Source organism: Malus sylvestris, chromosome 4 (assembly GCF_916048215.2).
Source record: "Malus sylvestris chromosome 4, drMalSylv7.2, whole genome shotgun sequence".
Classification (NCBI taxonomy): Eukaryota; Viridiplantae; Streptophyta; class Magnoliopsida; order Rosales; family Rosaceae; genus Malus; species Malus sylvestris.
The window spans coordinates 8,276,032-8,419,829 of record NC_062263.1 but is presented as its reverse complement, the minus strand read 5'-3'; the positions used below and the strand labels follow the sequence as shown (position 1 = coordinate 8,419,829).

Below are 143,798 nucleotides of genomic sequence, written 5' to 3'. Positions count from 1 at the left end.
ATAATTGGATTATGTCTTATTTTAGAACCGATAATTTGAGAATTCTTTTGTTTCTACAGCAATCATTATGTGGTCTTAGACTATCTCCAATCCTGACCTAAAACCTAAAAATATTTAGCCTAGAAAATTTAGGTTTTAGCCCAGAAACAGCTTTTCTACTCCAACCCTTTTGGCCTAAAATTTTAGCCCCAGATTATCAAAAAATAAATTAAGGCTATTTTTTTTAAATTAACTTTTTTTAAAAAAAAAATTATGTAGACTATCCTAAATTAATTTTATGAACATTTTAACCTAAAAATATTTAAATTCCGATAAATTTTGAAAAATCACTAAATCAATACATAAAAATCATGATAAACCACATAAACTTTTAAAAAAAAAATTATTCTAGCCGTTGGAAAAAAATATTTAAATTCCAATAAATTTTAAGATTATTCTAGCCATTGGATTTAAATTTGGACCGTTAGATCTTTTTTTTACCGTTAGATTTGATTATATTCGATTTAAGCCGTTGGATTCAATAAATATATAAATATAAAACAAAAAAATTTGAATGTGGACCATTGGATTAACCAACGGTCCAATTACCACCACCACCCGATGAAGAAAAGTAGCCGTTGGCTACAGGACAAGGCCCACTTTTCACTCTCATCCGTGGGTCCCAGCAGCTTTTGTGAGCTAAATTTGTGACCTATATTTGCCTTCATTTTAAGTTTTAGGTTTTAGGTTTGGTTTAGGTTTTGGGTTGGAGTGAATTTGGGGGGGGAAGGGAAAATTTAGGATATAAGCCACCATTGGAGATGGTCTAAGGCGACTAATGTTGTAAAGATATAATTAGATGAAAGGACAAATTTGCCCATGTGGTCCAACATAATACTCATATGCGTTAAAGGCAAGTGGCTCTGTTATTTGCCTTATACTAGGCAGCAAATTCGAATGGTTTCCTTTTTTTTTTCTTTTAATTATAACCGATATTCTAGGCGGCTAGTGACGCGGTTTGGCCTAAGCAAAAGGCGATGAACTCGGACGTGCGTCGTGGTGGAAGTGCAAGCGGCACTCTGTTTGCAATCTCTGCGTCGTCACCGAGAAAACGAAGGACGGAGGAATCAGGGGAGAAAAGAAGGGAGTGAGGGATGGTTCTAGAAAAGAGAAATTTTTATTATAAAATAAATTGTTTTTTTTAATTATTTTTTAAAGAATTTGTTCATGTGAATTGCCGGGGCAATTTTTTTAAAGGATAGAGATGCCCTCGAGCAATTACTGATCATTAAGGCAATATTTGCCAATAGCCCAATAACTGGGCCAATTATCGCCCTAAGAGTAGAGTTGCTCTAATGCCACTAGTAGATACTTGTGGATATGCTACAGGTAGTTACTAGTGAATATTCCATATTTTCCCACTCAAAGTCTTCTGAGTTACAGTAAAAATAATCAGTCACGCTGAAGTCCAACATCTCTGTCCATTTCTTCAGCCAAAGGATAGATAAGTGTAAACATGAATTAATGTTTTCATATATTCTGCAGAAATCAAGAATAAAATGAAGCAGAGGAAGAAGATTAGAGAAGAGAGAAAGAGAGAGAATTTCTACATAGAGTTGTTTGTTGTGATTCACACTTCGCACAACTGAGAGTTCGTTACAGACTGTCTAGCACATACACTCTTCACACGCAGCTGCACTAATAGCAATACTAAATGCTTAACTGCCTAATTATATTTTTTTAACAATATCAGGCTTTAATCTATTGACACGTGTCATCATCTAAACCATTGAAATATTTACAATAAGAAGTTACGTACAAAATCCTAGACAAAGGAAACAAATATTATACAGCAATTATTGTTGGGGCCCTTGTACAAAATCCTAGACAAAGGAAACAAATATTATACAGCAATTATTGTTCTCTTTCTCTCTTTTTCAGGTCATGAATTAATACAAGTTTTTCTTGTAGTTAAAAAAAGTTGTGGCCTGCCTTTATATAAACATCTCCTCTCTCTCAACCTTCTCACTTTTAGAACTATCAGAGTGAGAGTTTGGCAAGATGTGGGCATTGTGCATGGCAGCCTTAGTTCTTATAAGCATAACACATTGGGTTTACAGGTGGAGGAATCCCAAATGCAATGGAGAACTTCCACCAGGTTCAATGGGATTGCCATTACTTGGGGAGAGCTTGCAGTTTTTCACTCCCACAACCTCATCTGATATTCCTCCCTTCATCAAGAAAAGGATGCAAAGGTGAGATTTATGACAATAATTCACTGTTCTAAAAAGCCTGCCTAAACACTAAGCTGCTGGCTACAGGCTCGAATAATCTTTAGACGTTTGAAAATTAAGAAATGGCGCCTAGACCTACGTAATTAGGTGTCCGCCTAGCCCGCCTAGGTCGCAACTCTCATTTAGACAAAAAATCGACAACTTTCATTTTGCATTTTATTTTTGTTCAATAAATTGTAAGAGACTTGTTATATACTTTGATGAACACTCATTATATGCTTATTTCCCATATTTTCAATATGTTTTAATACTTTAATCTATATGTCATTTTATTTTGCAATATATGTATCCCAATACAATTATTTATTTTTTAAGTATAATAATGCACATATTTATATGATATAAATAAATTTACTCAATATTTTAATGTGATTTTAACGGAAAATAATATTCATACATCCATTTTATCTTCATGCACACTCGTGTTTAATTATAGTCTTTGGACTGAATAAATTAAAAAAGAAACAATAGACATAAATAAATGGGGGTATGCAGAAGGGAAACGGTGTACGGATTAATATACGATCTTTACATGAAAATTTTAATTAAACGATTGCACTTAATGCGTAGATATGGGCCAATATTCAAAACTAGTTTGGTGGGAAGACAACTCATAGTATCAACAGACCCAGATTTCAATCACTATATCTTCCAACAAGATGATAAGTTGTTTCTAAGCTGGTATCCAGACACCTTCAAAGAAGTTATGGGCAAGGAAAACATGGGTACCCTGTACGGTTACATTCACAAATATGTCAAGAACATGGTGTTTGATCTTGTTGGCCCTGAAAGCCTAAAAAGGATGCTCCCTGAAATCGAACAGGAAATGGAGAAAAAATTGCAGCAATGGTCGTGTCAGGACATTACAGAATTGAAAGACGAATGTGCTAATGTAATTTCGTTATCGGGCTAACCTTTCTTCTTTTATATTTCGTACTTGTTTTAAGTCTGATAAGCATATTTGGTTTTTTTTTTTTTTTCAGTTGATATTTGATCTGAATGCAAAGAAACTCATTAGTTATGATTCAAAAACATCTTCGGATAATCTCAGGGAAAACTTCGATGAGTTCATTCGGGGATTGATTTCCTTTCCTTTAGGCATCCCCGGAACAGCTTATCACAAATGTTTACAGGTAAATATAATTCTGCAACACTAGTATAATTCGTATATATATATATAGAATTCATTTCTTCCTTTTAATTCTTGGTTTGATCATCTTCAACAATTTCTCAGGGAAGAAAACGGGCAATGAGGGTGCTGCAAAACTTGCTGCAGGAAAGACGAGGAAAGTCCCGACAGCAGCCCATCGACTTTTTCGATTACTTGATCGAAGAGTCTGACAAAGAGGGGACGCTCATGACAGACGAAATTTCTCTAGATTTGATTTTTTTGCTGCTTTTTGCAAGCTTTGAAACAACCTCAACTGCTATAACTCTTGCCGTCAAGCTTCTTTCAGACCATCCTCGGGCGCTTGAGCAATTGACGGTCTGATCTTTCAAACTATTTCAGATAGTTTATACCAACATAAAAGAGGATATTTAGGACCGTTGTTAACATTTCTACCTTATTACAGGAAGAACATGAAATGATTTTAAAACAAAGGGAAAATTCAGATTCAGGACTTACATGGAAAGAATATAAATCAATGACATTTACATTACAGGTGAGTCAAGACCCTTTCACTTTTGGAGCTTCAAAGGACAGAAAGTAACTGTGGTTTTTTTACAAACTGACAATTCCAATTTGCAGTCCATTAACGAAACGATTAGGCTGGCAAATATAGTTCCAGGCATCTTTCGAAAAGCAGCAACAGATATAAATTACAAGGGTATGTAGGAATAATTAAAGTATTGCTTTCCTTCCCTTACAACTAATGAGTCATTCCTTCTTATCTAAAAAATACAGTTGAAAATATATTGAACTGAAATACCAAAATAATAGTCTCGGCAAAACTGCCTAAATGTGAGGCTTCTTACATGTGACAATCATATGTATTTGTATAGGAAATCATTTTTCTAAGGAAACCTCGACGGTATGAGTGAGATTTTATTAAAAGTTACATGCACCTAGGGGGATATAAATCACAATCCTTATTGTGGTGGGGTATACTGAGGGAGATTTTATAGGAAATCATTCTTATTTAACATATTTTACCTGTTGTTGTTGTTGTAGGGTATACTATTCCAGCTGGTTGGGGAGTTATGGTTTGTCCCCCAGCGGTTCACATGAACCCAGAAACATATGATGATCCTTTGGCATTCAATCCATGGAGATGGGAGGTGGGTTCAATATCTGAGAATGTTTTGTTCTAGTTAATCTTGGACAAACAAAATAATAAGAAAGAGAAAGCTTCTTACCATTAATTCTTAGTCCTAAGTTGTACTAATTATACAGGGAATGCAAATACACACCGCATCCAGAAATTTCATGGCCTTTGGTGGGGGCATGAGATTCTGCGCAGGAGCGGACTCTGCTAAGGTGCATATGGCTGTGTTTCTCCATTGCTTAGTTACAAAGTACAGGTAAAATTAATAAGAGTACGTATTCCTTCAATGATTGTAAGAAAAGAGATCGAGTCGTAAAATTCACATTTATTTGCATTCAAAACTGTCAGGTGGGAAGCAATTAGAGGAGGAAATATAGTCCGAACTCCCGGTCTACAATTTCCGGAAGGTTTTCACATTCGAATGAAAGAGAAAGAATCAAGCAACAGGAAACAACCTATAAGTCTTGAGACTTGAACCAGATATATATTGTCAATATGGGTGATGTAGCCAGCGACAATCTGCTTTTCATATTGTCAAGATTTGAACTAAATAAAACCTCTCATTGACAAGCGAAGATGAATCACTTGATCACATATTAAGAGGCTCATATTGTCAAGTATTAAATATTCGTAAGTTGTACCTTCCCTGTCATTTTGAATGTTTTCTATCTTGCTTAGGATGCATGCGAAAGTTCCGTGTTTCTACGTAGATCTTTCTCAATATTTAGTTGAGTAAAGGTGGGAAGTAGAAAAAGGAACAGGCATAAAATGTATCGATCCGATATGTAAGAGAAATTTGCCAATAAAAACGTCCTTGTAACATTCTGTGGGAAAATGTTTCAGCCTCAGCGTTTTACTTTCTTTTTTATATACAGCTTTGTATTCCAATAACATCACAGAAATGTCAAGATCTAAGTTTTTCTCTCCGATCTATGTATATATAATACTGTGATGTTTAATTCCATATACAAATGTACGTGACACAGAAAGTTAATTGTCCCAATATTCTCTCTGCATTGTTATTGAAGGGGATTTTACCAACAAAAATAAGGATAAAAACACTTTAAAATATTTGCAAGAGTACAAGGTTATCGTAGTATAACAGCTCAAGTAAGGTCGTTTTCTGCAGGAATTGAATGAATAATTTATGTAAACACCAAATCTGAATTAATTAATTGAAAACAAAGTTTGGAAAATGTTGATTTTATGACCTAAACTATTAAAAATGAATTTTAAATTAAAACAATTAAAGAAAAAAGAAACCAATGGGAACAATCTTAGAAAATAATAATAAAAGAACACTAGGGTTCTGCCGTCCTCTTAACAATCTTATGTTGTTTTACTAATTACTTATGAATTACACATGCAACTTTGAAAGTTAGGTTTTCCTTATGCATATTCTACTGGTGGCATTCAAGCTAGAATGTACATCAAACATGCAATCTGTCTGTGGCATTCATATCAAATATAAACATGCATGACTCATTACGCTTTGTGAAAACCTTTTGAAAAACCATGCAACCCCTAAGACGTGACATTCGCCCTAGGTGAAATTACAACTATCAATCACAAGAAGCAATACTCAATCCTCCGGTGGCATTCCGACCAAATTGCATCGAATTACTTATCTAAATATCCTAATGGTAGCTAAGCATTAAGATATAGAGATAGTTTAAACACAGTGATTAATAATTCAAAGCATGCATGCATAGTATCATAAGCAATTAAATGAAGACTATGTTTGTACCATACTTGACCAATCCCGAAATTACTGAGCACCGGTCAACGTTATACCGTCAAGGATCCACAAGAGTTTACCTACCAAGAGGCCAATCACAGTACGACACGTGTCAACACCAAGAGGCCAATCACAAGGCGACACATGTCAACATCAAAGGTCAATCACAGCATGACACGTGTCAAGACCAGAACAAAGTTAGAAACTCTCTTCTATAAAAGGACATCATTCTCCCACAATAATCCCTAATGTCATTTGGACTAAATCATTCACTAGTACTCACTAAAGGAGAGCTTAAACCTATGTACTTGTGTAAACCCTTCACAATTAATGAGTACTCATATACTCCGTAGACGTAGCCAATCTAGGTGAACCACGTACATCTTATGTTTGCTTCCCTGTCTTTATCCATTTACATACTTATCCACACTAATGACCAGAGCAATCTAGCAAAGGTCACAAACTTGACACTTTCTGTTGTATCAAAGTCCTCGCTGATTTTGTGCATTAACAATTGGCACCGTCTGTGGGAACGACACTTATTCCCACTCTTTTCAGCTTTGTCAAGCTGGTTTCCACCATTCGTACACTCTCTTTTGACCAGGCATCCCTCTCCAACATGGGGAGCGAATGAAGCCATGACACACAGAATGACACCCCTCTTGCACCTAGTGCGAAGCAACGAAAGAAAGAAGGAAAGAAGCTCGCTCTTCAAGCTAAAGTCGATGAGCTGGAGGCTCAGAACAACAAGATAACAATAAAGAATGAGATCCTCCAAGAACAATATGAGAAGCTCTTCGAGACGTTCCACGAAACTAGACGTACTCAAACACGCGAGCTTGTTGCCTATGTGGACATTAACCATCATCTGGGTGCCCTCTAACACGGAGGGTCACCTTCATTCGACATGGGTATCCCCAATAAAGAGCGAGCTAATCATCAAAACATTGATCAACATGAGACTTCTCTCAACCCAGCTGCTTCGACCCGAAGCAGGAGAAGTGGAGGAAGACACCTCCTTGCAGAAGGGTTGGAAGCATCGAAAGTCGTTTATCGTGATTGCCGAGACTTCCTAAAGCAACGTCGAGAGAATCCCCTCCACATAAGCTTGAAGATCAATGACCCAAGGGTTTCTGAAAAACTCAGTCCCCTCCCACGACCCATGCCAGCTGCCCATCTAAGGAAGGAACGACAGGTCCTAGAGGAACATGAAGGTACAAAGGACTCAGAGGTATTCCGACAGACTCGCCTTAGAAGTCAGTACGGCGAATCCAAGGAAAAATCACCCGCTCTTGCTCAAACTTTCCTACTTTCGAGAGACGATGAAGATTTACATAAGAAAATTCCAGTGGTACATGACTCTACTCAAGACCCCCTTGTCCTACAGCTCCTTGAGGAAGTAAACAAGTTGAAGGCTGAACGTCAGGCCGAGATACCTGACTGGAACCAACCCAGGCCTGACCCTCTCACAAAGAGGATCCTCGACACCCCATTCAAGCGAAGACAAAACAAAAGCTTGGTTTACAACTCTATACTGGAAGGGAGGACCCGATTGAACATTTTAACCTCTTTGAGTCCACCATGGCATATCAGATGCACATCGACAAAGAGCGATGTCTTCTCTTCCCTTCCACCCTCTCTAGCGAAGCTCTAAACTGGTATTGTCGTCTTCCACCCGAGACAGTAGACTCATTTGAGGAACTAAGGAAACTGTTTGTCTTTCAACACATCTTCCAGACCGATCGCTTACATTCTGCAGATGACTTGTACACTATTCGCTAGAAACCGGACAAGTCACTACGAGAGTATGCCGGTCGCTTCAGCCATGAGTATTTTCGCTGCGTTGAGGCAGATGACAAGACCGCCCTCAAAGCCTTCACGGCATGCCTACGCGATTGTTTCTTCAAGTACGTGATCAATGCCAACACTTGGAAGACTTACTCTGAGGTGATGGCACAGGCTCACAACCACGCCTCCGCTGAAGCAATGACATACCAAGGGAACCCCCATATGGTTAACCCCTATCAACAAGTGGGAAGTGGAAGTCAAGTTCTACCAAGTGAGGAGATCTTGGCCATTCAAACACTCATTGTATCATCTTCTGCCTCATTTAGCTACTCGCTAAGTCACCAAACGTATTTGTCTCTTGGTAAGAGAAAGGATTTTTACTCTCAGCAAACCCATTACAACAAGAGAGATAAAAGTTCGTGTCAAGACAACCAGGGGTGAACGTACCGTCGACTATTATGACTATAGGGCCAAGCCTTACTCTTTCAAAGTGGAAGACTAAGTACTGAAGGAAATGCTATTATAAGAAGGCATACACATTACAAATGTTTTGACTCTCAACCGCTTGAGATCTTTTGTCACACAAGCCATTCGGAAAATATTTAAAGAATAGGGAATTCAGACAACTTCTTCTGAGTCTTTTGCATTCCTAGCACTGGAACACTTGGTCTACGCTGACCTACCCCTATATTCCAACTCAAAGCTTCAACATGCGTACTTTGACACAAAGTATATGATACTAAGTGTTACAACCAACATGGTTCACATATCGAAAGCATGGATCCATTCATGCATAGCAAAACATTCATAAGCATCACTCATGTTAATCAGCATAAACATCATACATTCCAACACATTTATACATAAACATCATACATTCCAACACATCCATACATAAGCCAAATATGCATCGAAATGGTTCAACATACTTTGTGTCATTCGACACTTACTACAATGTGCCTCGACACCCTGCCCTTATTCTCACCAACCAGGTGATGAAATGTACAACCCGTCCTCTCCTTCATGCTACCAACCAGATGATGAAATGTACAACCCGTACTTTAATATCATTTGGCAACTTGCCACTTATGCCACGAACCAGGTGAAGAAAGAACTCACCTTCATGCCACCAATCAGGTGATGAAATGTACAACCCATACTCTAATATCATTTGGCAACTTGCCACTCATGCCACCAACCAGGTGAAGAAGGAACTCATCTTCGTACCACCAACCAGGTGATGAAATGTACAACCTGTACTCTCCTTCATGCCACCAATCAGGTGATGAAATGTACAACCCATACTCTAATATCATTTGGCAACTTGCCACTCATGCCACCAACCAGGTAAAGAAGGAACTCATCTTCGTACCACCAACCAGGTGATGAAATGTACAACCTGTACTCTCCTTCATGCCACCAACCAGGTGATGAAATGTACAACCCGTACTCTAATATCATTTGGCAACTTGCCACTCATGCCACCAACCAGGTAAAGAAGGAACTCATCTTCGTGCCACCAACCAGGTGATGAAATGTGATGAAAAGTGATGAAGGAACTCATCTTCGTACCACCAACCAAGTGATTAAAGCAACTCATCATTCATTCCACCAACCAGAAGACGAGTGGTACAACTTGTACATATAAACTCCTAGCATTCACAAACAATAAAAAACTCTCAAGCTTTACAACTCAACTACGGGAGCACTTATGCCTAACAAGAGTTATAGTCACTAACAAAGTCTTATTGCAAGCCATCAATGGCTTCAGTGCATGGTATACGAAGATCAAGCTCTTTAGCCCTCTTACATCTGCTTCAGACATTTCTCCTCTGCAACAATGCAAACACTACAACTCGTAGAAAGCTTCACACACTCTTGATCAAGACTGTTCGAAGCAAATTCAATTTATATGGTTCATCCAACCTTCAACTACTACAAGGTGTGGCTTGCATCACAATCTCTTACTCAACAGTGTGGAAGCAAAATTTGTATATGTTGTCTCTCCCACATTTTCAGTGTGGAAGCAAAATTTGTATATGTTGTCTCTCCCACATTTTCAAATTTCTAGTTTTCAAATTTTAAATTTCAACAACTTCAACAAATGAAGGTCAACTACAATTCTCAAAAGCTTCACTCTTGATCAAGATAGTGTGAAGCAAAATCAATTCATGGTACCCAACAAAACTTCAACCTCAAAGCTTCACCTACAAAGCTTCAACACAAAAGCTTCACCACAAAAACTTCAACAAATGGAGGGCAACTACAATTCTCAAAAGCTTCACACACTCTTGATCAAGACAGTGTGAAGCAAAACCAATTTATGGTGCCAACAAGAGCTTCATCAATGGAAGGCAACCACAATTCTCAAAAGCTTCACACTCTAGATCAAGATAGTGTGAAGCAAAACCAATTTATGGTGCCAACAAGAGCTTCAACAAAGAAGTTCAACCACAATTCTCAAAAGCTTCACACATTCTTAATCAAGACAGTGTGAAGCAAAACCAATTTATGGTGCTAACAAAAGCTTTATCAATGGAGGGCAACTACAATTCTCAAAAGCTTCACACTCTTGATCAAGACAGTGTGAAGCAAAACCAATTTATGGTGCCAACAAAAGCTTCATCAATAGAGGGCAACCACAAGTCTCAAAAGCTTCACACACTCTTGATCAAGACAGTGTGAAGCAAAACCAATTTATGGTGTCAACAAGAGCTTCATTAAAGGAGTTCAACCACAATTCTCAAAAGCTTCACACACTCTTGATCAAGACAGTGTGAAGCAAAACCAATTTATAGTGCCAACAAGAGTTTCATCAATAGAGGGCAACTACAATTCTCAAAAGCTTCACACTCTTGGTCAAGACAGTGTGAAGCAAAACCAATTTATGGTGTCAACAACAGCTTCATCAAAGGACTTCAACCATAATTTTCAAAAGCTTCACACACTCTTGATCAAGACAATGTGAAGCAAAACCAATTTATGGTGTCAACAAAAGCTTCTTCAAAGAAGTTCAACCATAATTCTCAAAAGCTTCACACACTCTTGATCAAGATAGTGTGAAGTAAAACCAATTTATGATGCCAACAAAAGCTTCATCAATGGAGGGCAATTACAATTCTCAAAAGCTTCACACTCTTGATCAAGACAGTGTGAAGCAAAACCAATTTATAATGCCAACAAAAGCTTCAACACAAAAGCTTCACCTCCAAAACTTCACCTACAAAGCTTCAACACAAAAGCTTCACCTACAAAGCTTTAACTCCAACGCTTCACCTACAAAAGCTTCAACACAAAAGCTCCACCTACAAAGTTTCAACACAAAAGTTTCACCTATAAAGCTTAAACTTCAAAGATTCACCTACAAAGCTTCAACACAAAAGCTTCACCTACAAAATTTCAACACAAAAACTTCACTTACAAAGCTTCAACACAAAAACTTCAACACAAAAGCTTCAACTCCAAAGCTTCAACTCCAAAGCTTCAACTACAAAGTTTCACCTACAAAAACTTTAACTCCAAAGCTTCAACACAAAAGCTTCACCTCCAAAGCTTCAACTCCAAAACTTCACCTACAAAAGTTTCAACTCCAAAGCTTCAACTTCAAAGCTTCAACACAAAAACTTCACCTACAAAGCTTCAACTCTAAAGCTTCACCTACAAAAGCTTCAACTTAAAAGCTTCACCTACAAAAACTTCAACTTAAAAGCTTCACCTACAAAGCTTCAACACAAAAGCTTCACCTACAAAGCTTTAACATCAAAGCTTCAACTACAAATGTCAAAAGCTTCGCACACTCTTGATCAAGATAGTGTGAAGCAAAATCAATTCTTGGTACCCAATAAAGCTTCAATCTCAAAGTTTCACCTACAAAGCTTCAACATCAAAGCTTCACCTATAAAGCTTAAATATATATAAATATATATATATATATTTTCAAAAATTTGAAAATACGAAAATTTTAAAATTTTAAAAAAAGTCGAAATTAAAAAAAAAAAAAAGTCTAGGTTTCCTCTTCTTTGGGCTTAACAACTTTCATAACAAATATATATGAAGGAGGAGTTTTGGGCTACCACTTAGAAAGGAAAATGGTGAAGTTTTGTTACTTTGGAAATTTGGCTATTAGCAAGACACCTTATTCGTCAACTCCCTCGCCCGGAGACTTGAGGGACTCTTACCATATGCTACTACACCTCGGTACTTGGAAGGTTCACGACTACTCAGTGACTTGGATCTTTCAAGTCTCCAACCGAGAAGTTTTCCTTACTTGGGAAATTAAGGAAGCACTACCTCAACCTACATGCTTCACTCATAAAACTTCAACATACAAACTTCAACAAAAAAAAAATTCAAAAAACTTAGTGAAGAATATTTTGGTGTATTTAACACAATACGTTGAAATGAAGCAAAACTTATTTATTGATATCTTCGATAAGTTACAAATATGTACATATACATGAATCAAAATAAACAAACAAGAGAGAACCCTCACAAAGGTTGCTCAGGAGAAGTCTCAGCAGTCGGTAGAGCCCCAAAAAGAGAAGGTACTGGAGGGTGATCATTCGAAGCCTTAATACTGGGCAGAACCTCAGAAGGAGGAGGCACCGGAGGTTGATTATTTGGAGCTTCATTACGTTATACAACCCCAGAAGACGAAGGCATAAATGCCTTTGGAACAAACCCACAAACCTCTGATGATCAAGTAAAATCTGACCATCAGATTCCTGCAGCTGGTCAAGCTTCATCTTCATGTTTGTAGCATAGTCATGTGCGAGCATGTGCAACTGTTTATTCTCATGCTTGAGCCTTTTAATTTCCTGTTTGAGACTTATCACTTCAGCCGCCAATGATTCAACTTGGCATGTTTGAGCAAATAGGCATTGGACCATATTAAACACAAAACCTGCACACTGAACACTGAGAGCCAGAGAATCCTTAATAGCCAACTCATCAGACCGTTTGGAAAGTAGTTTGTTATCTTTAAGAGAGAAGGTTCCTGGCCACCACCGCAGCGGTCATATCATTCTTTATCACAGAGTCCCCAACGATAAGAGTACCAATAAGGGATAAGAAGGATGGGCGCCATATGTTGTCTTAAGGAGGCATGACTGCCTCTTCACCAAAGTTAAAGTCAAAACGACGGTCGAATGGGCCAGATATTTTCAGAAATGATGAAGGAGAAATAAGGTCCAATAAATCTCTGAAGTACAAAAATAAGGGGAAAATTCCTACAAGCAATAACTCTCCGTACTTCTTGCACACAATTGATGCCCCTATAAAAGAAAGGGCAGCATGACCGTTTGTTCAAAAATCAAAGAGGCACCACTCTCCGGATTTCGAGAAGTAGATTTTCCTGAGTAAAATATGTCGACAATCCCCACACGCAACATCAGCTCCTCGAGTACCACAGATAACTTTACCAAAAATCTCTGACAAAGTTTAGACACATAAATTTTGAAGGTCCAGCTACCCTACCATTACCCACAAGGGTAAAGGAACAACACCACTACTTGATAACTGGAAAGTCCCTATGTGTGTCAACCTCCGTGCTCCGTGGCAAGGCAGACTGGCAAAAATGCTCAACATTTACTCACATAAAAAAAAACACTCCCAACAGGTTTACTTGCTCAAAAATCGAAGAGGCACCACTCCCCAAATCTCGAGAGCCAGACTCCAATCAAGATTGCTTTCTCAAAAATCAAAGAAGCACCGCTATCCGAATCTCGAGCCAGACTCCCACTAGGATTGCTTTCTCAAAAATCGAAAAAGCACCGCTCTCCGAATCTCGAGAGCCAGACTTCCACCAAGATTGCTTTCTCAAAAATCGAAGAGGCACCGCTATCCGAATCTCGAGAGCCAGATCCCTAACAGGATTGCTTGTTCAAAAACTAAAAAAGCACCACTCTCCGAACTTCAAGAGCCAGATTTGCTTGGATAAAATTTGTCTGCAATCTTCACACGCAACATCAGCTTTTCAGATACCACAGACCACTTTTTCAAAGTGCTATGACAAAGTTAAAACACATGAAGCTTGCAACTCCCACTACATTGTTATGACCAAGAAGAGTAAAGAAATAACATTACTACTTGTTGAGGAAACTCCTATATATGTCGACATCCATCCTCCACAGACAGGCAAACCTGCAAAAATGTTCAACCCTTCCTCGTATCTGAGAAGGCACTCCCAACGAAGCCTCTTGAAATACTCAGCTTTCTTCCCCCCAATAATACATCTGCAAATCAGCCACACCAAAGCAAGAGTATCTTATATCATCAGGGTCAAAAGCAAGAGTATCCCATATCATGCTTTTTCCCTGTCTTTTCTTTTGCCCTTGTTCTTACCTTCAAGATAAAAAGAAAGAGAGCAATCAGTCAGCACTTGGAATCAAGTTTCCAGTCAGGAAATGACTGCCTGGAACCCCTTGCCTAATTACTTACCTGGCATTACTTTCGAGTACTCATCTTCAACATCTTGTGCTTCCAAAAAAGATATCACATCTGCCTGAGGAACAGATAGGTCAAGTGAGAAGGATACAAGGAAACATGTGGAGACAAACGCAACAGAACACGTGCCGATTCATCTATTACTTTGTCAACATCAAAAGTATCTCATATCATCAAGGTCAAACGCACTCTTGATTTGATGAACTTGTTTTGACCCGCAAATTCTTGAGTCGGCCTTATACTCTAGAGGAAACTAGAAAACCCTCCAGCCCAGTTCAAGAATAAGCATGTGGAAAGTTACTTCTTCAAAAGCAAAAATATCTCATATCATCTCTTCTCATTTTTCTTCTCTTTATCCTTTTTGTTGCCCTGCAAGATAGGGAGAATGAGAACAATCAGCCGGAACTCAAAATCAAACTTCTGATCTGTGACTGATTGCTTGGAACTCTGATTGCTTACCTTGTCTGTCACCTCTTTCGACAAATCTCCTCGCTCAAAAACTTGGGAGACTCCTACTATAGGGTTTGTATCACGCTTGACCAAGTTCGAAACTACAAGTAAGCTTCAAGTGAAATTGATACATTACTTTGTACATCTCCATCGATTAAATATACCAACCTTGGATAGAGGAAAAATACTTACAGAGAAGATGCCACATCTATCTATAAGACAGATAAAGCAAGTGAAAACGATACCACACTTCGATACTTAGAAGTTTCGTGATTACTCAGCGGCTTGGATTTTGCAAGTCCTTAATCGAAGAGCTTCCCTCACTCAGGAACTTAGGGAAGCACTATTTGTATCATACTTGACCAATCCCGAAACTACTGAGCACTGATCAACGTTATACCGTCAAGGATCCACAAGAGTTTCCCTCCAACCAAGAGGCCAATCACAGCGCGACACGTGTCAACACCAAGAGGTCAATCACAAGGCGACACATGTCAACATCAAAGGCCAATCACAACATAACATGTGTCAAGGCCAGAACAAAACTAAAAACTCTCTTCTATAAAAGGAGATCATTCTCCCACAATAATCCCTAATGTCATTTATACTAAATCATTCACTAATATTCACTAAATAAGAGCTTGAACCTATGTACTTGTGTAAACCCCTCACAATTAATGAGAACTCCTCTACTCCATGGACGTAACCAATCTGGGTGAACCACGTACATCTTATGTTTGCTTCCCTATCTCTATCCATTTACATACTTATACACACTAGTGACCGGAGCAATCTAGCAAAGTCCTCGCTGATTTTGTGCATATATTCATCCTAAAACTCAAGGCATCGCCCTAGCAAATAGAAATTAGTTACAAACCATAAAACAAAAATAATTTTATTAAAATAGAAAAATGATAAAAAGACACCTTAAATACAAAACATCAAAGCCTAGCTAAGTTCTCCCAATTGATCCGTTTGTTCTCCCCTCTCTAATGGCTAAATAGCCTTATTTATACTACTAGAAAATAAAATGAAAGTCTTTTAAAAACTAGGAAACATAATATAATAAGATAATTAGGAAATAAAAGGTTTCTTATTTAAACTGAAATTCGGACTTCTCAGAAAATTAGACTTTTGACCAACCCAATCAACTCTGATTTGGTACCAAAAGCTTCATTTTGAAAGCTAAAAACGTCCCTAACAAATCCTCAGAAGAAATCTTCCTCAAAATATGTCATCTTGACTAGGGGTGGGCACGAGCTGGGTCCAAATTTAGAGGAACATGACCCTACCCGTTATAAAATGTAATGGGTCGGGCCGGGTAGAGAGATTTTTAGTTTTGAAACCGAACCTAACCCGGCTCGTTTCAAACGGACCAGTCCAGGATGGGTCCACGGGTCCAACTCTATTTTTTTTTTCTTTCAAAAATACATTTTTATAAAACTGCAGTGTAGTGCACTGCAGCAGCACAGACGTTTTCAAAAATTCCAAGAGCTGTTTCAAGATTTAAGCTTCTGCACAGACAGATTACAAGAGCTATTCCAAATCAAAAAAAAAAACATAAACATTAAAACCGAAATAACATCCACATTAACATTTGCAATGACAGCAAACGTCCAACATCATTCGTCATTGAATCTGTAAGAAAAAGAATAACATCAAAATGACATACACCGCCCAATATGTTCACATTATAATTATTCAATCTGGAAGATTGTCAAGAGAAAGATAATAACTCGATAATAATTCAATCAAAATGTTGATGTGCCTTATTGTCAAGAAAGAGATAATGGATATTTATTAATCAAACAAAGAGAAATAGGTATTCTACAAACTGATCAACACAAAACAGAATCCAGAACTCAGGAATTGAGAAGAATCAAAACTTAAAGGAAATTTACCTGAAGAACTTTGAGCAAGACTGCAAGACAACTGGACAAGGGCCGCAATTGCATAATTTCTGGATTTGAATTGCATAATTCAGTCAAACTGATCAAAGCTATATGCTCGAGATAACATTCTCAATCAAATCTATCACTTGGCAGGTGTTTTTGAATTAAAAATCAGAACAATTGTGGTGAAGGCGAACACTGCTAATAATTACTAGTATTAGATCCATCAAAGAAACAAATTAGTTCAATCCATTCAAGAACTTAGCTTTTTGCTTCACTAAATTACATATATGCCAGTTTAAAGCGACAGATACTAAGAAACATCTGAAACAAAAACACTCAATACTCAAAACCATTTGAATTCTTATTACCCCATATCAATTCCACATATCCATCCACATCTCGCATGAACAAATACAAGTTTAATTCAATTAATTTTAAAACAAAATTTGATAAAAAAAATAATAAAGGGGAAAAAAGGGATTAAAGAGTAAAACAGATCTGATTAAAATTTGTAATAAAATTTGAAAAAATATGATAAATATGATGGTTCCCAAGATATCCGAAAACAAGTAGAGAAGAAAATGGGGGTTTGGTTTTTACCTGTGAGACTGAGTGCACCACAAGACTGCGCTGCGGAAATTGCGAGAGATATGACAAATCGAGAAGATGGGTGGTGGGGTGCTTGGGTTCTCTAAGTCTGGGATGTCGTCGAGGACTCGAGGAGGACAATCGAGGTTGCTGGGCCGTCATGGTGGTCGCCAGGGCCGTCGTGATGTCGGGGACGTGAAGAAGTTTGGTGATGTTCGTGTTAGGGGTGAGAGAGTGAGAGAGTGAGAGAGTGAGAGAGTGAGAGAGAAAGGGGTGTGAGAGAAATGATAGACGTGAAGAAGTTTGCTGAACTTGGTGGGTTTCAGTTTGAAATAGAAGAAGGGAGAAGACTCTGGAAGCCTGTGAAGGTTTCGAAATATGAGAGGGAACATGCCCAATTTTGATTATATTCATTATAGGAATGGGCCATCCATTCATTCAAATAGAAACGGGCCGATCCGGGACCCGTGGGTCTGAAGACTTGGACCCGCCCCGCCCCTTTTATTTTTAAAAAAAATTAGACCCGCGTCGAACGGTGATTACCCATCCCGATCCACGAGTCCTCTACCCGTTTGCCCACCCCTAATCTTGACCTCCAAAATACCTAAAACATCCAAAAACTTCAATCTAGGAAAGCTGCGTGTTGGATCTTTATTTCATTGCCACGGTTAAACAGCTTGGCAGAAAAATCTGGAATTTTGATACAAGAAAGAGTCACGAACATCCTTCAATTGGAATCACTCCAAAATTCATCCATTTGATCACTTTTTGCTCTAGAAGAAATCGAATGTCCTACATTGAAAATATATGATATAATATGGACTCATCAGTTATCCAACCGTTCATGTCTTTCTTTTATTTTGGTTGTGCGCCTGTACCCTGTGATATATATATCCAGTACTGCACTAGTAGTTTAATCCTTTTGCAATTATTTATATATTGTGCTCGATCTACAATGTTTGCAGAACTGACACCCCCGTTCCGTGGAACGCAGAGGTCCATTTGAGAGCTCACACGCCACTCAGCCACCGTCGAAACCTCTGGACTGCCTCTAAATTAATAAATTGAATAGGGAGTGTATGTAATAGACTAGCTAGATGTCACCGTAGTTGTCTTTTACTCTTAACAATTGAACGGGTGATTTGCGATTTGATCCAAACTCATTCATTATCTTAACGGGTGACTTACAAGTCTAACTGTTATCGACCTGACCCGATATATAAACCCTAATAAAAAAAAACCTTATTTTTTTATTCAAGTCCATATATGTTAAATGATCGGTATGCATGAATGTGTAAAAACTTCAAACGCAACGGAATCGAAAGTAAGGGATGTGAGTGTAAGTTCTGAGACTTCGATCATATGGGAAACGTAACACCACCTTATATCGGTTCAGAACTACTTATTTGATTACATATCCCAATTTTCAAAAACTTCACTCAATCTTATCTAAGAACATTTCAATAATTCCTCAGAAAAGAAATAGTTGTCAATGCATAAGCCGATAGCGGGTGTCAGTGTTTACGTACGTTTACTGATCTTCAATGGAGGTTTGTATACTTTGGATTTCTGGGAAAATTGCAGAGAGAATGTAGAAGATGATGATGCGTATTGAGTGAATATTCTATCATACATAGGGCTAAAGAATTGGACCCCCTTTCACTGGAAGAAGCATTCGAGCTTTTCTGCCAAGGCGTCGCGGATTATGGACCATTCTGGGACCATGTACTAGGGTTTTGGAAAGCAAGAATTGGAGTCTCCTGAGAAAGTATTATTCTTTAAGTATGAGACTATGAAGCAGGAGCCGGTTCTTTATGTGAAGAGATTGGCTGAGTTCGTCGGTCAGCCTTTTTCAGCGGAGGAAGAGAGCGAAGGGGTGGTGGATCAAATCATAAAGCTTTGCAGTTTTCAGCATTTGAGCAGTTTGGAGATTAAAAAAACCGCCCAGCTCCAAGAGCCGAATGCTAGTAGCCTCAAGTTCGTTTGTTAATAAAAGGTTCTGGGTTGACATTTGGTTGAATTTCAATGCATGTGAAGTCAATTTAGTTGTGAATTATTGACATTTGGTTGAGGAAACAAAAGTGTTCTCTCACAAATATATTGTGCTGTAACTATTTACAGATCTACCGTACGAGGTTGCGTCAATTTAGTCCTTGTACTTAAAAAATTCACTCTTGGTCGTGTCTTGTCACTTTCAATAGTCTTTTGTTGCTCTCCTTCCTTTTTTCTTGGCATGGTATCCATGACTTTCGTCAACTATCTGCATAACACTTGAATGCTTTCTTCGCCCACGCTTGTGCTTGTCTTTATGGACATGGTGAAGATGGTAGTAATAATCGCTGCCTCTTTCAAGCTGGTTATGCCTGTAATCGTGGTGAATGTTTCTTCGCTTATAGTGAGAACCATGCTTGTGGTGCGTCGCTTCATGCCCATGATGTTTAAGAGCATGAGTGCGTGGGCGGTCTACGTCAACTCTGTGCTTTCGATAATCCTTGCTGTGCTGAGTACCATCCCAAAAATGATCTTCCCACCAATCGTATATAGGATCAAAAAGTCCCTTTTGGTGTAGAAGCCACAGAAGCACAAGCACTGCACCTCAACTTAGAATATGTCATGCGCTTATTGCATCTATAAAATCATACGCTTATATGTAAGTTTACTGAGAAATTAGGTTTACCTGTTGGAAAAATTGCCAAGAGTAGACCAAACATCACAATCCAACTCATGCATATGTACTGTATGTGGCACCTGAAGTCAAAGAATCCAGAGCATTTCCTTCTGCACACGTAAAGAGAGAAATCAATGAGATTTCATAAAAATCACAAGATTGTTAAAATGTATAGAAATTAACGACGGTTATAATGCAATCCATGTTTGAAAGGTTGGAGAGAAAAGGAGTCAATCAAAGAACCATTAATTGAGAACGTGAATTTAGAGAACACCAAAGTTCAAAAATGAATCAGGCAAGTACCTGCAAGTTTTTCCAGTGACGAAATCCACCAAAACATTCCACAGATTGTTCCAAATACTTTCCATAGATTCAAAAAAACTGGCTGTGCCATTCTTTGGTGGACTAAAGGGATTACCCTGCCGAAATGAATGACTCCAGTGGTTCATTAAGCATATGAATCAATAGCCACAAGGTTTATATTACTTCAAAAGTATTCAGGCTTCAAAAAAAGAACATGCTGATATATTAGACCTAAACTGCCTCATATATTGATTCAACTCAACCTGTGTTCCATTATCCAGGACGGTAGATGTTGTAGAAAATTGGCACTCGGCTCTATCTACTTCTTTATATTCTGAGTCCTTTAGAATAGCTGTGCATTCAAACCCAAAAGTTAGTCCTATCATTATAAGTTTAGGCCATTCTATCATCTGTGTGAACCGCTGCTCATCTTACCCGCGCATACGTACTTTGCAGCTTGATCAGTTGGTGGGTAAAGTTTGAAGGATCGGGTTGACATTTCTTTTGGCTTCATAATAAAGAATTGTTCCTGCGAAACAATATCCTTTATAAATACATAGTCATTGATCACGTTTAAAACTAAGAACAAGAGCACTAGGGAAAAGCGTACCTCCATAAGGGTGACATCACTAGAGCAATCAAACTGCAAGACGGGAAAATTCATCAGATCTGAAACTGCATATTGTAACAGCCATTCACTGAAGTTGTAGACAAAAATACTTCATTGAAGCTGTAAGTAGATGTAGTAGGGCATGCTCTCAAATTCTTATAAGCAATGGTGTTTGATTTTTTTAACCTTTTAACAAATAGAAAATAAAAATTATAGAACTTAGAGGACCAATAAATAACACATGAATTTCTTCATGTGCAGTAATCACAACCAAGTTTAAGATCTACATAAAGAAAATTAAAAGCACACCGTTAAGCTATACGATGCTTCCACTTCACCAGTATTGGTGGTTGTTATTGTCGCAGTTCCAAATTGAGTAAGGGCCTCAAATGTTGGGACATTGATGCTTAAGATTTTCCCAGGACTCCTACAAATATATACAACAGCCGCCCGCGATTAGTTTTAGATGTCAAAGTTGAAGACACCATTTTATCATCAGACAACCACTAGATTCAAAAAACTTAAGCCATTAATGAATGGATTAACAGTGTAATACCCTCCCTCATATGTACATTGAGAGGCAAACAGATGCTGATAGAGAGAACATACAAAGAATAAGGTAAAGTGTTTAAGGAAAATAATAAAAACTTTGAAAAATGAATAGCCCAAAAAAGTACAAACCTTTGGTAGACATATTCTACATCGTCAGCACTTAATTCTATCAAGAGATTTGTATTAATAACTTCAGCGACCCCTATGGAGAACGAATGAGTCCCGGCATTCTGCATACGATCAGAAAAATGATAAGTAAATCCAAACTATATAAATCCTTGTGAATGTTCTTCTAAAATTGCTGAAACATAACTGGATGCTGGTTTATCCTTTCAAACCTTCCTTCCACCCCATAAAGTGGCAACTGATTCCTTTGAATTCGGTTCTGGTCAGCCTGTCAGAATAAGAACATTTTCACCAGTTTCATACCAACTATAAATAACTATAGACCAAGTACATAACCAAGACTATCTGAAATATCTCATTATACAGAAGGAAAGAAACTCCTGCTTACCTAATAAGTATCTACAATAGAACATAAATTCAACATTGTTTAAGTGAAGACCAGTAGACCAAGTATGCAACTTTCATGCACATTTTGGAGAAAAACAATTTTACACAAATACCAAGAATATCAATACCAGTTAGTACCTATAGAAATACCATTTAACAACGATAAGAGAAGACTAAAATTATGAGCATATGCCAGAAAAGATGGAGATTTCAGGCTGGATATACAAACCACCCAGTAATTCCATATTTGATTATGCAAGCAACTCCAGAGCGGCGAAGAGCAAAAGTTTGGTTGCCCATTGAAAGCCTCATAACTGACACCAATTTTGTTACATTCAAGACCGTCTAAAGAAAATCGAACTCTTTCCAGCAGCATCCACATAGAAAAGTTCCTCCCCATATCCTGGGGTTGACCAGGGCCCGGCTTCCACAAAATTAAGAGGAAACTCTCAGCAATATAAGAAAATCCTAAGATGCAGAACTGGAATTCAGAAAAAAAATTAATAGACCAGCTTAATCACTTCTAAGAACTTTCATATTATCTAGTCTCATAGCAGATGCTAATGACAATTACATCAGTGCAGCAAGCATACCTGCCTTGGGATTACGAGGTAGAAATCCTCCAATGATGGTATATTTGTGTAACCAACAAAATCTCCAATAAGATTAACTCGTAAAAAATTATCATTGGATATGGCTGTTCTGTTTTCAGGACCAACAAGCACTTCCTGGTGGCAAATAAAGTATACATAAATCTTGGTTATGAAATTAAATTGTACACTTACTATAAGCAACATAAGAGGATGAAATACTGTCAAGTAAAAGAGAATAGGGAAATTTGTTCTACAAGGAACGGAAAACTGTATAAAGTCCAGCATGAACATTAAACGAACTCTAATTTTCAGCACCACAGCCAAAATACAAGATTCAATCACATGTACAAGATCAAATCAGGTTATTTACAATGAATAATTGTTTATGGCATGAACAAGGACTTTATATTACAAGAAATGGATATGGTATATGCATTTGGAAAGGAAACATACCGAAACTGTAGAACCTGTCTTCACCTGAATTAGAACACTGAATCCCACTGACCGCTGTCCAATAGCAAAAACATGGAACCTAAATGGTTTAAAATAAATAATAAATTCACTTATTGAATAATGAAATTACGGGATGAATAAACACGAACATCAAAAAGGAAATATATTGTCCATGTGAAATTGTTTATATTCTGTAGCTTCCATCACTTGTGTTGCCAAAACAAACAATTATTGCATGTAAAATAATTTCGAACTCTCAGTAATCTTAGTTCAAGCTAAAAAGAAAAATCAAGTGTCTTCATATGATTTATAATTGACGGGTCACTTAACAATAAAAATGTATCAAATATCACAGATTCATGAAAAATGATGAATATGGTATCAATATTACGAAGAAAACAAAAGGAATATGGAAACAAATAAAATTTTACACAACTACAACTCTACTACCAAGAAAAATGACCTAGCCTCATATATTGCAGTATACACCCACCTCATTTCACCTATATTCAAAAATATCAGAGGGCTATGGCATATCTGCTAGAACTTATCAAAAATCAATTATCAACAGTCCAAGAAAAACCATAAGTACAGTGAAGAACTTAGTACTTAGTGCAAGGACCTTACCAGTCACCCGGGAAACGAACACAGTGGGCAGTATTGGCTTTTCCCTTCATCAACTTGTCAACTAACAAAGAGAAAGTTGCAAATTCAATACCACAAGACCGTAAGAGGCATCATGCATGTACAGTTCAAGAAAAAAGAAACAAATTGAAAAGCACGTACAAACATTTCCGCATGATGAAGGTACCCTCCGCTGAGGCCCACAAGGACAGCATATTGGCTACAGAGAATAAAACAGACATAATGGGAGAAGAGTGTACATCACAAACTGATTAAAGAAAAAATATATGATAAATAAGAACTATTAAGTGTCAATAGACTACAGAACATATAACTCACGACATATGGCATTCCATTTCACCAAGGGCGATATACTACAAACTGTCAGTGACCTTAGAACATAAGCTAAATAGCAAAAGTGTAAGTAATCACAGAAAATAACCATATGGAACAAACATTGTTATGGGATGTACTTCAATAGTATGGGAACATGGAGAAAGGATCAAGAATGGACAACTTAATTGTCTCGTTGATGCCACAAGGCCAAATATGTGTATGTAGGATGCTATAAATCCCCTGATCTATAGGAAGGAATGAAAGAATAAAAGGAAAGAAAAATCACAGGGTATGGATCCATAACAATTAACCCTATAACGAGACAGTGACAACTGATTAAGAGATAAATTTTCTGGACACTTGATGGACATTGAAATCACTGTTACATAGATATTGTGGACAATTTTATGATACATCAAAACATTGATTATGAGGAAATTCATCAAATCTTTTCTGTCCAGTTCGAATATGTTAATACGAGTGGGTAAGTTTCATGTGATTCCTCACTTATCAAAGCATCACATAACACATGCCTATCAAAGCAAAGAACATGTTCGAAGGACAATGTACTGAAACTGAGGTGGGTATTCAATACAAATCCTAAGGTTTACATAGTACAATGTTGTATGATCATACCATACATATTGCAGTTAAAATTGCAAGCCGGCATTTAGGAAGCAAATAAAGAAATAAACTGCTACGAAAGACTCAAAAATACTACTGGTACACATAAAAGTGATAACTTTGAAAGTATCTTAGAAATTATACCTCAGTGTGTTCAACAACGTGACCATTTTCATCTCGTAACCTACAGAACAAACAAAAAAGGTCCACTGGTCATGTTTATAGGCACGGTAAAGAAAACGACATTTGTCTAAAAGTGCAAGATACCCCCTCTCTAAACAAAATACATCTTCTTCTCAGTCAACATTTTAGTTAAAACAATTTAAATTCAACGCCTAATCCTAACTTTAACATCATGCATAATCCCAACTAACTCACACCAACCAAAACCCAAAGACAATATTTTTCTTTTTCGAACGAAAATTTTATAACTGTCAAATAAAAAAGAGTGGGAAAAAATAAAGGCTAAAAGATTGTTTGCCTCTCACATATCTTCACAACTTTGGCATCTGCATCTGGCTCGCATTTGCGGGTTTTAACATAATACTCTTCGGGTTTATAGGCGACATCCTGTTCAAATGTCACAAGAAAAAATCACAAAATGCGTTGAAATTGCATTCAAATTACCAATTCAACAATAAAATTTCGGCTTCCTAACCCGTATGTAAGTAAGCTCGTACAAGGCATAAGCTGCGGATTTGTTCACGGTCAGAACAGGCGGTATCCGGAAAGTCTGCATCTTCTGACTCGAATTCTCCTCCACCTCCACAATTTCCGCAACAATCGATGCCTCTCCGCCACTCTGCGAATCCATACAGGAATCCACTGTTACTACAACACTTGAATTTCAAAAACTGAAAATCCGAAAAGAAAGGGGGAAATGAAATTAGGGTTTTCTATTTACCGCGCCGCTAGGAACGGCCATGTTGAGGACGATCTTTTTGGTGCAGTTCAAGTTTCCGGAATCGGAGTTCTTCTCGCACTTCTCGAGCTTCGATTTCGAAAGAATCTGAACCGCAACGACTTCGTTGGGAGTGAGAAAATGGACGACGCAGATGAGGATGAGGAAGAGGAGGGTTGCGTGCCCTAATTTCAGCGCTTGGATTAACATCGTTTCTGTGATTTGGGAGTGTGTGAGAGGGGGAGACGGAGGAGAAGGGCGGTTTTTTTGGTGGGGGGTTGGTTGGGGAGGGCGGGTAGAGGTTTGGTTTTGAAACTAAAACAAACGGTTTCGTCATTTTGAAAAAAAAAAACGGTTGGATTTGGATCTGCAAAATCTTGATCGACGGCCCTGGATCAGTGAAGCGATTTTGATGGGAACCATAACATAACGGCCTCGTTTGCTCTACTGCTCTTGCATAGTATAGTATATGCCCACACACAAGGTGTGAAATATTGTAGTTTGGTCGTCAAAATTGAAAGAGAGAGGAAGCGAATGAGAGATAATGTGGGAGTGAGGAGTGAGGAGTGAGGAGTGAGGAGAGAGGAAGAGAGGAAGAGAGGGAGAGAGGTTGTTCTTTATTTTTATTTTTTTAAATTAGAGATAATAAACTTACATGTATGTGAGGTTTAAAAAAAATAGCAAAATTTTGTTTGTGAAAACACGTTAATGTGCTTAATTTTTTTGTTGTGATAAAAGACAAAGATGTCTTTTCATCCTGTTTTGGTTGACAAAGAGAGTTTTATTAATGTAGTTTTAGATGATTGTTGACACACCCCATCCCGAAGGAAGGCATGCTGGCCGTCACGTGAGAGTGACGTAACCATTTACACAGTTCGAAAGCTTTAAAGAATACAATTACTAAGATATAACACCCGATGGTGAATCCTACTTTTGTAAATTCTGTCAGAACACCGTTGGATTCCTCGTGGGCACCAAAGCTCTGCTAACTTGAACCTGGAGGGGCGCAAAACAAAATTGAGTGGGTCAGCAAAACAAAGCCTTTCGAAAACCTTTCATTTAAATAATTTCTAACCCCTCGCCGTAAAACCTGTATACTTTCCCAGAAATTTATTATAAAAACATAAATATATAAATCATCAAAACTCAGCTCACGATCTATCAACATAACATTTCAGAAAGAATATGTCATGCCATGCCAAAATATAATATGAATGCATCGATGTAAATCAGGTGAAATAATAAATCAACCGGAGACCCTACAGTGGTCCTGTACGGCTGATTCTATAGCTCAATATCACATCCAGCCGGAGTCACCAACTGTGACCTGTACAGCCCTGCCGGAGTCACCAACTGTGACCTGTATGGCACTACACTGCACGTAAGTCGGAACTACCTATAGTAGTCTGTACGACTAAGATGGTGAAATAATACGCTCTAGTGCTTCTCTCATCAATCATCTGTGCACATAATCTAAGGTCACCTACCAGTCGGAACCCCTCTAATGGTCTGTACGACTGGCATGTCGGAACCCTCTCATGGTTTGTACGACATACACCTACTTGGATCCAAGGTGAGCGTGCGGTACGGTGAATAATATAAGCACTAACACCAGGGGTGCAGGTTATGAGCTCTCAACACAATTCACATCAATAAATCGTATGAATAATGTAAAAACTCACATGTGCATCCACAGCGTCAATTCACATATATATGCATCAATTATCAATTCAAATATCTCATCAATTGCATGCATGGCATTTTAAAACATATTTTCATATAAATGCATTTTCTGGGAAAAACAGTAGTATATAGGTAATATGAAACAAAACTGCCCACTCACCTGGAATTCGCCCTACAACTCCCTAGCACAACACATCAAGGCGTCATGACGATCGGCGCCTAGAACAATAATCAAATCCAACCTCAGAATTCATATCAATAGAATATAACTTATATAAAACACGTCACTACATAGTTCGATCCGGAAGATCTGCAACTCAGATTTCCAATTCATAACTTCCAGAGGTCCACAATATATCCCTAGAACAACATCCTAAAATTTCCTTACCATCCAACGGTCGGATCTCCGACAATTATCAAAACCAAGTGACGGTTAACATTCTATATTATGGACTTACAACTCCAATTCCGAAAGATCCGTAAATCGGATTCCCAATCCGTAAGTTCCTATAATCCTCAATTATTACGTATTACGACGCATCAAAGTTTGGTGACGATCCAACGGTCGGATCGTCAATTCACATTTTCACCTATATGCGAAATAACTATAAAACGTTATTTAAAGCACCTAACCAACAATTCTTAATAACTTCTCATACGGTGCTCAAATTGGGTATATGAATATACCACAGTGACCTACTCGACATCACGAACGTCGAGGAATTTTTAAAATAATTTTTTAGCGTCGCACGCGCCCCCACGCGCCATGGGTGGCACGGACCTACGCGCGCCCACGCGCATCACCTTCAACCTCGCGACGCCGGAACAGTGCCACCGGCGCCGGAAACTGGGTAAACCTATAACTCGGGTTTTCTCGGCCATTTCTTCACCATTTTGACCTAAATTTCTTCCTACAAGCTCTAAATCAAGAGAGGAAGAAGTCCATACCTTAAAAAAAACCTTTAAAAACGTCTGAATCTCAACGGAGCAATTTCCCAAAAACCAATCACCTTGGGACTTCGTGATCCCGACGTCCAAATCGACGCAACGAAGCACTCTGAGCTTCGTGGGAACCTCCTAAAGCTCGCTGTGAGCTTGGATCGTCCTAAAAACCAACCAATAAAAAGTTCGTGAACAGTGCTTAATTCGGTGCTCGTGATTTCGACGTGATATCAAACGAGTTCTTACCTGAAATGGGTATGGATGTGCTCGTAGGGTCCTCACGAACACAATGGTGACTTTATAATCCTCGATCTGCGAAGTTTGCAAGGGTTTTGTTATTTGTCCGTACGGTTCGAAGGAGAGAGAGAAACCGAAAGGGAGGAGAGAGAGAGTTCTATGAGAGAGAGAGAGGGTACGGGAGTGAGAGAGAAATGATAGGGTTGTGTGGTCCAAAATTGTACACCCAATCAAAACCAATTATCTCCTCACTTGCAAATGGTTCCAAATTAATAGGAACTTACCTATTTGGTCCACTTCCATAATTTTAACCACACACACTTACCACGAAAAATTCAACGTCCAAGGGCAACATCGTCTTTTCACGCCATCTGTAATTTATTTCTGGGACGGGCTGTCACAATTGTGCAACCATTTGATAATCATTTTAATTTTTTTAATAAAATTTTTTTTATTAAGATTTTTTGTTTTTTAACAAACGATAGTATCTATGCTAAGGGGTGGGAGAGTGGTTAAGCCTCATAATGAGCTTGTGATAATGCGATTCAAATTCACATTTGGTAAGAATCGAACATAAGACATCTCACTTACAAGTAAAGAGGAATACCACTAGATCATATGTTAAAAAGTTTTAAAATGTAAGTTAAATTTTAAAAACGAAAAAAAAAAAAAAAACTAAAAAGATTAGCTTTTATATATCATCTCTATTAATTAATGAAACTCTTTTGTCAATTAAAAAATGGTAAAAAGACAACTTAGTCTTTTATCACACAAAAAAAATGATGGGCAACGATATAATTTCACAGGTCCAAATTTTATTGTTATTATTGAAGTTTCACCTATATGTGATGTCAAAATACCTATAATATTAAAAAATATATATATACCAAATAAGATTTCATTTTTTAGTTTTTAAAAAAATAAAAATAAAAAACGAAATAATTATTAAATGATCACTCTGTAATTTTGAAAAGTGTGCATATGTATAGTGACATAGCTAAGTTGGCACAATTACAATTACTTAGGTGTAATTACACATGTTTGTTTTTTCACAATCACGACAACGCTATACCAACATGATTAGGGGTGGGCATAAAAACCGTCAAATCTCAAAACCGCATCGAACTTTATGAAAAAAAAAAACCAAAAAGATCCGTGTTGACCGGAAAAGTCAACTTTGAATAAAAAACCAAACCAGACCAGTTCAAATCGATTATGGTTTCGAAGGAACAAGAACTGGTCAAAACCGAACTGAATCGTTTTATTAATAATAAATTAATTATATATATATATATATATATATTCATGTGTCATGGTATAATAGGTTGAAAAATTAGTTTCACCAAGTTGCAAATTAGTGAATCCATCCCAATTAGGGCCCACCCAGCCTCAAATGTTTTTGCTTGTTGTTGTTGTTGTTGTTGCTGCCATTATCAAGGAACCAATATCAGGAGACCGATGCTGCTTAAGTTGTTGATTTTTTTTGTTTGCTGACCGACCAATGCATATTTCTTTTAATTGTCTCTTTTTGTTAACTTTTGGTGCCACTACCAAAGACATTTGTATTAAAAAGGATTTGTGTTGTATGCAACTTTATATAATTGTTTTAGAAGACGTATGTGAATGCATGATGATTTAATGTTCAAATAATTTAGTACTCGTAACCGTAAATTGGCAAGATTCTGATCGAAACCAATGTAGACCGAACCGTACGATTCTAGTAATAAATTTAAACGGAACCACGCCAAATCGAACTGTTGATATTTTCCGATTTCGATTACAATTTAGGGGTGGAACCGCAGCATGCCCACTCCTAAACATGATATCTTAATTGTACAACATTTTTTGTCAATTTAATAAAGAAAACTATTATTAGAACTTCTTACAAGTGTGTTAATATTTTTAAATATAGAAAGTTTAGTAATAACAATTTTCATAATATAATTTTATCTCGTTATTTATGTCGCAATACAATACGTTGAGATTCTTTATAAATAAATCTTAATGGTACTTTTATGATTTACGTTTGAACTTGTATGTAGCCAGATATAAATCCAAAAAGTGGACATTAATAATTTAATATGTGCTAGCTACAAGGAAGGAAGCAAACAATGTGGATGTGGATGAACTCAGGCTTCAAGTCACAAACAACACCTCAACGGTCAAGATTAAATCATTGCCATCAAAGTTAGCAACCAATCTGTTTCGTAGTAACTTGCAAGTTGCAAGTTGCAAGTACAGACTTTTGTATTAAACTAATTAAAAAATAATTAAAATATTATATCAGAGCATTTGGAGCAGACCTGCTCGCACGATCAGAAACTAAAAGAGGGAAGCAACCCGCTATATTTAGCAGCTATGCGCATTGCGCTCCGTTTTCCTACGCGAGACCTCGGCATCGGTGTCGATGGCCGCCCACGACCAACCGGAGACACTGTACCAAGTTCTGTTCGATCGGTGCCGGAGCCTGGAGGCAAGCCACGCCAGGCTCCGAGCTGAGCTCCACCAACTCTGCCACCAGAGGAGGAAGGAGAAGGAGAAGGAGAAGCAAGAGGAGGAGGCTGAGATGCCGACGTCAGAGTATCCGGGTTCGCTGTTCAACGTGCCCGGTTTCTTCCTCTCCGGCAGCCCGTACAAAGCCGTGTTGGATAGCATAGGCCACGCCGTCTATGTCTGCGTAGCATCCAGCGGAGAGATCAATTACTGGTACGCGAGTGCTAGAACTGCGTCGTTGTGATTGTTTCGTGAAGTTGTATGTGTTTTTACGGTGTCACTGTTACAGGTTGGTGCCACTGTATATGTGATATTGGATGAAACAGTTCATTTTATAAATTTAACTTCACAAATTTGTGCATATTTGTGCATATTTGTGTTTATCTTAGCAAATATTTACATGCCACAACATATGATCGGTTCGAGATAAAGAATTTGAGGTTAATCCAAGGATTTTAGATAATCACGAATGAATATTGTAAGCGTTTGATATAATATTTACACCGAGATCTTTTGGGACAGAATTCGACATCTGTTATGTACGTTGTAGTGGACCGATGGGTTTATGTATCCCTGAAGTTGAATTTGTCAAGATTCATGCATGTTGAATTCATTTCTGAAACCTCATTGTAGACACTTTAGATGGCAGCTAACATATGCTATCCCATGTGAAGTCAAATTGCTCGAAAATTTGATATTCGTTGACACTGCATCGCGTATTAATTCAGGAATCGAGCGGCTGAGGATCTCTATGGATGGAAGGACTATGAAGTCCTTGGACAGAGAGATTCTGAGAACATCATTGCTGAGGAATACTTTGCACCTCTAAAGAGAATCATGGAAAAGTTGTGCATTGGGCTATCATGGTCAGGTCAGTTCCCTCTTAAGAAGAGGTCTGGAGAAATATTTATGGCGATGGTAACCAAAACCCCGTTGTATGAGAACAATGAGCTTGTCGGTATTGTCACCGTTTCAAATGACGCGGCATTGTTTAATAGATTACAAGCAGAAAAAATGAAAACATTCAAGGATCATGCCAATGTCCAATGTAGAGGATGGCAATCAAGGCACCCACGGCCACCTATTGCACCATTGCCACAGATTGCATCGTCTGTTTCTAATCTGGTGCTTATGTGCTACACAATCACAATTCTTTTGATTTCGTTCAGATAACTGAAATTGTGCTTTACTTATTACGCTGGTGAACTTATCAGGCCTCAAGACTTCTATCAAGAAATGAAGACGATGTATGCAATTCAAGTGCGATGAACAAGGGCAGAGAGGACTCTACAATACAAACCGAAGATGCTGACTTAGAGAAACCTGGTAAACTGGTGAGTATCTGTCGTACTAAATCATGGTTTCTATGTTTTCATTTCTTTTTATTTCCCTGTAGAGTGTGTCTTAACTATTTTGGTGAGATGGCTGCAGGCAGCAAAGTTCTTGTCAAAGCTGCGTACTATAGGAACCAACAAAGGTGGAAACCAAGACGATAGAAGCTCTCAACAAAGTGGTAGAACTGGTGCTTCTCTATTTAGAAATGAAGTGACTAAGGATACTTATTCCCCAAGAAAGTCAAAAGCATCAGGTACATGCCACTGCTTTGTTGATACAGACAGTAAGGAAGAAAAACCTGGTAATGGCCATTCTTCTCATGACGATAATAGAACTCATCCAAATGCATATGGGCACAAAAACTCAATTCCTTCAGGTGAGGGTTCTGTTTTAGCCTCTTCAAGGGAGCGCAATGCGGATTTTGGGTCACCCAGACCGGGGTATCTGTTGCCAAGATTACGCTACCGAGTGGAGGGAAAGGATCCAAAACCTGAAGAACGCTACTTGAATACTTTGGACATTCAAGATTCAGTGCATGGACAAAATGGTAAACAACTACCAAATTTAGACAGCAGTGATAGTTGTTTGAGCAAAGGGGATAACAACTCTAACTCCAGAGAAGATTGTGAGATTTCGTGGGATGACTTGCATTTGGGAGATGCAATTGGACAAGGTAGATGTGTCTATTTGTGTTTTAAATCTAGTGCCCTTTGCTCAAAATTTGAAAAGCCTGGGTGGTTTGTCCCAAGTAGCTATCTTTAATTTAAAAGGTGGAAATTCTTAAGAAGTGTACATGAGACTGGATCTTCGGTATCTAAACATCCATGTTTGTTCTTGCCTCACAGGCTCATGTGCCATTGTTTATCGTGGAATCTGGAATGAATCGGTACATGTCTATGTCAAAATGTCCTTAATATCTTTACCCAAATAGTCAATAATTTCACATTTCTTTTTGTGTGTGTTTTGTTTAGGATGTTGCTATTAAGGTTTACTTTAAGAATGAATACAGTGAAGGGATTTTACAAGACTACAAGAAGGAGGTGCTATAAATTTTCAGTTAACTTGTATTGTTTGTATTGTTGTTTGAGAAAGGAAGCAGCTGATCCAGAATCCCTTTTTTTTTCTTTCTTTAGATTGATATAATGAAAAGATTGCGACATCCTAATGTCTTGTTGTTTATGGGAGCTGTGTGCTCACAAGAACACCTTGCCATCGTCACAGAGTATTTACCTAGGTAATTGGAACTATATTACTTTCAAAGATTGGTCAGTGAGCGATATTAAGAGTTCACGCATTGTTGCTAAGCTGGTTTATTTCATGTTGTGCTACTAGGTACCAGGCCTTTGATTTTGTACTGTTGATATCATTCTGAATGGTATCTTAACGGTTTAACCAATCTGGTCAAGCCATAAAATGCAGATATCCTAAGATACTGCTCCCCTTATCATATGGCAATTATGGACGAGTATTAAACTGATTTCATTTTGTCTGGGCAGGGGAAGTCTCTTTAAACAACTTCACAAGAACAATCAGACATTAGACATCAGACGACGGCTGGTGATGGCTCTTGATGTTGTGCGTCTATACTACTCTCTCTCTCTCTCTCTCTCTCTCTCTCTCTCTCTCTCTCTCTCTTTGTGTCTGCACACGGTTGCTTGTGTTCACATTTTCGTTACAACAAAAGTTATCCTTTCAAAGAATTAGAGATGCATGAAACATGCACAAATCCAACTTTGGTCACTAACATCAGGGTGTCACGCTCACATTTAACAGTGGTTATGCAGTGTTGTATATGATTTGTATATGCAAAGTCACGCAAATCAGTTATTTTTCACTTAAGCCTTTCCGGCTTTCTGCTGTCAATGGAATAACAAATTCTCTTATATTACAGGCTAGAGGTATGAATTACTTGCATCATAGAAATCCACCTATAGTTCACAGAGATTTGAAATCGTCTAACCTGCTGGTCGATAAGAATTGGACTGTCAAGGTAATGTAAATCGATCGATGGCCTCACTACTTATTCAAGGAGATGGAGTATACACCAGTTGCTTAGAGTAGTCTTTTTTCTGTCAGGTTGGAGACTTTGATCTGTCAAAGTTGAAGAATGCAACCTTCTTGAGTGCAAAATCTGGGAGAGGAACAGTAAGTGTCTCCTTCTAAAGGTCCTTCTAATTGCGGAATGTGCTCACGGATATGTTATGCTTTACAAAAATTTGAGAAACCTTGGTGGAATGTTTTGAATCTCTGTTGATTACAATGACCACCTTTATGTAATAATCTCACTTTGACGTCTTTATTTTACTAAATGCAGCCTCAGTGGATGGCCCCTGAAGTCCTTCGAAACGAACCATCTAATGAGAAGTAATTTCTGAAAACTGATCTATAACTTGTCTTGCATGTCCTCCCTTTTGAAGCTTTTATGTCAAATGTGGATTTTTTGTAGAATATGATATCCTTCAGACATAGGATCAAATGTATTCATCTGTTACCATTGTATTAGATGAAAATTGTATCGAACATTATGTCTGCTATGCTGTAGTTCTGAAATTATAGAATCATATGATCTTGGAATTTTATGGCAGCCCATCCAAGTAGCGATTGAGCAGTCATAGCACTGTAATTGACTATGTAACAATAATCGAGCCTGTATACCTTGTTTTTTTCCATTATTGAGCAAACGTTTGGTGACATTTACGTCCAAACTTTTACCATGTATTGAGTTGTCTTCTCTTTAAACAGGTCAGATGTGTTTAGCTTCGGTGTCATCCTGTGGGAACTAATGACTCAATCGGTCCCATGGAATAACCTCAATTCCTTACAGGTTCTCTCTTGTTTTTCTCAGTGAGCACACTTGTGCGCATATAACAACACAAAAACTTTGATTCTCTTTTCCCTTTTGGTCTTCTAATCTCACTCAAAATTGTTCCTTTCATACGAAAGGTGGTTGGAATTGTAGGTTTCATGGATAGAAGATTAGACATACCAGAAGGCCTCGATCCCCAAGTAGTATCCATCATCGAAGACTGTTGGCAAAGGTAAGTACATTCAGCTGGCTAGCTCATTTTGTTTACTGAAATTCGAACTCACGTGTTGAAACTAAAACCATTCTTTGTTGCCAATAACAATCAGCGGCCTGGAACAACGTCCATCATTTGAAGACATAATTCAGAGAATGAAGGGCCTAATCCAGAAAGTTGCATCATGATCTGTGAGGAGGAGCTCAGAATCATAACTATAATATGGTTTAGGTCAGACAAACACCTTTAAGCCATTTCATACTAAACAATTCCGAATAGATTAATTTCATCAACTGCTTTAGATAGTCTGTTTTTTTCTCTGCCCTACAAATGCATACATATGTTTTTAAAGTGGAACATGAAGAAATAAAAGGAATATGTTGGGTAGTGCTGAATTTCCTTTTACAATCTTTCTTTAGAAGATGGACTCGTTTTTCTGGAGTGGAGCCGTCCTAATGCAAACCGAGACCCAAGACGAAATGCAATGAGGTATTCTTAATATAATGGACTTCGTGAAATTAAGAAAATTTTTCAAATTTAATGTACCAACCATCGCCATAACAATATGAGTATAAGGCTCATTAGATTAGATTGTGTAGAGTTTTTTTTTTTCTTTCCCTTTTTACTTGTTGAGAATATGAGCATGAGTCTTAGTTCGAAATGAGGTTCAAAGTGCATGTCTTGTTCTCCTTGTGGGTGGCCTTTCATTTGGAGAAGTTCTGCACTTCCACCACTGTTGGGACACCTCCAATTCCTCAACATTACCTTTAGGGTGTGTTTGTTTGTCCTCACTAGCTTTTACTGGATTAGATTGGACTAAGGCTAGTTTGGTATTGCTGTGTTTAAAACAAAAAAAAAAAAAAAACTAATTCTCTGTGCGGTGAGAATAAATACTGTAAAGTAAAGTTTTTGAGTGTTTGGTAAACATTTTTTTTTTTTTGTAAATGTGCTTTAACAAAAAAAAAAAACAAATAGTGTATGAGTGTTGGCAAACTTTTGTATAAATTGCTCTGAATATGCTAAATGACTAAAAATGATCTGATATTTAATATGATATAATAATTGTCAAAAGACAATAATTTAGGGTCAATGATTGTAATTTGTAAGATATGTGGGAGTAATCTTGTCATTGAAAAACTCATTTAATGGGCGCTGATTATTATGCATTGAAAAAAATAAACTTTTTTTTCAGACACCCTAAATGTTAGTGCAGTCATGTGTTTCTTATATATCATGACTAGCTTTAAAGAGACTTGTCCCAACTAAACTCAATTAAACCCTTCCTTAGAAGGCCTTGGCGAGACACCCCAAAATCGAGCAGACGGCTATGACCAACTTCTCCGCTTCGCCCCTCCCATCCCACAATCATTTTCAAACCCAGATCGAACGGACCTGCATTGCTTCACTAGACAGCTTCTAGATTCGATTGACACCACTAAAACGACAAATCCTTGAATATGAGTGTTGGCGAAGGTGCTTTAACAAAAATAAAAAAAAGTGTACAAGTGTTGGCAAACTTTTGTATAAATTGCCTTGAATATGTTAAATGACTAAAAATGATCTAATATTTAATATGATATAACAATTGTCAAAAGACAATAATTTAGGGTCAATGATTGTAATTTGTAAGATATGTGGGAGTATTCTTGTCATTGAAAAACTCATTTAATGGGCATTGATTATTATGCATTGAAAAAAAAACACTTTTTTCATAAGCATCTTTTGCTTTTCTATTGTTATTGATAGCAATTTTTGAAAATTTGATTTTAGCAAGAATCAAAACTAAGATTTCTCGCTTACAAGTAAAGAGGAATACCATTAGACCTTAATACTAAATGGTGATGTTCCAGATTTTTAATAAGCTTTTTTTTTTTTTTTATTTATTTAAAGCACCACAACCCCAAATCAACCCTAAATGTTGGTGCAGTTTTGTGTTTCTTATATGTCAGGACTAGCTTTAAAAAAACTCACCCCAACTAAACTCAACTAAACCCTTCCTTAGATGGCCTTGGCGAGACATCCCAAAATCGAGCAAAAGGCTATGACCAACTTCTCCGCTTCGCCCCTCCCATCCCACAATCATTTTCAAACCCAGATCGGACGGACCTGCATTGCTTCTCTAGACAGCTTCTGGATTCGATTGACACCACCAAAACGACAAATCCCCACAAGCCTATTAATTAAATCGTCTCGGATTCGATCTCTCCTCCTCTGATTTGTTGTGGGTATCTTGGTCCTTCCCTCAAAACTCCATGTTTCTGCTCGATTGGATTTTTTCACTGTTATGGGCTTCTGGGGGAATACATAAACATTTTCTTCACTGTTTTATGCATTGGATTTTATCACTGTTATGGGCTTTTTGGAGTAATAGATTTCTAAATTTATGGTTCGTCTGTATCAAGAGTTACTCTTAAATAACAAATACACCATGTGTGATTATTTATTAGATGAATGGTTCATTTTTTTAATCATTTATTAGACCAATGATCAAAGGGAGCGTTGAGAAGGTGCGAAAAGTGCAGTCGCACATGATGTCAAATTTGAAGAGGCTCCTAAAATTTTTGTCACCTAATATTTATATGTAATAATATTCTATATTCAAAAATTGATTTTGCTAGCATTTTAAAATCTCATCTTACACTCCTTATAAGTGTAATTTTTTTCCTTTCTAAATATAAAAATTTAGAATACAATAAGAAATTTTGAGTGCTAATAATACACCATAAAAGATAGTATTTTTTCAATATTATTATATAATCATGTTACATATTTAAGTGAAACTTTAAAGTTAGAGTTTTTAAAGTTTGTTTTCTTGTTTGGTTGTTTAAGATTGAACTGCTTTTGATTGTTTAGTGAACGTTATGTTTGTAGCTCTTTTTACTTATTATTAATGTCGTTTTTAAACTTGCAATCAGTGAGTGCTATACTTTGTTTTGATTTAAGTGATTATTTTCTAGCGTTAATACATTGTCCTACATTTTTTAAGATTATCTTAAGGAATGACGTTTTTATAAATTTTACAAAGAATTCTCAAAATCTCAGAGAGGGCCCTACCAATAATACTATATTGTTGTAAGAAAGAACCGAAGGTGGATTGTCTGCCCTCCCATTTCCATACTCTTCTCATCCCCTCCTGTTTGTGTGGTCACGGTTAAGCCACGTCAACATTTTATATTAATTTTTTTTATAAAAATAATAAAACAATAAGTAATAGGAATATAAAAGGTTAACGTGGTTTAACCAAGATCACACAAAACAAGAGGGAATGGGAAGAGTATGAAAATGGGAGGGGACCTCTGAAAGAACCTCTACTTGCTATCCCATTTGGTACAGCTTTTATTAACTTGTCCCTTCTCATTCAGGTCAGTAGTATCTCTTGTGCTGAAGGAAAATTTGAAAATGTTCATTAGAATATGATTTTTACAACCTAATTCTCATCCTCTCACAGCTCTATCTGGTTTTGGTCCCTAGCCAGAATAAATCAAAAGAGAGAATAAAAAAAATTAATGAAGATGCAGAATAAAGAGAGATGTGTGGAAATCATAACTCCATAAAAAAATAATATTTCTGCCATTATGAGAAGGAGGAGAATTGTTTGCCCTCCAAGTTCCCGTGCCCTCCCATGCCCTCCTGATTGTGTGGTCACGGTTAAACCACGTTAATATTTTATATTATTATTCATTTTTGTCTTATTATCTTTATAAAAAATAATATAAAATATTAACGTGGCTTAACCGTGACCACACAAAACAGGAGGGCATGGAAGGGCACCGAAACTTGGAGGGCAGACAAACCTCCTCCTTATGATAATATCTTGGGGGTGCATAGTTTGCAGTAGAAGAACCCTACCTTCCGTGCAAACTTTTGGATTTCCAGTGGTACTTATTAACTGCTCCAACTAGGGCGAGCATGACCCGGCCGCTATATTTGAATTTGACCCATTTCGTCAAACTTCCACACTTGTGAGTTGTGAACAGTTATAAATCAAATCCACGTTGGTTGACCCACGCCATGGTTTTCTTGATCCGCCCCATCTGGTACCACCACGTAGGCGTGGTTGACCCAGTCTCGGTCTGTCCTCGGTGCCTGTCGGCAGGCGGCTATGGAATTCTGGCTGATGTCCAATTTATATGTCCGACATTCACTCCCTCAATTATTTTCTTGTCAATAACGCTTAACATGTGTGTGCAATTATCAATTTTTTCCATTTTTAGGTTAGTAATGGTGTCGGTTTGAAAAAAGTTGAAGTTTCACTACAAAACTAATAAATTATATAAAAAGTAGTTTAATCTCTTTATTGATCCTTACATGGTTTAATTCCTCGTTGATGTGAGACTTTGTCGTCACACTCTCACATGTTTGTAATTTGTAGTTACGTAAGAATGTCATTTCACGGACAAATTATGTTGTTGTCTAGATTTGAATTAGAAATGATCATATGATACTTCACTAGAATAACATTATGTTTTCTATTGAAGCGACGTATGTTAGGAGTAAAAAGGCCAAATTTGATTTTGTGTAAGTTGAAGGGATTAGACGTATTAGGTCTGTGCAATTTATGTCAAATGATTTTGTATAAGAATTAAAGAGAATACTTTCTTTTATGATCTTATTTCATCTTCTACTTCTTTTGGAAATATTTATAAGTTGCACCTATTTCTCTTTCAACTACATACTTTGAGTCTAGTATTTATATAATTTGATTTAATTTTACACACCAATCTTAGTGCCCAAACAATGTTATTTTACTTTCAATTCTCTTTTTTTGTTCGAACTACGGTCCTTTTTTTTTTAATTTTCGTTTTTTGTTCATACTAGTCTTTTCTATATTATTCCAATTTTATGTTACATCTTTCAAGAAATATATATTATTTGGAATGCAATCGTAATTTTCAAGCCAATTTTATAATTATATAAAAATATAAAATAATGACATTACGTTATTTGTAAGTAAAGTATTGTTTGGTATCTAGACGGAACGTGACACACCCTGATCCTAGAATCAAGGCGTGCTGGCCGTCACGTGAGTGTGACGTAACCAAAAGTGCGGTGCGGAAGCAAAGGATATGAGAAATACGAAGGAATAAAAACCAACTACTAGCAGTAATATCCAACTAGCATACTAGAGTGAGTTTAAGTGTGCAGTACACAATTTCAGAGCATAAAAGAAACTAGGTGCAGTCAAGTAGGACTATAATTAAGTTACAACACCCGCAGGTGAGTCCTACATGCAGGAAGTCTGTCAGAACGCCGAAGAAAACCTCGTGAGCCACCAACTGCTAACTAGAACCTGAAGGGGCGCAAAAACAAAATTTAGTGGGTCAGTAAAACCAAAGTTTTCCAAAGCATTTCATTAAAATTATTTCTAACCCCTCATTGTAAAACCTGTATACTTTCCCAGAAAATAACATAATAGTATATAAAACCTCATACGTCACAAATCACCAATCTATCACAAATCCAGTAACATGCCATGCCATAAATGTCAATAACAAAACATGGATGCATCAAAATAACAGGTGACATAATGAATCAACCGGAGACCCTGCAGTTGGTCCTGTACGGTTAATTCCATAGCTCAATATCCAACCCAGCCAAAGTCACCACGGTGACCTGTACGGCACTACTCTGCACATAAGTTGGAACTACCTGAAGTAGTCTGTACGACAAGAATGGTGTAATAATACGCTATAGTGCTTCTCTCATCAATCATCTGCGCGCGTAATCTAAGGTCACCTACTAGTTGGAACCACCTCTAGTGGTCTGTACGACTAGCATGTCGGAACCCTCACATGGTATGTACGACATGCACCTATTTGGATCCAAGGTGAGCGTGCGGTGCGGTCAATAATATAAGCACTAACACCAGGGGTGCAGGTTATGAGCTCTCAACACAATTCAGATCATCGATGATTCACATGATTAACATAAAACTCACTTGATACTCACATGTGCGTCCACAACACCAATTCACATATATATATGCATCAATATCAATTCATATAATTCATAATATGCATGCATGGCGTTTTAAAACGTACTTTCATATAAATTCAATTTCTGGGTAAATTAATAGTATATAGGTATATACTAAAAACAAATTGCCCACTCATTGGTAAGTCGATGGGTCGTAACCCCCGTGACGTCCCTGGATGTGCTCGTCCTCGGGATAGGTGTCACCTATATGCGAAACAACTATAAAAACGTTAATTTCATGCACATAACCAACAATTCGAAATAACTTCTCATACGGTGCTCAATTTGGGTATATGAATATACCACATCGACCTACTCGACGTCACGGACGTCGAGAAATTTTTAGAATTTTTTTTTGAAGCGGCAAGTGCCCCCACGCGCCTGGACAGGCACGGGTTCACGCATCCCCACGTGCGTCTTCTTCTTCGAGCTCGCCGGACTGAGTTTTCCGGTGACCGGAAAACTGGAGATTTTTCAATCTCCTTGTTCTCCGTCGATTTTCAACCGTTTTCTTCGTATTTTATATCAAAATGAAGTCCTAAGCATGTAGTTTCACGTTATACTACTTTAAGGCTCTAATAACTACAAAATCTCACCGGAGAATTTCCAAGAAAACCGGCCAACTTCGAACTCCGTGATCCCGACGTCCAAAACCTTCCAACGAATGTCCCCAAGCTTCGTGAGAACATCCTAAAGCTCACCGTGAGCTTGGATTGTCCTAAAAATCAATCGTTACAAAGTTCATGAATAGTACCCAAATCGGACCTCGAGTTTTCAACGTGAAAACGAAGGGTTTCCTACCTGAAAATTATACCTTTGAGTTCGTAGGGCACTCACGAACACAATGGTGCTAATCTCCACTTCAATCCATGAAGTTTTGATGTCCTTGGGTGAGGTCCGTACAATTTGAAGGGAGAGAGAGAGAGAGAGAGAGCCGTGAGGGAGGAGAGAGAGAGGCACGGGATGAGTGAGAGAGGGAAGAAATTGTGTGTAGGTGTGGTCTAACCCAAACCATCACCATCCTTTTCTTTAACTCCCTAACCACTAAAAATACAACCTTATTTTTTTATCCACTTAATTTTTCCCAAAACTTAGGAAATATATGAATTTAGTCCAAATAATATGTCACACACACACATACCTTAATACCCGCCAAGGGTAATTCCGTCATTTCACGTCCCCGATATATAAAATCCCGAAACGGGCTGTGACAGAACGGCACGGCACGGAATGGGACGGGACAGAACGGGATGGAACGAATAGGATGGAAACAAGGAGTAAGAAGAAGAAGACAGAGAGGTTATAATTTTGTGTTCCATGGATGTGGAACGAGTCGTTCCAGGAGGTAAGGCGGAACGAAAATTCATCCAAAATTCGTCCAGTGGAACAACGCGTTCTACCTGTTTTAGGCTCACCAAACATGGAACGGAACGCCTCGTTCTATTTTGTTCCGTCTCGTCCCACATACCAAATGGCAAATAGCATAGGTGTTTCCTTCTCCAAGGACTTTCAGCCGTCCAATTCATTTCCGCCTCCTGGTATCATTGCTTTATGGCAGGGAGAGAGATTCTTTTCTCTCTTTTTTTTTTACCTCTCTTTTCAATCTCTTTTCAATCCCTTTTGTTTGAACGCTTAATATTCTAAGCGGCGCGTCTCAAAAAAAAAAAATTAAAATGTCTTTATAAGTTTATTTTTTTAACTTTTAAAAAAAATGAAAGACCGTAATGCAGCTATCTGCTAATCTTTATTTTTTTTTATAAAGAGGAGACGGAGGAGGGTAAAGAGGGGACGGAGGGTAGAGAATCCCATTGGAGATTTGTGAAATGACAACGCATTAGTGATTTGATCGGACACCATTAGGGCTGTGATTACTCATGGTTCCCTGTAAATATAGGGTACACGTGACCCCCTCTTTTCTCTATTTCTGTCTTTTATCTGTCTCTCTGTGCACTTGGAAGATTTCTCATCTTCGGAGACTGGACCCTAGATATCGTCCCAGGCCACGCAGTCCCTTCCTCCACTGTCCCCATTTGATTAGCTTTGCTGGGTCCCCCAGCTGGGTCCCCAGCAATACCCATTGGTCCAAGGGGCTGGTATCAGTATCGTCCAGATCTTCCCCTCTCCTCTTTCTGATCTGATCAATTAATGTGGTGGCCCACTTGTGCTCGTCTGATGATGGAAAAAGGTGGGTCCAACAGCATATAAGCGTTTTTACCCTAGTTTGGATTAATCAGCTCAGCAACAGGGAAGTAAAGGTAAATTGGATATCATTTTGTTTTAGAGAACTTTAACGAAAAGCATCCGGTACTGTTCATTTTAACGAAAAATCATATTTTTACACTAAAAAGTCAATCATGGTACTATTTACTTTACCCTTTATTTTGTCTTTATCATTAAAACTCAAAGTTTTCAAGCCATTTTTATTAGTTTTCCTTTTGTTTTAAGGAAACTAACGAAAAAAACTTAAAAACTTTGAGTTTTAACGATAATGACAAAATAAATAGTACAAAGATTTACTTTTTAGTGTAAAAATATGGTTTTTAGTTAAAGTAAACAATACCGGGAGTTTTTTTGTTAAAATTCCTTTGGTTTTATTGGAAAAGGATCATCGTCAGATCATTTTCCTGGGAATTCAAGATATTATGTGATCGTGTTTGTTTATCGTACATCGTACGGTCAGTTTTCGTTAGGTACTATTTATATTAATTTTAAATTTTAAATTTCAAATAATTTCTGACAGCATAATGTACGATGAACTGACACAAGCACGGGATCTTCCGAATTCCCAAGAAAATGATCCGGAGAGGATCATTTTCCTGTTTTATTGACTATTTTGTAGTTTGTAGTTGAGTACAAACCCCGTTTTCGTCTCGAAAACACGCGAAACGGGTTCTAGCAGGCGTCTTCAAATATTGATTCGGCGTTATGTAAAAAATTTAAAACATGTGACATTGTATTATCAGTTTGATGTTATTGTAACGTTTTCAGATACGTAGGTAAGTTCTTCGTGAACATAGCAAAATGAATTTGTGGCTTGTTATCAACTCATTATGAATAGAGCGCGCTATTAACTTGAGTAGTATAGAGTGTGCTTAATATGACTTCATACACTAAATTAGTCGTCGCAAATCAAATTTCAAAAACTTACCCATCTTAATTAAGTTTCATGACAACTAATCACTAAATGCTCTACTTTAGTATTATAAATCTACCCTACTAGATTCTACATAAAACATAATGAATTTAGTTAATTTTTTTAAGTTGTGGCATGTGCACCAAACTATAAAAGCCAAGAACTTACCCACCGCATCAAACTTGAAGATGACGTTAAATCAATGATAAGTCTGCTTATTTTAGACACGACGTACAACTAGAAAGGCATGGCCTCCCATGCATTGTTCAACAAATTGTCACGGACCGTCGAAATCGAAGACTATGGACTTTGTCACTAATCAAAGTACACTATTTAGTAAAATGATTTCTCAAAAAAGAAAATAAAAAAGAAAAAGAAGGGTGTAGTTTAAAATAGGTTTTAAACATAGCTCAACTTGCTTCTATCGTTGGGTCAAATATGAGTTTTAACTCAAAACTCATTTTTGTAGCAAATTTATGCCAAAATTCTCACTGAGTTAGTGGGCTGGCCCACCATTTATGTATATTTTTTGTAGTTTTATATTTATATATTTATTGAATCTAACGACTAATATCTAATATAATCAAATCCAATGGTAAAAAATGATCTAACGGACCAAATCTAAATCGAATGGCTAAAACAATTAAAAAAATAAATAAATCTTTCATGTGTCTCATATTCTTTCATAGTGTTCCACGAATTCCATAGTGTCAGTTTAGTGATTTTTCAATATTTATTGGAATCAAAATATTTTTGGGTTAAAATGTTCATAAAATTAAATTAGGATAGTCTACATATTTTTTTTTTCTTTTAAAAAAGTTGCTTACGAAAATTTATCCTAAATTCATTCTTTACTAATCTCGGGCTAAAAATTTAATCCAGAAGGGTTGGAGCAGAAAAACTATTTCTGGGTCAAAAACTAAATTTTCTGGGTTAAAAATTTTAGATTTTAAGCCAAAGGTTGTAGATGGTCTAAAGCATTTTTCTAAGAAATGGTCTTATTGATCCAAAAGAAATATATAAACTGATTTTATCGCACTACCTCAAAATAAATGATATGACGTACCACTATGAGTCTTATCTCATGAAGAATATTGTAGTTAAGAGAGGATATCATTTTGGTTTTGAGGGAAGTTGTTGTAACAACCTGTCCCAAATAATTTTACGAATTTTGGAACGGAAGAGTAGTTTGGTAATTTCAATGGGGTTGAAAGATATTTTGGGAGTTTACTATTAGATCTTAAATGGTGAGCCTAGTGGGGCCCATCTTCTTTTTGGTCCCCTGACCTCTCTCTTCCCTTGTCTACCACGTGGCACTCCCATTTCCCCCCAACATCTCCGGATCTCTCTCTATCTCTCTCTCTCTCTCTCTCCCCCTCACTTTCTCAAATTCCTCCCTGAGTTTTCTCTCCCATCTGGAACCTATCCTCCTCTTCCTTCTCGAGCACAACAACTACAACCTCACCACCTCCACTGGTGTTACGAAACCCAGAAACAAGAGAGGTTTCAACTCCCTCGAGTGACCCCATTACACCGTAACCACCTAGCAAACCTTCTCCAGCGAGTTCTCGACTTCCTGACTCGAGGTAGGCCTCGAGATGCCTTTGATCCTTACTCTTTCATCTTGGGGGTTTAACTATAACCTAGATTGTGTTTAGTAAACGTTGATTTTGTTCAAGAACAAAGAAAGTATGAAAACCCACTTTCCAGCGAGAAACCGTGGGTTTCAGACGACTTTTCCAGCTATCTCCGACCACTACTAGGGAAACCAAAGGTATAATCCTAATCTACATTGGTTTGTCTTCAATTTGGTGGGTAGATCATAGATTGTAGCTAAGGTTCGAGATTGACCAGAGCTGGGGAAGCTCTGGCTTCCTTCTCTGTCGAGCTCGGCCAACCTGGCCTGAAATTAGGTTAAACCAAACCTGGGAACGCCAGACCGGCCTAACTTGTGGGCCATGGAACCTGGTCCAATGTCCAACCCAAACCCATTTAACCCAAAAACCCAAACCTGGGCCCAGGCCTGGTTGCCTAGCCCAACCTAAATGTCTCGGCCCAAAACCCAAATAAGAAACCGACCCATTAACTCAAACCCAGCCCAAGACCAAGCCTAACCCGGATGGAATACTGCTTGAATATTCGTTATGTTGACTTTATGTTGACTTTTACGAAATTTGCCCAGGACCCCTTTTAGGGTAATGCAACGTCTTGAATTCGTTTCCGACGTCCGTTTTCCCAAATTCAACCATTATAGTAGAGTTTTATTAATTGGACCATTTATGTGCTTAGGTGCATTTATCATGGCGTTTCCATCTTCGCTAGTTTACATGGCTCTTCGACAGCGAAGTATCTGTGAGTGGACCATTTCTAAAATGCATGATTTTACTATTAGAAATGCATACATGAAATGCATGATTTATTGGTTACATTTTATGAAACATTTATGAGTAAATTGGTTTCAAGTTTTATGATTATCATGCTTTATTGAGAATATTTTGGAATACCATGCTTTATCAATTTCATGTTCTTTGTAGTATATATGATGGATGACTATATACTATGAAGATGTTTTGAGATATGATGTTTGAGCTATTGAGCTCCGTTGAGATATATGTACTTATTTTGGAAAGATTATATTCAATGTTTAGTGCTTATCTAGTGGTCACTGTTATGCCTACGGGCATATGTCTTGCCTATAGACACGTGATGGAGAGCCTTCGTGCAATTTTGATACCACTACTAAACACACTATATATAATATACGTTTTATGAAAGATTTTATGGCATGCTAGGGTTTTCATAAAATTTATTACTTATTATGCTATATGAGTTTTCATAAACTTTGGGGGTTAGTACGTTGTTGAATAATTATGTTAGTACTACTTATATATCAACTTGGTCCACTCATGTTTTGTTTTGCGCCCCCTCAGGACTTAGAATTGTGGCGTATAATCCCGGCGTCAAGGCACTTCTGCATCGGCATCTTTGAGTCCTCTCGGAGTAAGACCATTCATTTGTTCATTGAATTTTATATTATTTCCTTTTTAGTGTCTCGATTTAGCTGTATACTATGAACACGTTCCGCATTTGCATATTAATTATATTTAAATTTATAAGTCTTATTTATATTCATTGGTTCTCATGCATATTAGTATAGCTTCGTCACCTTTAGGTGTCGGCCAGCACGTGCCTACCCTGGTGTTTGAAAGATATCAGGGTCGGGCGTGTCAGTTGTGGTGTGCTTGTTGGGTTTTTTTGTGGTGTGTTGGGGGGGCACGATGAAACAAGGGAATTTAAGGCAGTATTGCATTGAATGCTAATAGGAAATATGGTCTGAAGAATCTCGAAAGTAGATCCATGAACAAAAAGCGAACATAGGATCATCATCATGGCCATTTTCTTCTTTCTTTTGTTTCTGTCTGGTCTGTTGTGTGTGTGTGTGTGTGTGTGTGTATTTTTAAGGCTTATCTGGGGGTTGCTGCTATGGGGCATCTAATTCTTCTTCTTTCTTTTGCTTATGCGACTACAACTAGGCAATCATATCATGCCATAATATAATTTTATATGTATAAAGAGATTCCCTAGATATACAAATATAATAGATATTCATGGATAAATAAACGGCGTCCCGTACTCTTACCTCGCCTTTAGCACCTTCTACTTTCATTCACGACCCAAGCTTCGATTTCAATCTAAACTAAATCACCTTATCCAAATCAGGATCGGCGACATGCTAATCTTCCATTCATAAATGGGATAGTTCATCAAGCCATTAATATCTCGAGAGTTTACTCTCTGATGAAACCCCTTCCGCTTGCTAAGCTCAAGAAAGACGCTTCCTAACTCAACCCATTCTACTTTTAAAAAATAGCTCAAACTTTCTCTTTAAAAATAATGTCCAACAACATTTCTTAAGTTAACTATCTGATATTCGGCAGCTACATTTGTTGATGCAAATTTCCACCGTCTTCAGTCTTAACGAAAATGCACCTGCAAAACAATTAACACCTTTAATGAAGGACCTAAGCATCACACGCCCACGACGTTAGGAGGGGGGTTAGGCCAATGGATCTCCGATGCCTAAGTCAGTTTCTCTTAGCAGAATAAAGTGTTTAGGGCTTTTTGGGGTTGCAAAAGCTCACGAAAATTTGGTAGAATATAGGGTATTTATAAGGATAGGGTCAGCCATAGTGTTAGGGTTTATGGAGAAATATTCTCAAGATATTAAATAGGAAATAATAAATTGAGATAATGGAGTAATTATCCCTAATTGATTTAAATTGGGATTACTTACATGATTGAAGTTAATCTTCAAATGAGAATGTATTAAAGATAGAATTTGGGTAATTAATCCTTATCTTTAATGCTTTGACTTTTCTTTGCCAAGGGCAGGTGAGCTGTGAGCAGTCGTATTCAGCTGCCAGTACCTTCAGGGGTGTGAGCTGCACGTTGGAGCATTTGAGAAGTCTGCCCATTTATTAAGGGTAATCTTGTCTTTCTTGGGCAAAAGTCCATGTGTCGCCTCTAGAATTTTTTGGATTATTTTGGGCAAAAGTCCATGTGTCTTCCATATGAAGTGCTCTATGTTCGTCTGGGTAGTTGTAGTCATGGGTTCAGCTTCAACCCAGTTAGTGAAGTAGTCGGTTGCTACGATCATCATGCCTCTACCCCCAGTGGAAGGCGGCATTGGTCCAACCAAGTCAATCGCCCACTACATGAATGGCCAATGACTCATCTACGGGTGGAGTTCATTGGTAGCTAATGCGAGCACGGGCTTGAAGAGCTGGCAGCTGTCGTACCTTTGTACATATTCATTAGTGTCATGATGCATGGTTGGCTAGTAGTAGCCAGCGTTAAAAAGATTTTTGCGCTAGGGAGCAGCCTCCAGAGTGGTTTCCACAGACGCCTTCGTGGATTGAGCTAAGACTTTTCAGGTCGTCGAGAAGCGATAAACAGTAAAGATGTGGTCCTAAAAAGGATCTTCAAACAAGCATGCCATTCCACGTGTAGTAGTGTGATGCCTTCATTTGGAGCTTCCTGGACTCCAGTCTGTCTGCGAGGAGCATTCCGTTGACTAAGTAGTCGATGATGGGATCCTGCCAACTCAGAATTATGTTGATCTACGCCATTTCAACTGCTGGTTCCTCATATATGCTTAGCTTTTCCAAGTATTCGACTGAGATGTAGCACTTGAGCTAATGGTCTAAGGCAAAGCCTAGACCTGTTAATGTGTCTGCGTGGGTATTTTCTGCTCGTGGAACCTGAATAAGTGTGTACGCCTGGAACGTCGCTAGCTGCTCTTATACCTTCTTGAGGTATTGAGTCATCCTTGGATGCTTTGCTGCGTACTCCCATGAGGTTTGGTTGGTGATTAGCTAGGAATCAGAATAAATCGTGAACTTCTTCACCGCCAGGTTATTCGCCAATCGGAGACTTGCCAGTAGGGCTTCATACTCTACTTCGTTACTTGACGCCTTGAAGCTTAGAGTGATTGCCTGCTCGAGCATCAAACCGTCCAGAGTATTGAAAAGTAAGCCTGTTCCTGATCCCTGGTAGTTGGACGATACGTCAACATACAAACGCCGAAAATTTCCTGCAGGTAGGGCTGGTGCGGTTATGATGTGCTTGGCTGCCTTTAGGACGTTTCAAGGCTGAGTTGCTATGCTCGTCGGAGCATTCGTCAATGATCGCTCAGGCCTGGTCGCCCATGTCGCCTTTGATATCTCAGATTGCTCATCTCGGGATGTGAAATTGGATCTTTTGATACTCGATCGAGGTCATGACTCAAATCTTCACTAGCTAAGGTCGGCCTAATATCCCATTATTGGGAGATGGGTCGCTGATGATCATGAAGGTCTGCGATGAGATAATCGGTGGGTTGGTTACGTCGAGAGTGATTGTGTCGATGACAATTGAGGTAAGTTTGTTAAATCCAGTCAAGATCTCAGCTTTGCATTTTATAGTTGTAGGATATTGACCGAGCTGTCGTTGTCCACCATAATTCTGTTAACGATGGCATGGGCCAGTTGAACAGAAATCACCAAAGTGTCATTGTGGGGAAATTCTACTCCTTCAGTGTCCTACTCAGTGAAGCCGACGATTGGTCCAAATATAGCATCTATGGCTTGAACCTGAAAGACCAATCTCGCCTGCTGGATCTTTCTCTTCTTGGAGTTTTTGGTGGCCCTTAGATGCTCGGACTTGGCCAAAATTTTGTTGATTCGAATTTTCTTGGCTAGGGGTTTGGCATCGACATCTGCTTTTCACTTTGGCCGGGCAGCTGGTCTGTCGACATACTGGTCGCATTTGCCTTCCTTCATGAGCTGCGCAAGGTACCTCCTCCATGTGGTGTAGTAGTTGGTTGTGTGCCCGGGACCTCTATGAAATGCGTAATACTTTGTCTAGTCCATCTTGGAAGGGTCCCATCTCATGAGTGGCGGCGACTTGAACCACAACTTGTCCTTGAGGTCGCGAAGGATCTGGTTGATCGGGACTGAAAACTTGGTGCACGTCTTGGGCACCGTGCCTCCCTTCGTCGAGGATCGATCCATGCGTCTACTTTCTGGCTTGTTTTTATCATTAAGCGGTTTGTTGATTGCCATCTTCTGAGTGGGCTCTGAGTCTTTGCACAACTACTCAGGTGGTTTCTGGGAGTGTCTGGCCTTATCCTAGAGGGAGTGATTTTCTGCCAAAGCATAAGAGTCTGCCAAGGTCAAGTTCTCGCACATGATCAATTCTTTGAAAAATGGGTAATCTGCTGGGAGCCCATTTCAGAAGGTTGAGCATGCAATGCTGTCATCGTATACGACGATGTTCACCTTCTCCGCCTTGAGCCTCTTGACGTATATGCGGAGCGTCTCATGCGGGTCATTCTTTATGTTGAAGAGGTGGTTAAACTTCTTCTTGATCGAGCGGTAGGATGAATATTCCTTAGTGAAAACCAAGGAAAGTTCGCTGAAGTTCTAGATTGATTATGGCGATAGGGTGTGGAACTAGTCTTGCGTTTCGCCTTGGAGTGTCGTGGTAAAGATTTTGTACATGAAAGCATCATTGTTGACGTAGAGTGTCGTGGCATTTCAGTAGTGCATCAAGTGCCTGTTTGGATCTTCATCTCCCTTGAACAAGGTGAAATGTGGCGAGTTGAATTTTCACGGTGGCTCCATCTGCTTGATCTCATCTGTAAATGGTGACCTACTCATGTTGGCCACATCTCTACAAAGGGCATCGTCGGTGGTATCAATGCCCTGGAATCCACGCAATTACTTTGTTACGAGTCTTTGTACTTCATCCTGAATTTGCGCCTGGTGGGGCAGCAGAGCTTCCAGCTGCCTCCGGTGTTGATTTGCTGGTCCATGTTGCTCTTCAGTATGTTATGCTCGTTTGTGCCATAATTGTGATGCACGTGGTTCGTTCTATGCTACTCACCGTCGCGTTTGGCAAGGGCTGCTAGTGGAACTTGAGTTGGACTGCTCTTATGCCATCATCTGTTCGTCATGTAGCTGCCTATTCCGGTGCCTCGCAGGAGGATCTTCTTGTGGGCCTAACCTCGTGTAGACGCTTCTCCTGGAATATCTTAAGTGGTCATTGGAATATGGACCCAACCTCAAATGACACTGACTCGTGAGCTGAGTTGGGAATGAACGCTTCTCTGCGCATTTATGAGGGCAAATACGTTTTCCTGAAGGCCCAAACGAGAGTGGACACTACCCGAACGCATGGTTCGTGGTGGGCTGAACGGGTCTTTGCCAGGACGTCATTGGAATGAGTCACGTTCCTCCACCCTTGTCCTGCTTCGGGACACCTTGTTTGGGGCGCACTGCATCTCGATGCACTAGATGAGCTGGTTCACCAAGGTGGTTTGCTGCGCGAGGGCGATCGTCAAATTGGCGACCTATCGGGGCAGGTCATGGTCGCCATTTGGATTGGAAGAGTCTAGATGATAGGCGTCTCTATGTGTGGTGGAAGTATAGTGGACTACAGATACAAAGCTTGAGCCCGGAGGTGGCATTCCAGCAGAAAAGTGGGGTAAAAATAACCTTAAATGGGACCGATGGTTGAAATCTGGATTGCCTGAGATGGCTTTGGATTGGATTGGGTCACGAGCCTAGTTGTCGGAGCGGGTCGCAGGGCGTGCTAGGGTCGGGTGTGTGGCCGCTGACCTTGGGCCACGCTAGCTCCTTGTGGGCTTGGGCTCGGCTGGCAGCTGGCTAGGCTTAGGCTGCCTTCCCGTGGGCCACTGGTTAGATCTAGGCCTCCTGCCCAGGGTTTTGATTCATGCATTGCAATGGCAGCAATAAGGGAACTTGGGCCATGGCCTGGTGACCTTGCCGCGGCTGTTAGGTCACAGCGGTTGGGCTCTTCTTAGCATCGTGTTGAGCCTTGAGGACCTTCGTCATGAGGCTACGTCCTCGTCTCGACTCTCCGATCTAAATTCTTGTACGTACGAGGTTCCGTTCGTCGTGGTTTCCAAATTTCCTACCATTGTATTTTTTCTCCAGAGATTGATCAAGAAACTTTTCTAGGAAAAATTAATTGATACAACGTGTGAGAAATTCAACATAACAGAAAATTCGAGAAACCAAATGCAAGAGGCTTCTTGGAGTATTTGAATCAGCTCAAAATGAAAGCACCAATTTGTCGATGCAAATTTCCGTCTTTAGTCTTGACAAAAATGCACCTGCAAAACAATTAACACTTTTGATTAAAGACCTAAGCCTCACGCGCCCACAAGGTGGGGGGGATTAGGCCAATAGATCTCTGATGTCTAAGTCAGTTTCTCTGAGGAGAAAAAAGTGTTTAGGGTTTTTTAGGGTTGCAAAAGCTCACTGAAATTTGGTAGAATATGGGGTATTTATAGGGATAGGGTCGGCCATAGTGTTAGGGTTTATGGAGAAATATTCTCAAGATATTAAATAGGAAATAATATCTTGAGATATTTGAGTAATTATCCCTAATTGATTTAAATTGGGATTACTTATTTGATTGGAGTCAATCTTCAATTGGGAATGTATTAAAGATAGGATTTGGGTAATTAATCCTTATGTTTAATGTTTTGACTTTTCCTTGCGAAAGATAGGTGAGCTGTGGGCAGTCGTATTCAGCTGCCAGGACCTTCAGGGGTGTGAGCTGCGCATGGGAGCATCTAAGAAGCTTGCCCATTTATTAAGGGCAATCTTGTCTTTCTTGGGCAAAAGTCCACGTGTCGCCTCTAGAATTTTTAGGATTATTGTAGGCTCCACAACATCCTTAGAGTGTCATTTTTTATTTTCGGTTTATGAAACCCTTGTTTATTTTCATATGAATGTTTGGAATCCATATTATGCAAGGATACATTTCTTTTGCTAATTTGAATTGAAAGGTGATATAAAATCAATCTATTTCTAGAAGACGCATCCTAACGCTATATAGAGGCCGAAAGACTGATTCCAGAGTTAGGGATCAGATCAAATTCTAAATTAGAGAATAGGAACAAGAGGACCGAAGTAGCTCGCTGGAACAACATTCAACAAGAGGAGCTACTCTTTACTTTAATAAAAAAAGAGCTTTATAAATAGAGTTGCTTACTACGAAAAGCAAGATGCCCCACTAGTCTTATTTTATCATGTTCCTTGTATAACCAAGCGAAGAGCTAGTTAGAGCCGGAATGGAATATCGTATGTGGTGTAGAATCAGATATAAAACTTTTTACTAAAATTGGAACAAGCGAGGAATGATTGACCACAAGCTCCACGTAAGCGCTCGAAATGCAGTTAGTTCAAAACATGTTCATTATATGGCCGGGCTGGATCTACTACTACTACCTCGTCCATTGAGTATTATAGAGCATCAGGACGATACTAGGAAATATGGTCCGAAGAATCTAGATAGAAGTTCTATGAACAATCATTTGCGGGATTGGATATTTTTTTTTATAGTGGAAATGCCATAAAGCACAAACGAATATCCGTGATACAAAAACCAAAATCAGAATGAGGAAGAAAAAGATATTGTGATGTAAGTCCAATATTCCTTGCATCATAGGTGTTGCTGCGTCACAAAAGGGATAGGGAATCTGGTTGGGCCTCTTATATTAAAAGGGTTGTAGAAAGGGAACCCGGCTACTTATTTCATTCGACGTTAAGGGGCGGGGGCCTGCCTAATTCGATCGACTTTTGGATAAGAAGAAGGCGAGCTGATCTACTTTGATCAAGGAAAAATATCAGTCAGCCACCAACTCGGTGTAGGTCACGTGACCTACATGTCGGCCTTCATTCTTTGAGGTTTCCTTTACCCACATCTCTATGTGCCCGCAACACTTCCATAGGGAGAAAGATAGGCTTACCATGTTCTGGGGCGAACATCAAACTCACCTGTGTGCAACCATTTTGGGGTAGGTGAGTCTGGGGTGAGCACTTGGAACTGAAAATCGAAATCAAAACACAAACCAAATCGAATCGCATTGAACAATTTGGCTTCTGGGATTTTGAAATAGTTTTGGTTTGAAATTGAATCGCAATATGAAAAAACTGTTTAACTTCGGTCGTGAACATCTAAACCACAACGAAACCAAACCACACTGCAACAGTAAAATAAATATTCAATTTAATACCAATATTTGGTAATTGATATTGTAGGCTTTCTTTGTTTTATTTTTCAATATGTTTTGTTACTTTTGTAGACTTGTTAAAGTTTATAACAACTAATGTAATTTATATTTTTTATGATCATGTAGAGTTGGCCAATTTGAATTCAAGCATCACCTCTTTTACTCTTATTGCACAACTACAACAATAACCTCCAAGGCAATTTCAAGCTTCCAGTTCACATGGTTCAATTGCTTCTCATCCATCGATTTCACTTTTACAAGGTCAAAGGTTGTGACATCCTGTCCTGAATTTAATATTATTTTATTCTCTAACCTTTGAAAATTACGAAAATGCCCTTGATGGATTTTATTCTTGGACTTTTGAATTCTTATCACCCTTTATCACCTTGCACATATTTCTAGATTGTTCATGTCCTCACAAACACGTGAACGTGAATAGGCGTAAATTAGACGATTTATGCATGTTTCCCAATGAGGGGCAAAATAGTAATTTTGCACTCTTAGGGATTTGTTACTTGTTTATTAAGAAAACAGTGAGTTGTCAATATTGCGGGCTGCAGAGTGTAATATCGATGGCTTATTTGTTGGATTTGTTAAGCAAGTAGGTAAATAGTCCCGTTTACATTAGTATTTCATTAATTAGGTCCCATACCTAATTAATTATTATTTGGGCTTGACACAAAGACACACACATATTCTCGAAGTACTCGATGATATGAACGCGTGGGCGAAAACGGAACTGAATTTGGAGTTACGACGAAAATTCTATGAAACTACGAACATGAAGGGCGTTTTAGTAATTTCATGTTTACGGGATAAATTTTTCTATTTCGTCTTTTATGGATTGGGATGTGTGCAATGTGGGGTCCACACCCCATTCGTTCACCTCTCTTCTGTGTTTCCCTTTCATTTATCCCTCTCATATTTCTGCCATCTCATCCTGCTTCATTCTCCCTTATTTTCACATTTTCTTCTATGTTAATCTCCCAAACTCTCTTTATCTCTCTTTCTCATTTACGTAATACAGAGAACTGGCTAGTTCCAGCCTTCACCACCGACATCCACCTATGCATCAAGTCAAATGATAGGCAAAACATAGACCTTTCAACCTATCTTTCTCGTCTCTCACCTCTACAAACACAAAAAGTGCAGACGGCGGAAGCTACCGTCCTTCCACGATCTGGCGAGGCTACCACCATCCCCGATGTTGGTAAGCCTCGAGTCACCTTCCACACTACACCGAAGTAGATAAAGCGACCACTGTCGCCATTTTTCAAGGCAAACTCCACTGTGCAACTAAGGTAAGCCTCAGGATATTTCAAATTCTCTTTTTAGTGTTGATTTGGTACCATTTATAACCTAGCCACTTTCAAGCCATTTTTTCAGCCAACACATACATTAACTTGGCCCCACTTTGGTATGGACTTATTCCTTACATTTCTAGCTTCACAATGGCTTTTGAACCATCGATTTTTGTTAAGTATCAAGCTGAAAATGAGCTCTAGAAGTCAGAGCAAAAACCTGCATAACGCAGGCATTCATGAGGAAGACGAGTATTGTTGTACTCGCTAGCGCATGGTGGCCGGCCATGAATTTAGACACTTTTATGTTTAAATTTATTCACATTTTTCCACATCACTACACTTTATGGCTTGGTCATATTTTCGGTGTCGGCCAGCACAACTCGATTCGGAATCTAGGTGGACTTTCCAGGTCGAGGTGATCAAAGGTCTTCTAAAGTATCACATTTTCAATCCTGTTCACAAGCTCAAAAGCCTCCAAAAACTTCGAAGAGTAAGTGTCCAAAAGGAAAGAGAAACAGAAAGGGTTGAACGATGCAAAGTAGTGACTTCAAAGTTGAAACACCAAAACTTTTTTGTTGAATTGCATAAACAATTTATTTTTTTCGGGTTCTACTACTAATGCCATAAGGCATTTTGATGTTGAAGTTTGTTTGAACTTTAGTTTTCGTATGATAAATTGACCTTTTCAATTGGGTTGTACTTAAGTACTGCCATAAGGCATTTTGACGTTGAACTTTATTTCAAGTTGAATTTTCGTGTGGTGATCATGAATTTTTTACTTTTTTTTTCAATTGGATTGTATTAATGGAATAAAGTATTTAGTTTGCAAAAGTTTGAAATTGAACCAAACCAAAACCAATTGGTTTGGTTCAATTTCGTTTAAAGCTTTAAAACTATACCGAACCAATCACCAAAAAAATTCAATTTTGATTTTTGTTTCACCTAAACCACACTGACCTAGACCTTGCCCATCTCTAGGTGAGACCAAAGGTTATCGTTACTTTTCTTAAGCGTGTCATTGACTAACGTGCATGGATGGAGGCAACATATGCCTATTAGGGGTATCTGCCCCCACTCAACTCCTTTTGTGATGGAAAATTGCTCCAACTAAAAGTATAAATTATTCTCTCACATTCTATAATTTTTCTACCCTCTCACCCTTCCTAACTATGTAACTTTTTTCATTGGGTAATAGTTTACAATTTTAGCATTCTAAACACTAGTTACCCAAAATCATGTAGTTAGACAATAAGTTGGTAAAATTGTATCAAATTTTCAACTTGGCCTCCACACAAAAGCTTTTAAGAGCAGCCTATAGGTTGCTTTTAAATGCTGATTTTAAAAAAATCAGAGATAATGCTATGAATGACCCAATATCGAATACTAGTAATAATATCCGCAAAAGAATGTTCTCATGTGCTTCTAGACATGTTGAGCTCCGCATATTCTAGTACAGTCAGGGGGGGCCGATTTCGTAAAAGATTAAAGGTAGGAATTTATTGAATGAACAACACTCTTTTGTATACGTCAGGAGTTTATTGATGAGAAGGGGCTGAGGAAATGGCTGGTTGTGGGTGATGAGGGATTTGAACCCTCGACACCGTGGTTCATAGCTGCGTGCTCTAATCCTCTGAGCTACAGGCCCTACCCCGTCTTCACTGGATTTGTTTCCTGGAGTACTCTAAAAAAAGGAACTTTTCTTCTCCCCATCCATTTCTGGTTAAGAAGATATGAAAGCGCATCTCTCTATATAAGAATGGTGCATTCCGAGGTGTGAAGTGGGAGAGAATGGATTTCATAATCAATGGTGACTCATTATTTCGATGAATCATTTCTTTGAACAAAAGAAGATTATGTAAACACTTACTCGAAATATCACTTATCAGAGGACAACCCATAGTACAATCTGATAACTATAGAACTGATAACCAACTCATCACTTCGTGTTATCTGGATGGAAAGAACCAGTCAAGATATGATATATAAGTCATATCATTGTAGCAACTGAAATCTTTTTTACATAAACAAAAAAAAAATCAATTTGATTATGGGCTATAAAGCAATATAAAGTATACAGATAAATGGGGTTTTTGTCTTTAAACTGGAAATTAAAAAAAATGCTTGGGGGTGGAAATGAGACAATATCTACAATACTTGGATTTAATCAGATACAATTTGAAGGATTTTGTAGGTTCATTGAGCAGGGCTTAACAGAGGAACTTTATAAGTTTCCAAAAACTAAAGATACAAATCAAGAAATTGAATTTCAATTATTTGTGGAAACATATCAATTGGTAGAACCCTTGATAAAAGAAAGAGATGCTGTATATGAATCACTCACATATTCTTCAGAATTATATGTATCCGCTGGGGAGATGTAAGAAAAATTACCAACTTGATCCTTAGCCTAAGTATTGTGTTTGGTTATTTACTAAAATCCCCCTTTGATGAAGAAGGGTGGATTGTTAATGTAGATGATTTGGAAGATATAACCGGTGGGCATGTATGGTTAGGTTCCATTTGTATACTTGGTGGAATCTAGCATATCTTAACCAAACCCTTGGGATAAAGTTGTATCCCTTAGAAACCATACATGCACCTTTTAATGCATACATTATTTATCCTTCTAGACAAATTTTATTCTTAGAAAGCAAGTGACTCACCCCACCTACCACTACAAACCATAATCTCTTGCACAACCATTGCCATTATCACCGTCATTGTTGCTACCACCACCTCACCACAATCACGCCACCATCACAACCATACCCATCACCACAACCACAACTGCCATTACCACGTTGCCGCCACCACCACCATCATAAACATAATCGCCACAAATGCTACCACAACTACAATTGCCACCATCGTTGTTGTTGTTGTTGCCGCCCCTACCACCATTGTTACCTCCGCAATCCAACCAGCACACCTCTTTATTGGCACCACCACCACCATCACAAACATTACCCTTGCCACGTTGTCGTCGTCATTGCCTACACTATGAAGTCTATTTTTTTCATTATATTAATTGTATCACTTTTAGATTAAAATTTAGCAAATACTTTTCACTGCTTTTCATACTCATAACACTTTTAAAGAAGGCTAATTACACTAACAGCTCTTGAGGTTTATCAAGTTTTCACAAAACCCCCTCACATTTGAGACATTACACAACCTGCTAAGGTTTTAATCCTTTTCATATAACCCCATGAGTCAAAATTTGGCTTATAAATTTGCTAATTTACCCTTATTAATTACTTGAAACTAATAAAAGAACTTTATAATTATATAAAAAATTATAAAACATTAAACACTTAAAAAACAAGAAAAAGATCGTGTGGAGAAAACAAATAAAGAAAAAAAAATTAATTATTTTGAAAAAAAAAATTATTAAACAAAAGAAGTTCATCTTCTTCTTTACCTCCCACCCGATCAAGCAACCACCTCCATCTCCATCTGCTCATTCTTTCTCCATCACAGCTACCTATAACATCCCACATTGCCCAAGAGAGTGGATCATGTAAGCCTTATATGTATATTCCCATATTTACCTAGAATGATGCATTTTGGGAGCTCACTGGTTTTAGGTTCCATCGGAACTCCGAAGTTAAGCGAGTTCGTGCGAGAGTAATCCCATGATGGGTGACCTACTGGGAAGTTCTCGTATGAGTTCCCAGAAGCAAAACCGTGAGGGCGTGGTCGGGGCTTAAAGCGGACAATATTGTGCTACAGTGGAGTCGAGCTTGGGATGCGGTGAGGGCCAGAGCCGGGATGTGACAATTTGGTATCAGAGCCAATCATTGGCCGGGAGTGCCAACGAGGACGTCGGGCCCTTAAGGGGGTGGATTGTAACATCCCACATCGCTCAGGGGAATGGATCCTGTAAGCTTTATATGTATATTCCCATCCCTATCTAGAACGAGGCCTTTTGGGAGCTCATTGGTTTCGGGTTCCATCGGAACTCCGAAGTTAAGCTAGTTCGCGCGAGAGCAATCCCATGATGGGTGACCTACTGGGAAGTTCTTGTATGAGTTCCCAGAAACAAAACCGTGAGGGTGTGATCGGGGCCCAAAGTGGACAATATTGTGTTACAGTGGAGTGGAGCCCGGGATGTGGTGAGGGCCTGGGTCGGGATGTGATATACCCATTCAAACTTTCAACAAACCAAAAAATGATCTCTGTCTAATAAAATTATAATTTTGTAATCAAGATCAAATCCTTACTATTTGATTATGCACTAAATTAGAAAGTAGAAACCATGAAAGTAGTGGACAAGGAGTTGTGGAAGCGGGGGAAGTCGTCGGCGGATTGGAAATGGAAGGGTGGGGAGATTTGGCAGACTGAAAGGGGTTAGGGACGGGGAGATTTGTCTTCTTCTTGGTTTTTTTTAAGTATTTAATGTTTTATAATTTTTTTTTATACAATTATAAACTTTTCTTGATTAGTTTGAGTAATTTATAAGGGTGAGTTAGTAAATATATAAACAAAATTTTGATTGAAGGGGTTGTATGAAAGAGAATTAAAATCTGATGGGGTGTTAATGCAATGTTTCAAACATTAGGGAGTTTTGTGAAAACTCGATAAATCTCAAGGGGTGTTAGTGTAATTAACCCATTTTAAAAGTACTGTTTATTAAATATTCAACTGCTTTATTTTGCAACTAATTATCTTAAAGCATAACAGAAACAACTTTTTGGAAGAAAAAAAAATAGAAATCCCTTCTCTTTCTGTGATTGTATATTGTAATTGTGAAGTCTAGACTTTTAGGTTTGGCTTTCCTTGTCAATATTGTTATTATACCACATGCTCAATCTTGGTTTAGACTTTTCTTTGTTTATGATATGTGTCTGCTGGGAAGAAATGTTCAAGGATGTAACACATCTCACTTCAAAAGGTTTGTTCATGCATGTTCATTTCACGTTTACATTCTTGTTACATTCTGACTAGCTTAGTTGTCTAGTTAGGCTTTGCGTCAGATTTCCAGCAAGCTAGGCACGCAATTTAAGACTTACTCACATGGGCTAACTGACACCTTTTTGCTAGTAACCATATTTTAGCCATGGACCTGTCCAAATCGTTTGTAGCGTGACACGTGTTCTTTGTCCTTGCTAACTGTAAAGAACCATCCTTTTTGCATATATCTTTAGCTAGGTTTTCATTTCTTCAGAGAAAGAGAGAAAAGAGCGTTAAGGCTTCACCTTCCTCTTTGTTCTTCGTTTATGAAACCCTAATGGCAAAATCATCTTTCATGCATTAAACACTTAATCATTGAATAATAGGGTTACTTTGTCTTTGTGGTTTTGCATTAAATTTGTCGTCAAGTTATTTAAGTTTCAAATCCTTAAAGTGACCCATTTTTTTATTCTTGTCAATTTCTTCCTTCAACAGTTTGACTAGAGAAACTAACTACACATTTGAATCCAGATCTACATATCATTGTCATATCGTCATATGCATTGTATTATGTGTTGATCTCGATGCCACAAGGTGAAAAGTTCAAGATGAGCTGCCATCTTGTGAAGGCTAGAGACAACACCTTTTCGGTGCCACAAGGTGAAGAGCTTAGGAGGAGCTGCCACTTAGTGAAGACCGAAGGAATATATCTCGTGTAAGGCAAAGTTGCACAAAGGTAAAACTGCTCCATAAACTAGATCTAGGAATTGAGCTTTGTGTGGTATTTTGTAAGAATTTTGTTTACACTGGTAGATTTGACTCATTGGAGAGTCCTTTATTTTTTAACCCAGATATGAGTTTTTCTGGCAGAAAATATCTTGTGTCTAAACTTATTTATATTGTATCACATATCGCACATACATATACATGCTACATGTATCACTTGAATATTTAATTAGTATGTGCTCACAATCATGCTCAATTGACACAATAATAACTTCAAACGAACTGAGGCCTTGTTGACTAAGATAGTTTTCATATTTGAAATTGGTTATTGAATCTTTGATTTATTGACTAACAAATCTATCTTAGTTGACTAGCAGCTTGACTAGTCAGTCCAGTAGATTATATTTTTATGTAGAGGATTTTCTACTTGGTACCAATTTCAGTAACTATAAAAGAGTGTTGAAGTAGTTGAATAAAGAAGATAAAGTTGGAACAATTAACTTTGGATAACGTTAGAGAGACCAATTTTTTTAAAACTAAATTTGCAAACCAAATAATGTGGTTGTTGATGATTTAATTACTACTTAAGTATTGATTAATGTGCTTATTTTCTATTAGTGACACTTTATTTAGTTTAAAATTTTGGTATTCCTAACATTTGATGTAATAATAATTGCCTCCACTTCATTAGCTTAAATAAAGTTTGATAACGCTATACCTACTTCACGACGTCTTTTAATAGGTAATTGCTTGTGAGTTGTGACTAACTCTAGTCCAAAACACAATATTAAGGAAACCTTGAACATCTCTTTTGTGTTGGTAATCCTTAGTTTTATGCATGTGTTTAGATATATGTCTTAGAAGAATTCAACCTCTCTAAACTTAAAACACCTTACGAATACGCACGCGCATCCAACGGAAGCTAAAAAAAAGGAGACACAAGAAAAAAAAAGATGGTACGAATGGAAGAAGAAAATTGACAATGTAAAATCAATTATAATTACATAATACAAAATTATTTGATACATTTGAAGAAACAAACGATCTCTTATTCGAAATCATTTCGTAAAAGTCATCTTCAAATGAAAATTAAGATATTAAACGATTTTGATTATAAAATTTTCATGGTAAAATATTTTATTTACAAGAAGAAGAATGGATCCATTCTTGAAGAAAGAAACGCAAGTATTGTTCTTGCATGTATGTATTTTAAAAACAATTGCATGTGTAAAAAATTTCTCTCCGTCGAGACTTTATCATCTAGTGTAATTTAATATCATCATCTTTTCTATCTGTTTGTATTAAAATAAACGCTAGAAAACAAAACGTTATCAACTACCCCAAATTATTCCAATCTTTTTGTTCTTTACTCCTATTTTTTAATTGGCCAAGAAATTGTAAAAAAAAAAAAAAAACCAAAACCAAAACCAAAAACAAAAAGAATTAGAAAAAAAAGTAGAAAGTAGCAATGGGGTGAAGCATACGCGCCATGCAGAGAGAAAGCATGGATTTTCACTTCCCAACAACAAATATGTGTTAATCAAAGGCCCCTTCCTCCTTCGACAAAATCTCCACCGTATAAATTCCCTCCTCTTCTTTCTGTTTCACTCCCAATCCTTTCCCCCTTCCCACTCTTCTCTCTCTCTCTCTCTCTCTCTCTCTCTCTCCTCTGCAACTGCAAATGCAACTCCATAACCACCGCCACTTCCCCACCCCACTCCCATTCCACCACCCTTAGCCTCCACACTCCCCACCCCCTAACAATGGGCAAAGCCTCCAAATGGTTCCGGAGCATCCTGGGCCTCAAAAAGCCCAACCCCGCCCACCAAACCACCACCTCCTCCTCCTCTCCCAAACCACCCACCAAAGATAAACGCCGCTGGAGCTTCGTCAAGTCCTACAGAGAAAAACACCACCAAAATGACGCCGCACCGCTCCACCACCGCGTGGACTCCTCCACCGACGCCGCCGACCCCAACAAACACGCAATCGCCGTGGCGGCCGCGACAGCCGCCGTGGCCGAAGCAGCAGTATCCGCTGCTCAAGCCGCCGCGGCGGTGGTCCGGCTCACTAGCAGCGGCCGCTGCGCCAGAAACCCCGCGGTGCACGCTAGCGGGAACCGCGTTGGAATTCGCGAGGAAGAATTGGCCGCTGTGAAAATTCAAGCTGCCTTCCGGGGCTGTTTGGTTCGTATCCCCCTATTATTTCCTTTAATAATTTATTTTATTTATTTATTAATTTTTTAATCGACCGGTAATCTCTGATTAAGTTACCGGGATTAGCATTATGCCCGGAAGCTGACACGTGTCCCTTCTTCCACACTGTCTGGTTCGTGCTTTCACAAACAGTACTTCTTACTATACACAGTTCCACTGTTGCACCTTCTGTAAGAAGGTCTGATACGACGTCGTAATGGTCTTCGTAGAATTGTTCTAATACCCGGTTGGGGCTGCATCGAGCTGTACATTCCGTGTCGTTTTTCCCAAAACGGCAATGCGTGCAGCTTCTTCTTTCCCACTGCCATTTCTGGGTACCCCTCTGCATTTTTCAATGCTCGAAACCCCACTAAAATGCGCAGTGGGTGCGCACTGCACTCCCATCCAAGGGAAACCGCGTGGACCACTGGACCTCCCAAAGGGTTCGGCACCCCCACACATGGCCCTTCCATTTAGAGGCCTTCCATTTTTTATGTGTTGGCGTTTTCACGGAGTGGGTGGGTCAGAATCTAATATATGAGGGTTTTTTTGTGGATTAAGTTTTGGTTGTTGGTTCCAATTACAGTTGATATTCCTTTTTACTGTGAGAGGTCTTAAGAATCGATTCTCATAAAAAACGAATTTGAATCATATTATTGCTAGATTGTGAGTCGAATCCCACATTCTCCCCTTTAGCCTAAATAATATCGTATGTTCAAAAAAGTTTTGTTTGTTGGTGATTGGAAAATTGCATAAGATCTGGTTTCTAATTTTGTTGTGTTCTTTTTTTAGGGTGAATTATTTTAGTTTTCTGCATTTTGTAGGTGGTTTTTGGAGATAAATGTGGATGAGTTGGTTTTGCCTGTGACATGTTTGTCTAAATGTCAGTGTCATGGATTTACTGAGGCTTTTGAGGCTCTTTAATTTCCTACCTAACACTTACTTCATTTAATCAGTTGGGGATGATTTCAATTGGGTTTATTCTGAAGTGATTTCTTAAAGCTTTTGACTTTTCTGTTCTTTTACTGCAAATTAGGGTTTTTTTTTGGAAGAAATGAGGATCTTCCCCTTGATCATCTTTTTCAGAAATTCTTCAATTACTTTCATTCATCGTAAATCGTGTGATAAAAAATTATTGTATATTCTTTTATTTAAAATTAAATATAAACAGTATTTAATGAAAATTAGTTGCATGATGGAAATCTTTATTCTTTTTTAAGTACATTTAGGTTTTTTTATATGATTTCTTGAAGCTTTTGGCTTTTCTGTTTTTACTGCTCACATGGGGGTTTTAATTACTACAAGTGTTTGCTATTTCAATTGGTTTTTTTAAGTGATTTCTGAAAGCTTTTGGCTTTTCTTTTTTTTTTTCTGCTCATTTAGGTTCTCTAATCAATAGGGTTTTTTCAGTGATTTCTTAAAGCTTTTAGCTTTTTTTGCACAAATGCATTTTTTAAAGTGTTTGATCTTTCCTAGGCTAATTTAATACAAATTGGTCATGTGGGGTGGAGGAGGAGTTAGTAGGATGGGACTTTCTGAATGTAATCAAGTTGGTATAACAATCCCTTTGTAGTTATATGCATTTTAGTGAGTGGATGGATGGCTAAAAGTTCAACTCCATGCTTGTTGACGTTTTTGCCTGTTGGGTCCTGCTCACTTAAAGTTTGGTGGGCTCCTAAAAAAGAATTTTCCTAATTGACTTTTGTAGGAAGGGAGGAGGGGAGAGATACTTTCCTTCAGGGATGCCACCGTCATGTCCTGGACCAATGATACAGTGTCATGTGCTTTAACTTCCCCACATTGTTTGGGATGCCACGGTGGATCCTGGGGGTGTAGGTAACTGGAAGTCTTTCCCGGGTGTAGTGGTGGTTGGGTTCTTCAATTTCGTATTAATATGTAGATAGATCCCAGTCAAACAGTGGACAATACTTTTGCACCTTTTTGCAGGGCTGGTAGTGAAATGTCGTTGTTTGCTCATTGCCATGTCAGGGTCATAGATTTATTTGCTATCACTGGCCTAAAATTACTTTCTTTTAGGCGCCTGTTTGATTCAAAATTTTATGTTGGTCTCCTTGGCGCCGTAATTTCAAGTGTCAAGTGTCATTGAATTTAAGCTTTTCAATGAATGAGATTATGAATCTGTTTACTGATGCCTTGATGAAATGAAACCACATATCTTGGTTTTGTCGTCAATTTATTATGGTTTGATTATTATGGAAATGTTGGTTTGTGAAGCGCTTTTCGTTATTACTTTAGTTGTGATTAGTATCGTCTCCGCTGAGTTTAATTGGGTTTTCACAAGTCAACTTACTTTATTGAATGGACATTTTGAAGGCAAGGAGAGCGTTGCGAGCGTTAAAGGGATTGGTGCGACTTCAGGCGTTGGTTAGAGGTCATATTGTGAGGAAGTTTTATGCTGACCGGTTGCAGCGGCTGCAAGCCATATTGCGAGCGCAGGCAAGAGCTCAAGCACGGCGGGCCCAGATTTCTGATCTCTCACACTCAAGGACCAAATCTTCTCAGTTTCACCAACCTGTAAGGAAAATTTATGTCCCTCCAATTTGAGTTTTTTCAAATAGATTTAAAAAATTGAAATCGTGGACTTTTGAATGGGGGGACCAATTGTTTTTAAACTTTTGGATTCCCTCAAAGTACTTCTCAGTACAGACATATAATGTTGTGATGAAGTGATGTTTGGTGGAAATTATAAAAGCTCCATGATGCATTCATGTGTAGTTACATGCTTTATTTGTGTGGACACCACTTTCAGTCGAATAAATGAGAGTGGCAGATTGACAAGTGCCATGATGCGTATAACAGTTAATGTACATTATCAGACTTGGGAGGCATATAACATGGTAGAGGGGACACATTGATGGTTAACAAGTTACTACTACATAGATTTACCTTGTCCCACTGATCATTCGCATCAATTTAACTGTGTACTAGCACTGATTATACAGTTTTATCTCAGTAAAACAATATGAATTTAGTTATTGAAATGAATTGAGTTAGCTACTTGCTACTTAGCTGTCTAATTTTAACTGTTTATGTGTAAATCACTATGTTTTGTAATCTGCAGTGCATAATTTGGTTCTCACTCTCTGTGATTGTTGGTTGAGGACAATATAAGGGAAATACTCTTTAAATCGAGTGTTTATTCGCATTTGATTTGTGTATTTTACGAGTCGTCATGACCAAATTTTCATCTTTGTTTACCAAATGTTTTGTTTATTCATTAAACAAGAAAATTTTCATCTACATGCAGGATCCAGCAACCCCTGAAAAATTTGAACATCCTATCCGATCAAGAAGTACAAAGCATGAGCAGTTCTCAACACTCCGGGTATGCTCAAATCCTGTCTTTCCTCTGGATTTCCATGTGTGCTACTTATATAAGATTCTCATGCCTATTACTTCCTGCAGAGAAATAGCTCCAAGTCCAATGGAACTACTGATGATGAAAAGAACGACAGGGTCCTTGAAATTGATACTGGGAAATCATACATTGCACCTAGACGGAGAAATCTTTTTCACTCTACTCATCTTGCTGTGGCCTCAGACCAATGCAGCCATAGCTTTACCACTTCAAAAGACTCCACAAGCCGTCACACACTTCCCAGTCCATCGTCTTGTGAGTTCCAGTCTTTTAGCCCATTGAAGCTCTCTCGAGAGGTTGAGGAAGACTCTTTCTGCACTGCCAACTGTAGTCCGCAGTTGTATTCTGCTTCATCACAGGGAGCTACTTCGAAGAGAAGCCCCTTTACTCCTACAAAGAGTGATGGCTCAAAAAGTTACTTAAGTGGCTATTCCGATTACCCAAATTACATGGCGTGCACTGAATCATCAAAGGCTAAGTTTAGGTCTCTTAGTGCTCCGAAGCAGAGGCCTCACTATGATAGGTCTAGCTCAACAAAGAGGTACTCCATTCACGGCTTTGGTGAGTCGCGATCAATTACACAACGGACATCTGCCTTGCACGCTAACTTTGCAAATAAAGCCTACCCGGGTTCTGGTCGCTTGGACAAGCTAGGGATGCCGGTGGGTTACAGGTACTGATATGGCACTCTTCGGGTGGGGGGCTTTCGCCATCCATTGTAATTTTGAATCTAATTTGGCTAACTGATGTAGTAAACTACTTTTAACGTCCGAGGAATGTTTAGAGTTGTATTAGCGCAGGGCATATATATTTTCGGGTCTCAGTTCCTTTTAGAGCTAAAAAGATAGCTTCCTGCAAGTGCCATTTTGTGAGTCGGTTGTAAAATTAAGTTCTCAGAAGGGGAAGCAAATCGAATGTATGAACATGAAATTTCATGCGATGAAATTATTGAAAGAAAAATGTTGTGTTATATATTTATTTAAAATTAGTATTCTCTGATTTTCTGTAAGCTTATGGGCATTATTTTACGTAAATGAGTTTTTCGAGAGGAAATGATATCCATTTGCTTTTTCTCATTTTGCATTCTCGATTGTTTGATTTTTTTATTTTTAATTCATTTAATTCAAATGCTAGAATGAACAAACAAGGGTGTGCAAGAAGATAATAAGGTCGGTTGAATTCACTTGCCTTCTCATAATTCTTCTATATTCTTGACTTACAGTTTCGTGACGTACCCGTTTCAAGTAAGTAGATGGCATTGGAAGAGTGTGAAAGAGGAAGAGAGTGAGAAATTGGCTCAAGCACTTCATACTAGTATTTAAATTGCTTCGAGAACTTGACCTAACCATCACTTATATAAAATTCATGATAAGAAACGTGATTAACAAGTATGTCTGAGAGATGATGGAGCAGGTAAACAGTTTATGCACTTAAACATCTGTGCTCACATATTTCTTAGTAATATACAAATGCAAATTGCAGAGTCCAATCGAGCTGCTAATGGGGATTTCTTTTGTACACGAGCATAATTTTACTTTAAACTAATTTAAAGTGCAGGAATAAAAGCAAATGAGCATTTAAAAAACAATCTAAAATACATAAGCCTAGCTATTTATTCAGCTTGCAGTTCAAAATCCTAAGAGCCCTAGCCTCAAACTCGAATGAAAAGATGAGCTGTACAAGTAGTACTAGAGAACCAGCGGCCAAGATTCCAGTAGATTTCTCCGAAATTGACTGCTGAAATCCAGGGGTACAAGTGAAATTTCATTCCCACAAATTTATTTTATTTTCGTAAAATCTTGTTAGTTACAAAATTTAACTTTTCATAATTACCCTTAAAACCCGTAGAACTTTCAGGTTCACTCTTAGTATTTCGAATAGAGCTTGATCCTAAAAACGCGTAGGCAAAAACTATTCGTGAATCAGAGTTATAACGAATGAGAAATAAACGTGTAAAGTTAGTGGCATTTTTTATTGGCACCTCTATGTATATAGCAACTCCAGATTTGCTGGAGTGACCTCGCCCAATAAAGAGTGTCGATCCGTGTTAACCCAAATTGCTCCTTCACGATATGCAAAAACAATTTTGATTTTGGGCAGTTTTTTCCGACTCTTTTTCCGGCGAATTCCAGTGATGATGGACTTATCCACCACCACAAATCAAATTAGTGACATCCCAACATCCTTTTCCACCCAAGAACCTCCCTATTTGGCCACCTATCGCGACGGTGCGAACCTTGGGGTTTTTTGAGATTCTCCAGCAACAATATGTCTTCTTCTATGCTTCTCGACGCCAGCCACCACCAACAATCGACTCGTCATGAACCTGGCTACAAAACCCATGGTTTGTAGTAGTCATCGGAGCTCCGGTGCGCCAATTTGTGTAGCCCGACTGTTTTTGGGGAATTTCAACTATCTCCAACCAGTTTTACACCCTATCGAAAGTACAAACATTACTATATTCTTCACAAGCTACCTTTCGGTATAATTTGAGCCTATTTTAGTATTGGCCACATTTCGGTGAAGTTTGGCTGCCAGCCGTCGCATGAGGTAGCGCGTGGCCAGTGATCTGCATCATGTTTTCCATTAGCCAGAACACTCGGGTGATCGGTCCTTACTGCTGTAGCGGCAATCTACAGTGTGGTCATATTTAGTTGGTCAGCTCGGGAGTAACTGGTTGCCTTGGGGAGCAAGTCCTTGGAGGTTTTGAGGGGATTCCTTGTCAGATGAAAATAGAAGTTGCCTTTGGCAAATTCCCCCATAAGGGCGTTGTGGTCCGTTGCCTTATCGCGTATTGCATGTTCATTGTTGAACCGGGATATATAATCTCTCAAAGACTCGTCTAGGCCTTGCTGCACCGAGGCGAGGTCGGTTGGTGCGTTCTGTCTCTTAGATATAATCATATATGTGTCAAGGACAACTTGCCTAAGCCCAGAGAATGAAGTGATTGATTCTAGGGCTATCTGTTTGAACAAATCTCTAACCGTTCCTCTAAGGATGGCCATGAATAACCTATATTTGGTGGCGTCATTGTTCCGTCAACCCTTGACTGCATAGATAAATCCGTTAAGATAGTCGCATGGATAGGAAAGTCCCTTGTAGCTTTGCATTTTGAGCGCTCGAGTATCGCCACTCGTCGGCTCGTCTAGCAAGTCTTTGGAGAATGACAGAGGAACCTTCTTCTTGGAGTAGTCGGAGTTTTTGGTCTTAGACGTCCTTTCTATGTCTCATATTTTTCCCAAACTTTTTTCATCTCCTCGCTCATGACTTCCCTCAAGGTGTTCCTCAAGTCGTAGCGGCTCTGTAGATTCTCGGTCGGACCCTTGGTTGCCTGCTCAGTGGCTTGTGACCCTTTTCTATTGATGTTTTCACAACCATCTTCACTTCTGTCCTCGACGTCCTCTAGTCGTAGAGGACCTGCATTCATTGGGTTTTTTGGAAGATCAGCCCCCAGTCGAGATATGCTCTCGATCTTTTCGTTGGTCTGAGTAATTTGCTCCAAGAGGTTGGCATGCTTCTCTTGGAGCAAGGCGTTTTGAACGTGGAGGTGAGGTTTCTTACCTCATCCATCTCTCCAACATCGGCAAGTATATCATTCATCTTTTCTTCCATGATGGCGAGCCTGGCTTCTCTTCTCATATTTTTCTGCGGCTGGTCGCTTTGGGCCTGCGATAAATGTTCTTAACTCTCATCCTCATGCTGGTCATTTTGTTGGAGTTGTGCCCTAAAAGCCAATTTCATAATATTAGATATTAAGTAGCAACTTCATATTAATTAATATATAAATGGGCAAGATTTATTCATTCATGAGTTTGGCTTTATATTATAGAGATAATATACTATGAACGAGTCCATAAGATTTAAGGTATGGAAGCAATGTCCTAAATGAGGTTAAGGCAAGGCTACTTGTACTTCATGGTCACTTAGTCCTTAAATAAAGTTCCTAACCATTTGGAAAGTCAACCGGACATTAATTGTCTGGAAAGGCCGATGTATATAGCATTAAGGTTTGCATGGTCTTGTTCTAAGCTTGTTGGACACGTGATGGATATACAGGTGCTTGTCCGTGTAAAGTTCATTGAAGACTGACCATCCAAAAAGCTTAAACGTATCGATGCTTACCACATGTCAAATGTTACAAAGTTTCTAGTTGCAGTATGCAAATACTTCTTAGTCCTAAGGCATAATAGGTAACTTATATTTCACATTCAGGTGATAGATTTCTTATGTGCATGAGTATGAAGATACATGAATAAGAAATCTGTCACCTACTGGTAGTTATTCAATAGAAGGAGAAATTCCTCAAAAGTCCTCAATGACATCGTAGGGCCCAGTACTGTGATATTCGGGTTTATGTGCATGAGTATGAAGATACATGAATGTGTAATAAGAAATCTGTCACCTTCTGGTAGTTATTCAATAGAAGGAGAAATTCCTCGAAGTCACTTGAAGATTCATCTCAAAAATCTTCGACCGAAGTACTTGTTGATCAAGCTATGCTTGTAAGAATTGCGTCAACATGAGATGCATCATGGTGATCATCGATTACAACATGTGATTTGACATAAATCCATATCACATAAATCTTGATCAAGATATGGATGATAGAAGAACAGAATTGCATGGTAACTACAATCAAGGTTCAAAAAAGTATCATGACTTGTTCGTGTATACTTCTACTAATCCGAGTAGCCATGATTTGCTGCTAGGTGTCACTCATGGTTTGTGAAATTAAATAAATTCATTAATAAATTTCAATGTGGTCTTTAGTTAAAACCTAAGAGGTCACACACATATGATAAAGTTCTAGTAACACTATATGAATGATGATAAGATATAATTAATTGTTAATTATATTGTATCAATTATTTGGGCATATTGGATATTATCTTAATTAAATAGGCAGTAGGCTTTATTTTATTAAAAGGAGTCACAAACCCATAGTGGGTAAGTGAGTGGGCTTAGCACGTGGCATAAAGCCTGAGGCGCCAAACCCTAGGGGAGGTGTAGCATAGAGGTGCGTCAAGGAGTCTATAAATACTAGTTGTGTTTTTTTCATACACACAATGTAAAAGTTGTTTAGTATTGTTTATCAGAGAAAAGACAGAAAAACCCTTAAGCCAAATACACCTTGTGTGCCGTCCATTCTATATTGATCTAAGTGAGAGATATTGCTAGCACATTTAAATCCATCACTCAATCATTCATTGTTAGATTTATCAATGTGGATACTCTTAAAGGCATAACATTTGGGGAGCATCACATGATCAATCATGAAGAGGAAAATTGCAAGGATATGGATGATCCAATCAAGCTGCATGCACATGACTAGATTCAAGTAAGTTAATCTCTCTGACTTCTTAATTTGTTGCTCTATCAATTACAACTAATCAGATATATAATTAGGATAACATATTGTATGTTATTTGTTTATTTCTGCTACATATTTAAATATTTGACTCAAATTTATCCCAATAATATGCCCAGAAACCCAATATATTCTGCTCGGTTGGGCACGATCTCAAAATGTGTCTAAGACAGCTGTGGTAGAAAACACAATGTTCTAAAAAACGGCCTAGGCGCTGGTGACCTGAGGCGTTTTCTTGCAAATCGGTTGGAAAAATCGGCTGGGCTCTAGGCGGCGCCTAGGGGGGCTAGGCCCTTTTTTTTTAAATTAAAAAAAAATCCTATCTACATTACTATATTTCCTTATTTTCCTCCTATTTGCATTTTATTTGGTTTTAAATTGTGAACTTATTGTACATGTGTCATCCTACAATACTTCTCACTATGGTTATATGACATATATGCTTAATGTGTTTTTAAATTTTGGACTTGTTGGATACTCTTTTTGCATTTTATCATTCTTGTATTATTTTATCCATGAATTTCATACAAGTATAATTTTTTGTAAGTATCAATATGCACTTATTTACAAGATATAAAAGAAATTTACCTAAATCTGCCTAGGCCGCCTAGGCGCTAGGCGCCAACCTGCCACCCGACTAGCGCCTAGCGTTTTTTAGAACCTTGAGAAAACATAACCAAATTGTCTTCATTTTTCACAGACGATGCCAAATTGTTAACTCTCAAATCTTGCAGGTTAACAAATTAAAACAATTAACCCTTGGTGGGCTTCAGTGGCGAAGCCACATGGAGACCAAGATGAGCACGGGCCTATCCTGAAATATTAGTTTATATACCTTATCTGTTGGTTTTGTAACTAAAGAATTTGTGGCTCGGTGGTTGAAGGGTTTTTTGTGTTCCTGCACGTCAGGGGTTTGAAATTTGCTGGTGAACCTCCTTCAAGTTCTTTATCAGCAATTGTTTTTTGGTTAGTTGATACAGAACAATGTTAATTTATGCTGAAGAAAAATCTCATAATAATAGTATTGAGCCATGATTTTAAATTTTTGTTTGAAATTAATGTTAACTTTATTGTTAATCTTGTAACAAGTTTTGTTTTTATGATATAATTATTTTAATACTAAATTTTTTATACATGTTAAAGATCTACCAGCCTTGTTTGATTAAAATTTTTCATGCCAATACAAAAAAGGAACCTTTAATTTTCTCTCATTAGTTATATTGCTATATTTGTTGTCTCATTTTGTTTATATGATTTAAAGGCCCCTCATAGTTTGAATTCCTGGCTCCATCACTGGTGGACTTGGGATAAAACTAAAATGAAATGAACTCAAAATTTAAGTGGTTCACCCCTCAACATTAGGCTACCTCCACTGTGTTGCTCGAATTATATTGATTTCAAGGGTTACAAGTAACACTCGGCTAAGAGTTTTAGTTGTCTGACCCCTTACCAGAGGTTCTCACCCTTTTATATAGGCCCTCAATGAACCCATACAACCTTGGGCTCACCTGATCTCACCACCTAGCATTTAATGCGCCACCTACATCGATTAACGTGCTGACAACTTTTTTAACCATTAGTTGATATTCGGCAGTGAAGTGACGTTTGCTAAGTCAGGATTGCTCACCCTTTTAGATCAATGTATGATGAGCGACCTGACCGTCCTCGATTAATTAACCATGTCACTCCGAACAATGGCCCGACCACCTTTGTGTCTCATCCTAGACTTTAGCTTTTGATTGTTGATTGACACATGCCCTGATTAGTGTTTGAGTAGGCATACTCCTAAAATCTTGTGCCATTAAGTTGTTAGCCTTTCCACGTGTCCCTGGCAGTTGAAAAGTACTTTATGTAGCCTAGTTAGACTGAACTAGTGCTCGGTCAAACTTAGCGCTCGGACGTATCCTTTTTTAACTCCCGTGGACCTTGGGTTTCTTAATCTTCTATGGGCTTAGACTTTAATTGGGCCTTAGTGATCTCTTCCCACCCTGCACTGTTTTGTGGATCGAAAACGACCCTTCAGTAAATGGACCAGTCATACGGACCAAACTTTTGCCACCATACTTCATCAAAATACATATGGTCTTGAGATACACACAAAAGATAATGAGTGGATTAGCTGGATCCTCTTCATCCTCACATTCCTAGCGGGCGATGGATTTCAAGTTTGGAGTAACGATAAAAGACGATCTTGCAAACATAGTCACACTGAGGGAGAATGAGGTGATACGACACTCGAGGATAAATATTGTAAGAAAATGACACCTACCTTGGACTTGAGTATTCCGTCAAGCAATATTGTGGAGTTTAATCTCCTCTTTTTCTTCTTCTTTTCCCTTTCTTTTACGTTGTATTTTACGTTTTTCTTTGTTTTAGCAAACATGTGTGTGTTTTTTAGGATAAGAGCTCCCTTCTTTCAATCACCTGATGATAAAGAATTTATATTAGGTCTCATATCTATTTATTTTTCACCTTTCATGAACAAAATTGTGATAAAGAAATAAAAAACAAATTTCCGAATTTGGGCCATGGGGCTTAAAATGGATTGTCTAGTTCAGGCCTATCTGAACAGATATTTATTTATTTATTAGTAGAGCGGTATTTTAAATAAACTTCCTGAATCATCATTACTTCAGTTAAAATTGACTCCTGAATTATGTTTTTGATAAGTTAACCCCCTGAACAATTTAAAATTAGGCAATTAATCCCTTACTGTCAGATTCGATGAAATTTTATCTACTTTGTCGTCAAATACTGACGCAATTTTACCCTCAAGATTGAATCACGTGCTGATCACATGCCAGTATTTAATGGCACAATAGATGAAAGTTCACCGAATCTGATGGTGGCTAATTCCAAGTAATTCAAGCAGTTAATTTACCAAAAAAAAAGAGGTTAGGAAGCCAATTTCAACTGGAATAATAACTTATAGATCAAAATGTAGTATACCCTTCTAAATATTCTAATCCAAACTATGGGATTCAAATTTAGGTAAAGACAGTGAAGCACACTGAACAAGTTCCATCAGGTGAGGATGTGTTTACCCTTGTCACTTCATGCTACTAGTACTATAGCTATTTTCCGTTACCTTCTGCTTTCTAAAAACAAACCTTTTATAATATGTTGGCATGTACGATCGGCCTGCAATTGCCATTTATTTCCGAGCACATTGCGATTGACGGGTAAGTATGAAAGACCATCCACCGTAGTGTACTTGGTAATCATTTCTTGTGTAAATACAAGTCCTCCATCATCCACACCATAACGGACGAATATTAATTTGGTAAAGAAAAAGCTACACAAGCGCACAAGGAGGAAAAAATCCATCGTGTGAAAACAAATCTCAGTATATAACGGGACACGACATCGTCCGTAAACTGTATCAAATATACATTAGTATCCCCATGTTCCAAAGCAAAGCTAGAGCATCTCATAATCATATGTCGTTCTACGCATGTACATTAGTGACTGAAAGCTCCCATTGAAAGAAAGAAACACATATCATCACACAAAGAAGAAAAGAATAGGAAACGAGATGAACAAGTCAGAGACACAGGACGATCCTCCTCGTATCAGTTCCCGCATTTCCATTTTGACGTTGGCACGCAGCTTAGGTAATGGCACCAACTGCAGTGCTTGTTTAAGTTCTCTCCTTTGAACAGTAACACCAATCCTGTAGTTAATCTGCGTTTAACAAGAAAATCGATAATTAATCATCCCAAAAGATGCCTCCTGTATGCCAATACGTATACTAAAACTCATTCGATACAAGAAAGTTGATTGAATTGTATACGAAAATTCAAACAATGAATTAAAATTCCAGCAACAAGCTTACCCGGCAATCAGCAAGGCAGAGGCAACCAACACAAGAACATATTGGTAAGGCTTATGCTTAGATTTGACACGAGCATTGGCTGCAAGATTCCGAGACTCTGTCCATCCAAACTGGGGACGAAGTAGAAAAATAAAGCCAAGGAGAAAGCCACTCAAGAATCCTCCAATGTGGGCGAAGTTGTCAACATGAGGAAGAATCCCAACAGCTAAGTTAATGGCGATAATGACTATAAGCGTCAATAGTGCCGCGGCCTAGAAGACGAAGAGAGGTGAAATTTCAATGACTATGAAACATTCAAAATTTAACACGAAGCCATGACACAAATACAAGCATCAAAACCATTAACAGAATATCAACTTCACTTGATAGAACTGTAAAACTTTGGACAAACCTTATTTGTGTATATACTCCAGTTAGTAATAAGCTCTGATAACATAGCTCCGAGAAGTCCAAACAAAGCGCCAGAAGCACCAACAGAAATATTGTTCTGAATGAAAAGGGCAGATAATATGCTCCCACCAAATCCAGACAACAGGTAGATTATCCCCACGCGTACTGCCCAGATCATTCAAACATAAAATTTATGTCAGAACAAAACAAAAACATCACGAAAAGATGTAAAAAGAAATACATTAGTAAGAAACCGACAAGTATCTAGACAATTATCAACATGGGAGAGAACATATAGTTGATTTGCCATATTTCACGTATATGACGACATGGATGAAAAATGGCATACCAAACCCAAACTGCTGCTCAAGACGGATGCCAATAAAGACCAAGCTGAGCATGTTTGCAAGCAAATGGATGACACCAGCATGCAACCACATACAAGTGAAAAGCCTCCATCCTTGATGCCCATGTACAACCTTGAACCATTCAAGAGCTCCCAATTTTTCCAATCTGCAAAAGCAGGTGACTCAGATGATGCAAACTGAAAAGGAAGAAAGACATAGTATTTGCCCGTCGAGAAACACCACAAAACCATTTCCATTAAAGTACAACAAGCACAAAAGAAAACTTCTAAATTAAGATGCAGATAAACACTATTGGTCCTTTAACTGTAACACCGCAGATTAATATTTCCGAACTTTTTACATTCAATGAGTTCAATATTCTTTCTTTAAATCACAAAAAGGTCATTCTTCCGAGTCCTGAAGGATAAATTGTCGTGACACAAACTTAGTGGATTAATCAACAGTTTTTTCACCGATGACCAAACCAAAGACAGCTAGAATACGAAAAATGAAGTTGACAAATCCAACCAACGTATGAACCAAATAATTAGGAGAACCAAATAATTAGGAGAACCAATAAATTAGAGTCGGACCAAATCCACATTAATACGAATTTGGATTGACATTTAAAAGCAACATTAACATTTAACAAACAACAAATCAGGATGCAGATAGCATGATTTGAAAAATTGCTACACACAAATTTAAAAGACAAAACAAAAAAAAAGGCCGAAAAACTACAGCACTAACAATTGCTTACTAACATACTGGACAACATATAACCAAGGTTTTAAAAATAGAACTGTACATAATACTGACAAATCCAATTTATGAATACATCGAAGAATATTTCGACATCGCTAGCCTTCAACGAAAATAACGATGAAATGTGGTCGAAAATATAGACTTTTGAGGGAAGAAAAACAGTAAAATTCTAATACATCTATACACATCCAACTAAGAAACCGTAAAATTAGCCCACTTCCAAATCTTAATCAAATTCCACAAAAACCCAGAATCCCAAATCAATAAAGCAGTCAAAACACAAAACCAACAAAAACTCGCAAAAAAAATAAAAAAATAAAATCAGAAATTGAGAGATGGGTAAAGTCAGAGAGCTCACGTATCAGAAGAAGGACCGAACAGAGGGTTCTCCCTGAGAGGCTCGAACGAAAACCGACCCAGAAACTTGGCCACGCACTTGTCGGCGAAACCAAGATTGTGTTTTGGGCAGTTGTTGATGGACATGGCGACGATGAAGACAACAACATTGGCCACCACGAACATAGGAATCAGCCACGATGTCCATTGGGTTTCGGATGTTCCCACGTAGTACTGGTTGGAGTTGTAATTGTAATTGGTGGGTCTGGGTTTTGTTGGCGGTCCTCGTTCTGGATCAGCCATTGTTTCGATTGTTCAGATTCTGTTTCTCTCTCTCTCTCTCTGGAAAGTGTGAAACTTTGGGCTTGTAGAGTGAGAAAGGCGTCTCGTTTTTGGGTGGATTCGGTGGTATATATTTTCAGAGGAAGGAGGAATTGGGGAGCAGAGATTTGAGAAGTAACTTGGAAGCGAGTGGAAGACGTGTTTTTTCGATGACGCGAAAGGAATTGGAAGCAGAAGAGAGAGAGAAGGTTGTAGATTTAAGTTTTAACAGTCGAAAGAAGAAGTAATGTAAAATGGTAGCTTTCTCTCTCCTTCCTCACTCTCTCTCTCTTCTGGGTTGTCGGTCTATTAAATATTTATGAGTTAGGCGGTGCTGTTAAGTCTTTATATATTAACTGAATTTTAAAAACAAATTAATTAAATATGTATAACTACGTCAAAAAACAAACAAGAATAATTAAAAATAAAAGTTTTTTTAAAAAAAGAAAAAGAAAACCACGTCTCTTACTCAGGAGTTCTAAAAGACGTTCTGCAATAGTCGGGCGACATATTAAGATCTAGCACCTAGGCAGACTAAAGCCTGGGCCTAGGCGGATTATTAATTATGATTTCACATGTAAATATAAATCTCTACTTAATACTCAAAAATAATACGCCACCTAATACTATGGTCTAGCGGAATTTTTTTTCACTTGAAATTGAAAGGTCTTAGGTTCGATTTTTGCCAAAGAAGAATTTGAATCATATTATAGCTATCTCATTGTGAGGCTAACCCAACCCCTCCCCTTAATGTAGATAATATCGTTTGTTAAAAAAATACTTAAAAGTAATACATAATTGTATTGTGATACATAAATTGCAAAATAAAATGACATATAGATTATAATTTTTTTGGTAAAAAATAAAATATAAGTTTTGGAACATATTGAAAACATGGGAATAAGCATACAATGAGTGCATCCAAGTATTAAACATGTATTTTACAATTTATTGAAAAAATAAAATACAAAATAAAAATTATTTATTTTCTATCTAAATGAGAATCATGATTTAGGTGAGTGCTAAATGAACTAGACGTGCCTAAAAATTAATTGAGGCAATGGTCAGTCGCTTAAATTCACACTGTCAAAATTTTCAGGAAAAAAAAAATTTCCTTTTTCCTATAAAAAAAAGTGATGTGAATAATTTTTTTTTTAAGAAATTAAACTAAATTATTAGTTCTAGTGAACTTTCAATTTCCAAACATGAATAGGGCAAAAGAAAATGGCAACAGCCAAGTAAATTAAGTAATAATAAAAGTTGTCATATTAGTCCAAAACTCCAAATCACACTTTTAGTCCTTTGTTTAATTGATTAGAGGGACTGAAAGAGAACTTCCATTAAATTGATTCCTCAATGTCATGCCCAATAAATAATTTTGTGAATGGAAAACACCATATGGTGATGTCTAATCTAAAAAATATGAGTGAAAAGGATAATGCATCCACGTGTTATTAAACTTGAAGCTACGAAAAAAAAATTATGTTTATACACGTTGATGCGTGTTTGATCTTCACAAATCTTTTTCTCTTTAATAACTATTGACTAAATATTTAACCGACAACGCTACATAATTGCAAATTTGTTTGGCCAGATGGAGAGATTTTTTTTGTGACTCAAATAAGAAGTGGTACATTACCTATTACTATATGAATGGTGTAATATGTGTGTTAAAAAGTTAATAATTTAAGTATTAAATTTTTTTACTACTTATATAAAAATACGTGATGTACCGACTATATTCCGATCATAATAAAAAATCTATCGGCAAAAAGGCAGTGACTCAGCAATTCTTGCAACAGAACAAATGGAGTTAAAGGGAAAATTTACAAATAACATAATATAAACCAAATATAGTTTTAGTTAGATTACCTACCTTCTTTTTGTTTAAACTTTTACTTGAGATTCCAGCCCTAATTTCATCATTTGGTTCAGCACGTTTTGATTACTGCATCTTTCTTAAAAGGTAATAAAGCATGAAGCATATTCCCTATAAAGGCAACAAAAAATTTGTGCAACTTTTCTAAGCTAATTTCTTTTCTTCATTACTTATTTTATTATTTAATCTGAACTTATTTTTTAATCAAGCAATATTATTAGTGAGTTAAATAATTAATTATTAAGATAAGAATTGGTGGTAATCGAATCCGTATCAAGGTGCGTATATATGATTAAATAAAAGTTTTAACCCTCTACTAATTATGCTCAGTCTCCAAATTTATTTCCTAAGAGTCTATTTCAGAATCCTTTTTGGGCATCATGTAAGGAGAAAAGAGAAGCAACTTTTACCATCAAGTTAATTGGATTGCCCACCTTATCTAATTGTGAGTTTGGAGTTGTGACTCAAACAACCGCTGCAATCTTGACTATCATATCATTAACAAATATTTCAAACCCACATTAACCCCATTTATGGAGAGTTTTCCACAAAACGATGGACGAGAAGCGTGGCAGTGAGTTAGTTTTATTTAGGGTTGTGCTATCCACACACCCCAAATTACTTCTCACACACCCCTTGTTAATTTCTATCCGTTGATCTTCTTTAATTCATCCAATCCGAAGGCCGAAAATGAAAAGGGTGTGTGAGAAGTAAAATGGGGTGTGTGGATATCACACCCCTTTATTTATAGTTTTTCTCTCACTTATGTCATATTGGATCACTAGCAAACAATAAGATTAGAGGCCTCAACTTTTTTCATCGAGATTTCAGAGTTTAACCAATGATTCACTACTAATTATATCGATGTTGTTTTTCAACTTAACGACATGCACAATCGGCCAGTGTTAAGTTCTATTACAAAAGTCTTCAATGCAATTAAAAGTAGAACTATTCAATATAAATGAAATAAAATAATTTATTTTGTAATGTTTTCGATGTAGAATTATATTCGTCTACATATTCATCATGTATTGTGCATGTACAATATAAAGTCTTGTAAATTGTAACATGATAAAATATAAGAAAACTAATGAAAAATAGCTTGAAAACTTTGAGCTTTAATGATAAGGACAAAATAAAGGGTAAAGTGAATAATATCAGGATTGACTTTTTAGTGTAAAAATATGATTTTTCGTTTAAGTGAACAGTACCGAGAGTTTTTCGTTCAAATTCCTATAAAATATTACTTGGTCACAACACTATAGGCAAATTAAGTGAGAAAGCTCTCCTTAAATAAACCGCACGAATTTAGATAGTGACTACAAAGTAAAAGGCCCATGCTTCTAAAGTTGTAATTGCTCGTACCGAGGAAATCTTTGTAATCTTAGGGCGCGTTTACTAATTCGTAATCAAATTAAGAGGAATTGAATTGAGGAGAAATTTGATTGAGGAGGAATTGAAATGAGGCGGAATCAGAATCAGATTCTTGTTGAAGTTGTTTACTAAAAACAGTCTGAAATCGGAACAGAATTCTATAAAGCTGTTTACTAATTCAGCAGAATCGGAATATAAACCAGTATGATTACTAAAATGCCCTTATTCCAAATCAAATATTTTATATACTTTTTAAATAAAATTTGATATAATATATAATAGTAAGAAAAATTAAATTGTTTTTTTTTTATTTCATAAACACACTAAAATGCCCCTATTCTAAATAATCAATATTATATGCTAGTCTTTTTTATCTTTAATAAATATTTTATTTTATTTTTAATTTCTGTGAGAAAGGCTTTTTAAGTCCTTTTAAATCCAATCTAATCAGTCCTCTTCGTTTTCTGATCAGCTGACAAAATGCCGCCTCCTCACCCTCTCACTCAGCTCGACCACAACTACCCTCCTTGAGAATCCGACCATTCTTTGCTCTCCCTCCCTACCTCACCATCAAGGATTCAAGGTAAGCCTTCTATGTAAATTTTTATTTTTGGTTGAATTGATTATGCTCTGCCCTGACCTTTCTTATGCGGCTATGCGTAATGATTCAAGCTAATATGTTGTTGAATTGTTGATCTTTCAAGTGTTTTAAGGATGCCCAATTGCAATCCTTATCCCCTATAAATTCTAACGAGAGTCTGAATTTGCAGTCTTTGGAATTAGAATCGGCAGCCGAGCCCTAAATCGAAGGAATTCGACACGGCAATGCATGAGGTGCAGAGAGGCGGTGGCGGAGGAGCACAAGCTACTTGAGAGGATGGTGGAGGACAACGAGAAGATGGGAGTGTTGAAGGTGAAGGGTGCTTTGGGAAGAAAAATTTGATTCCGGATGAAGCCTTCTACTCGGAATCCAAATACTACCTTTGTGTAAGTAATCCAATTCCATCAATATCAAGAATTGAACTCCTGATTTTACATGGGTCCCGTAACACTGTGCATTCCGGTTGAGTGAGTAAACAGTTGAATAATCATGAATGGGGAATGATTCCCATTCCGCCATTTCCTTTCATCATATGTAAACACGCCATTAATGTTGTGTTGTATTCGATAGAATATTTTTATGTATATGGAGTACAAGTTGGTATACTATGTGTCACAATAAAAATAGAGATAATATATATTTTTGACTGTCTTGACATTTGTATTATAACATGTGGTGTACTATCTTGTTTTTTAAGTACATTGAAAAATCTCTCATTGTATTCTTGTTATGCTAAAAAAAAGTTGTATTTGTCGTTTTCATGTCATACTCGTTATCTTAACGGATCATATTGTGTCAAACTTGTTAGGATAAGATAACGGATTATTAATAGCTAACTCCATAACGACTTGATTCGTTAAAAACTTATTTTTATTTAAACGTTTACTTCAGATTCCAACCCTAATTTTATATTTGGTTCTGCACATTTGATTACAGCATCTTTCTTAAAAGGTAAGAGAAATGCTAAGAATACTCTTTCTCTCTCTCAAGTGTGACTTTTTATAAACTCTTCACCACCTTATGTTTTTAATACAATATTTTATAATGTTGCATGAAAATTATCCATAAATAATTATACTTTTGAGAGAGTTTACTTAGCATTTCTCAAAAGATGATAAAGCATGCAGCATAATTCCCTATAAAGGCTACAAAAAATTTATGCAACTTTTCAAAGCTAATTTATTTTCTTCATTACTTATTTTATTATTTAATCTAAATTTTTTTATAGAGTGATAATGTTAGTAGGTTAAATAATTAGTTACTAAAAGAAAGGAGAATCGGTGGGGATCAAACCCGCATCAAGGTACTATCGATCATTGTAATAAAACATCATCTGCCTAAATTTGTTTTTAAAAGTTGGGAAATAAATAAGTTAAACCAGATCACGTCCAAAAAAACAAAAGTTTAAACCATCTACTAATTCAAATTTCTTTGCTATGAGTCTATTTTGAGAATCCCGTTTTGGGGCATCATGTAAGGAGAAAAAAGAAGAAACTTTTACTACTCACATATTTGGATTGCCCACCTTATCTACTTGTGAGTTTATAGTTGTGACTCAACAACCACTGCAATCTTGTAACAAATATTTCAAACACTTGAGAGACCAATATATTAAGGGAGTTTTAACAAAACACTCCCGGTACTGTTTATTTTTAACGAAAAACCACATTTTTACCTTTAACTGGCACTATTCACTATACCTTTAAAAAAAAATTTTCGTTAAAAGAGAAATTTTTTTGGGTTTTTTTGTTAGTTTTCCTATATATTAACCCCATTTAAGGAGAGTTTTGCATGAAACCATGGACGGGGAACACTACATGGTTGAGAATTCGATTCATTTATAGTCTTCTGTCACTTATGTCATATTGGATCACTAGTAAACAATGAGGCTGGAGGGTTCAACTTTTTCATCAAGATTTCAAAGTTGAATCAATGATTCACTACTAATTATACTGATGTTGTCTCAACTTAACCACTTGCAAACCGATCAATATAGAATTTTATCACAAAAATCTTCAGTGCAATTAAGAATGAAATCATTCAATATAAATGAGATATAATAATTTATTTTTTAATGCTTTCGATGTGAATTTATATTCGTGAAGATATTCATCACATATTGTGCATGTACGTCATGTAAATTGTAACATGACAAAATGTTACTTGGTCACAACACTCCTGGTAAAGTGAGAAGGCTCTTCTTACTTATAAATAAACAACACGAATTTAGATAGTGACTAAAAAGAAAAAAAACGTATGCTTCTAAAGTTGTATTTGATCGTGCCAAAGAAATCTTTGTAATCTTAGTATTGTGTTGCATTCAAAAGATATATATATATATATATATTTTAATGTACATGAAGCACAAGACTGTGCATTATGTGTCATAATATAGGTTGAGATAATATATATTTTTGAGTGTCATGACACTTGTATTATAACACGTGGTGTATTAGCTCGTCTTTTAAATACATTGAAAATTCTTTGGTTCTATTCTTGTTAGGCTAGAAAAAGGGTCGTGTTTGTCGCTTTCATGTTATACTCGTTATCTTAACCGGTTGTGTCAAACCCGTTAAGATATCGGGTTCTTAATAGGTGACTCAAAATAATCTGATTCGTTAACGAGTTATGTCATTTAATTTTGTGTCAAGTTAACGAGTCATGCAAGAAATTGTCATGCCTAATGTCTAGATTTGGCACACGATATCTTGTCGGGTTCTTAACGACTAACCCGATAATGACCCGACACGTTAACGGGTTATCCGATAACGATCCGAATTGATAATAGGTTGACCAAAAACCTATTATTTTCGTGTCGTGTCGAATTAACAAGTTGTGTAAGAAATTGTTATCCCTAATTCTTGCACAATACAAAGTCAAAATTAAACATTTCGTTTTGGTTTGCTGTGCCTGTGTCTGCACTAGTATAATTTTTATTGAATTAATATAAATAATGACTCATTCTGTTAACTAAGTTGCTTAATGCTTGTTGCATTGCAAGTTGTAGAAAGGTTTACAATGTCAAAGCCAAATGTTTATTCCTTAGTTTGTTTGATTGTTTGGAGAAGTTAGTCAACATGACAACAACATAGCATCAGTTAAACAAGAACAACCTACCCACTTACCTGCCGATGCAACATCCATTTCATCGTAAAATCAAAATAAGAAACAAAGAAATGACATTATTTCAACAAATTAATGGATCAACATGATTATTAGACTACCAAATTATCATAATATTCGGGTAATTATTTATTCGATGAAAAGTTTTTAGATAACCATTTCGTTTTACTTTTTATTTAAAAAAAAAAAAGAGGTGAAACTACTTTCTCTAGTTTTCAAATTTTGGTTTTGAGTTTTTACTTTTAGTTTTCAATTTTCATTTTTTAAAACTAAAATAATTACCAAAGTTGTTGGAAGTGGACTTTTGGCATGTCTTTCTGATAATTTCTACATGGTATCAGAGTTAAGGAGCAATAATGTGGTAATTAACTAATTAAATTCCCTCTTTAAACCACTTTGAATCTGAATATGTGGATGGTGAATTTGGTGGTGAAAAGGACATGAGGAGTCGGCATAAATTATAGGTAAGGTGCGCTTTTGGTGCGTGTTTGTTGAATATGAGAGCATGAACGAAGGAGACATTACATTTGGACAGAGAACAATGCATGAGCAAAACTTACGCGTATGCCAGCCGTATGCGTGTATATATATCCAAATTTGTCCCAAACAATGGCTTTTGGGAGATTGACTTATATGATATAAATATATACACACACTTTTACGGTGATAGACACATGCAGTTGCTTAGAAGCTACATGCTATTCGTTTTTTGTTTTCTTTGCCATCGGTGCATTGCCATGTCAAAGCTGCTACTTTTTCAGCAAACCCTAGCTTTTGTTGCTTACATGGAAATTTAAACCCAGTGTTTCTTGCCACCTAAGCTAAGGTTTGTGGGACTTCTTTCACCAGTAACTGTCATGGTCATATCGTCTATGCACGAGTGAACAACTAGTTACAAAAGTATCTCGCAATGCAATAATAAATGACTCACAACCACTCCTCTGTCTACGAACAAGTATGTTTAGCAAAACCTTTTTCAACGAAGGTTTGAATTAAAAAAAAATTTGAACCTTCCACGTGCAAAACCACTAAACTTTTCCTTTTAATCTTTCGGCCCCACTTTAATTAGATCCCCAATTTGCATGACTACATAACTACATCTACTGTACTAGGAATATCAACCAACGATTATTGTAATTGCTCGGGATATGCTTTTTTAGCTAGTAGAATTTATTTCTTAGTTCAAGATCCTACTTACTAACTAGAATCAAAGAATTGCCTGTCGGTCAACTTTGGGTTTCAAACGTAAATGAAGGTTTTAATTTGTTTTAATCAAAACCGCAGCTACGTTGATCATTTGTTTCAATTCAATAAAATATTGTCATGTAATAAAGCAACAATATTTTCTCTAAGTTTGATAGAGGTGACAATTTGTACCCTACCCGTTTATCCAAAAAACACATCTTCCTCTTTCATCCACCGTACTTCTGCCAAAAACCCTCTCCATCCCTTGAAAAGTGTTACCACCCATGCCCACCACCCGTTAGCCTAAGAGTTGGGTCTGGGTGATCCGTTAGTTTAATAGGTTAGTTTGGACGACCCGTTGACTTAACAGATTGGTTTGAGACTGACCCAAGCCCCATAAAAACGACCCGTTTACAGGTTTACGTTTGACATCTAGGACTTAATTGGAATGACAAACTTATTACGTTCAAGGTATGATAATAAAAATGACAAAAGTTTCAGTGATGCAATTGAAACCCAACAGGAAGATCCAAAATTCTAGTGGCCGACAATGCAAATATTGATCCATACAAAAATGCAAACCAGAAAAGACTTAAATTGTCAGAGCAAAACAAGTTGAGTAAATTGTTAAGATAGGAAGAGGAAGAAAACTCATCGCTTTCCACCACCACCACCTCCAAGCTTGGCGGCCTTGGGAGCAGCAACCTTGGGCACATTTCCCTTGGACTGGCCCTTTGACTTGGACACCGATTCGGCCTTCTTCGCCTTCTTCTCATCCTTGGTCTTCTTAATCCTCTCCTTAATTTCACTGCCAAATTCACACGCGCAGATTTAAATGAGCTAACAGTGTCCTTGTTGAACAAAACCCAAAACTGAATTTCTCGTCCTAATCAATCGATTGAATTTTTAACAAATACACATAAATATGAAAGAGCAACAGTGCATGTTGAACAAAACCAATAATTGATCAACTTAGAGTGTGTCTGGGAATGCTTTGGTAAGGCTAAAAGCGCTTCTGGATACCAAAAACACCTCTAGCAGAAAGTGCTATTGAATTCTAAATGCGGTGTTTTTCTTGGCACTGGTATTTGTGATTAAAATGTTCGTATGCTTCTAACAAAAGTGGTTCTAGCAGAAGTGCTTATGAGCAGAAGTTTGCAAAATCTTTTCCAAATTGCCCCTTGATCAAATGATTCAAAGGAAAACTAATGAAAAAGGCTTGAAAACTTTGAGTTTTAATGATAAGGACAAAATAAAGGGTAAAGTGAATAGTACAGGATTGACTTTTTAGTGTAAAAATGTGGTTTTTCGTTAAAGTAAACAGTGCCGGGTGCTTTTCGTTAAAGTTCCCATGATTCAATTCATAACGCATAGTTAGCATACCACAACAAAACCCTAATTTTCAAAATCTTAATCATTTGATTCAATTTATATATATAAGCCACACATGTGAATGAACAAACAGAGGACAAGTTGAACAAAACCCAGAATCCATTTTTATCAATATAATTCATTCAATTAAACATACCGAAGAGCAGCCTCACGGGCAGCGTCACGAACTTCGGGCTTTTCGGTCTTTCGCTTCTGGATAACTTCCAATGTGGCACCAACAATGGACCTCGAATAGGGCTTCTTGGTCGAGCGGCGCTTCTTCTTCACAGATTCAGCAGCAATATCCTACATCACCGACGGATGAGCTTACAATAATATCCCTCATTCATTCCATCAAACAAATGAACGATTCAAACCAAAACGCGGCGTTTCACGGATGCTAGGGTTCTACCTTCTTGTGTTGCTTCCGGTACATGGCGGTCCAGGTGAGCTTGGAAGGCTTGAGGCGGTTGTGGAAGTACCTCTTGCATTTGGAATTGGCGAAGAGGAAGACCTGGGAATCGGAGCGGATGAATCGGATTCCCTTTCCCGGGTAAATCTTGTCGCCGCTGAAACGGCAGAGCTCCGTCTTCAGAACCATGGCTGCTCCTCCGCTGCTTCTGTGCCGCCCCTGCTGCTGCTCGCTCTCCTCTGCTAAAATCTTCGACCTGTCCAAACTCTAAAACCCTAATGCCTCGGGTACCCAATTTAACGTCAACAGCCCAATACGACACCGTTTAGGAAGCACTGGGCTGTTTTATAACTTTAATTTTGTGGTCTTGAGGCTCAGCCATTGATGTTTTGTAAGACCCACAACCACAAAACTAAAAAATTAAACGGTTCAACAGATAAAACAGCTGTCGTTGAGACTGTTTTATAACTTTAATTTTGTAATCTTGAGGCTCAACCGTTATTGTGTATATATGTATGTCTAAGTGTGCATAGACATTAGACGGTTCAATAGTTCACACGTGTAAACAACTGTCTCTAGCACGCTTCTACGTACAAAACACAAAACCGTCCATGGATGATACTCTAAACTCAATAGTCAATCCCTCAGGGCTCAGGGTATTGCCCAATTGGTGAGGTGAGTGTAGGGAAGAATTAGGTTTAAGCTAAGTCAAGAGTTCGATTTCTTCCACTACCAAATTATACGAGAGATACGAGTACGTTGTAGCTTGTAACATGTATACCTTTGAAGGAAACTGAATATCATGTTTCAAATTTCCATTACTTAATAGTGTGCTTGGCAATTCTAGACAAACACAAAGAACTTGCACATAATCCATTTCTCCCGACAAAAAAAAAACGATTTCTGAATCGAAACCACAGTTCAATACAAATATTCACCATCGAAAAGTCGCAGGTTCTACTTGTAGTTAATACGACTTTCTTTTTTTATGTTTCCTTCGCGGTTTCACGGACTAGGGAAAGCTTAGCCAGAAGACCACACATCTGAAGGTACGAGCCAACTCCATCACAGATTCTCATGTGAGCAAATCCAGTTTCCTGCAAACACGCACGAGTAAAAGACTTATCAAAACACAAGATCTCAGAAAGAATGAGAGGGAAATCTCTGCATAGTGTGCATATGTACCTTCATGAACTCCAGTTTCAAAAACTCAGCCATATCATAGTTTTTTATGATACGGAAAAAAGTTGTGATTATGTCCGTTGGGGAGTAACCCAGATCGTAGAGCTGCTTGAGACCCGAACAAGCATCATCAAATTTCCCTTCCAGTATGTTGCGCACCATATTCTTTACATGCAACGGATGAGGCTGGTCACAGACCTGTAAACCAAAAGAAATCCTTTAGGATTACCAAGGAACATACAAAACAATAGAATATTTAAAAGTATTTCGTAAGTATAACCTTGAAAACATTTTCTTGGTTCACAAACCGGAATCCACTGTTTGTAGCTTGCAAGTTATTCAGTGCCTGCCTCATATCACCATCAGCGGTGAAAATAATCGCTTCAAGACCTTCTGGAACATATGGAACCTTCATTTACAGCAAACGCAGATGAATCATACACGACCCAAATTTCAAATATAATGTATACATGGCAATGGTAGAATGTGAAACCACTTTTGATCATTGGAAGGAAAGGCTCAAATTAAAGCGAAGCTCAACAAGTGAGGCATATGTTCTAGGAAGTGGGTGGAATTCCTAGGAAATAAAAACATCGAAGCCCAAGAAAAGAGATGCTTTATTAAGCTTCATCTGAAGGCACAATTATTAAATATCTTATCAAACACTGGTTGCAACCCTAGAGTTAAAGAGGCTAATTCAAATGTCAACCTAAAAACCACTATTAAGACTGCTAGAATTTAGAAGGATAAGAAACTGGTTGCAAGGGTATTTTTCCCAATCTCTTGGCAATGATAGCACAAATGGATTTAAAACACATGTTACCATGTTGTGCTGCAAGTGAGACACACCGACAGAGGAAATGATTAAGGAAGACATGCAAACGTCATTTTGTTGAGTAAATGAACAACCTTCTGATAAACAAAATACCTAAGCAAGTTCAGTATTTCAAGCTCCAGACGTAGTGAGGAAAAGAAATAAAGTAGAATAGATTGGGAAATAAATAAAAATGGAATCACCACAGAAGCTAAGCTTTGGCAGAGAAAAAATAATATGCTCTGACTAATAAACTAGTGTAGACAGATCAAAAAGAATTAATACAAACTAATAGTTAAGGAAAGTTGTACCAATATTTCTTTACATTTGAAGCTAGCTAATGACAGTATGCAAAAATGACATTACTACAATGTAGAGAAATTTCTTTACCTTCTCAGCTTGAACCACTATCATTAGGCGACCAAGTATCTCCTCATCAGTCAATCTAGAAAACCGGACAAGGGCACATCTACTCTGAATAGGCTCAATGATTTTGGAAGATGTATTGCACGCAAGAGCGAAACGAGTGGAATTTGAATATATTTCCATTGTTCGCCTCAGAGCTTGTTGTGCTCCAGATGTCATGCTGAATTGTGTACAATACACACCCAGAGGATTTCCGATACCCGGTGCCAAACTCAAAAATTAATATTTAAACGAAGTAATGAAAATAACAATGTTGTAGCAACAAATAAAATAGAGAGATATATGTTTTCTGCGATGAAAGAAATAGACAAAAGGATGAACAGCCATGCACCAAAAAGTTAAAATTTAAACACATAGGCAGATAGATAAGAGCAATTTGAAGTTTTCAGATTGGTTTCATGGAGAATATCACTAGGGTTACCTGTCAGCTTCATCCAAGATGACAACTTTATGGCGTCCAGAAGGCAGTGTAACTTTCTTTTGAGCAAACATTTTAATTTTGTTCCTCACAACATCGATTCCCCTAAAGAAGAAACGACAGTAAATAAGTTGATGATAAATGCCAATAACAGTTTAGAAACTGAACTCCATCAAGACCATTTATGTACTCACCTGTCATCTGATGCATTCAGCTCTAAAACAGCCTCCTTATAGTTTGGTCCCAAAAGCTCATGCGCAAGAGCCAGTATGCTAGTGGTCTTACCAGTTCCAGGAGGACCCTGAAAACAATAAACAGTGATCAGTCAAGGCATAGGTTAAGTAAATTTAAGCAACAATAACCTTTCCACTTAGTTCATCGATAACCCCAAACACAAAACACCACCACTCAAACGAGTTTAATAGCTCAGTATGGCGGAAGTCTTTCATAATGCCATAAGGCACAATTTGATAACCATTTTGTTATAAGTTGTTAGTGTTCACTTTTTGTGCTATAGATAGAGGAAAAGTAATAGGAGAAAGGAGGAACGAAGAGTGTGAAGGATGGATGGTGGAAAAATGTGATCCTTCATTTCACCCTCCTCCCGCCCACCACCTCCCTTCATCCTTCTTTATTCATCATTTCTCCCATGTTCGTTTTCTCTCTATCTCTAGCACAAAAAATAAAAACGAAAAAAATCAAAGTCAAAATGGTTATCAAACAGGCCAATAGTTTTTATACTTTCATCTCTCTTCTAAAGCATGAGGTTGCACTGGTGCGATGGCAAGTGCCTTCGCCCATGAGCGGTAGGTCTCGGATTCGAGACTTGGGAGCAGCCTCTCCATAAATGGGGGTAAGGCTAGCCGACATTTACCTCTCCCAGACCCTGCGTAAAGCGGGAGCCTTGTGCACTGGGTACGACCTTTTTATCTCTCTTCTAAAGCATGAGATCCCAAAGTTTCTGTCGACGTAAAATTTGATAGCAAACTGAAGTTGCTTCTAGCATGTACCTCTCATTCCCACTCCGGGTAATATTAACAATTCATCAAATTGATTCAAATTCTAGTTAACCGGACAGAAATTTCCAAGTTCATATAAGCCCTCACTCTTCTTAATGAACAGGCACACAATTTTCCCCAATTTCAAACTCATGAATACCCATGGAGTCTGAGAACACAGGCATCCAACACAATGAATGGCCTTTAACCAATCTTCTCTCCAACTTTTCAATTTCCAGTCGACAAATTCCAATAATGTTGCATAAATTTATCGAATTGTCAACCAAATCAAAAAGCCCCATTCCTCTCCTCATATTCAAAAGCCAAACTGAGCCCAGATGATAGTCCAAAATTTCAAAACTACAATGCTTATTCGACTTTACCTCTGCGAAAAGCAGCGGCTGCCTCAACGAATACACAAATCACAGACCACAACACAAAATTACAAAGAATAAATTCACATAATCAAGCTACAAATTTAACATTCCGCTAGGGTTTAGGGCTTTAGTAAAATTGAAAACGTTGGATTGTGAGCATAAATGAGTGAGAGAGAAACGTACGGCTAAGATGAGGTTGGGCATGTTGCCGTCGCGAGCGATGACCTGGATTCTGGACACGGCGTCTTCGTTGCCCACAATGTCGGCGACCTTGGTGGGCCTGTACTTCTCCACCCACGGCATGTCGTAGGCCGACGAAGAAGAAGACGACGCCATTGCTGCTGCCGTCTGCTGATGGCTGCGACAGAGAAGGAGAGGTCGTGGCGGGCTCGCGAAGAAGATGGACTGGAAGTGAAAACCCTCTCCGAACAGCCCTCTTTGCCTTATTGCTTCGATTTGGAGGGAAAATTGCCCTTCTGCTGTTTATTTCGAAGGGCTTGGAGAAGGTTCTATTTATTTGTTTCTAGGTCCTGAGCTTTTGATATTTACACATCCAACCCCACCTTTAATCCGCTAACTTTCTTCTTTTTTGTTTTTCGTTTTTTCGCTCACATCCATTACCAATAGGAGTGGGCAACGGGCAGGTCGGTCCAGGTTGGGTCCAAATCCATTGGCCGACCCAATGGGCTCGGGTAGTAATTTTTAGAATGTAACCCAATCCAACCAACCCATTGTTATGGGGTTGGGTTGGGCGGGTTTCTTGGTTTGGGCTTCATACTATTTTTTAATAACAATTTTATTATTCTTCACAAACAAACATTAAAATCATTCAACCAAGCAAATCCAAACTCCTGAATCCAAATTTTCTTAACAAAAATAAACTTGAAATCTCAAATACTTTATTATTAAACTTAAAATCCACGTTCCAAACTTCAACCATAAAAGAAAATCAACTTAACAATTCTATAATCTTAATAAAATCCAAAGCTAAACATAAACTGACATATAATCCCAAAATTATAATAAAATTCAAAACTTAAACATAATGAAAAGTTTTAAGATAGTAGCAGTATCCATGAGCTTTGAGCAGCAAAGGTTGACGACCATCAGTAACATGAGAAAACAACTACTAATTTATTCCCAAAGTCAAAGGTCCAAAGCATTCAAAAAAGGCTGTAAGCTTGCAACGGAATCCAAACATTCATTAAATCATTAGTAAACTGTGAATAACAACACAAAGCATTATAATTTGGATAGAAGTTTACATTGATTAGTTCATAGAAATTGCAAAGTAACTTAAATCGACCATGTACTAATCAACGGTATCCATTTCAGATGTGCAGGCAACTAAAGCTCTACACGACATATATAAATTAAAATAAAACAAGTCAGAAAATATTTAATTGAAAAATGAAAACCACATACAAGTTTAAATAGTTTGTTACCTGATATTATCTGCTCATGATTTCCATATTCTCAATGGATGATGATTCAACTTCTGAAAATATAGGAGGTGACTTTAACCAGTTTTGAGTGCAAATCAGTGCCTCTACCATCTTAGGAGTTAGGGTACTCCTATAATCGTCAAGAATACGCCCTCCAGTGCTAAAGGTAGATTCAGATGTGACTGTGGAAACCGGTATTGCAAACACATCCCTTGCAATCTTAGCTGAAATTGGATATTTTTCCTGGTGAACCTTCCACCATTTCAAGCATTTAAATTGCTTATCCATTGGATTCTTATGAGGTTCCAGTAAGAACCTATCCACCTCACTTCTTAACTCACCTCTATTTATCTGTTTTCTTATCTTCAGAAATTGAGGCAACCTTGCATCTTCCTATCCACCTCACTTCTTAACTCACCTCTATTTATCTATTTTCTTATCTTCAGAAATTAAGACAACCTTGCATCTTCAATAGAACTACTATCAACAACTTCCATTGGTGCACTGTTACTAGATGAACCAACATTAGGAGCTTGGGGAGCTTGTTCATTAGACTTCAAATAAAAGTAATAAAGCTGCACTAACACATCTTTAAAACCATTGGTCAATTCAATCACTTCATCTGCACCGTATACAACACTGAAGCAAAATGAAACATAATCCAATTTAAATCTTGGATCAAGCACCATTGAAATAATCAGCAGCTTATTAACATTTCCCACATAACCTCAATATTTGCATCACCATGTATAAAGTAACAAAATGTCCATCATCTTCCTCCAGCCTTTCAAATGCTTTTTGGAACTTAAGGGCAACAACCAATATTAAATAGGTGGAATTCCACCTTGTTGGTACATCTAAAACCACAAGACCCTTAGACTCTATTTTCACACGATCCATACATTCCTTAAACGTTTTTAGCCTTGAAGGCGAAGACCTCACATACTTGACAGCGGATCGAATTCTCAATATAGACTCATGCAATTCCTTTAACCCCTTAGACATAATTAGATTCACAATATGAGCACTATATCATAAATGCATGTACACACCATCAAGAACAAGAACATCAGTTTTCCAATTTTTCAATTTCCTTTTCACATAATTAACAGCTTGATCATTTGCTGAAGCATTATCAACAGTTATAGTGAACACATTTTCTATTCCCTATTCAATCAAACACGATTCAATCAGTTTCCCAATTGTTTCCCCTTTGTGATTAGGTACAGGATTCAATATGCGCTTATGCAAATTCCAATCACAATCAACAAAGTGAGCAATTAAAACCATATAACTAATGTTTTGTGCAGATGTTCAACAATCAGTGGTAAGGCAAACTCTCTGGGCATTTGTGGTCAACACATTTTTCAAAAGTCTATTCTTATCCAAATACAATTGAAACACATCTCTCGCAATAGTTTTGCGTTAGAGAGGGGTAAATTTTGGAGAACTAATACCACAAAAAAACTTAAACCCTTCATTCTCAACAAAGCTAAAGGGTAGCTTGTCAAGAACTACCATCTTGGTTAACTCAACCCTATAAGCTTCCTTACTAAAGCCAATTGCCATAAGGCTACCATTGTTCTCCCCAAAGCTAAGGATTTTTTGTTTCTTGTCCTCAACCCGATGAGGATACCTTTTACATTGGTTAAACAAATGATTCCACAAACTAGAGGTCCCATACTTCTTAGTATCACAAACATAACTCTTTTTGTAGTAGTTACAAGTAGCTCCAAGGTCACTGGGATCAAAAGATTCACCACCATCAACTTTGGTGAAGTGATCCCACACTATGGACATTTTCCTACTTGGTTTCTTCTTCTTACCACTATCCACCAGTGGAAGAGGTGGCACTGATGAAGCATCAATATTGATCATAGTTTGAGAACTTATTGTTTCATTAGCTTTAACGAACATATCTTTTCCAGCCATTGTATTCCAAAAAAAACTCACTCAATATGATATAATAAAATACAATATGAATGTCAAATAATAAATAGAAACAAGTGGAAAAAACAAAGAAAAAAAACACTCTAACATGCATAATATAATCTGAATGTGCAGTATTGATTCAATATACACCAATATTAGTCTATTAGATATCAAAATATTTTTGAAATTAACAAACCCAATATATAATACATAAATTTACAACTTATATATAATACATGAATTTACATTAATAAGAAAGATGCTTGTATGCTTTGGAAATTAACAAACCCAATATAAAATATATCAGTAACCAATATATTGTCAATTAAAATCTACTCGATGCATAATACATGAATTTACAACTTATACTCATAAACATTCTGCAAACTTTCACAATTGAAATTTCATTCACTTAAATTTAACCAAAGCATCATCACAATCAGATCATGATATTACCAATACTCAAATTAAGACTCATCGAAAAGATAAAGGTTAAGTCCTTATCACCCAGGTATACAAAGCCTCATAAAACTACACCAAAAAGAGACAATCGAGTTAGAATTTCAATCTAGTTGAATAGGAAAATAAACTGAAGAAAATTTTGAGTGAAATACTAAAATCATCACCTAAAAGCAGCAGCCAACTAATCAAGAATGACAAAAATTGAGATATTAGGGTTTTGGGGTACAGTGGCACAGAGAAAAACAATAAAATTATAGGGTTTTTATAGATTGAGAGAAGATGAGGGATCAATCTCGAAGAGGTCATAGAGAATAATCAGAGATGAAATTGATTCTTGCGTGATTTTCCAACAGCTTGAATTTTGAAATTGCGTGTGAGGGTTGGACGAAAAAATATCTATATTCAGGTGGCCGGGTTTAAACCCGGGAATAATTTTTTGGGCTTTCTAACCGACCCAAACCAATTAATGTCGGGTGGGTTGGTCGGTTAACACGCACAATGCCCACCTCTAATTACCAACAACAAACTTGACAACACAAAGGACCAAAATTTACAACAAAAAACACAAACAAACAAATGTGGCCCAACCAAAAGTTGAAACTGAAAACAACCAGTTCCGCTGCATCTTCCGCCATAACCACTGCTAGAACCACCAAAACAGCAGCTGTGCATGTCGATCCACACAAATTCTTTCCCCTAATTAAGATTTCCCTCATCAATACCATCATCTAACCCTAAGCTTCACTCCTAGCACAGCTACAGAAAACAAAGAACCTGCAGCCAATTGAAAGAAGCTACAAGAGCAACACTGCCAACAAAGGCAGACATCAAAGAGAAGGTGGTGGTGCGAGGAACACCTGACCTAGTGGAAGCATCAGATATATACTCACCAACTCAAAACAACGTAACAAATCACAACAAAGTGTGACTGAAGCTCGGAAATTGGATGAATATGGATGAAAGACATCAAAAGGGAGAGAAAAAGGCAAATCAGCCAAGAAAACCAGGGAAAACAGCGGATGGGAGAAGAGAAAAAGAGAAAGAAAGAAACAAAAGAAAACCCACCGATCCGAGCCATAGCTAGGATCGGCGACACCTAAATTGGATTCGATTGGAAACCACTCACACAAATAGGTGAGAATTACCCTCAAACAGAGGGAAGGTCTTTCACGGGGAGAGAAAGAGAAAGAGTTCCAGAAAGTCTCCGCCTATTCTTTTTTCTTTTTTTTGGTCAAGCTAACTTTCTTATTCTAAATCTAAAAATTTCGTTAAAAACTTTCGAAAATAAATTAGGTTGAAATTGGAGTATTTATAAGATTCGAATTCGATAGTTCTAACTTTTTGAGATGATTATGATTATTGTGTTGTAGTATATACTATTAAGTGTATCAACATGTTGTTGTGGGGTTTGAAACTTTGTTTAACGTGTGGAATGTCTCAAAAATATATGCAACAAAGAGTAGTGTTACATACATATATTCGATCCATGTGTTTAGATGTTCCTTACAAATTATGCGTAAGGAACAAAAGTTAACAAAATTGAAATGTTGGTATGGCATAGCCAAAGAGTGTTATTTTCATTCATACTAGCATTTGCCTACACACTTTGTGTGTATGAACACATTTTTTTTAGAAAATGAGGAGAGAGGGAGAGAGAGAAAGTAAGGGGAGTGGGAGGTTTTTGCTTTTGCTTTTTTTTTTTTTTTAATAATATTGGAGGTATTTTAACATCACCTGTAGGTGAGGCTTCAATAAAAAAACTGTAAAATTTGGACATGTGAAATTACATTATTGCCCATCATTTTTTTTGTGTGATAGAAAACTAATTTGTCTTTTCACTCTCTTTTGGTTGACAAAGAGGGTTTTTATTAATTAGTAGAGATATTACATGACAAGAATCGGAGATGTTGGTACGCGATTCCAGGCAGCGTTTTATGTCCAAAACTATACAAAGTTCAAAACTAAGATCAATTCCACTGAAGACACCCAAATTTGTAACTTTATTTATGGCGTCTCCTTCATTCTTTACGACAACGTTGAACTAAAAATCAAAAGAAAAATAAAATAAAAAACAGTTCGATCACTTAAGAATTGAATCACATTAAATTGCATATGAATTTAATCACATTTCTTGGTACGCCTAGTTGCGAAACCAACAATGTAATCAAGAGAATCGAGATGTGAATGTTGTGGGTGGTAGTGGTGTCAAAAATGGTCGTGATGATGAGGCCAATATGATAGTGGCAACGATGGTGGTGGGGGTAGTGGTGTCAAAGATGATAGATGAGGATGTGGTGATGTGGGGTGGCGGTGACAATTGTGATGGTAGTGGAGTGGTGATAGTGGTAATAATGGTGACGGTAGTAGTGACATACGTGATTTTATTTTTTAAAATAAATTTTGACGTTATTTTATCAGAGAAATGTAGATGGTCATCTTCTTGGCAAGGACTGCGCCTCAGCCGCTGGTTCGCCTCACGGCCTCGACACCCGCGTAATGGCACGCCTACCAAAGAATTAACGTAATGGCAATTTGGGTAAGTTAATTGGACTACTAATATAGAGAAAAGAAACAACAAAATCCGCATAAAGTTGAAGATCCATATGAAACATATTTGCAATCATAAAAAATGTAAATTATCAAGTCAATAATTGTCTGAATTACAACTTTACAGCACAACTAATTCGTCTACATTAAACAATTAATATCCAATCCGATCCCATGAACTCCATCAAAATCATACATCAACTTGTCCAAGAACCCTCAACTGATCACCGCTGCGCTGATCGATGCGTCGTCCAGCGGCCCAAAAACAAGATTCAAGGTAGCGGGTGACAAAGTGATAACGATTCGATCCCGAAGTGCTAACAAAACCCGAAGAGCCTCATCCCGTCGTACAAAACCAGTAGAAATCATATCCTGCATTAGCAATTCCTACTCTTGCTTGAGTGCCATGGCTTGAATCTCCTCCTTCATTGATTGGTACTGCTTCATGACTCTCCCGCAATCGTGGTGATCGCCGGGCATAGACGAACCTCCCCCCCCCCCCCCCCCCCCGTGACCGCCAAAAGCTTACACCTTTTAGCCATGGCGGAACTCAGACAGAAAAATGCAAGAGATGAGAGAGAAGAGAGCAAGAGATTCGAGATGTGAAATCATATGTGGGTTGGGTTGGGGTACCTTTCCTTTTATAATCGTGATCGTTCCTAATGGGCATAGGATTTGTAAGGTTTCTTTATATAATTGTGATGGATCATTACTACTGGATTTAGGATGAAATCTCTGCAACCGCAGCTTAAAATTGGATTTGAGTCAACGTGCTTTGACTTACAGTAATTGTATTTTTTTAATCTTTTATTCTTTTTATAGATAACTTTATATTCATCTAATTTTATGAGTCACTCGGGAATAATCCACTTAGGCCATCTCCAACTCTTATAGCGCGTTTACTAATCCGTAATCAAATTGAGAGGAATTGAATTGAGGAGGAATTGAAATGAAGTGGAATCAGAATCATATTTCTGTTAAAGTTGTTTACTAAAACTATCCGGAATCGGAATACAATTCCATAAAGCTATTTACTAATTCAGCAGAATCGGAATATAAACCAGTATGATTACTAGAATGTCCTTGTCTCAAATCAAATATTATATATATTTTTTTAATAAAATTTGATATAGTATATAATAGTAAGAAAAAATTAAATTGCTTTTTTATTTCATAGACATACTAAAACGATTTTGTTTATTTTTTTTTATAAATTTAAGTATTGACTTTAATATCTAAATTTTCTCGCTCAAGTTGTAGTTTTTTCTCTTCAGCATATGTATGGAGTTGTGCATAATGTGAATGAGTGTAGAATTATGCTTAATGAGCTAGAAGGATATGGAAAGAAATTGTTAGGAGCATTTTCAGTCTTAACTCTTCAAGGATATAGTTTGTTACATAATGTCAAGGAGTAGAAGAAATGATTTTTACCATTTCAAATCAAAAAACTTGATTCTCCTTAAACTAAAGAGATATTCATGAGGTGGATTTTGTATAATAGTAAATAAATGAAGAGTAGGAAATAACTTCATTAAAGTTAATATTTTACATTAAAGTACATCTATCTAATCATCATAACCAACCTAAGCAAACTAGTCATACCCTGCCTAGGCATCATATTATCAACAAAATATTCATAATCTGCCTACACATTAGATTGTCAACAAAATATTCCTAACTTGCCTAAACATCAAAATATCAACAAAAAATAGTTCTTCACCATCATAGTGTCATCTAATCAGTCATTAGATTTACAAAACATTCACAATTTTCCCTGATATGTCATCATGGCAACAAGCACTATCATTATGCATCCAAGTCTACAACAAAGTAGGCAACATATGCACTCTTCCTTTCATCAAACATGTTGAAAGACATCCTCAAAAGGTCATGTTATTTGGCCAAGAAGTTGCTGACTTTAAATAATTCCATGGGAGTCAAAAACTCCATTTTGCTCAACTCATTGTCAAGTTGTAGTTGAATTTCGATCAGATTTATATTGATTGACAGTGCATGAACTAGACCATCAAGCTTAGGTCCGACATCGGCTATAGCTTTAGCCATAATAGAGAATTGCTTAGCCATTTCATCCCTTAATCTTGCCCTCTTGCGACTAATGTTTGATGTGTTACTTTCTGCATTCCTTTGTTGTTGGGTATTTGGTACTGAGAAAGAAGCATCACAATCATTTCCACTTTCATCCTCACCTTCATGTTGATTGACATTGGCATCTTCAAGTCTAACTTCTTATTCATCATCATCAGCATTACCAGCATTGCACCCACATCACGATCTCTTGCATAAATCTGTCCCAAACTGTGGTAGTACAGAAAAGGCTTATTGTACAATCCACTTGCATCCTTTTTACCCTACAAACAAAAAACACCAAATACTTATTATATGTGGTATTTAATTTTTCATTTAGCTAAACACCAATACTTATTCTATGTGAAATAGTTCTATTTTATCTTATAAGAATTACCTAAACAACGTTCCATGGAGGTTTTTCTTTTTTTATGCATGTTGTTAGTGCATTATCCTGAACTTAGAATCCTTGAAAAATATTTGGCAATTAGTGGGCAATTACGTCATTTTCTGTATAAAGTCTTGCAAAAAATGCATGTATATATTCTTTAGAGACCTTTGAGGGTCACCCAGGAAATGTTGAAACAAACATGGCAGGTCTTTTATGTTCTAATTCAATCACCTGTCCCCTGATTTGTAATTAATAAGATGATGATATTAGCTCTGAGATTTTGAACTCAGTGTAATTAATTAAAGAATTGAGATTCTAAAAACAAAACACAATCAGATAAAATACAAAATACAATAAGATATATGCAAACCTTCGTAGTCTCATCATACGCACTTTTCTCACAAGCCAACATCATTTTCTATTCATTCCACTCAAACCCACTTAGAGCTAGCAATTCAATTAAGGCAAAATATTTTGCCTTCAAAGTCTTGATGCGTGATTCAATGTGGGGAGACGCCTTTAATCTGCACCCTGGGAATTTGGCTTCCATAATAGTTTCTATCTTCCCCAAATAACCATTCTTGAAACCAGTGTCAACTCGCCAAGTCTGGTCACTATGCAACTCAAGCAATGATTCAATTAATATTGTATCCTTAGTAGTTGTCCAATAATGTTTCTGTTGTCCCTTTCCTCATTTCGCAGATGAAACAGAAGCCATTCTACATAACAATATTAGAAATCATAAGCATTTCAAATGATTTCAATTACAAATATGATGTCTTTCTTAACTTAGAAACAAATATAATATTCCAAATGTTATTACACAAACAGTATTAGATATAAGCATTCCAAATGATTTTGATTACAAACACTGATGTCTTACTTAACTTAGCAACAAACAAACCATTCCAAATGTCATTACAAAAACAGTGATGTCTTTCTTAACTTAAAAAAAAAAAGAATCATTCCAAATGTTATTACAAACATTATAATATAAAAAGATACTAATGTCTTCATTAAAAGAAAAGGAACATCAAACACCGACTCAATGAACCGCTCTATTGTTCCACATTTCTTGGGCAAGGTTATCCCTCCATGCAGTCCACTCATCTGAGGACTCAACAGTGGTAATATAGTTATCCGCATCTGAATTCCCATCTTGAAATTGCCCATATGCATCGGCTTCTATAGGATCTACAACCATCTCCCTCCTTATAAAATTATGGAGCATACAACACCTGAAATTATGCGACGATGTGTCCTAATGTCGTAATAGGATGGGCTCCTAAGAATTCCCCAACGCATTTTCAATAGCCCAAAACACCTTTCAATGACATTTCGAGCACTTGAGTGTTTCATATTAAAAAACTAAGCATGTTTTGTAGGACGATAACCATCTCTCCACTCATTCAGATGATAACGAGTTTGTCTATAAGGTGCAAGAAAACTTTTTCCGTTTGTGTAGCCACCATCAACTAAATAGTAACAACCTATTGTTGACAAAGAATTAAATTGTCAAACTTACAACTTTATATCACTTGCAATGCAAAAACTAAGAATTTTAATTACTAAAAAAAGTTGTGAGTGTTACCATTAGGGACTTTCAATCCATTTCTCCTAGTCACAACATCTCTAAGAACTCGACCATCATGTGCGGACCCTTCCCAACCAGGTAAAACATATATAAACTGCATGTCCGGAGTGCAGACTCCCAAAACATTCGTTGCTATTTCATTTTTCCTTGTTCTGTACTTTGGTTTATCACATTCTGGTACATGCACCTTAACAGGTGTTCCATCTAGTGCACCTAAGCAATTCTACAGTATATAGGACACTAAATTAACAAACTAAACTATGAAATAAAAAGCTAGTAATTATTAAGTAGTGTAGGCATGTAGATATTACATACCTTAAACTATTTCCACTTTGTGTCAGTTGAGTTCTCATGGATAGGCTCAGGTGTTTGCCACAAATCCTTTTGGCATTGAATCATTGCTTTAATACACTCATGGAAATACTTACTAATTGTTCGACTAGACCTTCTAAACTGGTGGTTAATTGTGCAATTCTTAAGATGGTGTGCAAGAATGTATAGAAAAAAAATGCAACTATCTCCTTTATAGACACATTTCGAGTAGCTCGTAGCTGTCCTCTAGTCACAAGAACTTGACATAATCTATGAAAGGATCGTCTATCCATTCGTAATTCAGCAATACATGTCACATCACTCTCATAAATTAAATCATATAAGTATTCTAATTGCTTGTAAACTCTTATAACTGTTTGACAAGGTGAGGGACTTCTAAGGCGCTTTTGAACGATACCAAGAATCGAAACAAGAAGTAGCACATGCAACAAACCTAGTTCGAAGATAGACAATCAACACATTCAATGCAGCATGTAATTTCTTCTTTGTGGACAAACTTAGATGAGCCATTACTCTACACAAAATAATGAAGAAAAAAAATGTCATAAAGGACTTCAATTAACAAGTTAATAAACATATCTGCAAACTCAAATAAATTAACATTATAGAACACAATCAGTCACAAAAATTTACATACAGGGAGCATGAAAAAAAAAAGAAGAAAATTGGGAGCATGAACAAAGTCTGTGCCTTAAATTCAAAATAGATCTGTTGGTTTAGCTAAAAGGAAAATATGACCTATGTTTACGACAACAGTGTTGAAATAGCAGTTGTCTTTTAAAATTCTATGCCAAACATTGCATCAGTATGATAAAACAAGATATACGAAAAATTGCTTATCGAAACAATAAAGTGTTGTGAGTCACGGTAAATGTTGTGTTAACAAATATATGTTGTGACATTTATAAACAACTCTATGTTTACTTACTAGTTATCTTATTTCCCTTCGACTAATAGGTTATTTGCTAATACTGAGATTGAGGACTTTCTCCACATGGACTTGGTAAATTAAAACAATCCTCTAACTTTTCTCCCGTTGTTGATAGAGTGATAATATAATTTACACAACACAAATTGTAGTTCATTTAAAGTTCCTTTGCAATAGCTTCGGTGTTTAATATCCATTTTGTTGTCACATATACCAGGGAATGGAAGTTGACCTGAATACGCAATGAGCCCTTAATAGAAGCAATGTGAATAGCTACAAAATCTCACACTTTTGAGCACACCCAAATCGAAATCTAAAAGAACCCCATTTAAGGAATCCATCATTTTTCTCCCGATCTTTGCAAATATCATCACATTCAGCTAACCAAATCCCTAAAAGCAAACCATCAGTTTCCCATAAACGCCAGAAACTCAAAACTATTAAAAAAAATCTTTTTGCAATAACATTACTTTGGCAAACTTTGTCTTCTACAATTGAGCAAACCAGCTAATTATTCCTCTCATTTCAAATTTAATGGGAAAACAAAATACAACCCACGACAGAACAAGCAATGCAAATATGAGATTCACGCGCAAGACAATGAAAAACCATTCCAAAAATACACAGAGAGAGAGAGAGAGAGAATGGAGCAGCTAGAAGAAGCATACCTGATGCACAAGCAAGAAATCTGAGCAAAACCCAACTCATAGTCTGAGCTCTGCTTCCTCCAGTCCTCCTCCTCCACTCCCCTCTTCTGGAAAAAAAAAATTAAAAAATGATTCTTTGATTCCTCAGACGGTAAGCTCAAAAGAAAACAAACAAAAACTCCTCTTTCACTCTCAATCTTTCACTCTCTCAGTCTTTCACTCTTTCACACTCTATCTCCCTCTCTATCCCTCCCTCCCTCTCTCTCTCTCTCTCTCTCTCTCTCTCTCTCTCTCTCTCTCTCTCTCAAGTTTTTTGCACACCAAAAAAAAAAAGAGAAGAAAATTAGGAAAAAAATTGAACGAAATCCTGGAAAGAAAATCCACCGCGGAGAAGAAAGAAACGTGCAAGAAACGAGCAACGAAACGTTGATATTCATCGAGCTCTATGAGCACAGAGATAAAAATGCAGAAGAAGTAGGAATTTACCTATTCGTAATTGTGACGAGAGCTACGGTTGAGAGAAGACAGAGGCCTGCGGCTGAGAGAAGACAGAAATGAGCTGGGTGAAAAGAAAAATAAGTCTAGGGTTAAAACGATAATCTTGAAAATAATGAAATTAAGTGAGGGCATAAAGGAAAAAAAAATTATCATTTTGATTGCTTGGGCAATCCGGAATCCAAATACCTTGTATATGTTAGGAATCCAAATCCTCCAACTTCAAGAATTAGATTCCATTTTTTGTGTGGGCCCGACACAGTTTTGATTCCTCCCAATTTTAGTGAACACAGGTATAATCCGTAATTGGAATCGGATTCCTTATTGTCATTCCGATTACGAGTTAGTAAACGCGCTATTAGAGTAAAACCTAAAATTTTTAGTTCAGAAAATTTAGGTTTTAACTCAGAAATAACTTTTATATTCCAACCCTTATAGCCTAAAATTTTAGCCTCATATTATTAAAAAAAAAATTTAAGCTAATTTTTTTAAATTAAATTTTTATAAAAAAAACAAATTATGTAGACTGTGCTAAATTAATTTTATGAACATTTTGACCTAAAAATATTTAAATTTTGATAAATATTGAAAAATCACTAAATCAACACATAAAACTCATGAAACACTATGGAAAAATATGAAACACATGATAGAAATTGAAATAATAGTAAATGGGAAGAAATGGTTTTGGAAGATGGTAGAAAGAAAAATTGGAAGAATTGTAGGAGAAAAGTGAGTTAAGTGAGTTTTGTGTAGATGTTTGAACAAATACATAGGTATTTAATTGGAAGAATTGTAGGAGAAAAGTGAGTTTTGTGTGGATGTTTGAACAAATACATAGATATTTATAGAGTTTTTGGGTGAATTTTGAGTTAATAATTTTTTTAATTATTTTAGCGGGAAAATTTTATTTGGACCCAGTTGTCTTATCTCTACACCCAACTAAAACATTTTCTCTACTAAACTTCCAAGTTTTCCCTTAAATGAATAAGAATAAGAAAATAAACATTGATGTTTTTATCTCTACACCCAATAACTCAAATCCTAGCACACCACTACACTCTTCCATTATTTCTGGCGAAACCCACCCAAGTGAAAGCAAGATCATCAACGACCATGGGCTCCAAAATTTTCAATTGGGATTATTTATTGAAATTTTTAGGAGTAAATTATTAAGACCATATCTAGTTATATATCATAAATCCAAGTAGTGTAAATAGTAGTATAAAAACATACTTGCGCGAAGGAGCAAATTGTGTCGTGCAAAGTATGTTTGCGCAACGATGACAACAAAACGTCACGCAAAGGCATTTTGCGCAACGGAACTTTGCGCGACGAAAACCCCAATTGCGCAAAACAGCTTCGCGAGACGAAGGAACACCTTGTCGGCACAATGTTGGGAAAAATAGGTAAAAGTCTTGGTTTGGCACCAAAATCTTGCACGATGTACAAGCCGCGTCATGCAAAGCTATTTTACGCAACGAATGCACACCTTCGTCGCCCAAAGTAAACGACTTTGTGGTATAACATAAATTTTTATGGTATCTACTTGTGTAAATATTTTAAATTGACGATCGAATTAGTTCATTGTATTCTGATAGGAGCATTTTTATGCGACTTAATTGGCTTGTTCTCATGCATTTATGTTGTTTTTCCTTAGTTAGTTTAGTGTTTAAAGTCATTTTCGTGCAATTTCAGGTTTTATTGTCAAAGTATGCAAAAAGGAGCATTTTGGAGCTTTTAGGAGCAAAATTGGGCTTGGAATGAAGTGCATATGCATGGAGCAAGGAGTTTGGACGAATTTGAAGTGAAAACATCAAATGAACATGCTAAAAATCTGGTGAAACAAATACAAGTTGCAAGAAGGGATAGGTTTCTAGAAGGATTGACCAAAATTCCACTCAAAACCATGTTCACACCAAAAATCACATCCTTGCCGTGCATCCTTGATGCTTTCACACCAGAAAATTGAGTGAATGATTCAAGACCTAACCCACCATTATTCTCCACATGCTTGCCGTATATCCTTGTTGTTTTCACACCAGAAAATTGAATTAAACAAGTCCATCCTCTCCCTATAAATACCCATGGCAGCAGCCTCATTGATCATCCAGAAATTAACCATTCTCCAACCTTGTGTTGCAACAAAGAAGAAGAGGAAAGTTCTTGTACGTGCTTGCTATCCAACATGGATCGTTGGAACGTTTAGGTGTTTTCTTTCTTTTGTTTTCAATGTATAATTCTATTTATCTTTGCTTTGTGAACATTAGGAACTAAACCCCTCTTAGTTAGGGGGAGATTCGAAACCATGTGCATGCTTGCAATATGATTTGATTACATTCAGTTGTTATTTCATAAGTTGTGGATTCAATTCGTTCATCTACTTGATTGATAACTTATTTGTGTATGTTGATTGAGAGTGCACGCTTAGTTTTCATGCATGAATATGATGCTAGATTATGAGGGAGTTTCACCTAATAGTTACAATCTTATAATCACAAGTAGTGAAGGTCGCTTGAAAACGATTGCGTTGAATGAATTCTTGGCATAAGTTTCATGCAATTCATAGTAACGAATGCCTCGTCAATGCTTATGTTTTTCGTAGAACTTAATGATTCTTGCTTGTATCTCTATTATGCAATTCATGTAGGGAACTTGTAGGGAATGTTTTGGGTTGTCGTATGCAATCATCCAACTCAATGACTTGTGGAAAAACTGAGGGTTAATTAGTGCAATTCACAGTTAATTTGGGGCGTTGAGTATTCATAATTTATTGGAAGAACAACTGAAAATCGTTTTGTTTGCAAGTGTGACATGTGTGGAGAAGAACCTCCTAACTAGCCTTTTATCCATCCTTTTCATCCAAAAACGTTTACAATCTGTTTTGTTTTAAAAGTTTCTGTTTTGTTTTACTTTCAACTTCACCAACCCAAATCCCCCTTTTACTTTCTTGTTTTAAAGTCTTTTGTTTACATTTTTAACTTTGTTTCTTTTTGTTTTTGAGTCAGTTTAGAGGTTTTAGCAAGCCCTCCTAATCCCCGGTTTAGAACGATCCCTACTTACATACTTTGCTACAATTGTCAAAAGAGGGTTTAATTTGTGTGCTTATATTATTCGCATCATATTCATATAGGATCAAGGAGTGTAGATGTAAAAAATAATCAAAATCAGAGTTAAAATAACCGTTAAATCATGATTTTTCATTTTTAACTGTCAAAAAGTTTTGTCTCGTTACTTGATCTCTAAATGTTTGTTTTTTATGATTTTTGACGTATGCGATCTCGAAGCATATACAAACATGTTTGACGGTTGGATTGTTGAAGCTAATTTTGTACAATGCGTATCCCATCAAAATGGTAGATTCATTAACACTTAGAGTTTATTTATACTTTCATTATGTATAACTGTTTGGGCCCAAAATATTGGTTTGGGCCGAGCACTAAGTTGTTCTCGGCCTAGAGGCTGTACTTAGGAGTCATTGGGGGTTATTTGGTTTATGGGTCACATAGCCAAGGCTGGCCGTGTCCTATTAGGAATCCATGGGTAGTTGAATCCTGATACAAGAAGGAGTTTCGATAAGATAAGGATGTTGGAGTTTGGGATTGAATCCGGCTTGATAACGGGTTGAGTTCAAAGTCCTAGTAGGAGTAGGACTGGTTGAGATAAGGGGGGATCGAGGAAAGGAGTCCTACACCGAGAATGGTTGTGATTCGATCGGAAACAGGTTAGCTACTATAAATAGGGGGATGAGGACATCATTCAGGCCTCATCCAATTCAACACACAAACTGCCCTGCGCAAACTCTCGCTCTACGTGAAACCTTTCAACAACCTCGAGATTTTTACTTTCTTTTTACGCCGACACATCTTCAGTTTGGATAAACAGCACTGTGGAGGCAACCGGCGAACATCTTCAGTTTGGATAAACAACACTGTTGTCGTAAAATTAGCCAACCGTTAAGCACCTTCAGTTTGGATAAACAGCACTGCGACAGGGCTGACTAGTTATCTATCCAAGTCTATGTCGAGAAGGATTTTCAAATCCTTATTGGTAGAGGTCATCTCATCAGCCTTTTTGACGAAGTGAGGTGTTATTAAGGCTCAACACATTGAACGCCGAGTTGTTTTATGATTGGATACTCACAAGTGGGCTTTAGAGTTCAACATTCTGACGGCCGAACCACATTTACCATCAAGACATATATCTGTTTTGAGTATCTATGCCCCAATACTCTGGTGTCGATTCGGCGTGTTTATACTCTTACGAATATAATCATTGTGACCAAATTCGAAGTCGATGATTTGTGAACTTCGCAGAGCTAGTAGCCTTGTCATCAGGCTCTAGAACCCAAAGGCTTGGACGTGTTCCTTCCTCGGCCGCAGTCGCAAGATCAAGAAGTCAGCCGCACGCACAATGCAATATCAACACATTTTACTCCTCGGCCGAACTCGGCCAACGAGTTGACACGCCCTGCATCAACCGAAAGACGTAGTTAGCTTATTAGTTACTTGGCATGCGCGTCATGTAGGCTTGGTAGTTTTTAGGGTCAACATTGACATAAGATTTTGTGGTATCCACTTGTGTAAATATTTTAAATTGACAATCGAATTAGTTCATTGTATTCATATAGGATCAAGGAGTGTAGCTGTAAAAAATCATCAAAATCAGAGTTAAAATAATCGTTAAATCATGAATTTTCGTTTATAACCATCGAAATTTTTTGTCCCTTTACTCAATCTCTGAATGTTTATTTTTTACAATTTTTGGTGTATGCGATCTCGAAACATATGTAAACAAGTTTGATGGTTGGATCGTTGAAATTAGTTTCGTAGGATGCGTATCCCATCAAAACAATAGATTCACAAACACTTAAAGTTTATTTATACTTTTCATTAAGTATAACATAAGATTTTATGGTATCCACTAGTGTAAATATTTTAAATTGAAGATCGAATTCATTCATTGTATTCATATAGGATCAAGGTGAAAGAAAATTTGTGAAAAACATGTTCATTTGAGCAACATTTATAGCATGCAATTAACAATTAAAGGCGGAATCATGCTTGTATGCACTCAAAAACAAAACATTACCCATGAAATTCAAAGCCTAGTAGTATGTGAACCAAGACTTAACTTAAGAACAAATTGAGTTGAGAAATTTTATACCTTTGTTGATTCTTCTTTGCATAAGCATAGGCTAATCACCCAAGGAGAGGGCCATCATTCCTTACTTCTTAGCTCTATGGATTTCTTGGATGAGGATGGTTGAAATGATGCTCCAAGTTCCCAAAGTTGAGAACCTCTAAGTCTCCACACCAAGGTAGGACTTGAAGAAGAGATGAGTGACCTAGAGGAAGTAAGATTGCTAGCTAAAATCCTCTAGGGTGGCCGACTTCTTAGAGAGAAAAGGGAGCTTGTGTTCTCATCTTTTTCTCCAAAAGAAACCCTAAGGATGAAATGGCTATAAAGTTGCCTTTATACCACCTCACAATGGAGTGGCAAACTTGCAATTAAGCCAAGTTCACTACCCATCTCTATATGGCCGACCATTAAGGGTTCATTGGGCTTTCAAACCCTTTGTGGTTTCAAGTTGTCATACAACTTGAGTTAATGGGCTTGACATTCAAATCTCATTGGGCCTTGCGGCCCTAAACTAACCCGAGGTCTATAACAAACTTATTCGTTTGATTAATTAATATATTAATTAATCCTAGCCATAAATAATTAAACCATTTAATTATCCTTACTCATCTCTGTTGTTTCTTCAATCTCTATCTTACACGTTGTACGATCCATTAGGTTCATTTTAGCGAGGCAGTGGGCGATTAGAACTCTTTCAAATCGATTGTGAATTGAAACTTACTTTCAATTCTCCCTTTAGTGATTATACACGTTTAGGGCTTCCACAAACCATGAGTGACACCTAGCAGTATGTCATGGTTACCCAAGCTAATCAGAAGAGGTGGAGAACCTATTCAGTTTAGGATTACAATGCAATACGGTCTTTCTCTAATACAATACTCTTGACCACATTATTTAGTTTGATAGTTTATTCATGTCTACTATCCAATGTGATTCATTTACTTATATGATTACCTTGAATGTGATTTGGAACGACTGCCTAAATTTCATTCTTACTTTGGCAAGAGATTCTTAATCATATCATAGAGTATTCTCCCTCAAACAGTTTGAAGGTTAGAGATCCCTTGTTGCGCATTCACTTGCCTCCATGGCTAAGTGGCTTAACCCCAACTATGTCGTGGACACCCTCGGATGGAGTGACTTTAACATAGTCAAAGATCAAGGACCTAACCACAAGACAACTATGATGCCTCAGGTCAAAGGATTACTTTGCATTATCCTAACCATGAGTTCTCATGTGACATGAGTATGAGAACTCCTTGTTGTTCGCGTTCAGTGAACTCATTCTTTATTGAGCACCTATGTACTTGTCTTGGTGTCAATCACATTAATGACTCGAGACCATTCACTCTCCCTAAGATAAGACATAACACGTACTGATCTTAACGGACTGTCAATGCCCAATTGGCAATCCTATGATCAGGAACGTTTAGGATATGTATACGAAAGAGAATGGTATCATGAATCTAACTTCTTTAGATCGCATTCTCCCAATTACATATTCCTTGGACTTATCGTTTAAGTGTATAACATTTATATGAGACGGCTTCAAACAATAATCTTTGCCCTTTAAATTAAACTATATTAGTTTAACATGTGAAATGTCCGTAAAGTATCATCGTATGATTGGTTTTAGGGCACATTTCCAACAATCTCCCACTTGCACTAGAGCCAATCAGCTTGGTCATCAATGATGAAACCTCTTATGTAGTCATTTAAAAAAAGGTTGAGTAGTAGGCCTAGACAATGGATATCTATATGTTATCCATAAAAGCAACCTTGAGAATAACGACGTCATCATTATACATGATTCTTAATCATGTGGTTTAGTCTCTCATTTGAGTTCGGATCATGATGAGACCTTGATTCCCTGGCTTGAGCTATCGCCCCATTAGTGTCATAGTGTCGGTACACTAGAGACACTTGTTGGTTAGAACCGAATAGAGAGTTCATGAATGCACTTTCTCATCCAAACAACATTGTTGTAAGCTTCTATATGGCAATATATTTTGCATTCACAATGGAACACACTAAAGTCATTACTTTTAATGTTTCCATCCAAATATCTCTTTAGTCATAATAAAGAGATATCTGATTATCTCTTCATTCATAATTAAGAAACATCCAATGATGGATTAGATTCATAATCTAATACATTTCCGCTTCCATTACGTTGCTTTAATTATTCCTTATTCTTTGAGGAATCTATCATTTAGTATTTCTTAAATACTTAAGGACTCACTTGATAGTTGCCATGGTTCTGATCCTGGGCTTGCACTGATATCATCTTGTACCGTTCTAGGTACAACTCATATCAATGTTTTTCATACAATATGAAACACGTAAATCACCTTTCTGCGTATGTATAAAGGATTCTATTTACGCATTATGTTTCTTTGGGAGTCAAAGGGTACATTCCCTTTTAGAAGAGCTACCTCCTAGTCTAACTAGAGTTGTTCTTCTGATTGAAGTTTATCATCATATGAGAAACTTCCTAGCATCTTTTGTCTATCATTAGGGCTTGATATAATCCAATTATATCCTGAAATCTATCATTATAGATTTCCATCCCATGTTTATAGACTATGTCTCCCATATACATTCTATCGTTATAGAATGTTTAAAGTCATAACTTTAATGAAGAAGTATTCTTTTCATTTGTAGAATTAATATATCATATATGTATATATTCAAATTTAGGAACATGATTGACTCCCATTAATCTTTTGTAAACCTAGTAAACAAAAGATTCATTTACATCTTTATGAGAAATCAAACGATTTGATCTTTCTCTCATAAGACGCTTATAACTCCCACTAGCTTGCTAAGATTCATGATGGATGGATCTCTACAACTTACATGTCTTGTGATTCATAGTTTTAGACATATATTATCAAGACTATCTTAATAATGGTTTCGGAAACCCATATTATGTCCAAACATTAAATCACCATTTAGTTGTAGCTAGCAATCTTTGAATTAATTGAAACCAAGACTACGTCAAAGATGGTTTCTTCCAAGTCAACCAATCTCTTTGATTGCAGTCACCTTAAGCTACCAATTAGCTATTAAAGGTATTACTATTTCGGGTACTTTACCATTTCCTTGAGTATATGTCGTATGTACACTCAATGTAATCATAAGGATTTTCATTCTTATTTCTTTCGAATTAAGAGGTGTAACTCTATGACATAGTCATAAAGTTCAAACCATTCAACTGAGACAGTTTATAAATCCTTCTCGACTACCTTGGAGCTTGTGGTGTAAGAACTAGGTTGTTATATTTGTTGATTATCTTGTCTCTCAAAGAACCCATTCTTTGAGTTCTATCTCTCGTTCATTTGCGTTAGGCAAATCATATTGTAGGATTACAATGAACTACCCAACAAAACAACATTTGTTAGTTGGTTTATAGAAGTGATATCCAAAGGTTAATTTAAGGATATCCACAAGATAATTCTCAAACAAATATTGCTTATTAGTACACAACCCCAAATCTTAACATGATTAAGACTTATCTTTCTTTTCAACTACATCCTATGGAGTCATGAAAATTTTGGAAGATCTTCTAATTGACAATCATATTGTCTTAGAAGTATATATCCTATATATGGGTAATTGATAACATCTAACAAACTAAATCTTATTCAAGTTCGTTCTTCTCCTAATGGAGATATCCATTATCTTATGATGCTTCTTTCCTTGATATCTTTCAAGGAAACTGTTCTAAAGTATTACCTTTCCTTGGATCAAATCTAAGGAGGTAAATACTTTAGATGTCTTACTCATCAACTTACATTATTGAATTCTTTGAAACCTTTTGCATAGTATTCGGACTTTTGTTTATTCAAAATAAACGATAGTCCAACCGAGAGCGATCTTAGGCGAATGTCATACAACATTAGTAGTATTATGTTGTGGACAAGTGTCACTAACATCTAAGTGAATTAACCTCAACAACTTTGTGATTCTTTCTTCCTTTCCAAAAGAATAAAGATTCAAACATTTTGCCTCTATACAATTTTAACAAGAAGGCATTGGATCTGGATCTAACGATCCAAAGCATCCATCTATGACCAACTCATAATTTATGTTCTAGAGGTATCACAACTCAGTTGGGATTAGTCACTACCTTGCAACCTTTTGGGTTTTAAGCATCGTTATATTCTAAACAGGTAACACTACCATATCATCTATACTATAGAGATAATCAATTAGATTATAATAATCTAATCATTCATTAATAAAGAACATGTTTGGTCAAACAAAACATTCATCCATTTCTCATACGGAATTAAGTTCCTTTATTCAAATTGGAATGTAAAGACAATCTTTGTTTTTCCATTTTCTTTGGTAGTTCATATGAGGAAGTAAGTACTACCTGCTTTCGCAGAGATCTACATTTGATTCACGTTTCAAATGTGAAGTACTTTCTCTTCTCTCATTAATCTTCTACTTCTTATTAGTCGTACTTTTACAACGATTGTAAAACATAGTTACTAATACGGATTCAAAGATTCAAGTAGAAGAACCAACTATTTTGAACTATTCAAGAACAATTTACAACACCTTCGAAAGGTGTGTTCTTGACACTTGCAAGACATTTCTTGCAAATACCCCTTCCAATGTCCATCATTTCATAAATAAAGTTTGTTCCCTTAGAGTTATTTCGCCTTCTTCATTTGACTTCTCCTTTGACTACAATAGTCATGGTCCCTAAACTCCCACTATCTATCTTGAAATTTGGAGAGCATGTGGTTATTGTTCACTATATAGTTTACAATAAACTTAGTAAACCATTTGGATAGGGACACGAAAGTGAAGTCCTTCCCTAGTTTTCGTCTCTAGAAGTGGTTTAACACTTCAACACTCAATGATTCAAAATCATCATAAGTCCATGTTGATGGACTATTTTTGTCAACCAACCATTATGTTCTAAACACAATTGCAAACTTTCAAGAGTTGTTCAAGGCAACTCTCATTTCTTCATACAACAATTTGTAAGTGAAGAATCATGGCACATAAAGTGTCCATGCCCTTGTGCTTACTTCTTAAGTTCCTTGTTCATGTAACAAAGAAACGAGCACTAATGTTTGCGTTAACTAAGGGTTGTTCAAAGCAACTTTTACTTCTTCATACAACAATTTGTAATTAAAGAATTATGACATTAAAAGTGTTGTCCTCTTTATGATAGACTTATCTAACATGTTCTTCCAATGATACATTATCAATAGGAAGATTGTGAGGATGAGACTACTTAGGTACATATACAAGAAATTAAAGACAATCTATGGGATTGTAGTACCAAGTCTGGAAACTAAAGCTTTCGGCTTTTTCTTTGTCAAGTTTTGGATAGCATTTGCAAATATATTGGTAAATAAATACATAACGAATATAAATTGATTGATTTTAAGCCATTTGATCCGGGTCTTTAAATCAAATAGCACCACCCACTATTTTTGGCAAATTCCATATCCCTCATCGGAATTCGAGAGTTTTGGAGGAAACTCTTAGTAGGGTATGGGAGACTCATCATTACCAAACCCACCTCACAATGATATGATGTTGGCTAGCATCAATAATAATGAGAGAGTACGCTTACTCATTTGCATCTCTTGCAAGTACCCATCTTATTTGGTCTCTAGAGAATGAAGTCTCACAATGATATGATGTTGATCATTCTCGTTGCCTACCTTCACAACATCATGTATGCATATAGAACTCCTCCTGAGTGTAAGCACGCACTTTGTACTCCCCCATGATAGGGTGAAGTCGGTGTACGAGTTACAAACGATCGGAGTCTACCACGGTGGAAGGCCACGAAAGATTGTTCAAAGCACTCTCATGCTTATCAACTTAATAATGGTTTGGTTGAGGGTTTTAGGTCTCATCACATATAAGCATGCATTTTAATCTTATTAAAACAATTTGGTCCTATTACAACTATTGGTCCATGTGATTGATTTAGTTGTATATGATACTCCCACTATGCTTGTAAAACGGTTTTTAAAGCAAGAGTATATGGTACTACTAACATAAGGTTTGCATTCATTGATGGACTATATAGTTACCTTAGGGCCTTAGGATGACTATGAACCTTTGATTCGATCCAACACGAGCCTAGTGTTGAATCTCGGTCTAGGGATGGTGATTGATTTTAGTTACGCGTTTAATCATATTAAGGCGTGTTTTCTTATTTGGACCCTCTACTTCATTTCATGCATATCAAATAAAGCAAGAAAGAAGTACTTCAAAGTAAAGAAGAGCGTATGCTCTTTTACAACATTTGATCAAAACAAATTACTTTAAAGTAAAGAAGAGCTTATGCCCTTTTACAATATTTGATTATATCAAATTACAACCAAAATCTAATCTACACATTCCCATGGTTCAAACAAATTTGAGACAGCCTTTCATATAGCTCAATTATCATAGGCGTAGGTTCATAATCACCCTTTCTTTAATTAATTAACGCTTTAACTAATTAAACTTGAATGCAACATTTTCATTTGGTTTTTGTATCCATATAATTGATTTAAATGGAGCTAAATGAAATGAAATCCAATTCTCATTTAAAGATACAAAACTATTTTGTTCTCAACTAATTTGGGCCGAAAAACAATTACCTCAACCATTGGGCTATATTGCAAAACACAAACTTTTGAGGTCACTTTGTAAAAACACAAAAGTTCACTACTTCATGTAATTACAACTAGAACCCAAAAATTTCATCAAATACAAAAACTTTATTAAAGGAGCAAAACCTTTTGTCCTTTAGTGATTTTGGGCATTTACATAAAAATGTAAACTTTCGGGTCAAAGTACAAATACACAAAGTATCAAAACTTTATGTAATTTTATAAAAGCCCCAAAAGTACCCTATTTAATAGGGTGGCCGGTTTTGGATGAGAGAAAGTGTCATAAAACTTTTGAATTTTTCAACAAAAGTGAAAGGTGATGGTTAGGTTTGAAAAAGTGATTTCCATAAAACATGGTTCCTTGAGACAAGGAAAATGTGTAAGTGATTGGTATGGTGTGAATAGTAGAAAAGGTATGGGTATTGATTGAAAATTCAAACCATCCATCACTAACAAAAACTTTATGTAAACAACCAAAAACTTTGAATCAAAATACCCAACATTTTTGTTCTTGCCAAAAACATAACAAGAACAATGAAGAACATCCATGAAAACCATAAGAGCTCCATGAACATTTTTCACCCAAAGACACCCCAAAAACTCTCAAACTTAAGGGAAAAAACATATTACCATACTAGGGTACTTAGGGGTTCCTAATGTCACTTTAAAACACTTTTAACAAGACAAACATGAACCCAAAAATCCACCCTTTGGATTTGGCCGAATTTCCCCAAAAACATGGCACCAAATTTTAGCTCCAAAATTCATGCTCATATGAACTACATCTACAATATTTGAGATGGCAAATTTTCTAACAAAATTTACATTCAAAGAGGCAAGAATAAAGCTTGTAACAATTACAACATTCAAATCATAAACTATGAAAATACAAAATCCAAAAGGATTCACCAACTACTAGACCTAGGCTCTTGATACCACTTGAAGGAAAATTTGTGAAAAACATGTTCATTTGGGGTGCGTTTGGTACGCAGACGGGACGGAACGGGACGGGACGGAACGAAGGTGTAATTTTTGAAAAAGACATGGGGTATATTTGTCTTAAAATGGTAAAACATTGTGTTCCACAGACGTGGAACAAACCCGTTCCAGGAGGGGAGGTGGGACGCAAAAACACCCAAAATCTGTCCCGTGGAACAGCCCGTTCCACCCATTTTTGGGGCACCAAACGCGGGACGAAACACCTCGTCCCGTTCCGTCCCGTCCAGTCCCACGTACCAAATGCACCCTTGAGCAACATCTATGACATGCAATTAACAATTAAAGGCGGAATCATGCTTGTATGCACTAAAAAATAAAACATTACCCATGAAATTCAAAGCCTAGTAGTTATGTGAACCAAGACTCAACTCAAGAACAAAGTGAGTTGAGAAATTTTATACCTTTGTTGATTCCTCTTTGCATAACCAAAGGCTAATCACCCAAGGAGAGGGCCTTCATTCCTTACTTCTTAGCTCCATGGATTTCTTGGATGAGGATGGTTGAAAGGATTCTCCAAGTTCCCAAAGTTGAGAACCTCTAAGTTTCCACACCAAGGTAGGACTTGAAGAAAAGATGAGTGACCTAGAGGAAGTAAGATTGCTAGCTAAAATCTTCTAGGGTGGCCGGCCTCTTAGAGAGAAAAGGGAGCTTGTGTTCTCATCTTTTTCTCCAAAAGAAACCCTAAGGATGAAATGGCTATAAAGTTGCCTTTATACCACCTCACAATGGAGTGGCAAACTTGCAATTAAGCCAAGTTCACTACCCCTCTCTATATGGCCGGCCATTAAGGGTTCATTGGGCTTTCAAGCCCTTTGTGGTTTCAAGTTGTCATACAACTTGAGTTAATGGGCTTGACATTCAAATCTCATTGGGCCTTGCGACCCAAAACTAATCTGAGGTCTATAACGAACATATTCGTTTGATTAATTAACATATTAATTAATCATAGCCATAAATAATTAAACCATTTAATTATCCTTACTCATCTCTATTGTTTCTTCAATCTCTACCTTACACGGTGTACGATCCATTAGGTTCCTTTTAGCGAGGCAGTAGGCGATTAGAACTCTTTCAAATCGATTGTGAATTGAAACTTACTTTCAATTCTCTCTTTAGTGATTATACACGTTTAGGGCTTCCACAAACCATGAGTAACACCTAGCAATATGTCATGTTACCCAAGCTAATCAGAAGAGGTGGAGAACTTATTCAGTTTAGGATTACAATGCAATACGGTCTTTCTCTAATACAATACTCTTGACCACATTGTTTGGTTTGATAGTTTATTCATGTCTACTATCCAATGTGATTCATTTACTTATATGATTACCTTGAATGTGATTTTGAACGACTTCCTAAATTTCATTCTTACTCTGGCCAGAGATTCTTAATCATATCATAGAGTATTCTCCCTCAAACAGTTTGAAGGTTAGAGATCCCTTGTTGCGCATTCACTTGCCTCCATGGCTAAGTGGCTTAACCCCAACTATGTCGTGGACACCCTCAGATGAAGTGACTTTGACATAGTCAAAGATCAAGGACCTAACCACAAGATAACTATGATGCCTCAGGTCAAAGGATTACTTTGCATTATCCTAACCATGAGTTCTCATGTGACATGAGTATGAGAAGTCCTTGTTGATCGCGTTCAGTGAACTCATTCTCTATTAAGCACCTACATACTTGTCTTGGTGTCAGTCACACCAATGACTTGAGGCCAATCACTCTCCCTAAAAGAAGACATATCACATACTGATCTTAACGGACTGTCAATGCTCAATTGGCAATCCTATGATCAGGAGCGTTTAGGATATGTATACGAAAAAGAACGGTCCCATGAATCTAACTTCTTTATATCGCATTCTCCCAATTACATATTCCTTGGACTTATCGTTTAAGCGTATAACATTTATATGAGACGGCTTCAAACAATAATCTTTGCCCTTTAAATTAAACTATATTAGTTTAACATGTGAAATGTTCGTAAAGTATCATCGTATGATTGGTTTTAGGGCACATTTCCAACACAAGGAGTGTAGCTATGAAAAATCATCAAAATTGGAGTTAAAACTACTGTTAAATCGTGAATTTTTGTTTATAACCATCAAGTTCAATGATATATTTATTTATTAAGTAGCTTTAAATTTATTTATTTTGTTAAAACACTTAAGAAATTGAATGATATATATGTTTATTAAGTAGCTTTAAATTTATTATTGTAGTTCGGATCAGGTTTTTGTTAGAAAAATATATTATTATGTTTTATGTAAAAAAAAAAGAATTTGAAAGGAGTAAAGTCACATTTTCAATCAATTTTATAATATTTTTTTTAAATCAGAGTTAAAATAACCGTTAAATTGTGATTTTTTGTTTATAATCGTCAAAAAGTTTTGACCTGTTACTTGATATCTGAATGTTTTTTTTGGATTTTTGGCTTATGCGATCTTGAAGTATATACAAACAAGTTTGATGGTTGGATCGTTGAAACTAATTTTGTAGAATGCGTATCTCATCAAGTTGAATGATATATATATATATATATATATATTTAATAAGTGGTTTTAAATTTATTTATTTTGTACGTATAAAACTTAAGAAATTAAATGGTATATATATATATTAATTAGCTTTAATTTATTATTATGATTCATATCGGGTTTTTGTTAGAAAAATATATTATTGTGGATTTTATGTAAAAAAAAAAATTTAAAAAGAATAAAGTTACATTTTAAGTAAATTTTACAATATTATTTAAAAAAAAGAAAAAAGAAACTTGCGCGAAAAACAAATGCGTCACACTAGTTGTTAAAATTTTGGCCATGGAATTGAAAAAAATAGGCGTTTTTTTTTTTTTTAATTTTCCCAAATTACTCATAATGGAGGTGCAATTGGAAGAGTCCAGACACTACCCTCTCTCTCACTCGGTCTCTCTCTTCCCTTTCGCTCATCTCGCCCTCTCTCTCACTCCGTCTCGCTCTTCCCTCCCACTCCGTTAGACGAAGACAAAGACGAAGGAAGACAACAACCACTACCCATCCATCTGCTTCTCCTCCGCTCCACCCTCTGTCGGAATTCCTCACCGTTTCCTCAATTCTGAAGGTCCCTTCACATCTCTTTATCTCAATGTTTTCTATGTCCAGATTTCAATTTTAGTTTTTGTAATTAGATTTCAATTTTAGGTACATCAAAATCGGAATTCAGATTTCAATTAGATTGCTCAGTTAATGGGTCGTTTCCCAAAAGCGAAAATGGACATGGTGAGGGAGTTAAACCCCAATTCTTTTGAATTGGGTTGTAATTCCGGTTGATAAATAAGTAGAGAGTGTTGCAAACTTAAAATAAAATCTCTTTTTGTGTTTCCTGCGAAGAGATTATTCGTTTAGCCAACATGAGAATGATTATTGACCAGGGATTGGGAATGATTCGATGCAGATGGTCATATATAACAATAAACACCTAGATTTTGATTTTCCTTATCTGAAGCCATTGGTTATGTAATCCTAGCAACTGTTTGTTTTCAGTTCTTTTTCTTGTTTGGGAGTTGGCTTTGTAAACAACTTATGATTAGACAGTTAAGAACATTGGGTCATATGGGAATATTTGATTAGCATTTAGAAGCAGTTGATCAATCTTAAGATTTCTAAAACTAAAATTAGCTGTTATTTTGACCATAAACCAGCTAATGTAACATGAAGCAGAATAACATATGCAGAGTAAAATAACATTGGTGATCTTCTAGAGAAAACGAATTGTCAATTTTCCACATACCAAGAATTGTGGTCCATTGCTTAAACATATCATGGTTACCAAGAATTGTCAATTTTCCACATACCAAGAATTTTTATTTTACAATATAATGTTTGGAGTGCATTTGGTTTAGCGGGCTTTGCTAGAGGGTAAAGGGTGAAAGAATTGGATTGCATTTGATCATTTGCTGTTATCTCCGTGTAAGAGATACAAAGCTGCCGAGGCTCATACTTGTTTGAGGGTTCTTGTAGGTACAGATGTATTATTCGATTTTTTGAGTATTAGAATAACTATTAGCTGCATTTTAGTGCTGTGTTATGAGACATAAAATGGATATTTTTTTTCCTGTTTTTGTAGTGATTAATTGTTCCATGTACTTAAGTTTAGCTGGCTAGCTATGAACTTTATGATATTATCATGATGTCAATCAATTTAATCATTGAATTACTGCTTTTTTAGCTACTAGCCAACCTTATCTTCCATGTACTTAAGCTTTCAATTTGCTTTGAGAACTATTAAATGTAATGAATTTTGGTATTGCCTTTGTTCCCTTAATCTGTATATTGCCTTTGTTTAAGTGAGAAATGGCTATTTTCTTAAGTTTTATCACATGGCAGCTCATATTTAGAACAAAGAGGGTGTGCTTTACCACAAGGATATTTGTCTTGCAAAGTAATACTTTCCCATCCAAAAGTTTGGTATGTCCTGGAGTCCTCTCATGTTTTCAATTGCTCTAATTTATTATTACTTGGTCTTTTCTGAGTTGTATTTCTCTGAGTTGGCAGGAGCCTTCACTTATTGTTGTGTGTGTGTGTGTGTGTGTGCGCCTAAGTTGTTCGAGAATTGCTTGTTTCAACATCATTGATGTAAATCTTAGAACTCAAGGGGTGTAAATTGAGTTTATTAATAGTTGTTGGTTTTCTCATTAAACTTGGTTGGAGCTATTTCAAATGGCTTTTGGTCTAAATGTACTTTGCTGGTGTATGCTTATCTCTCTTATGCTTACCATATCATACGGGATTTTGTTTTATTTTTTTTCTGATGTCCTAAACTCACACTTTTCTTCAGATTGTGTTGGTTCTGCATTCAATGTAAAGGGTATCATGGATTGCCCTAATTGTTGCGAAATTGAGAATGGCGAATGGAGGTACTATGTATCTTGTAGCCCTGACCGTGAGCTCGACCTATCTGAGGATGATATGGATTATGAGGATAGTCCTATAGAGTTCCTTGACATGGTAAAAGTAATGACAGCATTTATCAATATTGCTTTTTTTTTTCCTTTCAAATCAAACAAGCTTCATAGAATGTTGTAAAATTTGAGTGAATCGCGAGTATGAGCCAAGATACAATACGATGTGCACACCCCTGCATAACAAGATGCGAGAACTAATGCGCGTAGTTTATAATTTGTAAATGGATAAAACCAATTTATATTGTTAGACTGTAAATTTCATCCATTTTGTGAGTAGCATTGTCCATTGCACGCTAGACCTGGATGTTTAATGTTCCTTGTACAAATATTTCTTAGTTCGTACATACGTTTGTGGATGTTTCAGGGGCTACAGGGAACTATGCTACGCTGTTTGCATCATGGTGAATAGTAACCATTGTTTCTACTCTGCAAGCTCCTTACTCTCCTTCTGCTTTTGTGTTAAATATTGCTCTCATACCATATTAATTGTCATCAGAATATACAAATTGTTCTGTTTTATTAACATGTTAAAATTATGTAAATTCGTGTTGCATAGGCTGTTTATTTAATAGGTCAGATTGATTAAGTTAAAAAACCTTGTGGGTTTAAGAACTCTGCTGCATTCATGCTTATAAGAATAACACATGGTTTTTCTTTTTTATATGAAGTTTATGAAAAAATTCCGCCTGTGTAAGTTTATCTTACATTGCGGGTCCCAAGCCCGGGCAAAGGAGGAGGGGGAGGGCGTCAGGTAGTTGACAGCCGGCACTCCTCGGTTACGTCGAATCCTTATGAAAATAAATCCAGAACGAAATCGCGCTAAAGCTAGGGCGTAAGTGGCGCGCTGTGTGGCCCGAGCACAGTGATAAGTGAGCAAGGGTCGCTGCATCTCCATCGGCACCCGGATGCAGTGTTAAATGAGCAAGGGGGCCATAGAAACTTCTTTTCGAACGACTTCACTCAAAGTTGTTTGGGAGCATATGCTCCTATCAACTTTACACAGGACACACAAAAGAAGTACTTTGATCTTATTGGATGGGGGAGGGTGAAGAAGCTAGGACAGAAGGGTAGAGTTCAAGAGAGTAGAATGCGTTTAGGAACGTGGAGTATAGGAACCTTAACGGGAAAATCTATGGAAGTAGTGGAAGTTATCGTGAGGAGAAGGATAAATATTATGTGCCTACAAGAAACTAAATTGGTTGATTTTAAGGCAAATGATCTAGAAAACTCAGGGTTTAAACTTTGGTATTCGGGCACAAATAGAACGAGAAATGGTGTTGGCATCATCGTGGACAAGACCTTGACACAAGATGTTGTAGATGTCAAGAGGGTAGGAGATAGAATCATGGCAATCAAGATTGTAATAGGACAAGAACTCATCAATGTGATTAGTGCGTACGCACCTCAAGCAGGGTTGGATACGAGTTCGAAGGAGAAATTTTGGGAAGACCTTGGAGAATTGGTGCAAGGAATTGCCCAGACGGAGAAGTTATTTATAGGAGGAGATTTAAATGGACACGTGGGCAGGGAGACAGGCAACTATGGAGGTTTTCATGGTGGCCATGGTTTTGGGGAGAGAAACGAGGATGGGGAAGCTATCTTGGATTTTGCAATGGTATATGATCTCTTCTTAGCCAACACCTTCTTTAAGAAGAGAGAAGAACATGTGATCACCTACAAGAGTGGGTCGTAAAAAACACAAATAGATTTTCTTCTAATGAGGAAAGGGGATCGTATAACTTGTAAGGATTGCAAAGTTATACCAGGAGAGAGCTTGGCTAATCAACATCGCTTGTTGGTGATGGATGTAAATATCAAAAGAGTGAGAAAAGAGAACAAGACTTGGAAGTGCCCAAGGACTAGATGGTGGAATCTAGAAAAAGAAAAACAAGTCATTTTCAAAGAGAAAGTAATCACCCAGTGTGTGTGGGATAGAGAGGGGGAAGCTAGCCAAAGGTGGGATTCCTTGGCTAGTTGTATCCGAAAGGTAGCAAAAGAGGTACTAGGAGAGTCCAAGGGCTTTGCTCCACACCAAAAGGAATCTTGGTGGTGGAATGAGGAGGTACAAACAAAGGTGAAGGCTAAGAAGGAATGTTGTAAAACCTTATACAAGGACAGGACCAATGAAAATGGTGAAAGGTATAGAAGAGCGAAACAAGAGACGAAGAAAGCTGTGAGAGAAGCTAAGTTAGCGGCTTATGACGATATGTATAAGCGACTAGATACCAAAGAAGGAGAGTTTGATATCTATAAACTAGCTAGAGCAAGGGAAAAGAAGACAAGAGACCTAAACCAAGTTAGGTGCATCAAGGATGAGGATGGAAAGGTTCTTGCTACAGAGAACGCGGTCAAAGACGGATGGAGAGGTTATTTTTATAATCTTTTCAATGAAGGACATGAAAAGAGTACTTCTTTAGGGGAGTTGAGTAACTCAGAAGAGTGTAGAAACTACTCCTTTTATCGTCGAATCAGAAAGAAAAAAGTGGTTATAGCTTTGAAGAAGATGAAGCATAGAAAAGTAGTGGGCCCAAACGATATACCGATCGAAGTGTGGAAAGTCTTGGGAGAGACATGTATAGCATGACTCACTGACCTTTTCAATAGGATTTTGAAAACGAAGAAGATACCAAATGAGTGGCGAAAGAGCACTTTGGTGCCTATCTACAAGAATAAGGGCGACGTACAAAATTGCATGAACTATAGGGGTATTAAGCTAATGAGTCATACAATGAAGCTCTGGGAGAGAATCATTGAGCATAGATTGAGGCAAGAGACACGGGTTTCGTACAACCAATTCGGGTTCATGTCAGGGCACTCAACCATGAAGGCAATTTATCTCTTACGAAGATTGATGGAAAGATATAGAGATGGGAAAAAGGATTTACACATGGTCTTTATAGATTTGGAAAAAGCGTATAATAGGGTCCCAAGAGACATTCTTTGGAGGATTTTAGAGAAGAAAGAAGTACGAGTAACATATATCTAAGCTATAAAGGATATGTATGAAGGAGCAAAGACTGCCGTAAGAACTCATGAAGGACAAACCGAAAGCTTCCCCATAACTGTAGGATTACATCAAGGCTCATCCTTAAGTCCTTACCATTTTGCATTGGTAATGGATGAGTTAACAAAGCATATTCAATATGATATTCCTTGGTGTATGCTTTTCGCATACGATATAGTGTTGATAGATGAAACTCAGGAAGGGGTAAATGTGAAGCTTAACCTTTGGAGAGAAGTGTTGGAATCTAAAGGTCTTTGCCTAAGCCGATCAAAGACAGAATATATGAAGTGCAAGTTTAGTGCAAATGAAGGCCAAAATGAGTTAGGGGTGAGGATCGGAGATCAGGAAATACCAAAGAGCGATCGTTTTTGTTACTTAGGATCTATCTTGCAAAAGAACGGAGAATTAGATGGAGATCTCAACCATAGAATACAAGCTGGATGAATGAAGTGGAAGAGTGCATCTGGCATGTTGTGTGACCGCCGTATGCCAATGAAGCGCAAGGGAAAATTTTATAGGACGGTAATAAGGCCGGCGATGCTGTATGGCACAGAATGTTGGGCGGTGAAGCATCAACACGTACATAAAATGGGCGTAGTGGAGATGAGGATGCTTCGTTGGATGTGTGGGCACACGAGAAAGGATAAGATTAGGAATGAGGATAACCGAAGTAAAGTAAGAGTAGCTGAAATTGTAGGAAAGCTGAGAGAAAATCGGTTACGGTGGTTTGGACATGTGCAAAGAAGGCCTACTGACGCTCTGGTTAGAAAATGCGACTACGGGACAGAGGTTCAGAGCCGAAGGGGTAGAGGAAGACCTAGGAAAACTTTGGAAGAGACTCTAAGAAAAGACTTAGAGTATTTGGATCTAACGAAGGACATGACACAAGATCGAGCACAATGGCGTTCTAAGATTCATATAGCCGACCGCACTCAGTGAAGAAGGCTTTGGTGTATTTAACACAATACGTTGAAATGAAGCAAAGCTTATTTATTGATATCTCCGATAAGTTACAAATATGTACATATACATGAGTCAAAATAAACAAACAAGAGGGAGCCTTCACAAAGGTTGCTTAGGAGAAGGCTTAGCAGTCGGTAGAGCCCCAAAAAGAGAAGGCACCGGAAGGGGATCATTCAGAGCCTCAGTACTAGACAGAACCCTAGAAGGAGGAGGCATTGGAGGTTGATCATTTGGAGCTTCATTACGCAGTACAGCCTTAAAAGACGAAGGCAATAAATGCCTTTGGAACAAACCCACAAACCGCTGATGATCAAGTAAAACCTGACTATCAGATTCTTTCATCTGGTTAAGCTTCCTCTTCATGTTTGTAGCATAGTTATGTGCAAGCCGGTGCAACTGTTTATTCTCATGCTTGAGCCCTCTAATCTCTTGTTTGAGACTCATCACTTCAGCCGCTAATGATTCAACTTGGCGGGTTCGAGCAAATAGGCGTTGGGCCATATTAGATACAAAACCTGCACATTGAACACTCAGAGCCAGAGAATCTTTAACAGCCAACTCATCAGACCGTTTGGAAAGTAGTCTGTTATCTTTGGGAGTGAGAAGGTTTCTGGCCACCACCGCATCGGTCATATCATTCTTCATCACGAAATCCCCAACGGTAAGAAGACCAGTAGGGGATAAGAAGGATGGGCACCCTATGTTGTTTGGAGAAGGCGTGGCTGCCTCTTCAACAAGGTTCAAGTCAAAACGACGGTCGGAGGGGCCAGACATTTTCAAAGGTGTTGAAGAGAGAAGAGGTCGGACAAATCAAGATCTTAGAAGTGCAAGAAGGGAGCTTCTACTGGTGGAGATTCAAGTGTGCTTTGGAACTTAATGCCAGCCTCTATAAAAATCTGCACTCGACGGAGCTTCAGAAATCGAAGAGGCGCCTGCTCAGAAATGGAAGAGGCGTTTGCTTTTTCAAAAGCTGGGCTGCTCAGAGACCACGAGGGCCAATCTCAGAAATCGAAGAGGCGTTTGCTTTCTCAAAAGCTGGACTGTTCAAAGATCACGAAGGTCGATCTCAGAAATCGAAGAGGCGCTTGCTTTCTCAAAAGCTGGGCTGCTCAGAGACCACGAGGGCCGATCTCAGAAATTGAAGAGGCACTTGCTTTTTTCAGCCTTGTCAACACCTGTCGCATGCACACTCAGTTTTGCTGAAATTACGAGCATTCTATTAAAGATTTCTGGTGAAGTAGAAAGCACGTGAATCTTACTGTTCAATTATCCACTTTCCACACACACCATCAGCTCATGGGTACCACAGATAACTTTACCAAAGATCTCTGACAAAGTTTAGACACGTGAAGCTTGTAGCTCCCACTACATCGCTATGATCAAGAAAGGTAAAAGAATAGCAAAGAAACAGCACTAACAAAGTTTAGACACATAAATTTTGAAGGTCTAGCTACCATATTATTACCCACAAGGGTAAATGAACAGCACCACTGCTGGATAATTGGAAAATCTCTATGTGTCAACCTCTGTGCTCCGTGGCAAGGTAGACTAGCAAACATGCCCAACCTTTACTCACATTCGAGAAAACACTCCTAACAAGATTGCTTGCTCCAAAATCGAAGAGGCATCGCCCTTCGAATCTCGAGAGTCAGACTCCCAACATGATTACTTTCTCAAAAATCGAAGAGACACCGTTCTCTGAATCTCGAAAGCCAAACTCCCAGCAGGATTACTTTCTCAAAAATCGAAGAGGCACTGTTCTCCGAATCTCGAGAGCCAGATCCCCGACAGGATTGCTTGTTCGAAAACCGAAGAGGCATCGCTTTCTCAACTTCGAGAGCCAGATCTCCTTGGATAAAGCTTGTCTGTAATCTTCACACGCAACATCAGCTTTCCAGATACCACAGATCACTTTTTCAAAGTGCTCTGACACACGTGAAGCTGGCAGCTTACACTATCGTGCTATGACCAAGCAGGGTAAAGGAATAACATTACTACTTGTTGTTAGGGAGACTCTTATATATGTCGACCTCCATCCTCAACGGACAGGCAGACTTGCAAAAATGCTCAACCATTCCTCATATCTGAGAGGGCACTCCCAACGAAGCCTCTTAAAATACTCAGCTTTCTTTCCCCCCCCCGATAATACCTCTGTAAACAAGCTACACCAGAGCAAGAATATCTCATATTATCAAGGTTAAAAGCAAGAGTATCCCATATCATGCTTTTTCCCTGTCTTTTCCTTTGGCCTTGTTCTTACCTGCAAGACAAGGAGAAAGAGAGCAATCAATCAGCAGTTGGAATCAAGCTTCCGGTCAGGAACTGACTGCCTGGAACCCCTTACCTGATTACTTACCTGGCATTGCTCTCGAGTACTCATCTTCAACATCTTATGCTTCCAGAGAAGATATCATATCTGCCTGAGGAACAGATAGGGAAAGTGAGAAGGATACAAGGAAGCATGTGGAGACAAGCGTAATAGAACATGTGCCGATACATCCACTACTTTGTCAACAGCAAAAGTATCACATATCAGCAGGGTTGAATGTACTCTAGATTTGATGGACTTGTTTTGACCCTCAAATTCTTCAGTCGGCCTTATACTCTGGAGAAAACCAGAAAACCCTCAAGCCCAGTTCAAGAATAAGCCTGTGGAAAGTTCCTTCTTCAAAAGCAAAAGTATCTCATATCATCTATCCTCATTTTTCTTCTCTTTATCCTTCATGCTGTCTGCAAGATAGGGAGAATGAGAACAATCAGCCGGAACTCGAAATCAAACTTCCGATCTGGGACTGATTGCTTGGAGCTCTGATTGCTTACCTTGTCTGTCACCTCTTTCAGCAGATCCCCTAGCTCGGCGACTTGGGGGACTCCTACTACATGGTTTGTATCGCACTTGACCAAGCCTGAAACTACAAGTAAGCTTCAAGTGAAATTGATATATTACCTTGTGCATCTCCACCAATTAAAGATACCACCCCTGGATGGAGGAAGAGTACTTCCAGAGAAGATGCCACATCTACCTATGAGACAGATAAGGCAAGTGAAAACGATACCACACTTCGATACTTAGAAGTTTCGTGATTACGAGATCATTCACTTGTACTCACTAAATGAGAGCTTGAACCTATGTACTTGTGTAAACCCTTTACAATTAATGAGAACTCCTCTACTCCGTGGATGTAGCCAATATGGGTGAACCACGTACATCTTATGTTTGCTTTCCTGTCTCTATCCATTTACATACTTATTCACACTAATGACCAGAGCAATCTAGTGAAGATCACAAACTTAATACTTTCTGTTGTATCAAAGTCCTCACTGATTTTGTGCATCAACAATCCTTAAGTCCTTACCTTTTTGCGTTGGTAATGGATGAGTTAACATGACATATTCAAGATGATATTCCTTGGTGTATGCTTTTCGCAAACGATATAGTGTTGATAGATGAAACTCGGGAGGGGTAAATGCGAAGCTTAACCTTTGGAGAGAAGTGTTGGAATCTAAAGGTCTTCGCCTAAGCTGATCAAAGACAGAATATATGGAGTGCAAGTTCAGTGCAAATGGAGGTTAAAATGAGTTAGGGGTGAGGATCGGAGATCAGGAAATACCAAAGAGCGACTCTTTTCTCTACTTAGGATCTATCTTACAAAAGAACGAAGAATTAGATGGAGATCTCAACCATAGAATACAAGCTGGATGGATGAAGTGGAAGAGTGCATCTGGTGTGTTGTTTGACCGTCGTAGGCCACTGAAGCTCAAGGAAAAATTTTATAGGATGGCAATAAGGCCGGCGATGCTGTATGGCACAAAATGTTGGGCGGTGAAGTATCAACACGTACACAAAATGGGTTTGGACATGTGCAAAGAAGGCCTACTGACGCTTCGGTTCGAAGATGTGACTACGGGATAGAGGTTCAGGGCCGAAGGGGTAGAAGAAGACTTATGAAAACTTTGGAAGAGACTCTAAGAAAAGACTTAGAGTACTTGGATCTAATGGAGGACATGACACAAAACCGAGCGCAATGGCGTTCTAGAATTCATATAGCCGACCCCATTTAGTGGGAAAAGGCTTTGTTGTTGTTGTTGTATATGAAGTTTATGAAAAAAGGGTTATGGCTGAAGCTGGATGCTTCACAGTATCGTAAGAAGAGTCTGATGATGGTCATGTCAAATAGTCAAATATGTTTTGTATTGATCTGTCTTCTGCAGGGATTAGATGTCTTATCATATATGCATACGTGTTTTAATCTCCATTCATGTGCTATCCTTGGATCTCTTTTCAGATTGGTAAGTTCTGAGATTGTTCTCTTGTCGTTTGCTTGTATTGAGTTCGGGCATTTGTGAACCTATTTCTCTTTGTATGAGAGTCAAATTTCTTAATGCAGGTTCAATCGTTGCCGAGGATGATTATCATGGATGAGAATGGAAAGCAGGTAACTTATCCAGCTTTCTTTTTCTTACACTTGTGCTTCTAATCTTTTTCTTGCACATGTCTACGGGGTTTGTTGCCAACACTTTGCTTGTATGGACACTTATTTAAGACTGATAAGTGATTTCTAACACGATGATTGTTCTCACATTTATAGTTACAATTTTTCTTTGTGCCACTTTTGATTCGTGTCCTGAAACAAGCTCGACGAGAATGGAGAGAGACAGAGAGAGTATACGAGCACGAAAGTAATAAGTAGTTAGCATGGAAGAACAACGTGAAGGAGCTATATGAAGGAGTGATGAAAAAGCTATATGAAGATGAAGAAGCTACATACACTGTATGTACAAAAGGGAAGATGTTTTTATCTGCAGGTCTTCAAAAGAATTCAAGTTTGTATTTTTGGAGTTTGAGGACTTATGTCAATATGTTCAAACGCATATCTTAGGTTTGTAATGACTTTATTGGTTTTACCACATTGATCTTATATACGTTTGTTTTTATTAATGATAATACAAAATATTCTTTAAACAATGCTCAATGGAAATTTTACCAAAAAGCATATATTTCTTGCCTCAATTTCTTTCATCCATGGCACAATTTTGAGAGCCCAACAAAGAAAATAAGCAGAAGCTGCAAAACAAAAAACACTTTGGTAAAGGAGAAGTTGTGGGAAGCTGTATCTCCCCCAGTGAAGGAGCTCACATGTAGAAAAGCAGCAGATACAGCACTAGAGTAACTGTTACTGCTTGGAAAAAAAAAATTAATGAAAAATGATTGAAAACTTTGAGTATTAACGATAAGGGCAAAATAAAGGGCAAACTGAATAGTACAAGGATTGACTTTTTAGTTTAAAAATGTGGTTTTTCGTTAAAGTGAACAGTACTGGAAGCTTTCATATGATCATATGTTACTTTGGGCACCCTCAGCTTCTTATTAGACATCACATTTTCCATCTACAAAAACTATGAATTGGTTATACCATTTGGTCTGTTTGTTAGGTGCCTCTTGACTAACATTTTGAAGGAGAAATTGCAAGAAGTGGTTCCTAGGTCCGAGGAGAATGCCAATGGGATAGTAGTTTGTTTCACTAGAAATAATGAAGGCGTGGAGTGGTGTGCTAAGTTTTGGGTCATTGGGTGTAGAGATAGAAACATTGATTGTTATTTTCTTATTTATTTATTTAAGGTTAAACTTGGAAGTTTAGTGGATAAAACTTTTGTGTTGGGTGTATAGATAAAATAACTGGATCTAAATAAAATTTCACCTTTAGCCGCTGGATTTAAATTTGGACAGTTATATCTTTTTTTGCTTAAATGTCAAAATGGTCCTTGTGTTATAGGCTAAAAGCCATATGGCCAATTTAGTCTCCATGTTTTCGATTTGGCTAATTTAGTCCTCGTATTTGTCTCTATTAGCCAATCAAGGGCATTTCATTCAATCTCTTTTAAAAAATTCATAAGAAAAATCATATGAGAAATAATTTTTTTGTCTCTTTACAGAAAAATAAGACATATAAAAAATAAAACTTCCAATCGGAAAAATGATTAATGTAGTGACATAAAAAAAAAGAGGGTAATGTTAGGGAGGAGGTCGGAGAGTTGGGGGGAGAATAAATTTTCTTTTAATTTTTAATTTTATTTCATTTTAAATATTTTAAATCAAATAAATTATAATTTTACAAATAAGTTTATAATAATTTATAATTTTTTTAATAGAAATTAGAAGGAAATGTTCTTAATTGGCTAATAAAGATAAACACAAGGACTAAATTGGCCAAATTGAAAACATAGGGACTAAATTGACACAATGACTAAAACACAAGGATCATTTTAACATTTAAACCATCTTTTTGTTACCGTTAGATTTGATAGTATTCGATCTCAACTGTTGAATTCAATAAATATATAAATATATAAAAAAATTGAACGTGGATTGTTGGATCAACCAACGACCCATTTAAATTGTGGCCATTGGATCATAAAAAAGAGCCGTTAGGCTCATTATAATTTATGGTTGCTGACAGGCGGGGGACATGCTGACACACCTCGACCTAAATCAAGGCGTGTTGGTCGTCATGTGAGGGTGACGTAGCCATATGCGCAGTCCGGAAGTGATAATGATATAAAAATACGAGTAAATAAAAACCAAGCTAACTAATTTACACTAGACGGATAAATAGGTGCGAGTGATGAGATTTAAGTGTAAACACACACAATCAGAGCATAGGTAACCTAAGTGCAGTCCAGTAGGACAAATACTAATTATACAATACCAGAGAGATGGTCCTACATTAAACAATGTATGTCAAAACTGCCATAGTCTCCTCATAAGCCACCAACAAGAACGCTTATACCTAGAACCTGGAGGGGCGCAAAACAGAAAGTGTGAGTTGGTAAAAATAGAGCTTTTCAAAACTATTTCACTTAACAAAAGTAATAACCCCTCGCAGTAAAACCTGTATAATTTCCCAGAAAATAGACTACATATCTATCTTGAAACCACAGTTGAAATAGCCAAATCCACATGTATACCATGCCAAATATCTCAACATAATGAAATAAGTAAATCAGGTGAAGTAAATCAATGAAAAGTAATATGTCAGCCGGATCCACATATGATGGCCTGTACGGCTGAATCTATAGCTCATCAGATATGCCTGCACACGAGTCGGAACCACCTAAAGTGGTATGTACGACAGGACTGAGTATGATCACCTGACGACTGTGCGAATAATCGCAGGTCACCTACGAGTCGAAACCACTTATAGTGGTCTATACGACAGGACTGTGCACCAAACTTGGATCCAAGGTGAGCGTGCGGCGTGGGAGGTGAACATCACGTGAAGGACTGTGCCTTAGCCATGGGCGAGAGCACTAACACTAGGGTGTAGGTTTATGAGCTATAAATGCCTCTATATGTAACCATAATCATGTAACTCACATCCACAATCTATAAACTCCCCTGGAACTTACCTGAGCGTTCGCAGCACCAACAATAACATATACAACTACTAAATGCATATTCTAAGTATAAAACATTTGGCATGGCATTCAAACCATAAAACCATTTAAATAAGTTATTTGGGAAAAATACCAACCATATATATATATATATATTAAAAACCAAAAGCCCATTCACTGGTATGTGGCAGGGTCATAACTCCCGAACCTCGCCTGACTGTGCTCGTCCTCAAGAAACGTCTCACCTGATGCCGTTAGCATATTCCGTCAAAGTTGACAGAATATTCTTTTTCTCCTTCCTTAGTTCGCTGGAGTCTGGCGCCGGTCACCGCTGCACTCATCGGTTTCTGGAAAAACTTCAAACCTTAATATCTCACTCATTTCAACACCAAATTTCATGAAATTTTTACCAAAATAAAGCTCTCAACAAGGAAAACATTATCTTACTTCTTTGGAGTCCTAAAACCAATGGAAATTGGCCGGAAAAATTTTGTGAAAACCGGCTAAGTCTGCAACTCGATAAACTCGAGTGTCCCGACGTTCAAAACCTTCCAAAATTCCTCTAACAACTTCGTAAAGTCATTTTAAGATTCTCTCGTACCTTAAAACCCCGCAAAACACTCGTGATCAAGCTCGAGCAACAGGACACCTTGTCGGAGCTCACATGTTCTTGAGTTCCCGAAGTCCTCACATCAAACTAATGGTATGGTTAGACTCCTGAGCTTGCAAGGAACTCGAATGTAATCCACTAGCTCGATTTGCAACAGTTTAAAGAGTTTGGGCTGGTTTCAAGTGTACAGAAAGAGAGAGAGTTCGAGGAATACATAGAGAAAACGGGAAAGGTTGCATGTGTGAGTATGTGTGTGTGGTGATCCGGATTGGGCACCATTTAAAAATCCTTAAGCTCTAATTGGGCTACAAAATTAAACCCTTGAGTTCCAATTGGCCCGCTAAGAAGTCCTAATAATTCTACCATCTTAATTGGGTCCCAAAAATTAGGAAATGATGTAATTGGTACATTTTTCTTAGCCCATAAATGCATTCACAACCCAACGCTCAAGGGTAAAATTGTCATTTTCACGCCTTCGAGAATAAAATACAGTATAAATTCGGGTCATCACAACCTACACCCTTAAGAAAATTTCGTCCCTGAAATTTCATACAATAATGTACAAACCACTAATATTCGTAAAACAAGCGTGGATACATATCTCTCATACGATCTTCCGTTTCCCAGGTGGCTTCCTCCACCAAATGATTTCTCCATAAAACTTTCACTAAGTGCACGGTTTTATTCCTCAGAACCTTATCCTTCCAATCCAAAATCGTCACCGGCTCCTCGTCATAAGTCAAATCTGGATTAATTTCTAGTGGTTGGGGAGGTATCACATGTGATGGATCTGAAACATAATGGCGAAGCATAGAAACATGAAAAACATCGTGCACCATAGTTAATTATGGAGGAAACTCAAGCTTGTAAGCAACGTCACCGACTCATTCAGTGATCTGGTACGGTTCGATGTACTTAGGACTTAACTTACCCTTTTTCCCGAACCGTACAACACCTTTCCACGGTGATAGCTTCAGAAATACCCAATCACCAACTTTATACACTCTATCAGTGGCATGTTTATCTACTAAACTCTTCTGTCAATCCTGGGTTGCTTTCAGGTTAGATTTAATTACTTAAATATTCTGTGTAGTCTCATCTACAATCTTAGGCCCCACCAAAAATCTTTCATCAACTTCTGACCAGTATAAAGGAGTCCGACATGACTTACCATAGAGTGCCTCAAAAGGTGACATACCATGCTCGAATGGTAGCTGTTATTGTAGGCGAATTCCATCAAATCTAAACGCTTATGCCAAGCATTGCCAAACTGCGATACTGAAGATCTTAGCATATCCTCCAGCGTCTAAATAGTTCTCTCAGATTGCCTATCTATATGAGGATGATACGCCATACTATAGAGAAATCTCGAACCAAGAGCCTCCTGAAATGCCACCCAGAACTTAGAAGTGTACCTCGGATCCCGATCCGAAATAATACTAACCGGAACCCCGTGGTATTTAACAATCTCTGATATAAATAATTCAGCTAATCGACTTAAGGAATATTTCTCTCGTACTGGAACAAAGTGTGCTAATTTAGTAAGCCGATCCACGATCACCCAAATTCCATCATAACCTTTTCGCGTACGGGGAAGCTTGTACACGAAATCCATAGTAATATTTTCCCATTTCCACTGTGGAACGGGAAGTGGCTGCATTAACTCAAACAGCTTTTTCCTCTCAACTTTAACCTATTGACAAATGGCACACCTATTCACATATTCAGCAATTTCTCTTTTCATACTAGGCCAATAATAAAATGGTCGAATGGTATGATACATTTTAGTACTCCCATGATGCATTGCATAAGCCGATACATGTGCTTCATCAAGAATTTCTTTCTTAATTCTGCATTATTTGGCACGTACATTTTATTCTCTTGCACAAGCATGCCATCCGATTCTCTAATTCTGAGATCTTTCTTTTTCCCCTGATTTCTTGCTTGAATTAACTCCTGAGTTTCTTCATCATTCGTCTGAGCCTCGAGTACATGATCAATTAAAATTGGTCTGACTTGGAAACTAGCAAACAAAGCTTCCTCCCGATCTTCTACCCCTAACTTTAGTCCAGTGGACCTCAAATCTGCAAGAAGAGGGATTCAACAAGTGTATAAAGCATTAATTCTGTCTTGAGATTTCCTGCTAAGTGCGTCTGCCACCATGTTTGCACGATCGGGGTGATACTCAATCGTGCAATCATAATTGATGAGTAACTCTGTCCACATTCTCTGTCGAAGATTAAGGTCCCTCTAGGTGAAAAGATACTAAAGACTTTTATGATCCGTAAAAATCTTATATTTTTCTCCATATAGATAATGTCTCCAAATCTTCAAGGCAAAAATAATGGCTGCTAACTCAAGATCATGAGTAGGATAATTCATTTCATGTGGCTTTAATTGTCATGAAGCATAAGCAATCACCCTACCATGCTGCATCAACACAAATCCTAGACCATTTAAGGAAGCATCACTGTAAATCTCAACGTTACCACTATCATCTGGCAGTGCTAAAACAGGTGCATAAGTGAGACAATATTTTAACTGCTGGAAACTCTGCTCACAATTATCGTCCTACTTAAATTTAACATGCTTTCTAGTTAACCTTGTCAATGGTAATGCAATGACTGAGAAATCTTTAACAAACCGTCTATAATAGCCTACTAAGCCAAGAAAACTCCATACCTCAGTGACGGTTCGTGGCTGCTCCCAATTCTCAACGGCTGCTACCTTCTGAGGGTCCATCTGAATACCTTGAGCCGATATAACATGCCCCAAAAATGCCACTTGGTCTAGCCAAAATTGGCATTTGCTAAACTTAGCATGCAATTGATGTTCCCTAAATTCTTCAACACCAAAGTGAGATGTCGAACATTCTCTGCTTTAGACGTAGAGTACACCAGAATATCATCAATAAAGACAATGACAAACTTGTCTAAATATGGCTGGAATACTCGATTCATCAAGCCCATAAAAGTTGCATGCGCATTAGTTAACCCGAATGATATCACAAGAAATTCATAATGACCATAACGAGTCTTAAAAGTCGTCTTTAGAACATCCTCACTTTTGATCTTCAGTTGATAATAACCAGACCTCAAAACAATCTTAGAAAACACACAGGCACCTCAAAGCTAATCAAATAAATCATCTATACACGGCAACAGATAACGGTTTTTAATCGTTACCCAATTCAACTACTGATAATCAATACATAGCCTCAAAGTCCCGTCTTTCTTTCACACAAATAAAACTGGTGTGCCCCAGGGTGAAGTACTAGGCTGAATAAAACCTTTATCAACTAATTCCTGTAGTTAGATTTTTAATTCTCTCAATTCAGCAGGAGCTATTCGATAAAGAGTTAAAGATATAGGATCTGTACCTGGAAGTAAATCAATAATGAACTCCACATCTCGATCTGGCGGTAATCCAGGTAAATCATCAGGGAATACGTCAGGAAAATGCCTGACTACTCGTACATCTTCCACACTGCTAGGAATATTGTCATTCAATACCATATGAGCTAAATATCCCTGACAACCTTTCTTTAACAATCTTTTAGCCCTCACAGCAGAAATAACGTCGTGCCTCACTCCACTACGCTCGCCCACAAATGTAACCATAAGTGCTTCTAGACGATGAAAAGTGATTGTCTTCCCGTAGAAATATATCTTGGCACGATTGTAATGTAACCAATTTGTGCCCAAAATAACATCGAAATCAACAATATCTAACGGAATAAGGTTAGCTGGCATAACAACACCCTCCACCAATACGGGACATCCATGATACACCCAGCTAACATAACATGTCTCCCTTCAATGCATTGAAAATTCTAACTCATACCCAAGAGGTAAAGGATGAGGTTGCACTGTCTGAGCAAACGTATGAGAAATAACATAATGCATAACACCACAATCAATTAATACTCTAGCAAAATGACCAAGAATATTCAACGTACCCATGATTAAATCAGGATTATTCTAAGCATCTTGCAACGTAATGTGATGAATACGCCCCTATGTCTGCTATCGTCCCCCACGACCTCTGCTAGCTTGACTACCACGTCCCTGCACACTATGTCCCTGACTAAGCTGATTGGGCTGCCTTGACGATCATGCACTACTGGAAGCAACCTCCATGTGCTAGGACTATCCTTCAGGATGCCATTATGACCGACCTGCTAAGTATGGCTGATATGGCATATAACCCCCGGAATACTGAACATAACTACCCTGCTGATATTGATCTTGTGGATGTTGATATTGTCCTCCATAATATGAAGCTATATCACCCTGATATTGATAAGCACCCCCGTGACCCGTCTAGGTATAACTATTAGGTCCTAGGACTTACTGAATCGGAACTGGCAGTAGTAAGGAAGATGGTTGGGGCCTCTACTGATTCTGCGGGCACTGAATAGCCCGATGTCCCATCTGGCCATAAGTATAACATCCATTACTGCCTTGTCTACACTTCCCAAAATGCCGATTATTACACCTACGACATAAATGAGCACCTGCACTACTAGAATCCCTCTGTCTCTGAAATAGAGAACCTCTTGAAAATCTGCCACCTTTCTTCTGCGTAGTAGAACTCAAACCCCCGCTAGAAGAACTGGAACTAGCACCATTTCTTCTAAAACTTTGAGTTTTGCGAGGTCCCTGAGACGACTGACCCTTATCTTTATTATTATTACTTTTCTTCTAATTACCATCTTTTTCTTCCTCTTTTTCATTGTCACTGGGCATGTTTTCAGAATCCTCAACCCGCAGCAGAATCCATAAAACTCCTAATAAGTAGCACATAGTCGTGGTCGCCATAGAACGCCACTTCTTTCGAGTACCCAACCTAAAACGACGGAGCATCTTTATAGGATTATAAGCAATCTCAGGGCAATAGTGAGATAAATCAGTAAACTTCCTATAGTACTCATTAGTTGACATTTTTCCCTGCTTTAAATGGGTGAACTCCTGCTTCTTATGATCTATATATTCAGGAGGAATGAATCTCCTCTGAAATAACCCCTTAAAAACCTCCCAATCAGCAGTTTCCTCTGGTGATAATTGATAAGATTCCTGCCTCTACCAGGATGAAGGCTCCTCACCTAAAAACCAAATGGTCGTCTCAACCCACCTATCCTCAGGAAGATTTCCCTGTCTCTGCATCAATCGAAAAGTTTTCTTAAGATGATTAAGCCACCGCTCGGCTCCCTCATGCCCTTCATTACCCATAAAATTATTTAACTTCAGATTATACACAGTCTCCATATGTGTCTTCAGGGAAACTAGACTCAGCTGAAGAACGTGGCTCTCTACGAGGCGGCATGGTTCTGACAGAAGACATCAAAATAATTAGAATATTCACAAGATATGCAGGACTGCTAAAACTAGGCTCTGATACCAAACTGACACACCCCGACCTAAATCAAAGCGTGCTGGCCGTCACGTGAGGGTGACGTAGCCATGTGCGCAGTGCGGAAGTGATAATGATATAAAAATGTGAGTAAATAAAAACCAAGCTAACTAATTTACACTAGATGAATAAATAGGTGCGAGTGACGAGATTTAAGTGTAAACACAAATAATCAGAGCATAGTAGCCTAAGTGCAGTCCAGTAGGACAAATACTAATTATACAATACCAGAGATATGGTCCTACATTAAACATTGTCTATCAGAACCGCCATAGTCTCCTCGTAAGCCACCAACAAGAACGCTTATACCTAGAACCTGGAGGGGCGCAAAACAGAAAGTGTGAGTGGGCAAAAACAGAGCTTTTCAAAACTATTTCACTTAACAAAAGTAATAACCCATTGCCGTAAAACCTATATAATTTCCCAAAAAATAGACTACATATCTATCTTGAAACCACACTTGAAATAGCCAAATCCACATGTATACCATGCCAAATATCTCAACATAATGAAATAAGTAAATTAGGTGAAGTAAATCAATGAAAAGTAATATGTTAGCCGGATCCACCTATGGTGGCCTGTACGACTGAATCTATATCTCATCAGATATGTCTGCACATAAGTCGGAACCACCTAAAGTGGTATGTATGACATGACTGGGTATAAATATATATGCTCAAGTGCTACGATCACGTGAACACTGTGCGAATAATCGCGGGTGACCTACGAGTTGAAATCACCTATAGTGGTCTGTACGATAGGACTGTGCTCCAAACTTGGATCCAAGGTGAGCGTGTGGTGCGGGAGGTGAACATCACGTGAAGGGATGTGCCCTGGCCACGGGCGGGAGCACTAACATCAGGGTGCAGGTTTATGAGCTCTAAATGCCTCTATATATAACCATAATCATGTAACTCACATCCACAATCTATAAACTCACCTGGAACTTACCTGAGCGTTTGCAGCACCAACAATAATATATGCAACTACTAAATGTATATTCTAAGTATAAAACATTTGGCATGGCATTCAAACCATAAAACCATTTAAATAAGTTTTCTGGGAAAAATACCAAGCATATATATATATATATAATGAAAACCAAAAGCCCACTCAATGGTATATGGCAGGGTCGTAACCCCCAAGCCTCGCCTGACTGCGCTCATCTTCAGGAAACGTCTTACCTGTAGCATATTCCGTCAAAGTTGACAGAATATTCTCCTTTTCATTCCTTGGTTCATCGGAGTCCCGCACCGGTCACCGCTGCACTTGCCGGTTTCTGGAAAAACTTCAAACCTTAATATCTCACTCATTTCAACACCAAATTTCATGGAACTTGTACCAAAATGAAGCTTTCAATAAGGAGAACATGATTTTACCACTTTGGAGTCCTAAAACCAACGAAAATTGGCCAAAAATTTTTCGTGAAAACCAACTAAGTCCGCAACTCGATGAACTCGAGTATCCCGACGTCTAAAACCTTCCAAAATTCCTCTAACAACTTTGTAAAGTCGTTTTAAGACTCCCTTGTACCTTAAAACCCCACAAAACACTAGTGATCAAGCTCAAGCAATAGGACACCTTGTCGAAGCTCACAGGTTCTCGAGTTCCCGAAGTCCTCAAATCAAACTAATGGTATGGTTACACTCCTGAGCTTGCAAGGAACTCGAAGGTAACTTCCACTAGCTCGATCTGCAACGGTTTAAAAAGGTTTGGACCGGTTTCAGGTGTACAGAAACATAGAGGGTTCGAGAACGGGAGAGAGAAAACGGGAAAGGTTGCACATGTGAGTGTGTGTGTGTGTGGTGATCCGGATTGGGCACCATTTAAAAATCCCTAAGCTCTAATTGGGCTACAAAATTAAACCCTTGAGTTTCAATTGGCCCACTAAAAAGTCCTAATAATTCTACTATCTTAATTGGGTCCCAAAAATTAGGAAATGATGTAATTGGTACATTTTTCTTAGCCCATAAACGCATTCACAACCCAACGCTCAAGGGTAAAACCATCATTTTCATGCATTCGGGAATAAAATACATTATAAATTCTAGACGGGTCGTCACACATGCGTCCGAGAGTGAGGCCTGGGCGACTGGGCTTCACATCCTGTTTTCCACTCTCATATTTTTTTTTTTGGGGGGGGGGGGTGGGGGGGGTGGTTGGGGGGAGCATAAATTTTAGGACTTACTTCAAAGGTTGGAGTTGGTCTTAGGGAGTGTGTTTAATAATGATTTTTATAGAATTTTAGGGAATTTAAATTCATGGAATTTGAGAGAGTTTGAGAAAAAAGAATTCTAAGGGATTTTGAGTGAATTAATTATAATTTTCATAGAATTTCACCATGTTAGCTTATTTCCATGGGAAATGTTAAGAAGATTTTTTCAAAAGTTAGACTCTTCATGAACTCTCCGTCACCTCATGTTGTTGGCACAATTCTCCATGCCAATATTATAAAACATTGTGCCAAACAAATGAGGTGCTGGAGAGTCCATAGAGAGACCTACTTTGAGAGAGTCTCCTTAGTATTTCTCTATTTTCATTTTCATATTTAATTTACACGATTGCTATTGGAATAGGGACATGGCCCTTTGATCTGAAAGTCTGATGCACCATTCAGTCTCTAAAAAGTTTATCAACCTAAGAACAATAAAAAAAGGCTATCGGAAAATTATCAATGTTTAATGTCTTGTCATTATTTTACGATTGTTATTTTTATTATAATTATTTATAGCCCTAATTGGATAAATGATTTTCATGGTGATGAAGTATTTGAAAGATAGCTCCATGGTAA

The 143,798-nt window shown here is 37.5% G+C and overlaps 8 protein-coding genes, 4 long non-coding RNA genes and 1 pseudogene across 22 annotated transcripts in view; 5 read left to right on the top strand and 8 right to left on the bottom strand.

Moving 5' to 3' along the window:
* LOC126620000 (uncharacterized) overlaps positions 1 to 8,552 on the top strand; it is a 12,253-nt gene extending 3,701 nt beyond the window's left edge. Inside the window, exon 2 of the mRNA XM_050288458.1 lies at positions 6,734 to 8,552. Within this exon, the coding sequence (XP_050144415.1) occupies positions 7,186 to 7,932 (747 nt within the window). The 5' untranslated portion in view covers positions 6,734 to 7,185 and the 3' untranslated portion in view covers positions 7,933 to 8,552. The remainder of the gene's footprint in view (positions 1 to 6,733) is intronic.
* On the top strand, positions 1,993 to 5,375 carry LOC126619999 (cytochrome P450 87A3-like). Its single transcript, XM_050288457.1, has 9 exons — positions 1,993 to 2,234; positions 2,844 to 3,165; positions 3,257 to 3,406; positions 3,508 to 3,759; positions 3,848 to 3,937; positions 4,024 to 4,102; positions 4,447 to 4,553; positions 4,669 to 4,796; positions 4,889 to 5,375. The coding sequence occupies exons 1-9, from the start codon at positions 2,041 to 2,043 to the stop codon at positions 5,013 to 5,015; spliced, it is 1,449 nt and encodes a 482-aa protein (XP_050144414.1). The 5' UTR covers positions 1,993 to 2,040; the 3' UTR covers positions 5,016 to 5,375.
* Positions 8,553 to 19,475: 10,923 nt separating the features above from the next.
* LOC126618338 (protein HAPLESS 2) lies at positions 19,476 to 26,200 on the bottom strand. 5 transcript variants are annotated; one of them, XM_050286368.1, is made up of 18 exons: positions 25,624 to 26,200; positions 25,378 to 25,521; positions 25,201 to 25,289; positions 24,864 to 24,903; positions 23,922 to 23,979; positions 23,763 to 23,823; positions 23,136 to 23,214; positions 22,683 to 22,817; positions 22,319 to 22,570; positions 21,890 to 21,970; positions 21,706 to 21,806; positions 21,334 to 21,451; positions 21,025 to 21,057; positions 20,850 to 20,943; positions 20,678 to 20,766; positions 20,415 to 20,530; positions 20,121 to 20,221; positions 19,476 to 20,043 (listed from the first exon to the last, which is right to left on the bottom strand). In XM_050286368.1, the coding sequence occupies exons 1-18, from the start codon at positions 25,828 to 25,830 to the stop codon at positions 19,907 to 19,909; spliced, it is 1,935 nt and encodes a 644-aa protein (XP_050142325.1). In that variant the 5' UTR covers positions 25,831 to 26,200; the 3' UTR covers positions 19,476 to 19,906. The 5 variants fall into 5 exon arrangements, with proteins under 5 accessions (XP_050142325.1, XP_050142323.1, XP_050142324.1 ...); XM_050286366.1 differs by having other exon boundaries at positions 19,476 to 20,032; positions 25,624 to 26,195; XM_050286367.1 differs by having other exon boundaries at positions 19,476 to 20,032; positions 22,319 to 22,513; positions 25,624 to 26,193.
* A 426-nt stretch (positions 26,201 to 26,626) lies between these two features.
* On the bottom strand, positions 26,627 to 28,711 carry LOC126618343 (uncharacterized). The gene is made up of 3 exons (XR_007621661.1): positions 28,492 to 28,711; positions 28,252 to 28,408; positions 26,627 to 27,522 (listed from the first exon to the last, which is right to left on the bottom strand). It is a non-coding gene; the product is annotated as an uncharacterized LOC126618343 (long non-coding RNA).
* A 2,065-nt stretch (positions 28,712 to 30,776) lies between these two features.
* LOC126618340 (probable serine/threonine-protein kinase SIS8) lies at positions 30,777 to 36,007 on the top strand. 4 transcript variants are annotated; one of them, XM_050286373.1, is made up of 16 exons: positions 30,777 to 31,188; positions 31,704 to 32,100; positions 32,190 to 32,309; positions 32,407 to 32,563; positions 32,687 to 32,983; positions 33,156 to 33,196; positions 33,282 to 33,350; positions 33,444 to 33,544; positions 33,807 to 33,885; positions 34,202 to 34,300; positions 34,387 to 34,455; positions 34,625 to 34,674; positions 35,053 to 35,134; positions 35,254 to 35,348; positions 35,443 to 35,561; positions 35,750 to 36,007. In XM_050286373.1, exons 1-15 carry the CDS (start codon positions 30,890 to 30,892, stop codon positions 35,516 to 35,518), a joined length of 2,031 nt encoding a protein of 676 aa, XP_050142330.1. In that variant the 5' UTR covers positions 30,777 to 30,889; the 3' UTR covers positions 35,519 to 35,561; positions 35,750 to 36,007. The 4 variants fall into 4 exon arrangements, with proteins under 4 accessions (XP_050142330.1, XP_050142329.1, XP_050142328.1 ...); XM_050286372.1 differs by having other exon boundaries at positions 32,407 to 32,983; positions 35,753 to 36,007; XM_050286371.1 differs by having other exon boundaries at positions 32,407 to 32,983.
* A 27,500-nt stretch (positions 36,008 to 63,507) lies between these two features.
* Positions 63,508 to 68,491, top strand: LOC126618341 (protein IQ-DOMAIN 22). Its single transcript, XM_050286375.1, has 4 exons — positions 63,508 to 64,133; positions 66,477 to 66,677; positions 67,411 to 67,488; positions 67,569 to 68,491. Exons 1-4 carry the CDS (start codon positions 63,711 to 63,713, stop codon positions 68,199 to 68,201), a joined length of 1,335 nt encoding a protein of 444 aa, XP_050142332.1. The 5' UTR covers positions 63,508 to 63,710; the 3' UTR covers positions 68,202 to 68,491.
* A 7,727-nt stretch (positions 68,492 to 76,218) lies between these two features.
* LOC126618342 (RHOMBOID-like protein 2) lies at positions 76,219 to 79,131 on the bottom strand. The gene is made up of 5 exons (XM_050286376.1): positions 78,585 to 79,131; positions 77,464 to 77,627; positions 77,116 to 77,279; positions 76,725 to 76,975; positions 76,219 to 76,573 (listed from the first exon to the last, which is right to left on the bottom strand). The coding sequence occupies exons 1-5, from the start codon at positions 78,863 to 78,865 to the stop codon at positions 76,462 to 76,464; spliced, it is 972 nt and encodes a 323-aa protein (XP_050142333.1). The 5' UTR covers positions 78,866 to 79,131; the 3' UTR covers positions 76,219 to 76,461.
* An 8,400-nt stretch (positions 79,132 to 87,531) lies between these two features.
* Positions 87,532 to 89,123, bottom strand: LOC126619563 (60S ribosomal protein L24-1-like). Its single transcript, XM_050287970.1, has 3 exons — positions 88,829 to 89,123; positions 88,574 to 88,722; positions 87,532 to 87,853 (listed from the first exon to the last, which is right to left on the bottom strand). Exons 1-3 carry the CDS (start codon positions 89,015 to 89,017, stop codon positions 87,697 to 87,699), a joined length of 495 nt encoding a protein of 164 aa, XP_050143927.1. The 5' UTR covers positions 89,018 to 89,123; the 3' UTR covers positions 87,532 to 87,696.
* Positions 89,124 to 89,610: 487 nt separating this feature from the next.
* Positions 89,611 to 93,526, bottom strand: LOC126619561 (replication factor C subunit 2). The gene is made up of 7 exons (XM_050287969.1): positions 93,227 to 93,526; positions 91,863 to 91,969; positions 91,672 to 91,773; positions 91,215 to 91,410; positions 90,291 to 90,419; positions 90,014 to 90,208; positions 89,611 to 89,925 (listed from the first exon to the last, which is right to left on the bottom strand). The coding sequence occupies exons 1-7, from the start codon at positions 93,377 to 93,379 to the stop codon at positions 89,815 to 89,817; spliced, it is 993 nt and encodes a 330-aa protein (XP_050143926.1). The 5' UTR covers positions 93,380 to 93,526; the 3' UTR covers positions 89,611 to 89,814.
* Positions 93,527 to 101,180: 7,654 nt separating this feature from the next.
* Positions 101,181 to 102,320, bottom strand: LOC126618090 (uncharacterized; annotated as a pseudogene).
* A 226-nt stretch (positions 102,321 to 102,546) lies between these two features.
* Positions 102,547 to 105,948, bottom strand: LOC126619759 (uncharacterized). Of its 2 annotated transcripts, none has more exons than XR_007622140.1 (3): positions 105,894 to 105,948; positions 105,429 to 105,514; positions 102,547 to 102,624 (listed from the first exon to the last, which is right to left on the bottom strand). It is a non-coding gene; the product is annotated as an uncharacterized LOC126619759 (long non-coding RNA). The 2 variants fall into 2 exon arrangements; XR_007622139.1 differs by lacking the exon at positions 102,547 to 102,624 and adding an exon at positions 104,284 to 104,346.
* LOC126619758 (uncharacterized) lies at positions 103,304 to 103,921 on the bottom strand. Its single transcript, XR_007622138.1, has 3 exons — positions 103,815 to 103,921; positions 103,497 to 103,722; positions 103,304 to 103,395 (listed from the first exon to the last, which is right to left on the bottom strand). It is a non-coding gene; the product is annotated as an uncharacterized LOC126619758 (long non-coding RNA).
* Positions 105,949 to 121,541: 15,593 nt separating the features above from the next.
* LOC126619951 (uncharacterized) lies at positions 121,542 to 132,556 on the top strand. 3 transcript variants are annotated; one of them, XR_007622201.1, is made up of 5 exons: positions 121,542 to 121,780; positions 123,046 to 123,126; positions 123,497 to 123,666; positions 123,988 to 126,877; positions 131,100 to 132,556. It is a non-coding gene; the product is annotated as an uncharacterized LOC126619951 (long non-coding RNA). The 3 variants fall into 3 exon arrangements; XR_007622200.1 differs by having other exon boundaries at positions 121,555 to 121,780; positions 123,988 to 132,556; XR_007622199.1 differs by lacking the exons at positions 123,988 to 126,877; positions 131,100 to 132,556 and having other exon boundaries at positions 121,555 to 121,780; positions 123,497 to 123,919.
* The last annotated feature ends 11,242 nt before the right edge of the window (positions 132,557 to 143,798 follow it).

What these genes read in the sequence shown, in the direction of transcription:
- LOC126619999 (XM_050288457.1), top strand. Translation starts at nt 2,041, where the DNA reads ATGTGGGCATTGTGCATGGCAGCCTTAGTTCTTATAAGCATAACACAT. An exon ending in ATCAAGAAAAGGATGCAAAG is followed by an intron (nt 2,235 to 2,843) that starts GTGAGATTTATG and finishes CTTAATGCGTAG; the next exon opens with ATATGGGCCAATATTCAAAA. An exon ending in CAATGACATTTACATTACAG is followed by an intron (nt 3,938 to 4,023) that starts GTGAGTCAAGAC and finishes TCCAATTTGCAG; the next exon opens with TCCATTAACGAAACGATTAG.
- LOC126618338 (XM_050286366.1), bottom strand. Translation starts at nt 25,830, where the DNA reads ATGTTAATCCAAGCGCTGAAATTAGGGCACGCAACCCTCCTCTTCCTC. An exon ending in ACGAGCTTACTTACATACGG is followed by an intron (nt 25,290 to 25,377) that starts GTTAGGAAGCCG and finishes ACATTTGAACAG; the next exon opens with GATGTCGCCTATAAACCCGA. An exon ending in AGACAGGTTCTACAGTTTCG is followed by an intron (nt 22,818 to 23,135) that starts GTATGTTTCCTT and finishes ATTTGCCACCAG; the next exon opens with GAAGTGCTTGTTGGTCCTGA.
- LOC126618340 (XM_050286372.1), top strand. Translation starts at nt 30,890, where the DNA reads ATGGCCGCCCACGACCAACCGGAGACACTGTACCAAGTTCTGTTCGAT. An exon ending in GTGGAATCTGGAATGAATCG is followed by an intron (nt 33,197 to 33,281) that starts GTACATGTCTAT and finishes TGTTTTGTTTAG; the next exon opens with GATGTTGCTATTAAGGTTTA. An exon ending in CAAAATCTGGGAGAGGAACA is followed by an intron (nt 34,456 to 34,624) that starts GTAAGTGTCTCC and finishes TACTAAATGCAG; the next exon opens with CCTCAGTGGATGGCCCCTGA.
- LOC126618341 (XM_050286375.1), top strand. Translation starts at nt 63,711, where the DNA reads ATGGGCAAAGCCTCCAAATGGTTCCGGAGCATCCTGGGCCTCAAAAAG. An exon ending in CTGCCTTCCGGGGCTGTTTG is followed by an intron (nt 64,134 to 66,476) that starts GTTCGTATCCCC and finishes GACATTTTGAAG; the next exon opens with GCAAGGAGAGCGTTGCGAGC. An exon ending in CTTCTCAGTTTCACCAACCT is followed by an intron (nt 66,678 to 67,410) that starts GTAAGGAAAATT and finishes ATCTACATGCAG; the next exon opens with GATCCAGCAACCCCTGAAAA.
- LOC126618342 (XM_050286376.1), bottom strand. Translation starts at nt 78,865, where the DNA reads ATGGCTGATCCAGAACGAGGACCGCCAACAAAACCCAGACCCACCAAT. An exon ending in TGAGCAGCAGTTTGGGTTTG is followed by an intron (nt 77,280 to 77,463) that starts GTATGCCATTTT and finishes TGATCTGGGCAG; the next exon opens with TACGCGTGGGGATAATCTAC. An exon ending in GGAGTATATACACAAATAAG is followed by an intron (nt 76,976 to 77,115) that starts GTTTGTCCAAAG and finishes TTCGTCTTCTAG; the next exon opens with GCCGCGGCACTATTGACGCT.
- LOC126619563 (XM_050287970.1), bottom strand. Translation starts at nt 89,017, where the DNA reads ATGGTTCTGAAGACGGAGCTCTGCCGTTTCAGCGGCGACAAGATTTAC. An exon ending in ACCGGAAGCAACACAAGAAG is followed by an intron (nt 88,723 to 88,828) that starts GTAGAACCCTAG and finishes TCGGTGATGTAG; the next exon opens with GATATTGCTGCTGAATCTGT. An exon ending in GCCCGTGAGGCTGCTCTTCG is followed by an intron (nt 87,854 to 88,573) that starts GTATGTTTAATT and finishes TGAATTTGGCAG; the next exon opens with TGAAATTAAGGAGAGGATTA.
- LOC126619561 (XM_050287969.1), bottom strand. Translation starts at nt 93,379, where the DNA reads ATGGCGTCGTCTTCTTCTTCGTCGGCCTACGACATGCCGTGGGTGGAG. An exon ending in CTGAATGCATCAGATGACAG is followed by an intron (nt 91,774 to 91,862) that starts GTGAGTACATAA and finishes TTTCTTCTTTAG; the next exon opens with GGGAATCGATGTTGTGAGGA. An exon ending in TGAAACTGGAGTTCATGAAG is followed by an intron (nt 89,926 to 90,013) that starts GTACATATGCAC and finishes GCGTGTTTGCAG; the next exon opens with GAAACTGGATTTGCTCACAT.